At 40.6% G+C, this 114,317-nt stretch overlaps 2 protein-coding genes across 2 annotated transcripts; both read right to left on the reverse strand.

The window, feature by feature from the left end:
- Nucleotides 1–8,307: 8,307 nt before the first annotated feature.
- On the reverse strand, nucleotides 8,308–9,518 carry LOC115152449 (zinc finger protein 239-like; the record flags this gene model as incomplete). The annotated part of the gene is made up of 2 exons (XM_029697337.1): nucleotides 8,308–8,619; nucleotides 8,704–9,518. Coding segments are annotated over 2 exons (990 nt in total), but the record flags the coding sequence as incomplete, so codon positions are not given.
- A 28,886-nt stretch (nucleotides 9,519–38,404) lies between these two features.
- LOC115152445 (zinc finger protein 271-like) lies at nucleotides 38,405–90,471 on the reverse strand (the record flags this gene model as incomplete). Its single annotated transcript, XM_029697333.1, has 2 exons — nucleotides 38,405–39,402; nucleotides 89,679–90,471. Coding segments are annotated over 2 exons (1,791 nt in total), but the record flags the coding sequence as incomplete, so codon positions are not given.
- Nucleotides 90,472–114,317: the final 23,846 nt, after the last annotated feature.

Here is a 114,317-nt window from a genome sequence, read left to right on the forward strand (position 1 = left end):
TCTAGACCCAAACTGTTACAGACCTATATCCCTGCCTTTCTAAAGTCTTCGAAAGTCAAGTTAACAAACAGATCACTGACCATTTTGAATCCCACCGTACCTCCTCCGCTGTGCAATCCAGTTTCCGAGCTGGTCACGGGTGCAGCTCAGCCACGTTCAAGGAACTAAACGTACAGTGAGTGAAAAAAGTATTTGATCCCCAGCTGATTTTGTACGTTTGCCCACTGACAAAGAAGTGATCAGTCTATAATTGTAATGGTATGTTTGTTTTGAATAACAACCAAAAAATCCAGAAAGAAAGCATGTCAAAAATGTACTACAAGGATTTGCATTTTAATGAGGGAAATAAGTATTTGACCCCTCTGCAAAACATGACTTAGTACTTGGTGGCAAAACCCTTGTTGGCAATCACAGAGGTCAGACGTTTCTTGTAGTTGGCCACCAGGTTTGCACACATCTCAGGAGGGATTTTGTCCCACTCCTCTTTGCAGATCTTCTCCAAGTCATTAAGGTTTCGAGGCTGACGTTTGGCAACTCGAACCTTCAGCTCCCTCCACAGATTTTCTATGGGATTAAGGTCTGGAGACTGGCTAGGCCACTCCAGGAACTTAATGTGCTTCTTCTTGAGCCACTCCTTTGTTGCCTTGGCCGTGTGTTTTGGGTCATTGTCATGCTGGAATACCCATCCACAACCCATTTTCAATGCCCTGGCTGAGGGAAGGAGGTTCTCACCCAAGATTTGACGGTACATGGCCCCGTCCATCGTCCCTTTGATGCGGTGAAGTTGTCCTGTCCCCTTAGCAGAAAAACACCCCCAAAGCATAATGTTTCCACCTCCATGTTTGAATGTGGAGATGGTGTTCTTGGAGTCATAGGCAGCATTCCTCCTCCTCCAAACACGGCGAGTTGAGTTGATGCCAAAGAGCTCCATTTTGGTCTCATCTGACCACAACATTTTCACCCAGTTGTCCTCTGAATCATTCAGATGTTCATTGGCAAACTTCAGATGGGCATGTATATGTGCTTTCTTGAGCAGGGGGACCTTGCGGGCACTGCAGGATTTCAGTCCTTCACGGCGTAGTGTGTTACCAATTGTTTTCTTGGTGACTATGGTCCCAGCTGCCTTGAGATCATTGACAAGATCCTCCCGTGTAGTTCTGGGCTGATTCCTCACCGTTCTCATGATCATTGCAACTCCACGAGGTGAGATCTTGCATGGAGCCCCAGGCCGAGTGAAATTGACAGTTATTTTGTGTTACTTCCATTTGAGAATAATTGCACCAACTGTTGTCACCTTCTCACCAAGCTGCTTGGCGATAGTCTTGTAGCCCATTCCAGCCTTGTGTAGGTCTACAATCTTGTCCCTGACATCATTGGAGAGCTCTTTGGTCTTGGCCATGGTGGAGAGTTTGGAATCTGATTGATTGATTGATTGCTTCTGTGGACAGGTGTCTTTTATACAGGTAACAAGCGGAGATTAGGAGCACTCCCTTTAACCTCTATGGGCTAGGTGGGACGCAAGCCCACCCCTTAAAACGTATTGGAACGAGAGTACCCAAACATGCACTCGCGCGCCAGAGTAGTATTGGCCATCCGCTTATGACCACCAGTCTCTTGTTCGGTCAGTTTTCACAGTAGAAGACTCAAACCACTTTGCAAAGACTGGTGACATCTAGTGGATGGCGTAGGAAGTGCTCAATGATTAATAAGTCCCTGTGTGTTTCAATGGCATAGGCTTAAAAGTAATTCAACACATCAGGTATCCACTTCCTGTCAGAATTTGTCTCAGGGTTTTGACTGCCATATGAGTTCTGTTATACTTACAGACACCATTCAAACAGTTTTAGAAAATTCAGAGTGTTTTCTATCCAAATCTGTTAATAAAGTGCATATCCTAACTTCTGAGTTGGTGTAGGAGGCAGTTAAAAATGGGCACATTTTTTTCAAAATTCTCAATACTGCCCCCTAGCCCCAACAGGTTTTAAGATTGTGCTCCTAATCTCAGCTCGTTACCTGTATAAAAGACATCTGGGAGCCAGAAATCCTTCTGATTGAGAGGGGGTCAAATACTTATTTCCCTTATTAAAATGCAAATCAATTTATAACATTTTTGACGTGTTTTTCAGGATTTTTTTGTTTTTATTCTATCTCACTGTTCAAATAAACCTACCATTAAAATTATAGACTGATATTTTCTTTGTCAGTGGGCAAACGTACAAAATCAGAAGGGGATCAAATACTTTTTTCCCTCACTGTATCATAAACGCCATCGATAAAAGACAGTACTGTGCAGCCGTCTTCATCAACCTGGCCAAGGCTTTCAACTCTGGCAATCACCCTATTCTTATCGGCAGACTCAAATAGCCTTGCTTTCTCAAATGACTGACTCGCCTGGTTCACCAACTACTTCTCAGACAGAGTTCAGTGTGTCAAATCGGAGGGCCTGTTGTCCAGACCTCTGGCAGTCTCTGTGGAGCTACCACAGGGTTAAATTCTCGGAACGACTCTTTTCTCTGTTCAACGATGTTGCTCTTGCTGCGGGTGATTCCTTGATCCACCTCTACGCAGACGACACCATTCTGTATACATCTGGCCCTTCTTTGGACACTGTGTTAACAAACCTCCAAACGAGCTTCAATGCCATACAACACTCAATCTGTGGCCTCCAACTGCTCTTAAATGCTAGTAAAACTAAATGTATGCTCTTCAACCTGTCGCTGCCCGCACCCGCCCGTCCAACATCACTACTCTGGACGGTTTTAACTTAGAATATGTGGACACCTATAAATACCTAGGTGTCTGGCTAGACTGTAAACTCTCCTTCCAGACTAATATTAAGCATTTCCAATCCAAAATTAAATCTAGAACCGGCTTCATATTTCGCAACAAAGCCTCCTTCACTCACGCTGCCAAACATACCCTCGTAAAACTGACTATCCTACCGATCCTTGACTTTGGCGATGTAATTTTCAAAATAGCCTCCAACACTCTACTCAGCAAACTGGATGCGGGCTATCACAGTGCCATCCGTTTTGTCACCAAAGCCCCATATACCCCCCACCACTTTACCCACCTGTAAATAGCCCATCCAACTGCCTACCTCATCCCCATGTTTTTATTTACTTTTTTGCTCTTTTGCACACCAGTATTTCTACTTGCACATCTATCACTCCAGGTTTCATTTGTTAAATTGTAATTACTTCGCTACTATGGCCTATTTATTGCCTTACCTCCTTGCTACATTTGCACACAGTGTATATGGATTTTTCTATTGTGTTATTGACTGTACGTTTGTTTATCCCACGTGTAACTCTGTTGTTTTTTTGTCGCACTGCTTTGCTTTGTCTTGGCCAGGTCACAGTTATAAATGAGAACTTGTTCTCAACTGGCCTACCTGGTTAAATAAATAAATAAAATCTTAACTTTATTGATAACACCCAAATGGATACGGTCATTAACGCGGTTCTTCAATAATTACACACAATTCTTAATGCTTTAGCAAACATTATATTAAACAGGACATTCAAATATCCTTACAATTATAATCCAAAGTAGTGTGCAACGCACTCATAAGCAACCTGGAAATGGAGGTTACTCCCCTGAGGTTTCCCCATTCACATTCAGAATACAATGTGAAAAACTAAAATCTTTGCTCACCATTTTTGCTCCAGGCAGATATAGTACATCCATAACTATCGGTTTCCTCATTAGCAGGGAGGAGTTTCTGCAATCAAATTGCCCTCGTGCCGCAATTGTAGCAAACACAGAAAGGGGCCTATATTGGAGACCAAAAGTCGTCTGGCACACTGCTTAGGATTTCAACAACATGAATATCTTATTTCTAGCCTACAATCATCTATGTTACTACTAATGTGAAAAGACAAAATGACTATTCTTGCTCATTTTAAGACAATTGTTCAATAATTTTAACATTCATTACAGACGTCACTTTTACAGTGGATTTCCGCTGTCGTGGGCTTTTAATCATCTGTCTGACTTTGTTGTTCACACAGGAGAGAGAACTAACTACCATGGGTCCTCTGGGGAGCCTCAACAACCTCATGATGCTGACAGGACAGAGAAGAGTCTCTCCAGATCAGAACTCCTCAAGAAACACCAGCAGAGACCCACAGGGAAGAGAACTCACTGCTGCTCTGACTGTGGGAAGAGATTCACCTCCTCAGCAGGCATTAAAATTCATCAGAGAATCCACACAGGAGAGAGACCTTATAGCTGTACTCAATGTGGGAAGAGTTTTACTCATTCAACCAACCTGATAACACACCAGAGAACACACACAGGAGAGAAATCTTATAGCTGTGTTCAATGTGGGAAGAGTTTTTCTCGATCTTGCTCTCTGACTCTACACAAGAGAATACACACAGGAGAGAAACCTTATAGCTGTGATCAATGCGGGAAGAGTTTTATTGCATCTAGCAATCTTACTATACACCAGAGGACACACACAGGAGAGAAACCTTATAGCTGTAATCAATGTGGGAAGAGTTTTATTACCTCTAGCAATCTTACTCTACACCAGAGAACACACACAGGAGAGAAATCTTATAGCTGTGATCAGTGTGACAAGAGATACTCTGATAAAAGATCTCTGATCAAACATCAGAAAATACATGAAGGAGTTGTTTCATGATATCTATGAAAAAATGTCACAATGTTTTAACATTGTAGTAGGTGTATTTTAAGGTATTTCACAATGTAGAATGTTTTAACTAAGCGTTTGACCCTGTTCTATTGATTTCAACATGATATGGATATTAGCCTCAGGGGAAAAATCCAGGCTCTGAATTGAAAGAGTACTATTTATGAGATTTAACTAAAAGTGACTAACAAAAAAATAGTTGTGTTACACTTACCACGTTGGTGACCGACTTGAATCACAATGTAGCTAGCTGTTTTCTACAAATTGTCCTCTAACCAGGGATGTACACATTATTCCCAGATTCCATGTGATTTTTGAGCTGTTAGTTTAACAGGACGTGCAACCTCATCTCCCTCCTCTCGCACAATTGATTTCAACATGATATCGATGAGTTATGACAAATGTGTTGCATTCCTTTGTTCAGCGACCCCTACATTTAAATGCATCACTCCAAAATGTAGCTGACTGTCTTCTGCAGGTTGTCCTCTAACCAGCGAGGTAAAATATATCTCCCATTTCCATGTGTTTTGTTTAGTTGTGTTAGTTTCAACCTGATCCCCCCCCCCCCCCCCCCCCCCCCCCTAATTGATATCAATGATTTATTGGTGCTTGTGCAATTTATAAGGTGCTTGTTTAAATAAATTCAAGTAATATGATTATTGTGGAAGATGTTTGTGTATATTGTGTATATAGGGAAGGTGTTTCACCTGAGCTGGTCCAGGTTCTATTTAAGAGTGTCTGGCCCAGTGCTCCAGTTGTCTTGATACATGTGGAGAGTCAACACCTTTAGTTGCTCCACCTTTTTGGTTTGCTTCCTGTCTTTAAGTTTGGTGTGGGTTTTTATTTTGTTTGCCTCTTCTTGGGCAGATTTAGTGGGTCTCATGGTGGGTGTCTTTTAGGTCCCAGTTGTTGTTACTAGTCAACTTTCAGTGGACACCCCCATAGTGTCTTTCAGAGCCCCTCCTAAAAAACAAGCCTTTATTTTGGGTTGGTTGTTGCATCCAATTAATATTTTAATCAATGGCATTTCCTTAGTCTTTCAGTTGTTAATCTTCTGTTTGTTGTGGGGTTTTTTTATGTTTCATGATGTTTCTATATGATAACAATACAGTAATATTTTTAATATGATGTACAATATTCCATGATGTTTCTATATGATAACAATACAGTAATATATTTAATATGATGTACAATATTCCATGATGTTTCTATATGATAACAATACAGTAATATATTTAATATGATGTACAATATTCCATGATGTTTCTATATGATAACAATACAGGAATATATTTAATATGATGTACAATATTCCATGATGTTTCTATATGATAACAATACAGTAATATATTTAATATGATGTACAATATTCCATGATGTTTCTATATGATAATAGAGTAATATATTTAATATGACATATACAATTTTTTAACAGTTTCACTAATTCATTTTAATTAACTTAATCATTATGATTCAACGTCTCACCTCATACTGTATTGGAGCAGCAGCAGCTGACTGCCCGGTTCAACATCAGTTCACCGTCTCACCTCATACTGTATTGGAGCAGCAGCAGCTGACTGCCCGGTTCAACATCAGTTCACCGTCTCACCTCATACTGTATTGGAGCAGCAGCAGCTGACTGCCCGGTTCAACATCAGTTCACCGTCTCACCTCATACTGTATTGGAGCAGCAGCAGCTGACTGCCCGGTTCAACATCGGTTCACCGTCTCACCTCATACTGTATTGGAGCAGCAGCAGCTGACTGCCCAGTTCAACATCAGTTCACCGTCTCACCTCATACTGTATTCGTTAACTAACTAACTATTTAACTTTGATGGGGAGAACATCCACACCCTAGAGGACGTCACCATGGGACTTGGGGCTCTGCTACGGCTGGATTTTTATTTTCTCTTAAATTTCCCCAAAATGTCAGAAAAACACTTATGTTGTTAAGTGACTGAGTTCTGGGGATCAGAGGAGTTGGGGTGAAGTTACCAGGGCCGGTCATAAAGATGGAGAACTTCCTAACATAACTAAGTGGATATGATATACACACTCAAGCTGAAACATCTGTATTTAGCATCAAGTCTACAATGTTGTTAGTTTACCTATGAATCATTTTTTATGTTTTTATTGTACATCCTTATTTTGTAACTGTCATGAAAAGCAGTATACAAAGTAAATGTATTATTTATTATGGTCTGACATGTCTGCAGAAATGTTGCAATTTTGTAATGTGTTTTGTTTGGTAAATTGTTTTGTAAATATTAATTCACATTTGTGGTGCAACTAAATAAACAATGAATTATTTAAATCAATACTGTCAATATTGTTAGACGGGCTAACGAGCTAGACGTGCTAACGAGCTAGACGTGCTAACGAGCTAGACGTGCTAACGAGCTAAAGTCCAAACTCAAAACATAAATGGAAAAAACAAAGACAGTAACACCGTAAGAGAATTTTTGTTGGACAAGTTTGCTCACCACCAACAGAAAGCTTCGATTTGACATTATAATCAACTACAATGCTTCACCTCCTACAATATAAACATGGTGTCTACTGACTGTCAACAATTAAAAACAGGAAAAAACATATTTCTAAATATATATTTTTCTACAACCTTATTTTTTTTTAAACTCACTAGCTTCTAGAACTCTCATCACCCCAATCAGGAACCAAGTCGTCCAAAAAAGGAAAACACAATCAGAAACCAAGTTGTCCTTACCACGGACATGTCTGATTTCAAGAGGAAACTCCTGCAATATCCGTAGTAACTTTCCACCTCACTGCGGAGCTTCTCTCTCTTTTCAGGGTTCACTAGATAGGCATGTTGTTGGATCGGGGCCCAGTCCCCAATGTCATGCTCTAGTAGATTTGGGTTGGCACATCTGAGAATTAACCCTGATATTCTAAAATCAGGGCAGCAATGTCAATATTATTCTACCCAAAAATTGTCAGTTGGTTGCATGAATAATTTTCATTACCAAATGTTACATGTAAATATGAAATATTTGATTGTCTTATTTTCAATGACATGTTGCTAGGTGGGATATCCCCAATGTCAAACACAGTTTTAACGTGTCCAAATCAATAACCAATATGCAAAAACAGTTTGTGATATATTGAAAACATAAAATGTGCTATATACACAAACATCTGCCACAATAATCATATTACTTGTATTTTTTTAAACAAGCACCTTATAAAACTGCACAAGCACCAAAAACGCTGTTGTTTTGACAAGTAGCAATAAATCACTGATATCGATAAGGGGGGAAATCAGGTTGTACGTGATGTTGAAACTAACACAACTAAAAAACACATGGAAATGGGAGATATATTTATTATATATTACACAACTCTTTAAATGTAGGGGTCCCTAAACAAAGGAACGCAACACTTATTTGTCATCACTCATCGCTAAAATCATTTGTGTGACAGGAGGGAGATGAGGTTGCACATCTTATTAAAACTAACAGCTCAAAAACCACACGGAATCTGGGAATAATGTGTACATCCCTGGTTAGAGGACAACTTGTAGAAAACAGCCAGATACATTTTGATTCAAGTGGGTCACCAACATGGTGTAACACAGCTCTTTTTGTTAAATCTCATAAATAGCCAACGTGTTATTAAGTGTAACACAACTCAACACAACTTTCAATTCAGAGCCTGGGTTTTCCCCCTGATGCTAATATCCATATCATTTTGAAATCAATTGATAAAGAGGCAAACATTTTGGCTTCTACATTGTGACATTTTTAAAATACTCCAACTACAATGTTAAAACATTCTACATTTTGACATTAATTCATTGATATCATGAAACAACTCCTTCATGTATTTTCTGATATTTGATCTGAGATCTTTTATATGATTCTCTCTCTGGTCACAGCTAAGAGGTTTCTCTCCTGTGTGTGTTCTCTGGTGTTGTACCAGGCTGTTTGACTGAGTAAAACTCTTCCCACATCGATTAGAGCTATGCGATTTCTATTCTGTGTGTATTCTCTGGTGTACTGTCAGAAGGCTAGATGTAACAAACTTCTTCCCACATTGAACACAGCTATAAGATTTCTCTCCTGTGTGTGTTTTCTGGTGTACTGTCAGATCACCAGATCTAACATAACTCTTCCCACATTGAGTACAGCAAAAAGGTCTCTCTCCTGTGTGTGTTCTCAGGTGTATCTTCAGCTGGCTAGATTGAACAAAACTCTTCCCACATTGATCACAGCTATAGGGTTTCTCTCCTGTGTGTATTCTCTGGTGTGATATCAGGTTGCTTAGCTGAGTAAAACTCTTCCCACATTGAGTACAGCTAAAAGGTTTCTCTCCTGTATGTATTCTCTGGTGTAGAGTCAGATTTCTAAATGCAGTAAAACTCTTCCCACATTCATCACAGCTATATGGTTTCTCTCCTGTGTGTGTTCTCTGGTGTGATATCAGGATGCCGAGCTGAGTAAAACTCTTCCCACATTGAGTACAGCTATAAGGTTTCTCACCTGTGTGTGTTCTCTGGTGTGATATCAGGCTGCTTAGCCGAGTAAAACTCTTCCCACATTGATCACAGCTATATGGTTTCTCTCCTGTGTGTATTCTCTGGTGTGATATCAGGCTGGTTGAATGACCAAAACTCTTCCCACATTGATCACAGCTAAAAGGTTTCTCTCCTGTGTGTGTTCTCTGGTGTTTCTTCAGATGGCTATATTGAACAAAACTCTTCCCACATTGATCACAGCTAAAAGGTTTCTCTCCTGTGTGTGTTCTCTGGTGTATCTTCAGATAGCTAGATTGTACAAAACTCTTCCCACATTGAGTACAGCTATAAGTTCTCTCTCCTGTGTGTGTTCTCTGATGAATTTTAATGCCTGATGAGGTGAATCTCTTCCCACAGTCAGAGCAGCAGTGAGTTATCTTCCCTGTGGGTCTCTGCAGGTGTTTCTTGAGGTGTTCTGATCTGGAGAGACTCTTCTCTGCCTTGTCAGCATCACGAGGTTGTTGAGGCTCCCCAGAGGATCTACGATAGTCCCATATCTCTCCTGTGTGAACAACAAAGTCAGACAGATGGTTAAAGGCCCACAACAGCGGAAATCCACTGTAAAAGGGGATGCCAACAGCGTAGCCATGATGTTGTACAACAATTGACGTCTAATGAATGTTAAATTGACAATTGTCTTAAAATGACCAACAATAGTCATATTTTGTCTTGTTTTCACATTATTAGTAACATCGATGATTGCAGGCTAGAAATAAGTTAAAGTTGTTGAAATCCTAAGCAGTGTGGCAGACGACTTTTGGTCTCCAATATTGGCCCCTTTCTGTGTTTGCTAAAATTGCGGCACGAGGGCGATTTGGTTGTAGAAACTCCTCCCTGCTAATGAGGAAACCACTAGTTATGGATGTAGTGTATCTGGTAATGAGGAAACCACTAGTTATGGATGTAGTATATCTGCTAATGAGGAAACCACTAGTTATGGATGTAGTATATCTGGTAATGAGGAAACCACTAGTTATGGATGTAGTATATCTGGTAATGAGGAAACCACTAGTTATGGATGTAGTATATCTGGTAATGAGGAAACCACTAGTTATGGATGTAGTATATCTGGTAATGAGGAAACCACTAGTTATGGATGTAGTATATCTGGTAATGAGGAAACCACTAGTTATGGATGTAGTATATCTGGTAATGAGGAAACCACTAGTTATGGATGTAGTATATCTGCTAATGAGGAAACCACTAGTTATGGATGTAGTATATCTGCATGGAGCAAAAATGGTGAGCAAAGATTTTAGCTTTTCACAATGTATTCTGAATATTACAGTGCAAGATCAGGAGTGCTACTCAAGGAAACTCACATTAAGCTCTGTGTCTATTCACTAATTCACCACCGTGGGGAAAACTCAGGGGAGTTCTCATAGGCTGACAGCAAAAATAGCCTCCATTTCCAGGTTGCCTATGAGTTCATTTCACACTACTTTGGATTATAATTGTAAGGCTCGCTTGAATCACCTGCTTAATATGTTTGTGTTATTGTCGCAAATCAACTGCTTTATACTTAAAAAACACCTCAACCAATAAAATGCTCTTTGGCTAGCTTTAACATCAGCCTGACAATGAGGGTTTGTACACCAAGTGTATGCCAAATTGGCCCATAACTTCACCTAACAACAACACAGACCTACTGTAGGACCCATAACTTCACCTGACAACAACATAGACCTACTGTAGGACCCATAACTTCACCTAACAACAACACAGACCTACTGTAGGACCCATAACTTCACCTAACAATAACATAGACCTACTGTAGGACCCATAACTTCACCTAACAACAACATAGACCTACTGTAGGACCCATAACTTCCCCTAATAACAACATAGACCTACTGTAGGACCCATAACTTCACCTAACAACAACATAGACCTACTGTAGGACCCATAACTTCACCTAACAACAACACAGACCTACTGTAGGACCCATAACTTCACCTAACAATAACACAGACCTACTGTAGGACCCATAACTTCACCTAACAACATATACCTACTGTAGGACCCATAACTTCACCTAACAACATAGACCTACTGTAGGACCCATAACTTCACCTAACAACAACACAGACCTACTGTAGGACCCATAACTTCACCTAACAACAACATAGACCTACTGTAGGACCCATAACTTCACCTAACAACAACACAGACCTACTGTAGGACCCATAACTTCACCTAACAATAACACAGACCTACTGTAGGACCCATAACTTCACCTAACAACATATACCTACTGTAGGACCCATAACTTCACCTAACAACATAGACCTACTGTAGGACCCATAACTTCACCTAACAATAACACAGACCTACTGTAGGACCCATAACTTCACCTAACAATAACATATACCTACTGTAGGACCCATAACTTCACCTAACAATAACATAGACCTACTGTAGGACCCATAACTTTATCTAACAACAACATAGACCTACTGTAGGACCCATAACTTCACCTAACAATAACACAGACCTACTGTAGGACCCATAACTTCATCTAACAACAACACAGACGTAGGACTATAAATCATTTAATATTTCAGGTGAAACATGGAAACTAAAATGTCTTTGTTATGACATTTCATAACCTGATCACCAGATAATTTTGTGAATAATCCCACTAGGCTACTCTGTGATGTGTTGTCATTCTAAATGTCCTGAATAAAGGAAAAAGCTCTGTGTGTTGTACAATAGCCTATCCATCAAGGAACAGTTCTCTACACATTATGAGATAAGTCTCTCTGTTTCCAAACAGACTAACGAGACCCTACTGTAAATCAAGCAGACAATAACACATTATAAACATCAATTTGTTAGGGATGTTGGATCCAACGTGGAGCACGGCATAACTGTCTTTACCAGAGTAATGAATGAAGAAGCACTTTGATTGTTGTTGCATATCGTGATGTTTGTCATTCAGAAAATGATTTCCTGGATCAGCTGATGATAGTTGAACATGTGACTGTAACTAAACATCTACAGTATTAAGTATTATGTGTAATTATTGAAGAACCGCATTAATGACCATTTGGGTGACTCTTGGTTAGAACCACTGGATTTAGCAAACTGAAATGATTTCGGATTTATTTATTTTCCTTCAGGGAACAGTAATTATAGTCATAAAGTTACACTCCCTTTCAGCCAGTCAACTTCGGTACAACATACTATGGGAAAATACAATCATTCCCCAACCGACCCAAACGGACACTAAATGAAACGGCCCCTGGCAGACCACCCAGACCTGACCCAGCAAGATTGTTGTCAATTTATTAATTGTCTTTTGTTTGAAACACTCCTGTCAATGTTGAGTAAAGACACACACCTAATTAAGTATATAGAAGTAGGACTAGTCTACCTGGTTACACATATAGAAGTAGGACTAGTCTACCTGGCCTGTGTGCAAATGTAGGCCTATAAATGTGCCCATTTGGGGATGTCTGATAGTATTTCTGATTGTCTTAACGCACCACCACTAATGAATTGTGGAGCTTCTCAAAGTAATTTTGTCTTCATTTTCAAACAACACGTAAACAAAGTCTAATCAAAATCATTTGCCGATGACAATAGTTCCTCAAAGTATTTTAGTAAAATATTTCCAGCTCTCGTCCTTTCGATAACCACTCAGCATAAAAAGGGAAACATGTAATTCTCTGATCCTGTGGAAATGTCATAAAATACCTGATTACTTCTTATCCTTTGCACAAATAGCCTACAGCTGTGTCTGTCCAGAACTCACTGGAGCAGGAAACTGAGGGTGTAGAATATTTTATACAATGTTGCAAGCTTGCTATCCGAGTTTCACTGACCCAGTTGATAGTTGATATAATGTTTCAGGTTTGTTGTAGACAGGCCATGTGCAGCCAAAGTGATTTCTAGGATATTTATTTTTATCACAATATTTTCTGCCTGCAGAATGCAGGTCAGGTCATGTTGACGACTGGCTCCCTCTAGGTCAGGTCATGTTGACGACTGGCTCCCTCTAGGTCAGGTCATGTTGACGACTGGCTCCCTCTAGGTCAGGTCATGTTGACGACTGGCTCCCTCTAGGTCAGGTCATGTTGACGACTGGCTCCCTCTAGGTCAGGTCATGTTGACGACTGGCTCCCTCTAGGTCAGGTCATGTTGACGACTGGCTCCCTCTAGGTCAGGTCATGTTGACGACTGGCTCCCTCTGGTCAGGTCATGTTGACGACTGGCTCCCTCTAGGTCAGGTCATGTTGACGACTGGCTCCCTCTAGGTCAGGTTACGTTGACGACTGGCTCCCTCCCTCTGGTCAGGTTATAGTGACGACTGGCTCCCTCGTCATTTGTGTGTCTTATTTATTTAATCAAACAGCGTGCTTAAAGCATCAGACAAGTTCAGTACATATAGTTGATTTTATAGAAACACATGGGGCGAATGGTAGAAAGAACAGATGACTCTTGGTTGACCAAGATGTATTTTAGTTGGGGACAGCACTAGAACATGATGTTGGGGCTCCCGAGTGGCGCAGCGGTCTGCATCTCAGTGCTTGAGGCGTCACTACAGACACCCTGGTTCAAATTCAGGCTGTATCAAAACCGGCCGTGATTTAGAGTCCCACAGGGCGGCGCACAACTGCCCAGCGTCGTCCAGGGTAGTCAGTCATTGTAAATAAGAATTTGTTCTTAACTGACTTGCCTAGTTCAATAAAGGTTACGTTTAAATAAATAAAAAAAATAGTGTTTCATGACAAACCATTTTTTACAAATCCGTCAAGGCACCAACTTTGAGAAGGGTTTAAAACAATGGTTTCAAACCAATTCATGAATGTAATTAAATTTAGGTATGTCTTGCCTTTAATGTAATGGCATGAAAAAAAATTGGCTGAATATTATACAATGACTTATCAACAGCTCTAACAATTTGCCTCCACAGGAAATCTACACTGGCAGTTATAGAATATACTATATAGCCTAGAAACCTGGTTAAACTATCATTATGACATCATGGATGAATTCTAGAATATACTATCTATCCTAGAAACCTGCTTAAACTATCATTATGACATCATGGATGAATTCTAGAATATACTATATATCCTAGAAACCTGGTTAAACTATCATTATGACATCATGGATGAATTCTAGAATATACTATATAGCCTAGAAACCTGGTTAAACTATCATTATGACATCATGGATGAATTCTAGAATATACTATATAGCCTAGAAACCTGGTTAAACTATCATTATGACATCATGGATGAATTCTAGAATACACTATATAGCCTAGAAACCTGGTTAAACTATCATTATGACATCATGGATGAATTCTAGAATATACTAGAAACCTGGTTAAACTATCATTATGACATCATGGATGAATTCTAGAATACACTATATAGCCTAGAAACCTGGTTAAACTATCATTATGACATCATGGATGAATTCTAGAATACACTATATAGCCTAGAAACCTGGTTAAACTATCATTATGACATCATGGATGAATTCTAGAATATACTATATAGCCTAGAAACCTGGTTAAACTATCATTATGACATTATGGATGAATTCTAGAATATACTATATAGCCTAGAAACCTGGTTAAACTATCATTATGACATCATGGATGAATTCTAGAATATACTATATAGCCTAGTAACCTGGTTAAACTATCATTATGACATCATGGATGGCCAGTCCTTGTATTCATAGTGCAGTGAATTCAGGGGGAGGCCCTGAGCTGAACTCAAACCTGGGTCCAGTGACTGTCAAGCCAACACCTTATAACTGTTACACCAAGATGTCTGAACTTCTTGACGAGGTCGCTAGGTGTTGAGTTACGGTTTCTACAATAGCTTTCTCTATGAATTTCAGAGTGGTTACACTTCTCCTTCCCCCATCCCTCAGCTGTTTACCAAACCAAGCCTGTGGGCAGCCATTTTGTTGCTGTTTAAAAAACCCACACAAACCAGCAATCTGCAGTTCAAACAATAACAAAGCTGTCATTCCACCACTGTTTTGGTTATAAGATGATTATGGGGTTGGAGAAATGTAACTACAGACAGACCTATGGATGCAAGGACTGACCATCCATGATATCAACATTATAGTTTTAACCATGTTGAGGCTATACAGTGTTGATTTACATTTCTTTACTCTAATGTTTAGAACCAAGCTTATTTGGGGATCTGATGGGGTACAACAGTTGAACTAAGCTCATGAAGCATGTGTTATATTCTTCAACAATCAATGGCTATAAATAAATAATTTAAAAGTCCAAATATGGATGTAGCAATTGCAGATTTCCGCTTTAACACCACACATCAGTTCAACAACTGCAGAGTTTGTGCCTCTGTATTTAAGACAGTACTTACTAGTGTTAATCAGGGAACGGTTTCTCAAAACCATCTTATGGCTAAGTTCACCGTTAGAACCATTGGACGCCTTAAGATGCGTTTGGGAAACCGAGCCCAGATGTCCAGTTTCCTCCTCTTTCAATGTAACAGTCATCTCCCCCTCTTCCTCTTTCACTCCATAAACTGCATCCTCCTCTTCTTTCACTCTGAACGCGTCTTTTTCTTCTTTCACAGTAACGGCCTCTACTTCTTTTTTTACTGTGATATCCTCTTCTTTAGCAGGAGTAGCTCAGTAACCGCATGGTTGGGAATGTTAGCTAGCTAGACTAATGCTAACTTAACCAGCCCGCTAGCCGACTAATAACAACAACACCGTAAATATGAAATTAAAACGGATAACTACCTAGACGACAGAAGTGGGTTTAAAACACAGTGGCTAATATACACTAAAGCGTCTAAAGAGCTTTATTGGTTCGGCTATTTTGTCTAGCAAGCTACCGAGGAGGCTGAATAACTGTTGCTACTGTTGAAAGAAGAGTTCCGTCCACTACATTATACGTCACACCAACAGCATCGCCTTAAATTCCCAGACCGCCATCTGCTGACTGGAGTGGGTAACGCAGTTGAGTAAAATGTTTATTTAATTTTCAGACAAAAAGTTAAAGGGTAGGAATCAGGGACGTTGCTAGAATATTCATTAACCCCCCCCTATATTCTTCAAGAATCAATGGCTATAAATTAATAATTTAAAGTCCAAATATTGATGTAGCAATTGCATATTTCCCCTTTAACACCAAACATCAGTTCAACAACTGCAGAGTTTGTGCCTCTGTTTTTAAGACGGTACTTACTAGTGTTAACCAGGGCCCGTTCATCATTAAAACCATTGGATGCCTTAAGATGCGTTTGGGAAACCGGGCCCAGATATCCAGTTTCCTCCTCTCCTTTTACTGTAACATCCTCCTCCTCTTTCACTCTGAACGCGTCTTTCTCTTCTTTCACTGCAACGTCTTTCTCTTCTTCTTTCACTGTAACAGCCTCACCCTCTACTTGTTTTTGTATTGAAACAGCCTCCTCTTCCGCCTCCTCTTTGACGAGAGCTTCTTTCTCCGTCCAGCAGACCTCCTCTTTAGCAGGAGGAGAGTAGCTTAGTGAACTCATGGTCGGTGATGTTAGCTAGCTAGGCTAATGCTAACTTAACCAGCCCGCTAGCTGACTAACAACAACAACACCGTAAATATGAAATTAAATCGGATAACTAACTAGACGACAGAAGTGGGTTTAAAACACAATGGCTAATATACACTAAAGCGTCTAAAGAGCTTTATTGGTTCGGCTATTTTGTCTAGCAAGCTACCGTGGTGTCTGACTAACTGTTGTTGTTGTTGAAAGAAGCGTTCCGTCCACTAGATCATACGTCACACCAACAGTATTACCTTAAATTCCCACACCGCCATCTGCTGACTGGAGTGGGTAACGCAGTTGATTAAAATGTATATTTTAATTTCAGACAAGTTAAAGTGTAGGAAGCGTGAGTTTTTACTCACCAGTGTAACAACACAGTGTGGTTAAAGACTTAGTAACTTAGTTGTAGTCACGATATGGTTCCCTATAAGTACAAACAGTTATGTTTTTGAATTATCACACATTTATATATTTTTTATTTTATTTTAGTTCACCTTTATTTAACCAGGTGGCCAGTTTAGAACAAGTTCTCATTTACAACTGCGACCTGGCCAAGATAAAGAAAAGCAGTGCGACACAAACAACAACACAGAGTTACACATGGAATAAACAAACGTACAGTCAATTACACAGTAGAAAAGTATATATACATTGTGTGCAAACAAGGTAAGATTAAGGAGGTAAGGCAATAAATAGGCCGTAGTGACGAAGTAATTACAATTTAGCAATTAAACACTGGAGTGATAGATGTGCAGAAGATGGATGTGCAAGTAGAGATACTGGGGTTCAAAGGAGCAAAACAATAAATAACAATATGGGGATGAGGTACAGTTGAAGTCGGAAGTTTACATTCACCTTAGCCAAATACATTTAAACTCAGTTTTTCACAATTCCTGACATTTAATCCTGGTACAAATTCCCTGTCTCAGGTCAGTTAGGATCAACACTTTATTTTAAGAATGTGAAATGTCAGAATAATAGTAGATAGAATTATTTATTTCAGCTTTTATTTCTTTCATCACATTCCCATTGGGTCAGAAGTTTACATACACTTAATTAGTATTTTGTTAGCATTGCCTTTTAAATTGTTAAACTTGGGTCAAACGTTTCGGGTAGTCTTCCACAAGCTTCCCACAATAAGTTGAGTTGGATGAATCTTGGCCCATTCCTTCTGACAGAGCTGGTGTAACTGAGTCAGGTTTGTAGGCCCCTTGCTCGCACACGCTTTTTCAGTTCTGCCCACAAATTTTCTATAGGATTGAGGTCAGAGCTTTGTGATGGCCACTCCAATACCTTGACTTTGTTGCCCTTAAGCCGTTTTGCCACAACTTTGGAAGTGTGCTTGGGGTCATTGTCCATTTGACCCACTGTAAACTTCTGACCCACTGGAATTGCGATACAGTGAATTATAAGTGAAATAATCTGTCTGTTAACAATTGTTGGAAAAATTACTTGTGTTGTGCACAAAGCAGATATCCTAACCAACTTGCCAAAACTATAGTCTGTTGAGAAGAAATGTATGGAGTGGTTGAAAAATGAGTTTTAATGACTCCAAGTGTATGTAAACTTCCTACTTCAACTGTTTACAGATGGGCTATGTACAGGTGCAGTGATCTGTGAGCTGCTCTGACAGCTGGTGCTTAATTAAAGTTAGTGAGCGAGATATGAGTCTCCAGCTTCAGTGATTTTTGCAATTCGTTCCAGTCATTGGCAGCAGAGAACTGGAAGGCGGCCAAAGAGGTGTTGGCTTTGGGGATGACCAGTGAGATATACCTGCTGGAGCGCGTGCTACCGATTGGTGCTTCTATGGTGACCAATTAGCTGAGATAAGGCGGGCTTGACCTATGTATTAATTTATGTATTAATATGTATAAATTTATTTCGGGATTCTTGGTAATCCACAGCAGATTTATGGAGAATTGCTGTCGGTGAGTTGAAAATTGAATGGTCCTGGCATAGAAATGTATAAAGTTGACATTACATCATAAACTGTATATCATCTATACTGTGTGGGAGTGCTATTTATATCCCGATCATTCATATAAAGTATATGTTTTATAAACTCATGAACACCAGCCAGTTTATCAGCCCGGTTCTGTTAGTTTAGGTGGATTATACTTCTTCACCACCAGAGGGGGACGTTGAGTAATATTCCAGGTTAATTTGATATATTTTGATACTAAAATGGATGTTTAATAGACAGTTTATTCTGATGTTGTGAATATGAGATTACACATGGAAACAATGTATTATTTTATTATAGTCAATTAGGAATTAGTAGGAATTGTTAAATCCACTATATGATCACAATAACTTTGACAGACATCTTGATTGTTTTTTGTTAGTATATTATCGGGCAGATTTATGGAGAATTGCTGTGGGAGTGCTATTTATATCCCATCCCTACTGATCATTCATCCATACTGTGTGTGTCCCATCATTGCAGCTTTGGAAATAAATGAACTATCCATCCATTGCTCCTTCCTGTGTTGACTCACTGACTTGAGGGAAGGTCACACTAGGTCGATATCTAGCTCAAGCTTGCAAACGTTAGTCACACCTCATGCTTTTCATGAACTGTGTGGTTGTGTTATCTAGTGGGAACCTGTTAGAACAGTGGGCTCTGGTGCCTCTTGCCGTGGATTCAAAACGACAGAGGAAATCAACCTATTGATCGTTTTTTGTTTTTTTGACACAACAGGCTGAAAAGCTTAGTTTCCCCATCACTACTTTTCAGCATATTCTCTGTGAAGTAGACAACGGGAGTTTTGTAACTTTTTCCACCTTGGCTTACTGCTAGCGCGCTGACTGACATCTGGAATCTATATATTTTGGATGCTGGGGATTTTCCCTGACATCATTCTGTATGTCTCTGCTCTTCTGATCTGCAGTCATGTTTTAGTTGGGTTTTGTTATTTAGGTTCTAACTGGTCTCTGGTAGTTGGGCTCCAGCTCGCTGACCATAGCCGTGCTTATTGGCTGCGCTGGTTAGGCTAATAGCTAGTTGGCTAAATAGCTAATGTTAACTGGCTGGCTAAGATAACTGCATATAGCTAACATTCTTTGATTAGATGGTATTATGTATTTCCAAAACGTTGGTTTACTTTAGTCACTCACGTCATGAGTGGAAACGATTGGTTTAATTTGAAGTTCTACATTTGAAGTTCTTTCTGTTGTTGTTTACATCACAGGGAATAGACCGGTCTTCCATATTACATCACACCTGACTTTGGCATTCTTCTGAATTCTGATTGGTTAAATGTAATAAAACCAAAAATAGAACAGTGAGGTTAACTTTGCATTGGGACTTTATTTGATATTTTATAAACAATACAAAACATACACACAACAACATCATACAAACATTAACTACATCACACCTGCCCAGACCCACTAGAACACACCTCCATCTCCATTAACTACATCACACCTGTCCACTAGAACACACCTCCATCTCCATTAACTACATCACACCTGCCCACTAGAACACACCTCCATCTCCATTAACTACATCACACCTGCCCAGACCCACTAGAACACACCTCCATCTCCACCACATGGCCTCAAACTGAACCTTTTTATTTCTCTCTATCGCCCAGTACTTTACATTTTTAAATAATAAAGCATTTGACCTTTCCACTGTGTTAACAACGGAGGATTAGTTGATTTCCAGTTTTAAGTATAGAATTTATGTCACAATAGTTGAAGCCGTGTTGTATGGACCAAACTGCAGACGGAATGTGGATACTCATCTTTTTAATATATAAGAGCAAAGCATCCACAGGAAAACCAATAATTACTAACGACAGTCTAACAGGCTACGTACAAACAAAAGACTAGCAGTGTTAGCACAACCACCCACAAACCCAAGTGACAAACATACTCCTAAATATATGACTCCCAATCAGGAACAACGATCCCCAGCTGTTCCTGATCAGGAGTCACAAGACTAACACAGAAACAGACATTCTAGACAACACATACAGACTTCTTCCGCCACGTCCTGACCAAAATACTACACCACTACTCTCTCTGCTGGTCAGGACGTGACAGTACCCCCCCCCCCCCCTAAAGGTGCAGACCCCAGAATGCACCTTAAAAGAAAACACAAAAATCCCCAATAACACAACAAAAATTAATATCCCCTAAACAAAAAAGGGAGGGAAGGGAGGGTGGCTGCCGTCAACGACGGCACTGTGCTACACCCTCCCTCCCCAACCCACCTATCCTGGAGGTGGCTCTGGTTCCGGCCTCCTGCCCTCCAGGTTGTAGGCAGACTCATTGGGGTCCGGGTCGTAGACAGACTCAATTTGTTGTGGCTCGTGGGCAGGTTCCCTCATTTCCACACTGTAGGCAGACTCATTTACAACACAGTCAGTCACATTCAATTCTGAGTCATAGGTAGCCTCCCTCGGTTCCGGGTCGCAGACAGACCCCTCCGGTTCCGGGTCGCAGGCAGGCTCCCTCGGTTCCGGGTCGCAGGCAGGCTCCCTCTGGTTCCGAGTCGCAGGCAGACCCCTCTGGTTCCGAGTCGCAGGCAGACCCCTCTGGTTCCGGGTCGCAGGCAGACCCCTCTGGTTCCGGGTCGCAGGCAGTCTCCCTCGGTTCCGGACTAGACTCTGTTGCCGGATACTCTAGACTGCACACTGTTACCGGATACTCTGGACTGCACACTGGTGCCGGATACTCTGGACTGCACACTGGTGCCGGATACTCTGGACTGCACACTGGTGTCGGATACTCTGGACTGCACACTGGTGCCGGATACTCTGGACTGCACACTGGTGCCGGATACTCTGGACTGCACACTGGTGCCGGGCTCTTGAGGCTGGGCCGACGCACTGGAAGCCTGGTGCGTGGGGCTGGTAGAGGTGGTACCAGGCTGAAGACACGCACCCTAGGGCTAGTGCGAGGAGCGGGAACAGGCTGAATAGGACTAGGCCGACTCATGGGAAGCTTGGTCCGGGTTGCTGGTACTGGTCGTGCCATATTGGATGTACTCACTTCCGGGATAGCACGAGAGGCGGGAACCGGAAAGACGGGGCCATGGAGGCGCACAGGTGGCCTTGACCGCACCGCCTGCACAACCCGTCCTGGCTGGAACTAGCAGCCCTGCATGAGCGGGGTGCTGGTACAGGGCGAACTGGGCTGTGCAGGGGCCTGATGGTTGCCGTGCATAGAGCGGGAGTAGGGTAGCCTGGTCCTAGGAGGCGTACCGGCGACCAGATGCGCTGCGCAGGCATCCTCCTACCAGGCTGGATGCCCACTCTAGCATGGCATCTGCGAGGGGCTGGAATGGTGCGCACCGGACTTTGCGTGCGTATGGGTGAGATAGTGCGCACCTCAGCAAAACACGGCGCCCTCCACTCCATACGCTCCTCCACATAATCACAGGTAGCTGGCTTATGGCTCTTCCTTGGCCTAGCCAAACTACCCATGTGCCCCCCAAATTTTTTTATTGGGGGTGCCTCTCCGGCTTCCTCACCAGTCGTGTACCCCGGTAGCGTTCCCGGTCCTCACCAGCCTTTCTCCACGGGCCCTCTCCGGCCAGAATCTGGTCCCAAGTCCATTTCTCACGAGTGTCCATGTCGAAGTCTATTTCCTCAGAATAGTCCATATATTCAGCGTCCTGCTCCTTTTTCCGCTGCTTGGTCTTGTTGTGGTGGGTGGTTCTGTCACAATAGTTGAAACCGTGTTGTATGGACCAAACTGCAGACGGAATGTGGATATTCATCTTTTTAATATATAAGAGCAAAGCATCCACAGGAAAACCAATAAATACTAACGACAGTCTAACTGGCTAAGTACAAACAAAAGACTAGCAGTGTTAGCACAACCACCCACAAACCCAAGTGACAAACATACTCCTAAATATATGACTCCCAATCAGGAACAACGATCCCCAGCTGTTCCTGATCAGGAGTCACAAGACTAACACAGAAACAGACATACTAGACAACACATACAGACTTCTTCTGCCACGTCCTGACCAAAATACTACACCACTACTCCCTCTGCTGGTCAGGACGTGACAATTTAAGATAATTGACGAGAAAAGTCTCGTCCAACCATCGAGTTTCTCATTGCACCCTCATATGCCATGTCTTGAAATATGCAGACAGACAGATTAAAAGTAATTTTACATTGTATAACTGTACTTCTGACAGCCAACTTTCTAACTCCGCCCATAACTCTGACGTCATAACATTCCCAGAAGGATTATTGAGTCATTGTTAGTTTTACACTGAAGACATGACTCTGCCATTGTGCTGTAGAATTAGGGGATTTTGTCTCTTGTATAATAAGGGACTATCATTTGTCCCAACATCACAGGCCACAAACTTTGATACAGTTAAAGACTTCCAAAAGTGTTTTAATGGGGTTTCTCCCTGTGCACCTGCCAATGTAAATCCATTGAACGAGACAAGTTACCAGACAGGACATATTGCTAATGCTCTTCCCATTGATAACCTGAATGACAATTAACTAGTGGGCGGTGGTGGTGATGACGGCCTATTCGATGACGTCGTCCATCGGGATTCCCCCAAAAAAGAAGACGCTCTGGATTGATCACTGGAGTCAGATGTGAAGGAGGAGGTTGAATTGCTGCATGCAAAAACACTGTTTACAAAAGCTTTGTTAAAGAACAAGAAGGCTGGCACACTGTTTACAGTTTCTTTCAAAAACAAGGACATTCCGAAGTGACCCCAAACTGTTGAACGGTAGTGCACAATTACATGATGTATTGTTACACCATGTAGGAGCAGTATAGACCTAGTCTGTTCATTATATACATCTACATGATGTATTGTTACACCATGTAGGAGCAGTATAGACCTAGTCTGTTCATTATATACATCTACATGATGTATTGTTACACCACGTAGGAGCAGTATAGACCTAGTCCTATACCTAGTCCTATATTATTTTATACTAATACAATTGCTCAGAGAAAGAGATTTAGTGTAACATGTAATTCTCAAAAGGTAGGGGTCTGAATTATTGCCACCCATGTTTTCAATACTCCAGCACCCTCCCCTTTGGAGGATAATGACACTGAAATGTTTCATGATATTAGAGTACACATTGCGTGGGATCTTAGACCATTCCTCCAAACAGAATCTCTACAGGTCCTCAATTTCTTTTGTCTGCGCTTGTGGACTGCCCTGTTCAATTCAAACCACAGGATTTCAATGGAGTTCAAGTCCGAAGACTGAGATGGCCATTGAAAATGTTGATTTTGTACCCAATTAACCATTTCTTCGTGGATGTTGATGTGTCTTGCTGGAAGATCCACTTATGGCCAAGATTCAGCCTCCTAGCAGAGAGGTAACCAGGTGTTGGGCTAAAATATCCTGGTAGTGGGTAAAGATTATTTATTTATTTCATACAGTAATTTTTGCTCATCTTTATCAAGGGTATCTAACTAGGTGCTTATTTTGATATCTAGTTATTTGACTGAATCAGAAATACAGATGTGGAGTAGATGTAGAGTTTGTTTTAAATTCTCATATAAAATCTGAACTAATCAAACAACACTTGTTGCTCTTTGTAAGTGTTGATATAATATTCATATGTAATGGAGAGAAAAAAACGTTTCCCTAAACTGCTTTATAATATTATAATTCAATGAAGAACAAAAACAGTTTTCCCTCCTCAACTGCGTTTCCTCCCTCCAGACAGCAGATGGTACATTAGACACAAATGACCTTCATAATATCAAAGAACAAATGTTTGTGCCTGAGGGGAAATTAACTTTCATACAGCCAAAAGGGGTGAGACATTACACCAATATCAGTGGACAGTTTGCACTAATGTAAATAAGCATAGATGATGGAACATATTCCCTTTTGCTGACGTGATGAACCACTAAGGGGACATAAATATTTACCATCTAAACCATGTGTGACCTCTCACCTCTCTGGCTGTAGAAGTGTTCTTCCTAACCAGTCCCTCAACAGCTCTCTGACTGAGCTCCACCCTCACTGGGTCTTCAGAGGAGAGGAAGGCTGAGGAGGGATGGAAGGATGAATGGATCAGTCAGTCAATAAAGTGTAGAGCTGCTGTCTATACTGTCTGACAATATCACTATTTTAGGAGTTCATTAAAGTAAATAAGGCTTTATGACTGCTGAATACCAACTATCAATCACTTAGATCATGTATTTTCAGGTAGAGATACATCCTTGGGACGTCCCTAGCCCATTGAAGTTGACATTTAAAATGGTTAAGGTAGGGGTTAAGGTTAGGGTTTAGGGTAGAGATGTCCCAAGGATCCCGGATAGCATTGACCATTGTGCATTCTTCTGTCTCTTTTACATAGCAGGTGATGGGTTCTGACTTCTGAACTTGAAAATATTAAATATCCTTATTTTGTGAAATTGAATGAAACAATAATGTATGTTGATGCTAATATGATGTACAATATTCCATGATGTTTCTATATGATAACAATAGAGCAATATATTTCATATGATGTACAATATTCCATGATGTTTCTATATGATAACAATAGAGTAATATATTTAATATGACATATACAATTTTTTAAACAGTTTCACAATTTAATTTATAATTAACTTAATCATTATGATTCAACATCAGTTCACCGTCTCACCTCATACTGTATTGGAGCAGCAGCAGCTGACTGCCCGGTTCAACATCAGTTCACCGTCTCACCTCATACTGTATTGGAGCAGCAGCAGCTGACTGCCCGGTTCAACATCAGTTCACCGTCTCACCTCATACTGTATTGGAGCAGCAGCAGCTGACTGCCCGGTTCAACATCAGTTCACCGTCTCACCTCATACTGTATTGGAGCAGCAGCAGCTGACTGCCCGGTTCAACATCAGTTCACCGTCTCACCTCATACTGTATTGGAGCAGCAGCAGCTGACTTGATCGTTGATACTAATCATCATGTTTGAATCTGAGAGTAAATAGAGCCGACTACACTCTAAAAATGAAGGGTTCAACTGGAGTTGTTCTCAGATCCCCTAAGAACCGTAGGGTTCTTGGTCAATGAAAAACAGCCCCAAAAGGTTCTTCAAAGAACTTGTTAGAAGGTGGGTTCATCGAGGAACCTCCGTTGTTGCTGGACTTCTTCCGGGAACTTCGCAATTACAACTGAAAACGATGGTGACAAGTTTGGATGCGACAACAGTTAAAAAGGTTAAGTTGGGTTGATGTTTGGCTCTGAATATGTCTCAATCATTTATTATAATAATATAACATACTAATAATGAATAACGAAGACAATGATGGTTTTCTGTGAATATCTTCCATAACGTTACTATAGTTAATGAACGTAAATATTAGAAAGCCGGGTTTGACCGTCGGCGTTGTATGAGCTACAGTACAGTACCGTTAGCTAGCTAGCTAACGTTATGTCCTAACTAGGCACAACTAGGTTTGGATTATTTCCTCAACTATATTCTTTCCCATATATTGTATATCGTTTCCATAAAGCCAACAACAGCTCTTATTCCTTCCCTTTCTCTAATGTATTTTGTAATGAAATTAGCAAGTGTAGTAAGATCATTGCTTTACTTTACTAGGACTGGAGACCACAGCAGCGATTCTGCTCTTGCCCTACCTCTTCAATGAGGACCTGAGTGGCCTTTATGTCCATGACAAGGTATGTCTATGCACCAACCATCTGTTTCTTCATAAACATAGGTGTGCATACTTATATAAAATTACAGCTGAACATTTGTTCTGTTCTTTGTTAATTGTTTGTGTATTAATCTTTTCTTACTTTTGTTGACACAGATTTCACCGCTCTTCACTCCTTTACTGCACATCGGTGGAAATCCATTTCACCATGAGAGTGAAATCCCGCTGGCCTTTGATGGGGAGAACATCCAGGCCCTCGAGGACGTCCCCATGAGAGTGAAATCCCACTGGCCTTTGATGGGGAGAACATCCAGGACCTCGAGGACGTCCCCATGAGAGTGAAATCCCACTGGCCTTTGATGGGGAGAACATCCAGGCCCTAGAGGACGTCACCATGAGAGTGAAATCCCACTGGCCTTTGATGGGGAGAACATCCAGGCCCTAGAGGACGTCCCCATGAGAGTGAAATCCCGCTGGCCTTTGATGGGGAGAACATCCAGGCCCTCGAGGACGTCCCCATGAGAGTGAAATCCTGCTGGCCTTTGATGGGGAGAACATCCAGGCCCTCGAGGACGTCCCCATGGGACTTGGGGCTCTGCTACGGCTGGATTGTTTATTTTATGTTAAATTTCCCCAAAATGTCAGAAGAACAATTATGTTGTTAAGTTACTGTGTTCTGGGGATCAGAGAAGTTGGGGTGAAGTTACCAGGGCCGGTCATAAAGATGGAAAACTTCCTAACATAACTAAGTGGATATGATATACACACTAAAGCTGAAAAATCTGTATTTAGCATCAAGTCTACAATGTTGTTAGTTGACCTATGATTCATTTTTAATGTTGTTTTTATTTTACATCATTATTTTATCAATTTTAAATGTCATGAAAAGCACTATACAACGTAAATGTATTATTTATTATGGTCTGACATGTCTGCAGAAATGTTGCAATTTTGTAATGTGTTTTGTTTGGTAAATGGTTTTGTAAATATTAATTCACATTTGTGGTGCCACTAAAAATAAACAATGAATTATTTAAATCAATATTGTCAATATTGTTATTAAAATATTTTTTTTATAAGGAGGGAGGGTGGACAGTAAGTTTAAAAAATGAACCCCAAAAGGTTCTTTGAGGAACCATGATAAGGGGTTCTTTGAAGAACTTATAGGGGTTCCCACAAAATGTTCTTCAAATAACTTTTAGGGGTTCCCCCACAGTTTCAATTTGAAGAACCCCTACAGGATATTCCAGGAACCTTTACTTTTTAGAGTGTATATTGATAAAAGTCACCTTGTCCGAGAGACATTTACATAGTTATACACAGCCCAATTTGGGATGATTATTTTAGGGCGAAATAGAGGCCACAGACAGACAGACCTGATATCGACCATAATTCAACGTCCTTGGACGTCACATGCTGAGTGGGTATGACCAAAGTTATTCTGTTTAGCTACACTTTGTAGTACATTTTTACACTATAATAAATGTTTCTGATGCCGCATCGCCCGTTTTCAAAGGGAGTCGTTGGTTTGTAGGGGAAGTCGCTTGTAGGGGCAGGTTTCATCTGATTAACGGAACCAAAAAAATATGTTTGTTTCCCGGACAATTTTACATTTACGTAATTTAGCAGACGCTCTTATCCACAATGAACAATGACAATGGGATCCTCAACGGTTCTCTAACCTCCCAGAGACCACGGCAAAATCTAGCCTTCCAGGAACTATAGACCTTCCGCTGCTTTCTAAAATATCATCACGCTTATTATCCACATTACAATCATCTGATTAAGAATACTTCTATATGTTACTATCCAGACGACAGATTAAGACTCCTTTCCACAACTCTCATATCACAGTCACACAACTCTCATATCACAGTCACACAACTCTCATATCACAGTCACAACTCTCATATCACAGTCACACAATGCTATTAATTTACATTTACGTCATTTAGCAGACGCTCTTATCCAAAGCGACTTACAAATTGGTGCAATAACCTTATGATATCCAGTGGAACAACCACTTTACAATAGTATATCTATATCTTTTTTTTGGGGGGGGGATTACTTTATCCTATCCCAGGTATTCCTTAAAGAGGTGGGGTTTCAGGTGTCTCCGGAAGGTGGTGATTGACTCCGCTGTCCTGGCGTCGCGAGGGAGCTTGTTCCACCATTGGGGTGCCAGAGCAGCGAACAGTTTTGACTGGGCTGAGCAGGAACTGTGCTTCCGCAGAGGTAGGGAGGCGAGCAGACCAGAGGTGGATGAACGCAGTGCCCTTGTTTGGGTGTAGGAACAGATCAGAGCCTGAAGGTACGGAGGTGCCGTTCCCCTCACAGCTCCGTAGGCAAGCAGCATGGTCTTGTAGCGGATGCAAGCTTCAACTGGAAGCCAGTGGAGAGAGCGGAGGAGCGGGGTGACGTGAGAGAACTTGGGAAGGTTGAACACCAGACGGGCTGCGGCGTTCTGGATGAGTTGTAGGGGTTTAATGTTGTAGGGGTTTAAAGACGGGAGATGACAAGTGCCTGGATTAGGACCTGCGCCGCTTCCTGTGTAAGGCAGGGTCGTACTCTGCAAATGTTGTAGAGGATGAACCTACAGGATAGGGTTACAGCCCTGATCTTAGCGGAGAACGACAGGCTGTTGTCCAGGGTCACGCCAAGGCTCTTAGCACTCTGGGAGGAGGACACAATGGAGTTGTCAACCGTGATGGCGAGATCATGGAACGGGCAGTCCTTCCCCGGGAGGAAGAGCAGCTCCGTCTTGCCGAGGTTCAGCTTGAGGTGGTGATCCGTCATCCACACTGATATGTCTGCCAGACATGCAGAGACGCGATTCGCCACCTGGTTATCAGAAGGGGGAAAGGAGAAGATTAATTGTGTGTTGTCTGCATAGCAATGATAGGAGAGACCGTGTGAGGATATGACAGAGCCAAGTGACTTGGTGTATAGCGAGAATAGGAGAGGGCCTAGAACTGAGCCCTGGGGGACACCAGTGGTGAGAGCACGTGGTGCGGAGATGGATTCTCGCCACGCCACCTGGTAGGAGCGACCTGTCAGGTAGGACGCAATCCAAGAGCGAGCCACGCCAGAGATGCCCAACTCGGAGAGGGTGGAGAGGAGGATCTGATGGTTCACAGTATCAAAGGCAGCAGATAGGTCTAGAAGGATGAGAGCAGAGGAGAGAGAGTTAGCTTTAGCAGTGCGGAGAGCCTCTGTGACACAGAGAAGAGCAGTCTCAGTTGAATGACCAGTCTTGAAACCTGACTGATTTGGATCAAGAAGGTCATTCTGAGAGAGATAGCAAGAGAGCTGGCCAAGGACGGCACGCTCAAGAGGTTTGGAGAGAAAAGAAAGAAGGGATACTGGTCTGTAGTTGTTGACATCAGAGGGATCGAGTGTAGGTTTTTTGAGAAGGGGTGCAACTCTCGCACTCTTGAAGATGGAAGGGACGTAGCCAGCGGTCAAGGATTAGTTGATGAGCAAGGTGAGAAGGTCTCCGAAATGGTCTGGAGAAGAGAGGAGGGGATAGGGTCAAGCGGGCAGGTTGTTGGGCGGCCGGCTGTCACAAGCCTGCCAACCCGGATGTCCTAGCTGTATCTGAATCTTGGCTTAGGAAGTCCACCAAAAACTGTGAAATCTTCATCCCTAACTACAACGTTTTCAGACAAGATAGAACGACCAAAGGGGGCGGTGTTGCAATCTACTGCAGAGATAGCTTGCAGAGTTCTGTCCTGCTATCCAGGTCTGTACCCAAACAATTTGAACTTCTACTTTTAAAAATCCACCTCTCCAAAAACAAGTCTCTCACCGTTGCCGCCTGCTATAGACCCCCCTCGGCCCCTAGCTGTGCTCTGGACACCATATGTGAACTGATTGCCCCCCATCTATCTTCAGAGCTCGTGCTACTAGGCGACCTAAACTGGGACATGCTTAACACCCCAGCCATTCTACAGTCCAAGCTTGATGCCCTCAATCTCACACAAATTATTAATGAACCCACCAGGTACAACCCCAAAGCCGCAAACACTGGCACCCTCATAGATATCATCCTAACCAATGTGCCCTCTAATTACACCTCTGCTGTTTTCAACCAAGATCTCAGCGATCACTGCCTCATTGCCTGCACCCGTAATGGGTCAGCGGTCAAACGACCTCCACTCATCACTGTCAAACGCTCCCTGAAACATTTCAACGAGCAAGCCTTTCTAATCGACCTGGCCCTGGTATCCTGGAAGGATATTGACCTCATCCCATCAGTAGAGGATGCCTGGTTATTTTTTAAAAATGCCTTCCTCTCCATCTTAAATAAGCATGCCCCTTTCAAGAAATTTAGAACCAGGAACAGATATAGCCCTTGGTTCTCCCCAGACCTGACTGCCCTTAACCAACACAAAAATATCCTGTGGCGTTCTGCATTAGCATCGAACTGCCCCCGCGATATGCAACTTTTTAGGGAAGTTAGAAACCAATACACACAGGCAGTTAGAAACGCCAAGGCTAGCTTTTTCAAACAGAAATTTGCTTCGTGCAACTCCAACTCTAAAAAGTTCTGGGACATTGTAAAGTCCATGGAGAATAAGAACACCTCCTCCCAACTGCCCACTGCACTGAGGATAGGAAACTCTGTCACCACCGATAAGCCCACTATAATTGAGAATTTCAATAAGCATTTTTCTACGGCTGGCCATGCTTTCCACCTAACTACCCCTACTGCATTCAACAGCACTGCACCCCCCACAGCTACTCGCCCAAGCCTCCCCCATTTCTCCTTCTCCCAAATCCATTCAGCTGATGTTCTGAAAGAGCTGCAAAATCTGGACCCCTACAAATCAGCTGGGCTTGACAATCTGGACCCTTTCTTTCTAAAATTATCTGCCGAAATTATTGCAACCCCTATTACTAGCCTGTTCAACCTCTCTTTCGTGTCGTCTGAGATTCCCATAGATTGGAAAGCAGCTGCTGTCATCCCCCTCTTCAAAGGAGGTGACACTCTTGACCCAAATTGCTACAGACCTATATCCATCCTACCCTGCCTTTCTAAGGTCTTCGAAAGCCAAGTCAACAAACAGATTACCGACTATTTTGAATCCCACCGCACCCTCTCCGCTATGCAATCTGGTTTCAGAGCTGGTCATGGGTGCACCTCAGCCACGCTCAAGGTCCTAAACGACATCGTAACCGCCATCGATAAGAAACATTACTGTGCTGCCGTATTCATTGACCTGGCCAAAGCTTTTGACTCTGTTAATCACCACATCCTCATCGGCAGACTTAGTAGCCTTGGTTTCTCAAACGATTGCGTCGCCTGGTTCACCAACTACTTCTCTGACAGAGTTCAGTGTGTCAAATCGGAGGGCCTACTGTCTGGACCTCTGGCAGTCTCTATGGGGGTACCACAGGGTTCAATTCTTGGGCCAACTCTTTTCTCTGTATACATAAATGATGTCGCTCTTGCTGCTGGTGAATCTCTGATCCACCTCTACGCAGACGACACCATTCTGTATACTTCTGGCCCTTCTTTGGACACTGTGTTAACAACCCTCCAGACGAGCTTCAATGCCATTCAACTCTCCTTCTGTGGTCTCCAACTGCTCCTAAACACAAGTAAAACTAAATGCATGCTCTTCAACCGATCGCTGCCTGCACCTGCCCGCCCATCCAGCATAACTTCTCTGGACGGTTCTAACTTAGAATTTGTGGACAACTACAAATACCTAGGTGTCTGGTTAGACTGTAAACTCTCCTTCCAGACTCACATCAATCATCTCCAATCCAAAGTGAAATCTAGAATTGGCTTCCTATTTCGCAACAAAGCATCCTTCACTCATGCTGCCAAACATACCCTCGTAAAACTGACCATCCTACCAATCCTCGACTTCGGCGATGTCATTTACAAAATAGCCTCCAATACCCTACTCAACAAGCTGGATGCAGTCTATCACAGTGCCATCCGTTTTGTCACCAAAGCCCCATATACAACCCACCACTGCGACCTGTATGCTCTCGTTGGCTGGCCTTCACTTCATAATCGTCGCCAAACACATTGGCTCCAGGTCATCTACAAGACCCTGCTAGGTAAAGTCCCCCCTTATCTCCGCTCACTGGTCACCATAGCAGCACCCACCTGTAGCACGCGCTCCAGCAGGCATATCTCTCTGGTCACCCCTAAAGCCAACTCCTCCTTTGGTCGTCTCTCCTTCCAGTTCTCAGCTGCCAATGACTGGAACGAACTACAAAAATCTCTAAAACTGGAAACACTTATCTCCCTCACTAGCTTTAAGCACCAGCTGTCAGAGCAGCTCACAGATCTCTGCACCTGTACATAGCCCATCTTTAATTGAGCCCAAACTACTACCTTTTCCCCTACTGTATTTATTTATTTTATTTATTTTGCTCCTTTGCACCATATTATTTATATTTTAACTTTTAACTTTCTTCAAACTACAAATCTACCTTTCCAGTGTGTTTCTTGCCATACTTTATTTACTCTGCCACCATGGCATTTTTTTGCCTTTACCTCCATTATCTCACATCATTTGCTCACATTGTATATAGTCTTGTTTTTTTTCTACTGCATCATTGATTGTATGTTGTTTTACTCCATGTGTAACTCTGTGTTTTTGTATGTTGTCGAACTGCTTTGCTTTATCTTGGCCAGGTCGCAATTGTAAATGAGAACTTGTTCTCAACTTGCCTACCTGGTTAAATAAAGGTCAAATAAAAATAAATTAAAAAAAGCCGCAAGGTTTCATCTGGAGAGAGAGGGGAGAAAGAGGTCAAAGCACAGGGTAGGGCAACATGAGCAGGACCAGCGGTGTCATTTGTCTTAACAAACGAGGATCGAATGTCGTCAACCTTCTTTTCAAAATGGTTGACAAAGTCATCCGCAGAGAGGGAGGAGGGGGGGGAGGGGGAGGAGGATTCAGGAGGGAGGAGAAGGTGGCAAACAGCTTCCTAGGGTTAGAGGCAGATGCTTGGAATTTAGAGTGGTAGAAAGTGGCTTTAGCAGCAGAAACAGAGGAAGAAAATGTAGAGAGCAGGGAGTGAAAAGATGCCAGGTCCGCAATGAGGCTAGTTTTCCTCCATTTCCGCTCAGCTGCCCGGAGCCCTGTTCTGTGAGCTCGCAATGAGTCGTCAAGCCACGGAGCAGGAGGGGAGGACCGAGCCGGCAGGGAGGATAGGGGACATAGAGAGTCAAAGGATGCAGAAAGGGAGGAGAGGAGGGTTGAGGAAGCAGAATCTGGAGATTGGTTGGAGAAGGATTGAGCAGAGGGAAGAGATGATAGGATGGAAGAGGAGAGAGTAGCAGGAGAGAGAGAGCGAAGGTTGCGACGGCGCAATACCATCTGAGTAGGGGCAGAGTGAGTAGTGTTGGAGGAGAACGAGAGGGAAAAGGATATAAGGTAGTGGTCGGAGACTTGGAGGGGGTTGCAGTGAGATTAGTAGAAGAACAGCATCTTGTAAAGATGAGGTCAAGCGTATGGCCTGTCTTGTGAGTAGGGGGGATGGTGAGAGGGTGAGGTCAAAAGAGGAGAGGAGTGAAAAGAAGGAGGCAGAGAGAAATGAGTCAAAGGTAGACGTAGGGAGGTTAAAGTCACCCAGAACTGTGAGGGGTGAGCCATCCTCAGGAAAGGAACTTATCAAGGCATCAAGCTCATTGATGAACTCTCCAAGGGAACCTGGAGGGCGATAAATGATAAGGATGTTAAGCTTGAATGGGCTGGTAACTGTGACAGCATGGAATTCAAATGAGGAGGTAGACAGATGGGTCAGGGGAGAAAGAGAGAATGTCCACTTGGGAGAGATGAGGATTCCAGTGCCACCACCCCGCTGACCAGATGCTCTCGGGGTATGCGAGAACACGTGGTCAGACGAGGAGAGAGCAGTAGGAGCAGCAGTGTTTTCTGTGGTAATCCATGTTTCCGTCAGCGCCAAGAAGTCGAGGGACTGGAGGGTAGCATAGGCTGAGATGAACTCTGCCTTGTTGGCCGCAGACCGGCAGTTCCAGAGGCTGCCGGAGACCTGGAACTCCACGTGGGTCGTGCGCGCTGGGACCACCACGTTAGAGTGGCAGCGGTCACGCGGTGTAAGGCGTTTGTGTGGCCTGTGCAGAGAGGAGAGAACAGGGATAGACAGACACATAGTTGACAGACTACAGGAGAGGCTACGCTAATGCAAAGGAGATTGGAATGAAAATTAACTTAACTGGGGAAGCGAGAGCGCAGGGCCTCCCTCTCTAACCATTCACTGAAACACTCAAATATAACTTTTCCATCTTCCACTTTAGAAATTATAATTGATGTAAACTACAGTGGTTCAATGTTTCCAGGAATAGGCTCAAACTATTCCCAAACATACCTAATCAATTTGTTGTTTTTCAAAAATATTTTAACCTGCAGGAATATTTTCACATTTCAATCTCATGGTTAGTTCCTAGGATAATGTAACTCATACATTTACATCTGTCAATACTTCTAAAATGGGGTACAGGTTTAAAATAATTACAGGTTTAAAACAATTACAGGTGCACCTTACTATCTTATACTATATCACAAAAGGTCTTAACTAGTAAACACAGATTCTAGTTTTCATCCAGTTCACACAGATAGCTGACTCAGCCTCAGATTCTCCTGATTGGGCCCTGTTTACACCTCCACACAGGAATACACACTCAGAGCCTCCTGATTGGGCCCTGTTTACACCTCCACACAGGAATACACACTCAGAGCCTCCTGACTGGGCCCTGTTTACACCTCCACACAGGAATACACACTCAGAGCCTCCTGACTGGGCCCTGTTTACACCTCCACACAGGAATACACACTCAGAGCCTCCTGACTGGGCCCTGTTTACACCTCCACACAGGAATACACACTCAGAGCCTCCTGACTGGGCCCTGTTTTCACCTCCACACAGGAATACACACTCAGAGCCTCCTGACTGGGCCCTGTTTTCACCTCCACACAGGAATACACACTCAGAGCCTACGGGGCTTTTCTAAAAACTCCACTTTGTGTGTGTCGCTCACCTCTTTTGTTTTTTTAAACTATGTTCGAGATGTGGTATCCACTCGGCTCGCTGCCTCTGGAGATGTACTGATGTATATACTATTCTGATGGTATCCACTTGGCTCGCTGCCTCTCAGATCAAAGGTGGGTCCATCTGCTCTGTTCCCGAAGTGTGGTCACCCTGAGATCCCAAGTTAGAGGGATCCCTCATGCACCATTTACCCAGGTCGTCAGGAGCAGTCACCAAGTCAAGATTCACATCCCCAAATCTGGTTGTTAATTTCTTTAATATCAAATGCGGAGATACAAACTTATCACACAAGTCAGAGTTATTCTTAAACTAAATCTTTATTCACTTATAAGGGAGCAGGTCAATACAACGTACACATATAAAGTGAATCAATTGAGTGCCCTACGATAATGATGGCTGGTGGACCCACGGGACAAAAGTACAAAGGTCTTTTACAGCCAAGATATACCCCTTTCAACCTACATGACGAACAACAGATGTATAGAACGGGTCACAAGGTTAAGATTTGTATGAAAGATACTTATTATTCTCAGCAGACAGCATCTGCTGTAAAAACAGTACTCTTTGTGTAGAGACCAGGGTCTGGCCCTGGGGTCATCTCTCCCTGGTACCATATAGAACAGAAACATTAACTCATGCTTTGGAATGCAGTCTCTTTAGGTTTTATCACCCAAAAGACATTGTAAATCTCCTGTCAGTGTTTTCTCCCAGAGGCCCATCCTCAGTAGAACACACAGACACAATAGTTATAAGAACCCTCTATTCTGTTGCATAACAACCATTTGATTCAATAAAAGTATTATAACATAATCTTGCAGTTTTGCTCTCAGTGTCCACTGAAAGTCAACTAGTAACAACAACTGGGACCTAAAAGACACCCACCATGAGACCCACTAAATCTGCCCAAGAAGAGGAAAACAAAAGAAAAAACCACACCAAACTTAAAGACAGGAAGCAAACCAAAAAGGTGGAGCAACTAAAGGTGTTGACTCTCCACATGTATCAAGACAATTGGAGCACTGGGCCAGACACTCTTAAATAGAACCTGGACCAGCTCAGGTGAAACACCTTCCCACTAACGAGATGGACAAGCCAGCACAGGTGTAACACATACTGACTAACGAGGTGACACCAATCAGTGCGTCCTACGTGCTAACGAGCTAGACGTGCTAACGAGCTAGACGTGCTAACGAGCTAGACGTGCTAACGAGCTAACGAGCTAGACGTGCTAACGAGCTAGACGTGCTAAAGTCCAACCTCAAAACAAAATGGAAAAACCAAAGACTAACACCTTAAAAGTTTGCTCACCACCAACAGAAAACAACTTCCATTTCACATTATAATCAACTACAAAGCTTCACCTTCTACAATATAAACATGGTGTCTACTGGCTGTCAACAATTAAAAACAACAAAAAACACGTACTTCTAAATAATAATATACAATCATATAATTTTTCTCCTTTTTCTTCTATAGAATCCTAAAACTCACTAGCTTCTAGAACTCTCGTCTTCCTAAAACTCACTAGCTTCTAGAACTCTCGTCTTCCTAAAACTCACTAGCTTCTAGAACTCTGGTCTTCCTAAAACTCACTAGCTTCTAGAACTCTAGTCTTCCTAAAACTCACTTGCTTCTAGAACTCTCTTCTTCCTAAAACCCACTAGCTTCTAGAACTCTCGTCTTCCTAAAACGGAAAACCAGTCAAAATAAATTGTAATCAATGGCAACGCACTGGCTAACACAATCAGCAACCAAGTTGTCCTTACCACAGACATGTCTGATTTCAAGAGGAAACTCCTGTAATATCCATAGTAACTTTCCACCACACTGCAGAGCTTCTCTCTCTTTTCAGGGTTCACTAGATAGGCATGTTGTTGGATCAGGGCCCAGTCCCCAATGTCATGCTATAGTACATTTGGGTTGGCACATCTGAGAATGAACCCTGATATTCTAAAAGCAGGGCAACAATGCCAATATAATTCTACCAAAAATTGTCAGTTGGTTGCATAAATAATTATGATTACTAAATGTTACATGAAATGTAAATCTGAAATATTTGGTTGCATAGTCCTTTTTTCAAAGTATTTTCAATTACATTTTTCTAGGTGTGATAGCCCAATGTCAAAACACAGTTTTAACATGTACAAATCAATAACAAATATGCAGAAACAGTTTGTGATATATTGAAAACCTAAACATAAAATGGGCCACACTGCATACACAAACATCTGCCACAATAATCATATTACTTTTTAAAAACAAGCACATTATAAACTGCACAAGCACCAGAAACGCTGTTGGTTTGACAAGTAGCAATAAATCACTGATATCGATTAGGGGTGAAATCAGGTTGTACATGATGTTGAAACTAACAACTAAAAAACACATGGAAATGGGAGATATATTTTGCCTCACTGGTTAGAGGACAACCTGCAGAAGACAGTCAGCTACATTTTGGAGTGATGCATTTAAATTTAGGGGTCGCTAAACAAAGGAACACAACACTTATTTGTCACCACTCATCGATACCATGTTGAAATCAATTGTGCGAGAGGAGGGAGATGAGGTTGCACGCCCTGTTAAAACTAACAGCTCAAAAACCACACGGAATCTGGGAATAATGTGTACATCACTGGTTAGAAGACAATTTGTAGAAAACAGCTCGCTACATTTTGAAGTGTTGCATTTTGATTCAAGTGGGTCACCAACGTGGTAAGTGTAACACAACTCTTTTTTTGTAAGTCACTTTTTGTTAAATCACATACTCTTTCATTTCAGAGCCTGGATTTCCCCACTGAGGCTAATATCCATATAATGTTGAAATCAATAGAACAGGGGACAAACGTTTAGGTTCTACATTGTGACATCATTAAAATACTCCTACTACAATGTTAAAACATTCTACATTGTGACATTATTTCATAGATATCATGAAACAACTCCTTCATGTATGTATTTTCTGATATTTAATCAGAGATTTTTTATCAGATTATCTCTGGTCACAGGTATGAGGTTTCTCTCCTGTGTGTGTTCTCTGGTGTTTAGTCAGACCACCAGACTCAGTAAAACTCTTCCCACACTGATCACAGCTATACGGTTTCTCTCCTGTGTGTGTTCTCTGGTGTACTGTCAGCTGGCTAGATTGAACAAAACTCTTCCCACATTGACCACAGCTATAAGATTTCTCTCCTGTGTGCGTTCTCTGGTGTAAAGTCAGATGGTCAGATCTAGTAAAACTCTTCCCACATTGATCACAGCTATAAGGTTTCTCTCCTGTGTGCGTTCTCTGGTGTAAAATCAGATGGTCAGATCTAGTAAAACTCTTCCCACATTGATCACAACTATAAAGTTTCTCTCCTGTGTGCTTTCGCTGGTGTAAAGTCAGCTGGCCAGATGTAGTAAAACTCTTCCCACATTGATTACAGCTATAAGATTTCTCTCCTGTGTGTATTCTCTGGTGCACTGTCAGATGGCCAGATTTATGAAAACTTTTCCCACATTGACCACAGCTATAAGATTTCTCTCCTGTGTGTATTCTCTGGTGCACTGTCAGATAGCTAGATTGACTAAAACTCTTCCCACATTGACCACAGCTATAAGGTTTCTCTCCTGTGTGTATTCTCTGGTGTAGAGTAAGATTGGTAGATGCCGCAAAACCCTTCCCACATTGACCACAGATATAAGATTTCTCTCCTGTGTGTATTCTCTGGTGTAGAGTAAGATTGCTAGATGCAGCAAAACCCTTCCCACATTGACCACAGATATAAGGTTTCTCTCCTGTGTGTATTCTCTGGTGTAAAGTCAGATGGTCAGATCGAGTAAAACTTTTCCCACATTGATCACAGCTATAAAGTTTCTCTCCTGTGTGCTTTCTCTGGTGTAAAGTCAGATGGTCAGATCTAGTAAAACCCTTCCCACACTGACCACAGCTATAAGGTTTCTCTCCTGTGTGTATTCTCTGGTGCACTGTCAGAGATGTAGATTGAACAAAACTCTTCCCACATTGAGTACAGCTATAAGGTCTCTCTCCTGTGTGGATTATCTGATGAATTTTAATGCCTGAGGAGGTGAATCCCTTCCCACAGTCAGAGCAGCAGTGAGATTTCTTCCCTGTGGATCTCTGCAGGTGTTTATTGAGGTGTTCTGATCTGGAAAGACTCTTTTCTGCCTCTTCAGCATCAAGAGGTTGTTGAGACTCCCCAGAGGATCCACAACTGTCCCGCCTCTCTCCTGTGTGAACAACAAAGACAGACAGATGGTTAAAGGCCCACAACAGCAGTAATCCACTGTAAAAGTGTTGCCAACAGCGCAGCCACGATGTTGTACAACAATTGACGTCTGTAATGAATGTTAAAATTATTTGACAATTGTCTTAAAATTAGCAAGAATAGTCATATTTTGTCTTGTTTTCACATTAGTAGTAAAATCGATGATGTTAGGCTAGAAATAAGTTAAAGTTATTGAAACTCGAAGCAGTGTGCCAGACAATTTTTTGTATCCAATGTAGGCCCCTTTTTGTGTTTGCTAAAATTGCGGCACGAGGGCGATGCACATGCAATTTGATTGCAGAAACTCCTCCCTGCTAATGAGGAAACCGCTAGTTATGGATGTACTATATCTGCCTGGAGCAAAAATGGTGAGCAAAGATTTTGGGTTTTCACAATGTATTCTGAATGTGAACGGGGGAAAACTCAGGGGAGAAACCTCCATTTCCAGGTTGCTTATGAGTGCATTTCACACTACTTTGGATTATAATTGTAAGGCTTGTTTGAATGTCCTGCTTAATATAATGTTTGTGTCATCATCGCAAATAAACCACTTTGTACTTAAAAAAACACTTCAACCAGTAAAATGCTCTTTGACTTTTCCATCAGCTTGACAATGAGGGTTTGTACAGTTTGCCAAATTGGCCCATAACTTCACCTAACAATAAAATAGACCTACTGTCGGACCCATAACTTCACCAAACAATAACATAGACATACTGTAGGACCCATAACTTCACCTAACAATAAAATAGACCTACTGTCGGACCCATAACTTCACCTAACAATAAAATAGACCTACTGTCGGTCCCATAACTTCACCTAACAATAACATAGACCTACTGTCGGACCCATAACTTCACCAAACAATAACATAGACCTACTGTAGGACCCATAACTTCACCTAACAATAACATAGACCTACTGTCGGACCCATAACTTCCCCTAACAACAAATATAGGAAAATAGCTCTGTGTGTTGTACAATAGCCTATCCATCAAGGAACAGTTCTCTACACATTATGAGCTAAGTATCTCTGTGTCCAAACAGACTAACGAGACCCTACTGTAAATCAACCAGACAATAACACATTATAAACATCAATTTGTTAGGGATGTTGGATCCAACGTGGAGCACGGCATAACTGTCTTTACCAGAGTAATGAATGAAGAAGCACTTTGGTTGTTGTTGCATGTTGTGATGTTTGTCATGTGACTGTCATTCAGAAAATGATTTCCTGGATCAGCTGATGATAGTTGAACATGTGACTGTAACTAAACAGCTACAGTATTAAGTATTATGTGTAATTATTGAAGAACCACATTAATGACAGTATCCATTTGGGTGTTGTCAATAAAGTTAAGGTGACTCTCGGTTAGAACCATTGGATTTAGCAAACTCTGAAATGATTTAGGATTTTTGTGCCCATGAAAACTATTTTCCCAGCGTAATATAAGGAGACACTAAATGTTACGTAGGTAGAGAGCATTTCAGAGATCTGAATACAAAAAACTGTCCTAACAGGACAATAACCAAAACCACAAGGCCAATTCTACACTGGAGGAACTTACCAAGATGACATTGAATGTTCCTGAGTGGCCTAGTTACAGTTTGGACTTAAATCGTCTTGAAAGTCTATGGTAAGACTTGAAATTGGCTTTCTAGCAATAATCAACAACCAACTTGACAGAACATGAATGATTTTAAATAGAATAATGAATATTCACATGAAGATCAGTCGCCTATTGGATGACATCACGACTTCCCATCAAGCCAACTCCTTGAAGGCCTTACTATGACATCACTCACTCCTTCTAGTTTGCAGGTGTCTAAAAAACACAATTTTGCTCAAAATATTTATTTGTTTCCCATTAGTGTGTTTATAATTTACTGTATTTATATATCACTTTTCAACAGGAAAGGACATCATGAACAATTCCGACAATACAAAAACATATTCAAGTGTAGAATGCCCTTTTAAAAATCACACATTAGTTCAACAACTGCAGAGTTTGTGTCCCTGTTTTATAAGATAGTACTCACTGTATTTACTGGTGTTAATCAGATCAATGTCCCTGTTTTATTAGATAGTATTCACTGTATTTACTGGTGTTAATCAGATCAATGTCCCTGTTTTATAAGATAGTACTCACTATATTTACTGGTGTTAATCAGATCAATGTCCCTGTTTTATAAGATAGTACTCACTATATTTACTGGTGTTAATCAGATCAATGTCCCTGTTTTATAAGATAGTACTCACTGTATTTACTGGTGTTAATCAGATCAATGTCCCTGTTTTATTAGATAGCACTCACTGTATTTACTGGTGTTAATCAGATCAATGACCCTGTTTTATAAGATAGTACTCACTGTATTTACTGGTGTTAATCAGATCAATGTCCCTGTTTTATAAGATAGTACTCACTATATTTACTGGTGTTAATCAGATCAATGTCCCTGTTTTATAAGATAGTACTCACTGTATTTACTGGTGTTAATCAGATCAATGTCCCTGTTTTATTATATAGTACTCACTGTATTTACTGGTGTTAATCAGATCAATGTCCCTGTTTTATAAGATAGTACTCACTGTATTTACTGGTGTTAATCAGTTCTCCAGTCTTCTCTTCTTCGTCCTCCTCTAATGTGACAGTAATCTCCCCCTCTTCATCCTTCATTCCAAAAACGTCTTCATCTTCTTTCACTTCATCCTCCATTCCAAAAACTGCATCTTCCTCCTCCTCTTTCACAGTAAAATCCTCCTCCTCTTTCACTCTGAACGCGTCTTCCTCTTCTTTCTCTGAAACGTCTTTCTCTTCTTCTTTCACTGTAACAGCCTCACCCTTTACTTGTTTTTGTATTGTAACAGCCTCCTCTTCCTCCTCCTCTTTCACGAGAGCTTCTTTCTCCATCCAGCAGACATCCTCTTCTTTAACAAGAGGAGAGTAGCTTAGTGAACTCATGGTCGGGGATAATAGCTAGTTAGCATTAGCGACTAGACTAGCGCTAACTTAACCAGCCAGCTAGCTGACTTACAACGTAAATATTATATTTAATGGGGTAGCTAGTTGTTTACACATAAGTATGTTTAAATCACAGTGGCAATTAAACCACGAAATTGTCCAAACAGCTTGAATGTTCCGACTTTGTCAGCTAGCGAGCTACCGAGGTGGCTGCAGTTGTTGAAGAAGCGTTCCGTCCACTAGATTATACGTCACACTAGAAACATCGCCTGAAAGACACATATCGCCATCTGCTGTCTGGAGGGAGGAAACGCAGTTGAGGAGGGAAAACTATTTTTATTCTTCATTGAATTATAACATTATAAAGCAGTTTAGGGAAACGTTTTTTTCTCTCCATTAAATGAGAATATTATATCAACACGTGCAAAGAGCAACAAGTGTTGTTTGATTAGTTCAGATTTTTTATGAGAATTTAAAACAAACTTAACCTCTACTCCACATCTGTATTTCTGATTCAGTCAAATAACTAGATATCAAAATAAGCACCTAGTTATTAATAGCCTTGATAAAGATGAGCAAAAATTACTGTATAAAATAAATAAACTTTACCCACTACCAGGATATTTTTAGCCCAAAACTTGGTTACCTCTCTGCTAGGAGGCTGAAACTTGGCCATAAGTGGATCTTCCAGCAAGACACATCAACATCCACAAAGAAATGGTTAATTGGGCATAAAATCAAAAATGTTCTATGGCCATCTCAGTCTTTGGACTTCAACTCCATTGTGTTCCCTGTGGCTCAGTTGGTAGAGCATGGTGTTTGCAATGCCAGGGTTGTGGGTTCGATTCCCATGGGGGGGGGCCAGTACAAAAAAAAAAAAAATGCATGAATTGAAATGTATGTATTCACTACTGTAAGTCGCTCTGGATAAGAGCGACTTACAGTAGTGAATACATACATTTCAATTCATGCATTTCTTTTTGTACTGGCCCCCCCACAACCTGGAGGTGTAACAATACATCATATAGATGTATATAATGAACAGACTAGGTCTATAATGCTCCTACATGGTGTAACAATACATCATGTAGATGTATATAATGAACAGACTAGGTCTATACTGCTCCTACATGGTGTAACAATACATCATATAGATGTATATAATGAACAGACTATGTCTATACTGCTCCTACATGGTGTAACAATACATCATGTAGATGTATATAATGAACAGACTAGGTCTATACCGCTCCTACATGGTGTAACAATACATCATGTAGATGTATATAATGAACAGACTAGGTCTATACTGCTGCTACATGGTGTAACAATACATCATGTAGATGTATATAATGAACAGACTAGGTCTATACTGCTCCTACATGGTGAAACAATACATCATGTAGATGTATATAATGAACAGACTAGGTCTATACAGCTGCTACATGGTGTAACAATACATCATGTAGATGTATATAATGAACAGACTAGGTCTATACTGCTGCTACATGGTGTAACAATACATCATGCAGATGTATATAATGAACAGACTAGGTCTATACAGCTGCTACATGGTGTAACAATACATCATGTAGATGTATATAATGAACAGACTAGGTCTATACTGCTCCTACATGGTGTAACAATACATCATGTAGATGTATATAATGAACAGACTAGGTCTATACTGCTGCTACATGGTGTAACAATACATCATGCAGATGTATATAATGAACAGACTAGGTCTATACTGCTCCTACATGGTGTAACAATACATCATGTAGATGTATATAATGAACAGACTAGGTCTATACCGCTCCTACATGGTGTAACAATACATCATGTAGATGTATATAATGAACAGACTAGGTCTATACCGCTCCTACATGGTGTAACAATACATCATGTAGATGTATATAATGAACAGACTAGGTCTATACCGCTGCTACATGGTGTAACAATACATCATGTAGATGTATATAATGAACAGACTAGGTCTATACTGCTCCTACATGGTGTAACAATACATCATGTAGATGTATATAATGAACAGACTAGGTCTATACTGCTCCTACATGGTGTAACAATACATCATGTAGATGTATATAATGAACAGACTAGGTCTATACTGCTGCTACATGGTGTAACAATACATCATGTAGATGTATATAATGAACAGACTAGGTCTATACTGCTCCTACATGGTGTAACAATACATCATGTAGATGTATATAATGAACAGACTAGGTCTATACTGCTGCTACATGGTGTAACAATACATCATGTAGATATATATAATGAACAGACTAGGTCTATACTGCTCCTACATGGTGTAACAATACATCATGTAGATGTATATAATGAACAGCCTAGGTCTATACTGCTCCTACATGGTGTAACAATACATCATGTAGATGTATATAATGAACAGACTAGGTCTATACTGCTCCTACATGGTGTAACAATACATCATGTACATGTATATAATGAACAGACTAGGTCTATACTGCTCCTACATGGTGTAACAATACATCATGTAGATGTATATAATGAACAGACTAGGTCTATACTGCTGCTACATGGTGTAACAATACATCATGTAGATGTATATAATGAACAGACTAGGTCTATACTGGTGGACATTGGGTTTGATTCAGACCCTGTCAGTGTGCCAGGTGAACATTGGGTTTAATTCAGACCCTGCCAGTGTACCAGGTGGACATTGGGTTTAATTCAGACCCTGCCAGTGTACCAGGTGGACATTGGATTTGATTCAGACCCTGTCAGTGTACCAGGTGGACATTGGGTTTGATTCAGACCCTGTCAGTGTACCAGGTGAACATTGGGTTTAATTCAGACCCTGTCAGTGTACCAGGTGGACATTGGGTTTGATTCAGAGCCTGCCAGTGTACCAGGTGGACATTGGGTTTGATTCAGACCCTGTCAGTGTACCAGGTGGACATTGGGTTTGATTCAGACCCTGTCAGTGTACCAGGTGGACATTGGGTTTGATTCAGACCCTGCCAGTGTACCAGGTGGACATTGGGTTTAATTCAGACCCTGTCAGTGTACCAGGTGGACATTGGGTTTGATTCAGACCCTGTCGGTGTACCAGGTGGACATTGGGTTTTATTCAGACCCTGTCAGTGTACCAGGTGGACATTTGGTTTGATTCAGACCCTGCCAGTGTGCCAGGTGGACATTGGGTTTGATTCAGACCCTGCCAGCATGGCCAGAAATGTATTCCAAGGTCAGTAACTTATAACCACAGAACCACCCCAGACCTTTCATGCATGACTAAAAACACCTAAGTATTAGATTTACTGCCATGGTCTAGTATGTCACCGCCTCAGACACCATTCACAATGCTGGCTGAGGTACGAGTAAAACATGACATATTGTTTCCTAACCATTCACAATGCTGGCTGAGGTACGAGTAAAACATGAAATATTATTTCCTAACCATTCACAATGCTGGCTGAGGTACGAGTAAGACATTTTACATTTTAGTCATTTAGCAGACGCTCTTATCCAGAGCGACTTACAGTAGTGAATACATACATTTCATGCATTTTTTTTGTACTGGCCCCCCGTGGGAATCAAACCCACAACCCTGGCGTTGCACACACCATGCTCTACCAACTGAACCACAGGAACATATTATTTCCTAACCATTCACAATGCTGGCTGAGGTACGAGTAAAACATGACATATTATTTCCTAACCATTCACAATGCTGGCTGAGGTACGAGTAAAACATGACATATTATTTCCTAACCATTCACAATGCTGGCTGAGGTACGAGTAAAACACAACATATTATTTCCTAACCATTCCCAATGCTGGCTGATGTACGAGTAAAACACAACATATTATTTCCTAACCATTCACAATGCTGGCTGAGGTACGAGTAAAACACAACATATTATTTCCTAACCATTCACAATGCTGGCTGAGGTACTAGTAAAACATGACATATTATTTCCTAACCATTCACAATGCTGGCTGAGGTACGAGTAAAACACAACATATTATTTCCTAACCATTCACAATGCTGGCTGAGGTACGAGTAAAACACAACATATTATTTCCTAACCATTCACAATGCTGGCTGAGGTACTAGTAAAACATGACATATTATTTCCTAACCATTCACAATGCTGGCTGAGGTACGAGTAAAACATGACCTATTATTTCCTAACCATTCACAATGCTGGCTGGGGTACGAGTAAAACATGACATATTATTTCCTAACCATTCACAATGCTGGCTGAGGTACGAGTAAGACATTTTACATTTTAGTCATTTAGCAGACGCTCTTATCCAGAGCAACTTACAGTAGTGAACAGTTCACTTAATTGTCCATTGAAATAAATGTTGACACTTAAATCATTACTACATTAAGGCCTGATTGCTGGAGTGCTGCAGAGATGATTGTCCTTCTGGAAGTTTCTCCCATCTCCACAGAGGAACTCTGGAGCTCTGTCAGAGTGACCATCAGGTTCTTGTTCACCTCCCTGACCAAGACCCTTCTCCCACGATTTCTCAGTTTGGCCGGGCGGCCGGCTCTAGGAAGAGTCTTGGTGGTTCCAAACTTCTTCCATTTAAGAATGATGGAGGCCACTGTGTTCTTGGGGACCTTCAATGCTGAAGACATTTTTTGGTACCCTTCCCCAGATCTGTGCCTCGACACAATCCTGTCTCAGAGCAATATGGACAATTCCTTTGACTTCATGGCTCGGTTTTTGTTCTGACATGCACTGTCAACTGTGGGACCTTATATAGACAGGTGTGAGTCTTTCCTAATCATGTCCAATCAATTGAATTTACCACAAGTGGACTCCAATCAAGTTGTAGAAACATTTCAAGGAAGATCAATTGAATCAGGATGCATCTGAGCTCAATTTCGAGTCTCATAGCAAAGGGTCTGAATACTTAAGTAAATACATTTGTAAAAATGTTTTAAAAAAATGATTTTGTTTTGTCATTATGGGTTATTGTGATGTCATTATGGGGTATTGATTATTCAATTATAAAATTATTCAACTTTAGAATAAGGCTGTAATGTAACTAAATGTTTAAAAAGTGAAGGGGTCTGAATACTTAATGAATGCATTGTATACCCCTTGCAGTTTTGTACACAGTCATGTGATACGTGGTATAGAAGAGTCCAATCTTAGGAGAGTACATGGGAGGCACTATACTGTGTGTCTGCATGTGTCTATCTGGTTAAAACCACTGTTACAGGAGCCCCTCCACCCTCTGGTGGGATGGATCATGTCTACAGAGAAACCTAGATTCAAATACTTAGATTTGTGTGTATTGGGTATATGTTGTGAAATTGTTAGATAGTACTTATTAGATATTACTGCACTGTCGGAGCTAGAAACACAAGCATTTCACTACACCCACAAAAACATCTGCTAAACACGTGTATGTGACCAATAAAATGTGATTTTGTTTTGAAATAAACGTCCTATTTATCAAAGATGCTTTTGGCTGGAGTCAAAATGACTCCAAAGGATTTGAATTTGTTAAAAGTCCATATTGATACAGAAACACTAAACCATGATATAGATTTCTTAAGAACAAGTTGATTGACAAAGTCATTAAAATTTGGAAGAATTGAATAAACCACATTTTGGCTATGATAAAAGATATGCCTCTGGGGTCAAAATGATCCATGTCAGAAGTATGGTTCAATGCAAATGTGTATTGGGTGTAAAGTTTGCTTTAAATTCTCACTTATTAAACACAAATCAATCAACACATGCTTCTCTTTGAACGACTTAATATAATATAAAACTTTCCTGAAATAAATGAAAAATAAACGTTTGGTTCCTCAACTGCGTTGCCCTCCAGTCAGCAGATGGCGATGTGCGTCTTTTAGGTTCAGGCGATGCTGCCAGTGTGACGTATAATCTAGTGGACGGGACGCTCCTTCAACAACAACAGCTAGTCAGACACCTCGGTAGCTTTCTAGCAAACATAGCTACAACATTCACGCTCTTTACACTGGTTTGGTGTATATTAGTCGCTGTGTTTTAAACACACTTCGGTCGTATGTACTTGTTGGCCCATTTAATTATATATTTACGTTGTTTGTCAGCTAGCTGGTTTGCTAAGTTAGCTTAGAACTAGGCTAGTCGCTAATGCTAGCTAGCTAACATCTCCGACCATGAGTTCACTAAGTTACTCTCCTCCTGCTAAAGAAGAAGAGGTCTGCTGGACGGAGAAAGAAGTTCTAGTGAAAGAGGAAGAGAAAGATATTACAATACAAAAACAAGTAGGGGGTGAGGCTGTTACAGTGAAAGAAGAAGAGAAAGACGTTTCAGTTAAAGAAGAGGAAGACGCATTCAGAGTGAAAGAGGAGGAGGATGTTACAGTAAAAGAAGAGGAGGATGCTGTTTTTGGAGTGAAAGAGGAGGAGGGGGAGATGACTGTCACATCCAAAAAGGAGGTGGAAGAAGAGGAGGAAACTGGATATCTTGGTCAGGTTTCCCAAACGCATCTTAAGGCGTCCAATGGTTCTAACGGTGAACTTAGCAATAAGATGGGTTTGAGAAACCGTTCCCTGATTAACACTAGTAAGTACTGTCTTAAATACAGAGGCACAAACTCTGCAGTTGTTGAACTGATGTTTGGTGTTAACGCGGAAATCTGCAATAGCTACATCCATATTTGGACTTTTAAATTATTAATTTATAGCCATTGGTTCTTGAAGAATATAACACATGCTTCGTGAGCTTAGTTCAACTGTTGTACCCCATCAGAACCCCAAATAAGCTTTTTTTACTCCAATGTTTAGAAACAATGTAAATCAACACTGTATAGCCTCAACATGGTTAAAACTATAATGTTGATATCATGGATGGTCAGTCCTTGCATCCATAGGTCCGTCTATGAATTTGAAATTAGTTACATTTCTCCAACCCCATAATCATCTTATTACCAAAACAGTGATGGAATTACAACTTTGTTATTGTTTGATCTGCAGATTGATTGGTTGATTGTGTGGCTTATTTAAAGGGGTAACCTAGGTTTTAAACAGAAACAAAATGGCTGTCCAGAGACTTGGTTTGGTAAACATCTGAGGGATCGGGGCTGGAGAAATGTAACCACTCTCACATTCATAGAGGAAGCTATTGTATCAACCGTAACCCAAAACCTAGGGACCTTGTCAAGAAGTTCAGACATCTTGGTGTAACAGTTATAAGATGTTGGCTTGACAGTTGCTGGACCCAGGTTTGAGTCCAGCTCAGGGCTACCGCCTGAATTGACTACACTATAAATACAAGGACTGGCCACCCATGAGGTCAAAATTATAGTTTTAACCTGATTTCAAGGCTTTATAGTATATTCTATAATTGGCAGTTAAGATTTGCTGTGGGGGTCAAATTGTTGTCAAATTGGAAGTTCATCACTTATGTTGGCGTCATTAAAACTCGTTTTTCAACCACTCCACACATTTCTTGTTAACTAACTGTAATTTTGGCAAGTCGGTTAGGACATCTACTTTGTGCATGACACAAGTAATTTTTTCAACAGTTGTTTACAGACAGATTATTTCACTTATAATTCACTGAATCACAATTCCAGTGGGTTTGAAGTTTACATACACTAAGTTGACTGTGCCTTTAAACAGCTTGGAAAACTCCAGAAAATTATGCCATGGCTTTAGAAGCTTCTGATAGGCTAATTGACATCATTTGAGTCAATTGGAGGTGTACCTGTGGATGTGTTTCAAGGCATACCTTCAAACTCGGTGCCTCTTTGCTTGACATCATGGGAATATCAAAATAAATCAGCCAAGACCTCAGTCTGGGTCATCCTTGGGAGCAATTTCCAAACGCCTGAAGGTACCATGTTCATCTGTACAAACAATAGTACGCAAGTATAAACACCATGGGACCACGCAGCTGTCATACCGCTCAGGATAGAGACGCGTTCTGTCTCCTAGAGATTAACGTACTTTGGTGCGAAAAGAGCAAATCAATCCCAGAACAACAGCAAAGAACCTTGTGAAGATGCTGGAGGAAACAGGTACAAAAGTATCTATATCCAAAGTAAAACGAGTCCTATATCCTATATCTGAAAGGCCGCTCACCAAGGAAGAAGCCACTGCTCCAAAACTGCCATAAAAAAAGCCAGACAACGGTTTGCAACTGCACATGGGGACAAAGATCGTACATTTTGAAAAAATTTCATCTGGTCTGATTATACAAAAATAGAACTGTTTGGCCATAATGACCATCGTTATGTTTGGAGGGAAAAGGGGGAGGCTTGCAAGCCGAAGAACACCATCCCAACTGTGAAGCACAGGGGTGGCAGCATCATATTGTGGGGGTGCTTTGCTGCAATAGGGACTAGTGCAGTTCACAAAATAGATGGCATCATGAGGAAGGAAAAGTATGTCGATATATTGAAGCAATATCTCAAGACATTCGTCAGGAAGTTAAAGCTTGGTTGCAAGTGAGTCTTCCATATGGACAATGACCCCAAGCATACTTCCAAAGTTGTGGCAAAATGGCTGAAGGACAACAATGTATTGGAATGGCCATCACAAAGCCCTGACCTCAATCCTATAGAACATTTGTGGGCAGATCTGAAAAAGCGTGTACGAGCAAGGAGACCTACAAACCTGACTCAGTTACACCAACTCTGTCAGGAGGAATGGGCCAAAATTCACCCAACTTATTGTGGGATGCTTGTGGGAGGCTACCCAAAACGTTTGGGTAGCACCAGTTAGCCTCGAGCCAGGTGCATCTCCCGGCTAGCAAACAAAATTACTCCAGCTACAATACCTCTTTTGCCAATTGGCCTGGACCCTTTGTCGACACTGAGCCCCGTCGATCCATCACGACTGGTCTGCCGACGTAATTCCGTCCGATGTGCCCTCAACCGGCCTTTGCCGGACGTCGGTGACGCACTTGTCTCGAAGTTAGCACCAGTTAGCCTCGAGCCAGGCGCATCTCCCGGCTAGCGTAGTAACGACTACCTAACGGCTTCCCTGTTTCATATATTCCTGTTCACTGGACCCTATGATCACTTGGCTACATAGCTGATGCCTGCTGGACTGTTCATTAATCACTACTCCATTTTGTTTGTTTTGTTTATCTGTCGGGCCCAGCCTAGAATTCAGGCCCTGTATGTATTTAACTGACCCTCTCTGCCCATGCATCGCCATTTTACCTGTTGTTGTTGTCTTAGCTGATGAATTGTTGTTGTCTTACCCGTTGTTGTCTTTGCTAGCTCTCCCAATCAACACCTGTGATTGCTTTATGCCTTGCTTTATGTCTCTCTAATGTCAATATGCCTTGTATACTGTTGTTTAGGGTAGTTATCATTGTTTTATTTTACTGCGGAGCCCCTAGTCCCACTCAACATGCCTCAGAGAGCTCTTTTGTCCCACCTCCCACACATGCGGTGACCTCACGATATTCAAAAACCTTAAAAATGCTATAACTTCAATTTCTCAAACATATGACTATTTTACACCATTTTAAAGATAAGACTCTCGTTAATCCAACCACATTGTCCGATTTCAAAAAGGCTTTACAACGAAAGCAGAACATTAGATTATGTCAGCGGAGTACCCAGCCAGAAATAATCAGACACCCATTTTTCAAGCTAGCATATAATGTCACAAAAACCAAAACCACAGCTAAATGCAGCACTAACCTTTGATGATCTTCATCAGATGACACTCCTAGGACATATTGTTATACAATACATGCATGTTTTGTTCAATCAAGTTCATATTTATATCAAAAACTAGTTTTTTTCATTAGCATGAGACGTTCAGAACTAGCAAACATACCGAAAACTTCCGGTGAATTTACTAAATTACTCACGATAAACGTTCACAAAATACATAACAATTATTTTAAGAATTTAAGAATTATAGAAGTTAGCATTAGCCTAGCTAGCTAACATCTCTGACCATGAGTTCACTAAGCTACTCTCCTCCTGTTAAAGAAGAGGAGGTCTGCTGGACGGAGAAGGAAGCTCTGGTGAAAGAGGAGGAGGAAGAGAAAGATGTTACAATACAAAAACAAGTAGATGGTGAGGCTGTTACAGTGAAAGAAGAAGAAGAGAAAGACGTTTCAGTGAAAGAAGAGGAAGACGCGTTCAGAGTGAAAGAGGAGGAGGATGTTACAGTAAAAGAAGAAGAGGAAGAGAAAGAGGAGGATGCAGTTTTTGGAGTGAAAGAGGAGGAGGAGGAGATTGCTGTCACATTGGAGGAAGAAGAGGAGGTTGGAGATCTGTTTAACACCAGTAAGTACCGTCTCTGCAGTCGTTGAACCAATATGCAGTAAAGGGGTTCTACACTTTAATGTTGTTCTGTAGGAATGGCTGAAGCTACACTGTAACGTGTAGAACATCAAGAGTGGACCATCAACAAAACGTTAACAATTGATCAAATGCATCCAATGACAATGCCTGAAATACTGTAGTCCTCAATATCTCCTATTAGATTAGCCCATTATGTTCTCTTAAAGGGGCAATCAGCAGTTGTTACATCCATTTTGGGACTTATACATTAATGATATGGACCCATTGTTTCTTGAAGAAATCCCTTATAAATGCCTCATGAGCTTAGTTCAACTGTCGTACCCCATCAGAACCCCAAATATAAGCTTTTATTTACTCATTTGTTTTTATTTACTTATTTGTTTGTCAGTAAATATAAACAAACACTGTATATCCTCAAAACATGGTTAAAACTAGAATGTTGATATCATGGATGGTTGCATTTCTCCAGCCCCATCCCTCAGCTTTTTACCGAAACGGGCAGGGAGTACGCTTTGTTATTGTTTCTACTGCTGATTGCTGCCCCCGTTACTCCTCAAGGTCCAAGGACTGTATGTTATTTTCAGAGGTAGACTGGCTCTGGCAGCAAAAATAGTCAAATATTCCACCTAAATGTGAATCGATTCTCAATTGCGTTTCGTTTCTAGAAACATAAATCGCTGTACTTTCATATCACATCAAAATAATTTCATACAATACTTTCGTATCACATCAAAATAGGTAACCAGTTGCGACGCCCCAAACGGTAAACCAAATTAGTTTCTAGTCATTTCTCCTTCCTTCTGGCTTCTTTTTCTTCTTTGGATTTTATATGGCGGTTGGCAACCAACTTTAAGGTGCATTACCACCACTAACTGGACTGGAGTGTGGACCTCAGTTCATCTTTCAATCACCCACGTGGGTATATACCAAGACAGTCATGAAGAGGGCACAACAAAACCTTTTCCCCCTCAGGAGACTGAAAAGATTTGGCATGGGTCCCCAGATCCTCAAAAGGTAATACAGCTGCACCATCGAGAGCATCCTGACCGGTTGCATCACAGCCTGGTATGGCAACTGCTTGGCACCTGACTGTAAGGCGCTTCAGAGGGTAGTGTGAACGGCCCAGTACATCACTGTGGCCAAGCTTCCTGCCATCCAGGACCAATATAATAGGCGGTGTCAGAGGAAAGCCCACAAAATTGTCAGAGACTCCAGTCACCCAAGTCATAGACTGTTTTCTCTGCTACCGCACAGCAAGCAGTACCGGAGCGCCAAGTCTAGGACCAAAAGCCTCCTCAACAGCTTCTACCCCCAAGCCATAAGACTGCTGAACAATTCATAAAATCCCCACCGGACAATTTACATTGGTGTCTTGACGGATTTGTAAAAAAACGGTTTGTCATAAAACACTATATATATATATTTTAAATGTTTCTGACACCCCTCCCCAGAGGTGTCTCATTATTGGGATTCATTGCTGATTCCTACCTATAGCTCACTATGAGGTGTCTAGTGATACAGGTTAAGGGCCCTGTTGGAGATTGGTGGTTGGTAGCGGAGTCGAGGGAACAAGCAGGGTTGGACACGGCCATGTTATTATCCCACACACAGTCTCTGTGGTTCATATGAACCCCATTCCTGGGAATTAGATTTGATTACAAATCACCCCTGTCTGTTACCACAGAAGGGTTCTGTCTGTCCCATTCCCAGCTAGGTTACGAGGTGCTTTGTCACCAGTACCTATGACTGGTTGATAGGGGAGTGGTTTCAGTCTGTCCCATTCCCAGCTAGGTTACGAGGTGCTTTGTCACCAGTACCTATGACTGGTTGATATGGGAGTGGTTTCTGTCTGTCCCATTCCCAGCTAGGTTACGAGGCGCTTTGTCACCAGTACCTATGACTGGTTGATATGGGAGTGGTTTCAGTCTGTCCATTCCCAGCTAGGTTACGAGGTGCTTTGTCACCAGTACCTATGACTGGTTGATAGGGGATTGGTTTCAGTCTGTCCCATTCCCAGCTAGGTTACGAGGCGCTTTGTCACCACTACCTATGACTGGTTGATAGGGGAGTGGTTTCAGTCTGTCCCATTCCCAGCTAGGTTACGAGGCGCTTTGTCACCAGTACCTATGACTGGTTGATAGGGGAAACCTGCATGCTTAATATTGAAAAAGTAATTAGGGGAAAACAATTTAGTAAACTGAAATATAACGACAAACCTGTTTGAAAAATTAAAACTATCTTTGACTCAAACTAAAATAGCCTAAAATAATAACCAGCATGAATTATGTTCAGTTTGAATAATTTATATCTTAACTTTGGGTAAAAATAGAATTGGGTTTTAAATTTGTGGTTTTAAATCTTCTGAACCTGGTGGCTGGTAAATGCTGCCATGGGATGGCAATGTTTCAACTAGACCTAGCTTGTGTATCACTATCACTAGCTATCACCAGAAATACTTTAAGAAATGAGGATATTGGAAACTCCTTTCAATTCGTATTAACAGCTTAAAGAAAAGAACATTGGCATGAATTACCCTCCATGAACAAGAAGCACAACATTACAAATATTTTCAGAGATGTGAGATAATTAACTTGTTCTCTGTAATATCGTATAGCTTTGCAATCGTGACATTACGTACTTTCAAGGAAAATAGGCAGGTTTCTCGACTCATACCCTGACGTTAACCTCTCTTGGGTATGTGGGACGTGACCGTCCCACCTGTGGAGACACACTCCCAACAGCCAGTGAAATAGCAGGGCGGCAAATTCAAAACGACCAAAATCTCATAATTCATATTTCTCAAACATACGACTATTTTATACCATTTTAAAGATACACTTCTCCTTAATGGAACCACATTGTCCGATTTCAAAAAGGCTTTACAGCGAAAGCAAAACATTAGATTATCCTCTTGACGGGCTCGGACATCCAGCGAAAAAATCCTATCGCCATTAGCATAACGAAATGTAATATATATTTTTTTCAAATATAGGACTATGTTATATCGTTTTATAGATACACCTCTCCTGAATCGAACCACGTTTTCCGATTTCAAAAAGGCTTTACAGCAAAACATTAGATTATGTTAGAGGAGTATATCGTAAAAGTAGCCACAGCCATTTTCCGACCAACCACATGCATCACAAATAACCAAAAAACAGCTAAATGCAGCACTAACCTTTGACAAACTTCATCAGATGACACTCCTAGGACATCATGTTACACAATACATGCATTCTTTTGTTCGATAAAGTTCATATTTTATATATAAAAACAGCATTTTAACGTTGACTAACTATTTTCCCTCAAATGCATCCGGTGAAACAGCGCTACAATTTACTAAATTACTATTCGAAAACATTTTTAAAATGTAATATTGTCATTCTAAGATTTATACATGAATATCTCTTGAAAGCACCTGTAATGCCAGATTTAAAAATAACTTTACTGGGTAATCACACTTTGCGATAAAAGGGGATACTCAGAAAATAGGCTACCGTTACAGGTCAGCGCCATCTTGGAAAAATCGCATATCAAATCTAGTCTTGTATACTATTGTCAATAATCCCTTACCTTTGATTATCTTCATCAGAAAGCACTTCTAGGATTCCCAGGTCCACAACAAATGTATTTTCGTTCGAAAAAGTTAATCCTTTATGTTCCAATAGCTTGTTCTTGTTAGCGCGTTCTGAAGGCTGCACCAAAAGTTCCGTCGTGCGTGGGACACCTCTTTCGAAAAAAATGCCTTTTTTAATTTTTTTTTAAGTTCGTTCAAACATGTCAAACGTTGTATAACATAAATCTTTAGGGCCTTTTTCAACCAGAGCTCCAATAAGATTCAAGGGGGACGATTGCATTGTCTTTCAAAACGTATCAAAAGGGGAGGGTAGCCAGGGGCGCCGGCGTCATAATGGTGATGGCCCTCCTCATGTGACCACGTTCCACAGACTCTCATTGTGTCAGTTTTCACAGTAGAAGGCTCAAATCACTTTGTAAAGACTGGAGACATCTAGTGGAAGCAATAGGAAGTGCTCAATGAACCATTGCTCACTGTGTGATTTACAGGCAAACTGATGAAGTTGAGTCCGCAATTCAGAATTCCACTTCCTGTTACGATCGGTCTCGGGGTTTTGACTGCCATATGAGTTCTGTTATACTCAGACACCATTCAAACAGTTTTAGAGACTTTAGGGTGTTTTCTATCCACAAGTATTAATTATATGCATATCCTAGCTTCTGAGTTTGAGTAGGAGGCCGTTTAAAATGGGCACGAATTTTTTTCAAAAATCGCTGTAGCGCCCCCTATCCTAGGCGAACGTTAGGACACCACCTAAACAAGAAAAGCCACAGCCATTTTCCTAGCATGGAGAAGCGTCACAAAAAAACAGAAATATAGCTAAAATTAAGCACTAACCTTTGACGATCTTCATCAGATGACACTCATAGGACATCATGTTACACAATACATGTATGTTTTGTTCGATCAAAACATTCATGTCTTCAGCAGGCTAGAAAAGTGGGATTGATACGGTTTTTCATACTAAGAGGGACCAAGAGTCTGTCGATTGGTCAGTCATTGGGTTAATTTGTTGAAATCAACACAATGGCTTCACAGGAAGAAGAAAAAAGAAAATAAACTGAAATATTTAGGACACAACAAACAGAAGAATAACAACTGAAAGACTAATGAATATTCTAAGGCAATGCCATTGATTAAAATATTAATTGAATGCAATATCCAACCTAAAATATAAGCTTGTTTTTTAGGAGGGGCTCTGAAAGACACTATGGGGGTGTCCACTGAAAGTTGACTAGTAACAACAACTGGGACCTAAAAGACACCCACCATGAGACCCACTAAATCTGCCCAAGAAGAGGAAAACAAAAGAAAAACCCACACCAAACTGAAAGACAGGAAGCAAACCAAAAAGGTGGAGCAACTAAAGGTGTTGACTCTCCACATGTATCAAGACAACTGGAGCACTGGGCAAGACACTCTTAAATAGAACCTGGACCAGCTCAGGTGAAACACCTTCCCACTAACGAGATGGACAAGCCAGCACAGGTGGAACACATACTGACTAACGAGGTGACACCAATCAGTGCGTCCTACGTGCTAACGAGCAACCTCAAAACATAAATGGAAAAAGCCTGTAACACCTTCCCCCTTAAGACAACAAATACAGTGCCTTGCGAAAGTATTCGGCCCCCTTGAACTTTGACCTTTTGCCACATTTCAGGCTTCAAACAAAGATATAAAACTGTAATTTTTTGTGAAGAATCAACAACAAGTGGGACACAATTATGAAGTGTAACGAAATTTATTGGATATTTCAAACTTTTTTAACAAATAAAAAACTGAAAAATTGGCCAGTGCAAAATTATTCATCCCTTTACTTTCAGTGCAGCAAACTCTCTCCAGAAGTTCAGTGAGGATCTCTGAATGATCCAATGTTGACCTAAATGACTAATGATGATAAATATAATCCACCTGTGTGTAATCAAGTCTCCGTATAAATGCACCTGCTCTGTGATAGTCTCAGAGGTCCGTTTAAAGCGCAGAGAGCATCATGAAGAACAAGGAACACACCAGGCAGGTCCGAGATACTGTTGTGGAGAAGTTTAAAGCCGGATTTGGATACAAAAAGATTTCCCAAGCTTTAAACATCCCAAGGAGTACTGTGCAAGCGATAATATTGAAATGGAAGGAGTATCAGACCACTGCAAATCTACGAAGACCCGGCCGTCCCTCTAAACGTTCAGCTCATACAAGGAGAAGACTGATCAGAGATGCAGCCAAGAGGCCCATGATCACTCTGGATGAACTGCAGAGATCTACAGCTGAGGTGGGAGACTCTGTCCATAGGACAACAATCAGTCGTATAGTGGCAAGAAGAAAGCCATTTCTTAAAGATATCCATAAAAAGTGTTGTTTAAAGTTTGCCACTAGCCACTTGGGGGAGACACCAAAAATGTGGAAGAAGGTGCTCTGGTCAGATGAAACCAAAATCAAACTTTTTGGCAACAATGCAAAACGTTATGTTTGGCGTAAAAGCAACACAGCTCATCACCCTGAACACACCATCCCCACTGTCAAACATGGTGGTGGCAGCATCATGGTTCGGGCCTGCTTTTCTTCAGCAGGGGCAGGGAAGATGGTTAAAATTGATGGGAAGATGGATGGAGCCAAATACAGGACCATTGTGGAAGAAAACCTGATGGAGTCTGCAAAAGACCTGAGACTGGGACGGAGATTTGTCTTCCAACAAGACAATGATCCAAAACATAAAGCAAAATCTACAATGGAATGGTTCACAAATAAACATATCCAGGTGTTAGAATGGCCAAGTCAAAGTCCAGACCTGAATCCAATCGAGAATCTGTGGAAAGAACTGAAAACTGCTGTTCACAAACACTCTCCATCCAACCTCACTGAGCTCGAGCTGTTTTGCAAGGAGGAATGGGCAAAAATGTCAGTCTCTCGATGTGCAAAACTGATAGAGACATACCCCAAGCGACTTACAGCTGTAATCGCAGCAAAAGGTGGCGCTACAAAGTATTAACTTAAGTGGGCTGAATAATTTTGCACGCTCAATTTTTCAGTTTTTTATTTGTTAAAAAAGTTTGAAATATCCAATAAATTTCGTTCCACTTCATGATTGTGTCCCACTTGTTGTTGATTCTTCACAAAAAATTACATTTTTATATCTTTATGTTTGAAGCCTGAAATGTGGCAAAAGGTCGAAAAGTTCAAGGGGGCCAAATACTTTCGCAAGGCACTGTATATCTCTCTGGTCACCCCCAAAGCCAATTCCTCCTTCGGCCGCCTCTCCTTCCAGTTCTCTGCTGCCAATGACTGGAACGAACTACAAAAATCTCTAAAACTGGAAACACTTATCTCCCTCACTAGCTTTAAGCACCAGCTGTCAGAGCAGCTCACAGATTACTGCACCTGTACATAGCCCATCTATAATTTAGCCCAAACAACTACCTCTTCCCCTACTGTATGTATTTATTTTGCTCGTTTGCACCCCATTATTTCTACTTTGCACCTTCTTCCACTGCAAATCTACTATTCCAGTGTTTTACTTGCTAAATTGTATTTACTTCGCCACCATGGCCTTTTTTGCCTTATCTCACCTCATTTGCTCACTTTGTATATAGACTTATTTTTCTAACATATTATTGACTGTATGTTTGTTTTACTCCATGTGTAACTCTGTGTTGTTGTATGTGTCAAACTGCTTTGCTTTATCTTGGCCAGGTCGCAATTGTAAATGAGAACTTGTTCTCAACTTGCCTACCTGCTTAAATAAAGGTGGAATAAATAAATAAAAAAATAGTTGAAAATTAAAAATGTTGAAATCAACAATATGTCAAAGGATTGAACTACTGAAAACTGAAACAAACAATTGGATCAAACAGATCAATCCCACTGGACATTGGGTTTGATTCAGACCCTGCCAGCATGGCCAGAGATGTAACTTATGACCACGGAACCAACACAGACCTTTCATGCCTGACTAAAAACACCTAAGTATTAGATTTACTGCCATGGTCTAGTATGTCACTACATCAGACACCATTCACAATGCTGGCTGAGGTACAAGTAAAACATGACATATTATTCCCTAACCATTCACAATGCTGGCTGAGGTACGAGTAAAACATGACATATTATTTCCTAACCATTCACAATGCTGGCTGAGGTACAAGTAAAACATGACATATTATTCCCTAACCATTCACAATGCTGGCTGAGGTACAAGTAAAACATGACATATTATTCCCTAACCATTCACAATGCTGGCTGAGGTACGAGTAAAACATGGCATATTATTTCCTAACCATTCACAATGCTGGCTGAGGTACGAGTAAAACATGACATATTATTTCCTAACCATTCACAATGCTGGCTGAGGTACGAGTGAAACATGACATATTATTTCCTAACCATTCACAATGCTGGCTGAGGTACGAGTGAAACATGACATATTATTTCCTAACCGTTCACAATGCTGGCTGAGGTACGAGTAAAACATGACATATTATTTCCTAACCGTTCACAATGCTGGCTGAGGTACGAGTAAAACATGACATATTATTCCCTAACCATTCACAATGCTGGCTGAGGTACGTGTAAAACATGACATATTATTCCCTAACCATTCACAATGCTGGCTGAGGTACGAGTAAAACATGACATATTATTTCCTAACCATTCACAATGCTGGCTGAGGTACGAAGAAAACATGACATATTATTTCCTAACCATTCACAATGCTGGCTGAGGTACGAGTAAAACATGACATATTATTTCCTAACCATTCACAATGCTGGCTGAGGTACGAGTAAAACATGACCTATTATTTCCTAACCATTCACAATTGCTGGCTGAGGTACGAGTAAAACATGACCTATTATTTCCTAACCATTCACAATGCTGGCTGAGGTACGAGTAAATCATGACATATTATTCCCTAACCATTCACAATGCTGGCTGAGGTACGAGTAAAACATGACATATTATTCCCTAACCATTCACAATGCTGGCTGAGGTACGAGTGAAACATGACATATTATTTCCTAACCATTCACAATGCTGGCTGAGGTACGAGTGAAACATGACATATTATTACCGAACCATTCACAATGCTGGCTGCTGTACGAATAAAACATGAAATATTTTTTTCATAATTGTAAAAGAATCCCCACTCCTTAATCAACTAGTCTCTCACTGTTTAACCAGAATAACATGAGTTGCGTCCTTCAAGCTGATAAACTGTTAGTCCTTAATCAACTAGTCTCTCACTGAGACAGCTTTGATGGCCCAATAAAAAAACAGTAAGTTTCTGCCAGCCAATGTGATAATTCCAGTACAGTACATGTGTAGAGGGATAATTCCAGTACAGTACATGTGTAAAGGGTGTAGAGGGATAATTACAGTACAGTACATGTGTAGAGGGATAATTCCAGTGCAGTACATGTGTAGAGGGATAATTACAGTACAGTACATGTGTAGAGGGATAATTCCAGTGCAGTACATGTGTAGAGGGATAATTCCAGTACATTACATGTGTAAAGGGTGTAGAGGGATAATTCCAGTGCAGTACATGTGTAGAGGGATAATTCCAGTGCAATACATGTGTAAAGGGATAATTCCAGTACAGTACATGTGTAAAGGGATAATTCCAGTACAGTACATGTGTAAAGGGATAATTACAGTACAGTACATGTGTAGAGGGATAATTCCAGTACAGTACATGTGTAAAGGGTGTAAAGGGATAATTCCAGTACAGTACATGTGTAGAGGGATAATTCCAGTGCAGTACATGTGTAAAGGATGTAGAGGGATAATTCCAGTGCAGTACATGTGTAGAGGGTGTAGAGGGATAATTCCAGTGCAGTACATGTGTAGAGGGATAATTCCAGTGCAGTACATGTGTAAAGGGTGTTGAGGTATAATTCCAGTACAGTACATGTGTAGAGGGATAATTCCAGTACAGTACATGTATAAAGGGTGTAGAGGGATAATCCCAGTGCAGTACATGTGTAGAGGGATAATTCCAGTGCAGTACATGTGTTGAGGGATAATCCCAGTACAGTACATGTGTAGAGGGATAATTCCAGTGCAGTACATGTGTTGAGGGATAATTCCAGTACAGTACATGTGTAAAGGGTGTTGAGGGATAATCCCAGTGCAGTACATGTGTAGAGGGATAATTCCAGTACAGTACATGTGTAGAGGCATAATTCCAGTACAGTACATGTGTAAAGGGATAATTCCAGTACAATACATGTGTAAAGGGATAATTCCAGTGCAGTACATGTGTAGAGGGATAATTCCAGTGCAGTAGATGTGTAGAGGGATAATTCCAGTACAGTACATGTGTAAAGGGTGTAGAGGGATAATTCCAGTGCAGTACATGTGTTGAGGGATAATCCCAGTACAGTACATGTGTAGAGGGATAATTCCAGTGCAGTACATGTGTAAAGGGTGTTGAGGTATAATTCCAGTGCAGTACATGTGTAAAGGGTGTAGAGGGATAATTCCAGTGCACCGGTTATTGACTGGAGACTTAAAATGCTGAAAACAGGTCCCTAGTGGAATGACAACAACATTGCTGCTTGTTAAAGAAGAGATGGAGAGAGAGACAGAGATAACCATATACATTGCACATGGACCGTAAGAAGTCCTGAAGGTATTGAAATGCCTGGGCTCGCAGGGGATGTGGTAATTCATAACCCATCATTTATACCTGTTAATTCATAACCCATCATTTATACCTGTTAATTCATAACCCATCATTTATACATGTTAGTTCATAACCCATCATTTATACCTGTTAGTTCATAACCCATCATTTATACCTGTTAATTCATAACCCATCATTTATACCTGTTAGTTCATAACCCATCATTTATACCTGTTAATTCATAACCCGTCATTTATACCTGTTAATTCATAACCCATCATTTATACCTGTTAGTTCATAACCCATCATTTATACCTGTTAGTTCATAACCCATCATTTATACCTGTTAATGCATAACCCATCATTTATACCTGTTAGTTCATAACCCATCATTTATACCTGTTAATTCATAACCCATCATTTATACCTGTTAATTCATAACCCATCATTTATACCTGTTAATTCATAACCCATCATTTATACCTGTTAATTCATAATCCATCATTTATACCTGTTAGTTCATAACCCATCATTTATACCTGTTAGTTCATAACCCATCATTTATACCTGTTAATTCATAACCCATCATTTATACCTGTTAATTCATAACCCATCATTTATACCTGTTAATTCATAACCCATCATTTATACCTGTTAGTTCATAACCCATCATTTATACCTGTTAATTTATAACCCATCATTTATACCTGTTAATTCATAACCCATCATTTATACCTGTTAATTCATAACCCATCATTTATACCTGTTAGTTCATAACCCATCATTTATACCTGTTAATTCATAACCCATCATTTATACCTGTTAATTCATAACCCATCATTTATACCTGTTAATTTATAACCCATCATTTATACCTGTTAGTTCATAACCCATCATTTATACCTGTTAGTTCATAACCCATCATGTATACCTGTTAGTTCATAACCCATCATTTATACCTGTTAGTTCATAACCCATCATTTATACCTGTTAATTCATAACCCATCATTTATACCTGTTAGTTCATAACCCATCATTTATACCTGTTATTTCATAACCCATCATTTATACCTGTTAATTTATAACCCATCATTTATACCTTTTGCTTGAAAGGGGCGGAGCTCCCTGACCTTACTTGGCAGGAACTAATGGGGATTCATAATAAACCCCAGGAAGAGTAGCTGCTAACTTGGCAGGAACACTGGAGCTCTGTCAGAGTGAACATCGGGTTCTTGTTCACCTCCTTGACCAAGGCCCTTCTCCCCCGATTTCTCAGTTTGTCCAGGCGGCCAGCTCTAGGAAGAGTCTTGGTGGTTCCAAACTTCTTCCATTTAAGAATGATGGAGGCCACTGTGTTCTTGGGGACCTTCAATGCTGCAGACATTTTTTGCTACCTTTCCCCAGATCTGTGCCTCGACACTATCCTGTCTCAGATCTCTATGGACAATTCCTTTGACCTCATGGCTTGGTTTTTGCTCTGACATGCACTGTAAACTGTGGGACCTTATATAGACAGGTGTGTGCCTTTCCAAATCATGTCTAATCAATTGAACTTACCACAAGTCGACTCCAATCAAGTTGTAGAAACATCTCAAGGATGATCAATGGAATCAGGATGCATCTGAGCTCAATTTTGAGTCTCATTGCAAAGGGTCTGAATACTTAATTAAGTTAATCAATTTGCAAAAATGTCAAACTGTTTTTGGTTTGTCATTATGGGGTATTTTGTGTAGATTGATGAGGGGGGAAAATTATACAATTTTAGAATAAGGCTGTAACGTAACAAAATGTTGAAAAAGTGAAGGGGTCGGAATACTTAACGAATGCTCTGTATATCACTGGCAGGGCTTTCTACCTCTGGCAGTGTTTTCTACCGCTGGGAGTGTTTTCTACCACTGGCAGTTTTGTACACAGTCATGTGATACGTGGTATAGAAAAGTCCAATCTTAGGAGAGTACATGGGAGGCACTATACAGTGTGTCTGCAGGTGTCTATCTGTCAAAACCACTGATACAGGAGCCCCTCCACCCTCTGGTAGGATGGATCATGTCTACAGAGAAACCTAGATTCAAATACTTAGATGTGTGTGTATTGGGTCTATGTTGTGAAATTGTTAGATATTACTTGATAGATATTACTGCACTGTCGCAGCTAGAAACACAAGCATTTCGCTACACCCACAATAATATCTGCTAAACACGTGTATGTGACCAATAAAATGTGATTTGATTTGAAATAAACGTCCTATTTAACAAAGGTGCTTTTGGCTGGAGTCAAAATGACTCCAAAGGATTTGAATTAAAAGTCCATTTTGATACAGAAACACTAAACCATGATTTAAATTTATTAAGAACAAGTTGTTTGACAAAGTCATTAAAAATTGGAATAATTGAATGAACCACATTTTGGCTATGATAAAAGATATGCCTCTGGGGTCAAAATGATCCATGTCAGAAGTATGGTTCAATGAAAATATGTAGTGGGTGTAAAGTTTGTATGAAATTCTAACTCATTAAAAACGAATCAATCAACACATGCTTCTCTTTGACCGACTTAATATAATATTAAACTTTTATGAAATAAATGAAAAATAAAGGTTTGGTTCCTCAACTGCGTTGCCCTCCAGTCAGCAGATGGCGATGTGCGTCTTTTAGGTTCAGGCGATGCTGCCAGTGTGACGTATAATCTAGTGGACGGGACGCTCCTTCAACAACAACAGGTAGTCAGACACCTCGGTAGCTTTCTAGCAAACATAGCTACAACATTCACGCTCTTTACACTGTTTTGGTGTATATTAGTCGCTGTGTATTAAACACACTTCTGTCGTATGTACTTGTTGGCCCATTTAATTATATATTTACGTTGTTTGTCAGCTAGCTGGTTTGCTAAGTTAGCTTAGAACTAGTCTAGTCGCTAATGCTAGCTAGCTAACATACCGACCATGAGTTCACTAAGCTACTTTCCTCCTGATAAAGAAGAGGTCTGCTGGACGGAGAAAGAAACTCTTGTGAAAGAGGAGGAGGAAGAGAAGGATGTTACAATACAAAAACAAGTAGAGGGTGAGGCTGTTACAGTGAAAGAAGAAGAGAAAGACGTTACAGTTAAAGAATAGGAAGATGCGTTCAGAGTGAAAGATGAGGAGGATGTTACAGTAAAAGAAGAGGAGGATGGAGTGAAAGAGGAGGAGGAGGAGATGACTGTTACATCCAAAAAGGAGGTGGAAGAAGAGGAGGAAAATGGATATCTGGGCCCGGTTTCCCAAACGCATCTTAAGGCATCCAATGGTTCTAACGATGAACGGGCCCTGATTAACACTAGTAAGTACTGTCTTAAATACAGAGGCACAAACTCTGCAGTTGTTTAACTGATGTTTGGTGTTAAAGGGGAAATCTGCAATAGCTACATCCATATTTAGACTTTTAAATTATTCATTTATAGCCATTGATTCTTGAAGAATATAACACATGCCTCATGAGCTTAGTTCAACTGTTGTACCCCATCAGAACCCCAAATAAGCTTTTTTTACTCCAATGTTATAAACAATGTAAATCAACACTGTATAGCCTCAATATGGTTAAAACTATAATGTTGATATCATGGATGGTCAGTCCTTGCATCCATAGGTCTGTCTATGAATTTGAAAGTAGTTAAATTTGTCCAACCCCATCATCTTAATACCAAAACAGTGTTTGAACTGCAGATTGGTTGATTGATTGCTCTGTGGGTTTTTAAACAGAAACAAAATGGCTGCCCAGAGACTTGGTTTGGTAAACATCTGAGGGATGGGGGCTGGAGAAATGTAACCACTCTCAAATTCATAGAGAAAGCTATTGTAGCAACCTTCAGGCTATCCCCTGAATTCACTACACTATGAATACAAAGACTGGTCATCCATGAGGTCAAAAGTATTGTTTTAAACAGAATTCTAGGCTATATAGTATATTCTAGAATTCATCCATGATGTCATAATGATAGTTTAACCAGGTTTCTAGGCTATATAGTATATTCTAGATTTCATCCATGATGTCATAATGATAGTTTAACCAGGTTTCTAGGCTATATAGTATAGAGGTCGACCGATTATGATTTTTCAACACCGATACCGATTATTGGAGGACCAAAAAGGTCCGATACCGATTAATCTGGCGATTTTTGAAAAAAATTTTTTTATATATTTCATTATTTGTAATAATGACAATTACAACAATACTGAATGAGCAGTTATTTTAACTTAATACATCAATAAAATCAATTTAGCCTCAAATAAATAATGAAACATGTTCAATTTGGTTTAAATAATGCAAAAACAAAGTGTTGGAGAAGAAAGTAAAAGTGCTATATGTGCCATGTAAAAAAGCTAATGTTTAAGTTCCTTGCTCAGAACATATGAAAGCTGGTGGTTCCTTTTAACATGAGTCTTCAATATTCCCAGGTAAGATGTTTTAGGTTGTAGTTATTATAGGACTATTTCTCTCTATACGATTTGTATTTCATATACCTTTGACCATTGGATGTTCTTATAGGCACTTTAGTATTGCCAGTGTAGCAATATAGCTTCCGTCCCTCTCCTCGCTCCTACATGGGCTCGAACCAAGAACACATCGACAACAGCCACCCTCGAAGCAGCGTTACCCATGTAGAGGAAGGGAAAAAACTACTCCAAGTCTCAGAGCGAGTGACGTTTGAAACGCTATTAGCGCGCACCCGGCCAACTAGCTAGCCATTTCATATCGGTTACATCAGCCTAATCTTGGGAGTTGACAGGCTTGAAGTCATAAACAGCGCAATGCATTGCGAAGGGCTGCTGGCAAAACGCACGAAAGTGCTATTTTGAATGAACGCTTACGAGCCTGCTGGTGCCTACCATCGCTCAGTCAGACTGCTCTATCAAATCATAGACTTAATTATAACATAATAACACACAGAAACACGAGCCTTAGGTGATTAATATGGTCGAATCCGGAAACTATCATCTCGAAAACAAAACGTTATTCCTGTTACATTGCACAACCTTCAGTGTTATGTCATAATTACGTAAAATTCTGACAAATTACCCAAACTGTTGCATATACCCTGACTGCGTGCAATGAACGCAAAATGACACAATTTCACCTGGTTAATATTGCCTGCTAACCTGGATTTCTTTTAGCTAAATATGCAGGTTTAAAAATATATACTTCTGTGTATTGATTTTAAGAAAGGCATTGATGTTTATGGTTAGGTACAGTCGTGCAACGATTGTGCTTTTTTCGCAAATGCGCTTTTGTTAAATCATCCCCGTTTGGCGAAGTCTGCTGTCTTTGTTAGGAAGAAATAGTCTTAACAGTTCGCAACGAGCCAGGCGGCCCAAACTGCTGCATATATCTTGACTCTGTTTGCAAGAGAAGTGACACATTTTCCCTAGTTAAAAGAAATTCATGTTAGCAGGCAATATTAACTAAATATGCAGGTTTAAAAATATATACTTGTGTATTGATTTTAAGAAAGGCATTGATGTTTATGGTTGGAGCAACGTGTACCTAAGCGATTATATGCAACACAGGACAGGCAAGATAAACTAGTAATATCATCAACCATGTGTAGTTAACTAGTGATTATGATTGATTGATTGTTTTTTAAAAGATAAGTTTAATGCTAGCTAGCAACTTACCTTAGCTACTTACTGCATTCGCGTAACCTCGGGGAGTGCAATGTAAAGCAGGTGGTTAGAGCGTTGGACTAGTTAACCGTAAGGTTGCAAGATTGAATCCCTGAGCTGACAAAGTAAAAATCTGTCGTTCTGCCCCTGAACAAGGCAGTTAACCCACCGTTCCTATGCCGTCATTGTAAATAAGAATGTGTTCTTAATTAACTGACTTGCCTAGTTAAATAAAGGTTACATATAAATAGTGTTTCATGACAAACCGTTTTCTACAAATCCGTCAAGGGACCAACTTTGAGAAGGTTTTAAAACAAAGGTTTCAAACCAATTCATGAATGTAATTGAATCTAGGTATGTTTCGCCTTTAACATAATGGCATGAAAAAAATTCGCTGAATATTATAAAATGACTTATCAACAGCTGTAACAATTTGCCTCCAAAGGAAAACTACACTGGCAGTTATAGAATATACTATATATCCTAGAAACCTGGTTAAACTATCATTATGACATCATGGATGAATTCTAGAATATACTATATAGCCTAGAAACCTGGTTAAACTATCATTATGACATCATGGATGAATTCTAGAATATACTATATAGCCTAGAAACCTGGTTAAACTATCATTATGACATCATGGATGAATTCTAGAATATACACTATATAGCCTAGAAACCTGGTTAAACTATCATTATAACATCATAGATTAATTCTATTATATACTATATTAGAGGTCGACCGATTAATCGGAATGGCCGATTAATTAGGACCGATTTCAAGTTTTCATAACAATCAGAAATCGGTATTTTTGGACGCCGATTTGGCCGATTTAAAAAAATTAAAAAAAATAATAATAATTATACATATATATATAATTATTTTTATTTTTTTGACCTTTATTTAACTAAGCAAGTCAGTTAAGAAGAAATTATTATTTACAATGACTGCCTACCCCGGACGACTGAGGGCCAATTGTGCGCCGCCCTATGGAACTCCCAATCATGGCCGGTTGTGATACAGCCTGGATTTGAACCAGGGTGTCTAGTGACGCCTCAAGCACTGAGATGCATTGGCCGCTGCGCCACTCGGGAGCCCCAAAATCATGTTCAAGTGCTGTCCCCAACTAAAATACATCTTGGTCAACCAAGTCATCTGTTCTTTCAGTCAGAGTGCCAATTTGTCTGACCATTTCTACCAATCTGTGTGCCAGTTATGATTTTCAGTTGCACATTTTTGTGGAACAGTTTCATTTCATTTATAATACACTGCTCAAAAAAATAAAGGGAACACTTAAACAACACAATGTAACTCCAAGTCAATCACACTTCTGTGAAATCAAACTGTCCACTTAGGAAGCAACACTGATTGACAATACATTTCACATGCTGTTGTGCAAATGGAATAGACAACAGGTGGAAATTATAGGCAATTAGCAAGACACCCCCCAATAAAGGAGTGGTTCTGCAGGTGGGGACCACAGACCACTTCTCAGTTCCTATGCTTCCTGGCTGATGTTTTGGTCACTTTTGAATGCTGGCGGTGCTTTTCACTCTAGTGGTAGCATGAGACGGAGTCTATAACCCACACAAGTGGCTCAGGTAGTGCAGCTCATCCAGGATGGCACATCAATGCGAGCTGTGGCAAGAAGGTTTGCTGTGTCTGTCAGCGTAGTGTCCAGAGCATGGAGGCGCTACCAGGAGACAGGCCAGTACATTAGGAGACGTGGAGGAGGCCGTAGGAGGGCAACAACCCAGCAGCAGGACCGCTACCTCCGCCTTTGTGCAAGGAGGAACAGGAGGAGCACTGCCAGAGCCCTGCAAAATGACCTCCAGCAGGCCACAAATATGCATGTGTCTGCTCAAACGGTCAGAAACAGACTCCATGAGGGTGGTATGAGGGCCCGACGTCCACAGGTGGGGGTTGTGCTTACAGCCCAACACCGTGCAGGACGTTTGGCATTTGCCAGAGAACACCAAGATTGGCAAATTCGCCACTGGCGCCCTGTGCTCTTCACAGATGAAAGCAGGTTCACACTGAGCACGTGACAGACGTGACAGAGTCTGGAGACGCCGTGGAGAACGTTCTGCTGCCTGCAACATCCTCCAGCATGACCGGTTTGGCGGTGGGTCAGTCATGGTGTGGGGTGGCATTTCTTTGGGGGGCCGCACAGCCCTCCATGTGCTCGCCAGAGGTAGCCTGACTGCCATTAGTTACCGAGATGAGATCCTCAGACCCCTTGTGAGACCATATGCTGGTGCGGTTGGCCCTGGGTTCCTCCTAATGCAAGACAATGCTAGACCTCACGTGGCTGGAGTGTGTCAGCAGTTCCTGCAAGAGGAAGACATTGATGCTATGGACTGGCTCGCCCATTCCCCAGACCTGAATCCAATTGAGCACATCTGGGACATCATGTCTCGATCCATCCACCAACGCCACGTTGCACCACAGACTGTCCAGGAGTTGGCGGATGCTTTAGTCCAGGTGTTGTAGGGAGGTCATACAGGCACGTGGAGGCCACACACACTACTGAGCCTCATTTTGACTTGTTTTAAGGACATTACATCAAATTCACTGTGACTACATTGTATTAATTATATATTATATAATAATAATAATAATGAATAAATAACACTCCTAGCCACAGCTACAACTTGTCAAACATAGAGAAGGGAGACTGTATACTGGCCATTGGCTTTTACTTTACTCAATGGAGTGGGTAAAGGAGGAGTTAACTGGTGGTTGAACTAATTTCTTTACAACAGAAAATAGAATTCTGGGGTATCTGGATATCATAAGGTGAATGCACCAATTTGTAAGTCGCTTTGGATAAGAGCGTCTGCTAAATGACTTAAATGTAAAAATCATCTGTACATCTATCACTCCAGTGTTAATTTGTTAAATTGTAATTACTTCTCTACTATGGCCTATTTATTGCCTTACCTCCATTCTCCATTTGCACACACTGTATATAGATTTTTCTATTGTGTTATTGACTGTACGTTTGTTTATCCCACATGTAACTCTGTGTTGTTGTTTTTGTTGCACTGCTTTGCTTTATCTTGGCCAGGTCGCAGTTGAAAATGAGAACTTGTTCTCAACTATCTGGTAAAATAAATAAAAAAGAAATTAAAGAAATCTTAACTTTATTGACAAATTGTGTGCGCATCGCCCTCGTGCCGCAATTTGATTAAACACAGAAAGGGGCCTATATTAGAGACCAAAAGTCGTCTGGCACACTGCTTAGAGTTTCGGCATCACCTTTTACCTCAAATAAACATTGGATTTCTGTTGTTGTGGGCCTTTAACCATCTGTCTGACTTTGTCATTAACACAGGAGAGAGACGGGACTATCGTGGATCCTCTGGTTTTGTTTGATCTGACCAGCTAACATTACACCAGAGAACACACACAGGAGAGAAATCTTATAGCTGTGTTCAATGTGGCAAGAGCTTTACTACATCTAGCTATCTGACAGTGCACCAGAGAATACACACAGGAGAGAAATCTTATATCTGTGTTCAATGTGGGAAGAGTTTTGTTCGTTCTGGCCAGCTGACAATACACCAGAGAACACACACAGGAGAGAAACCTTATAGCTGTGGTCAATGTGGGAAGAGTTTTGGTCAATCTGGAGATCTGACAGTGCATCAGAGAAGACACACAGGAGAGAAACCTTATAGCTGTGGTCAATGTGGGAAGAGTTATTGTCAATCTGGAGATCTGACAGTGCACCAGAGAACACACACATGAGAGAAACCCTTTATCTGTGCTCAATGTGGGAAGAGTTTTGTTCGATCTGGCCAGCTGACAAAACACCAGAGAACACACACAGGAGAGAAACCTTATAGCTGTGGTCAATGTGGGAAGAGTTTTGCTGCATCTAGCACACTGACTGTACACCAGAGAACACACACAGGAGAGAAACCTTATATCTGTGATCAATGTGGGAAGAGTTTTGTTCGATCTGACAAGCTAACATTACACCAGAGAACACACACAGGAGAGAAATATTATAGCTGTGATCAATGTGGGAAGACTTTTATTCGATCTGGCCAGCTGACAAGACACCAGAGAACACACACATGAGAGAAACCTCATAGCTGTGACCAGAGATAATCTGATAAAAGATCTCTGGTTAAATATCAGAAAATACATAAAGGAGCTGTTTCATGATATCAATGAGTTAATGTCACAATGTAGAATGTTTTAACATTGTACTAGGAGTATTTTAATAATGTCACAATGTAGAATGTTTGCTCCCTGTTCTATTGATTTCAACATGATATGGATATTAGCCTCAGGGGGAAAATCCAGGCTCTGAATTGAAAGAGTTACTATTTATGTGATTTAACAAAAAGTGATTAACTCAATAAGAGCTGTGTTACACTTACCACATTACCATGCAACACTTCAAAATGTAGCTGGCTGTTTCCTACAAATTGTTCTCTAACCAGTGATGTACACATTATTCCCAGATTCCGTGTGGTTTTTGAGCTGTTAGTTTTAACAGGACGTGCAACCTCATCTTCCTCCTCTCGCTCAAATGATTTTAGCATGATATTGATGAGTGATGACAAATAAGTGTTCCTTTGTTCAGCGACCCCTAAATTTAAATGCATCACTCCGAAATGTAGCTGACTGTCTTCTGCAGGTTGTCCTCTAACCAGTGAGGTAACAGATATCTCCCATTTCCATGTGTTTTTTAGTTGTGTTAGTTTCAACATCACGTACAACCTGATTTCCCCCTAATCGATATCAGTGATTTATTGCTACTTGTCAAAACAGCAGCGTTTCTGGTGCTTGTGCAGTTTATAAAGTGCTTGTTTTAAAAACTCCAAGTAATATGATTATTGTGGCAGATGTTTGTGTACATAGCACATTTTATGTTTAGGTTTTCAATTTATCCCAAACTGTTTCTGCATATTGGTTATTGATTTGGACACGTTAACACTGTGTTTTGACATTGGGGATATCCCCCCTAGCAAAATGTCATTGAAAAGCTGTTGAAAATAAGACTATGCAACCAAATATTTCATATTTCCAATTCATGTAACATTTAGTAATCATAATTATTTATGCAACCAACTGACAACTTTTGGGTACAATTATATTCACATTGTTGCCCTGCTTTTAGAATATCAGGGTTCATTCTCAGATGTGCCAACCCAAATGTACTAGAGCATGACATTGGGGACTGGGCCCCGATCCAACAACATGCCTATCTAGTGAACCCTGAGAAGAGAGAGAAGCTCCGCAGTGAGGTGGAAAGTTACTACGGATATTGCAGGAGTTTCCTCTTGAAATCAGACATGTCTGTGGTAAAGACAACTTGGTTGCTGATTGTCTCAAGGGTGGGCAGTCAAAAAAGATTTGTGTTTTGCATTTAGCCAGTCCTTTGCCATTTATTTTGACTGCACGTTTTTCCGTGTTGGAGATGAGTTTTGTTTTGTTTTGTTTGTTTGTTCCAAGGGGACAAGAGTTCTAGAAGCTAGTGAGTTTTAGTAAAAAAAAAATCATATTTTTATTGTTGACAGCCAGTAGACACCATGTTTATTTTGGAGAAGGTGAAGCATTGTAGTTGATTATATTTGGAAATTAAGTTGTTTTCTGTTGGTGGTGAGCAAAATTGTCCAACAAAAATATAGGATATATTTGTTAAGGGGAAGGTGTTACAGGCTTTGGTTTTTCCATTATTGTTTTGAGGTTGGACTTTAGCACGTCTAGCTCGTTAGCACGTCTAGCTCGTTAGCACGTCTAGCACGTCTAGCTCGTTAGCCCGTCTAGCTCCGTTAGCACGTCTAGCTCCGTTAGCACGTCTAGCTCGTTAGCCCGTCTAGCTCGTTTAGCACGTCTAGCTCGTTAGCCCGTCTAGCTCGTTAGCCCGTCTAGCTCGTTAGCCCGTCTAGCTCGTTAGCACGTCTAGCTCGTTAGCACGTCTAGCCCGTTAGCCCGTCTAGCCCGTTAGCTCGTTAGCCCGTCTAGCCCGTTAGCCCGTCTAGCACGTCTAGCTCGTTAGCACGTCTAGCTCGTTAGCTCGTTAGCCCGTCTAGCTCGTTAGCACGTAGGACGCACTGATTGGTGTCACCTCGTTAGTCAGTATGTGTTACACCTGTGCTGGCTTGTCCATCTCGTTAGTGGGAAGGTGTTTCACCTGAGCTGGTCCAGGTTCTATTTAAGAGTGTCTGGCCCAGTGCTCCAGTTGTCTTGATACATGTGGAGAGTCAACACCTTTAGTTGCTCCACCTTTTTGGTTTGCGTCCTGTATTTAGGTTTGGTGTGGGATTTTCTTTTGTTTGCCTCTTCTTGGGCAGATTTAGTGGGTCTCATGGTGGGTGTCTTTTAGGTCCCAGTTGTTGTTACTAGTCAACTTTCAGTGGACACCCCCATAGTGTCTTTCAGAGCCCCTCCTAAAAAACAAGCTTGTAGTTTGGGTTGGACATTGCATCCAATTAATATTTTAATCAACGGAATTTCCTTAGGGTGCCAATTAGTCTTTAAGTTGTTAATTTACTTTTTCATCCGCTTATGTTTGTGTACTAAATATTTGTTTTTCTCCCCTGTGAAGCCATTGTGTTGCATTCATGTCTGAAATGTGCTGTATAAATAACGCTTGATTTGATTTGAACATATTGCAAAACAAATTAACCCAATGACCGACAATCAACAGACTCTTGCAAAACCAATACGTATCTTGGTCCATCTTATTATGAAAAACAGTATAAATTCAGTATATCTTCCACTGTCAAAATAGTGCAAATGGTATGGATGTTTAGTATCACTTTTCAACCAACCCAGTTCATTTGTTGAAAATGAAAAATGTTGAACTCAACAATACACCAGAGGATATTATGTTGAAAAGGATTCAACTACTGAAAACTGAAACAAACAAATGGATCAAACAGATCAATCCCACTTTTCCAGCTTGCTGAAGGCGTGGTGGAGTGGTAAACACCACCCCCGGCTCTACCAGGGGCTTGAGGTGGTCTCCCACAGCTCTGCTTATGTCATGTTCTGTGGCCTTGCTGTTCCATTTCTGACTACCCCTGCAACACAGAAACACATTTAGTCATATTATATAAAACACTCAAAGTAATGGATATGGAGCATCTATGGCCTCAGTTACACCTGGCACCTAAATGTGACTTCTGTCATCCGATCACTCCAAGCTGCATTAGGTTCAGATCTACCAGGATGGGCCTTTGACATCGTCTGGATGCAGCCAGGCCACTGAATATGCATCAGCAATGTAAAGAGATGGCGTGAAGGAGTGGGGAAAGGTACATTTGACACAAATTACCTTCATAATAAATCAAATGTTATTTGTCACATACATGTGTTTAGCAGTTGTTATTGTGGGTGTAGTGAAATGCTTGTGTTCCTAGCTCCAACAGTAATATCTAACAATTTCACAACAAATACCTTATACACACAAATCTAAGTAATGGAATAAGAATATATAAATATATGGACGAGCAATGTCAGAGCTGCATAGACAGATACAGTAGGATAGAATACAGTATATACATATGAGATGAGTAATACATAGACTAAGATACAGTAGAATAGGATAGAATACAGTATATACATATGAGATGAGTAATACATAGACAGATACAGTAGAATAGGATAGAATACAGTATATACATATGAGATGAGTAATACATAGACTAAGATACAGTAGAATAGAATAGAATACAGTATATACATATGAGATGAGTAATACATAGACAGATACAGTAGAATAGTATAGAATACAGTATATACATATGAGATGAGTATTACATAGACAGATACAGTAGAATAGTATAGAATACAGTATATACATATGAGATGAGTAATACATAGACTGATACAGTAGAATAGAATACAGTATATACATATGAGATGAGTAATACATAGACAGATACAGTAGAATAGGATAGAATACAGTATATACATATGAGATGAGTAATACATAGACAGATACAGTAGAATAGAATACAGTATATACATATGAGATGAGTAATACATAGACAGATACAGTAAAATAGAATAGAATACAGTATATACATATGAGATGAGTAATACATAGACTAAGATACAGTAGAATAGGATAGAATACAGTATATACATATGAGATGAGTAATACATAGACTAAGATACAGTAGAATAGGATAGAATACAGTATATACATATGAGATGAGTAATACATAGACAGATACAGTAGTATAGAATACAGTATATACATATGAGATGAGTAATACATAGACAGATACAGTAGAATAGAGTACAGTATATACATATGAGATGAGTAATACATAGACAGATACAGTAGGATAGTATAGAATACAGTATATACATATGAGATGAGTAATACATAGACAGATACAGTAGAATAGGATAGAATACAGTATATACATATGAGATGAGTAATACATAGACAGATACAGTAGAATAGTATAGAATACAGTATATACATATGAGATGAGTAATACATAGACAGATACAGTAGTATAGAATACAGTATATACATATGAGATGAGTAATACATAGACAGATACAGTAGAATAGTATAGAATACAGTATATAGAGATGAGTAATACATAGACAGATACAGTAGAATAGAATAGAATACAGTATATACATATGAGATGAGTAATACATAGACAGATACAGTAGAATAGAATACAGTATATACATATGAGATGAGTAATACATAGACAGATACAGTAGAATAGAATACAGTATATACATATGAGATGAGTAATACATAGACTAAGATACAGTAGAATAGAATAGAATACAGTATATACATATGAGATGAGTAATACATAGACAGATACAGTAGAATAGAATACAGTATATACATATGAGATGAGTAATACATAGACTAAGATACAGTAGAATAGAATAGAATACAGTATATACATATGAGATGAGTAATACATAGACTAAGATACAGTAGAATAGAATACAGTATATACATATGAGATGAGTAATACATAGACAGATACAGTAGAATAGAATACAGTATATACATAAGAGATGAGTAATGCATAGACAGATACAGTAGAATAGTGTAGAATACAGTATATACATATGAGATGAGTAATACATAGACAGATACAGTAGAATAGAATACAGTATATACATATGAGATGAGTAATACATAGACAGATACAGTAGAATAGGATAGAATACAGTATATACATATGAGATGAGTTATGCCAGATATGTAAACATTAAAGTGACTGGTGTTCCATTCCTTAAAGTGACCAATGATTTCAAGTCTGTGTATGTAGGCAGCAGCCTCTCTGTGTTAGTGATGCTATTTAACAGTCTGATGATCTTGAGATTGAAAAACAGCTTCTGTCTCTCGGTCTCAGCTTTGATGTACCTGTACTGACCTCGCCTTCTGGATGATAGCAGGCTGAACAGGCAGTGGCTCGGGTAATAACAAAGAACAAATGTGTGCCTGAGGGGAAATTAACTTTCATACAGCCACAAAGGGGTGAGAAATTACACCAATATCAGTGGACAATTTGCACTAATGTAAATAAACATAGATGATGGAACATATTCCCTTTTGCTGACGTGATGAACCGCTAAGGGGACATAAATATTTACCATCTAAACCATGTGTGACCTCTCACCTCTCTGGCTGTAGAAGTGTTCTTCCTAACCAGTCCCTCAACAGCTCTCTGACTGAGCTCCACCCTCACTGGGTCTTCAGAGGAGAGGAAGGCTGAGGAGGGATGGAAGGATGAATGGATCAGTCAGTCAATAAAGTGTAGAGCTGCTGTCTATGCTGTCTGACAAAAACACTATTTTAGTAGTTCATTAAAGTAAATTAGGCTTTATGACTGCTGAATACCAACTATCAATCACTTAGATCATGTATTTTCAGGTAGAGATACATCCTTGGGATGTCCCTAGCCCATTGAAGTTGACATTTAAAATGGTTAAGGTAGGGGTTAAGGTTAGGGTTTAGGGTAGGGATGTCCCAAGGATCCCAGATAGCATTGACCATTGTGCATTCTTCTGTCTCTTTTACATAGCAGGTGATGGGTTCTGACTTCTGAACTTGAAAATATTAAATATCCTTATTATGTGAAATTGAATGAAACAATAATGTATGTTGATGCTAATATGATGTACAATATTCCATGATGTTTCTATATAACAATAGAGTAATATATTTAATATGATGTACAATATTCCATGATGTTTCTATATGATAACAATACAGTAATATATTTAATATGATGTACAATATTCCATGATGTTTCTATATGATAACAATACAGTAATATATTTAATATGCCATAAACTACAGTTTCACTAATTCATTTCTATTAACTTAATCATTATGACACACCCCTCACTATTGTCATTGGTTACACTAATTGCACTGTTTGTCTACATAACCTGGTTCCAGTATTCATGACATCACCCTGAGGAAGGCACAGTGATGCTGAAACGTTGGTAAATACCCATTATCATTATGACACACCCCTCACTGGTTGCACTAATTGCACTGTTTGTCTACATAACCTGGTTCCAGTATTCATGACATCACCCTGAGGAAGGCACAGTGATGCTGAAACGTTGGTAAATACCCATTATCATTATGACACACCCCTCACTACCCATTATCATTATGACACACCCCTCACTACCCATTATCATTATGACACACCCCTCACTACCCATTATCATTATGACACACCCCTCAATACCTATTATCATTATGACACACCCCTCACTACCCATTATCATTATGACACACCCCTCACTACCCATTATCATTATGACACACCCCTCACTACCCATTATCATTATGACACACCCCTCACTACCCATTATCATTATGACACACCCCTCACTACCCATTATCATTATGACACACCCCTCACTACCCATTATCATTATGACACACCCCTCACTACCCATTATCATTATGACACACCCCTCACTACCCATTATCATTATGACACTCCCCTCACTACCCATTATCATTATGACACACCCCTCACTATCCATTATCATTATGACATCACCCATCACTACCCATTATCATTATGACACACCCCTCACTACCCATTATCATTATGACATCACCCCTCACTACCCATTCAATTGCTGGGAGTTTATACATGGAGTGTGCGACTTTCTTTATTTTGATAGTTTATAGTTTATTCGCCGTTAGTCAGCACCTCCACACAAACTATTTTTCTGGGTGTGCGCCAGCTCATGTTTTTTAAGGGTAGGTAACAACACATCCGCCACGCTGATCCTCAACACAGGGGCCCCTCTGGGGTGCGTGCTCAGCCCCCTCCTGTACTCCCTGTTCACTCATGACTGCACGACCAGGCACGACTCCAACACCATCATTAAGTTTGCCGATGCCACAACAGTGGTAGGCCTGACCACCAACAACGACTAGACAGCCTATAGGGAGGAGGTCAGAGACCTGGCCGTGTGGTACCAGGAAAACAACCTCTCCCTCAACGTGATCAAGACTAAGTAGATGATTGTGGATTACAGGAAAAGGAAGACTGAGCATGCCCCCATTCTCATCGACGGGGCTGTAGGGGAGCAGGTTGAGAGCTTCAAGTTCCTTGGTGTCCACATCACTAACAAACTATCATGGTCCAAGCACACCAAGATAATCGTGAAGAGGGCACGACAAAACCTATTCCTCCTCAGGAGACTGAAAAGATTTAGCATGGGTCCTCAGATCCTCAAAAGGTTCTACAGCTGCACCATCGAGAGCATCCTGACTGGTTGCATCCCTGCCTGGTATGGCAACTGCTCTGCCTCTGACCGCAAGGCACTACAGAGGGTAGTGCGTACAGCCCAGTACATCACTGGGGCCAAGCTCCCTGCCATCCAGGACCTCTTTACCAGGCGGTGTCAGAGGAAGGCCCCCCCCACACTCTCTGTTATCATCTATGCATAGTCACTTTAAAACTCTACCTACATGTACATATTACCTCAATTACCTCGACTAACCGGTGCCCCCACACATTGACTCTGTACCGGTACCCCCTGTATATAGTCTAGCTATTGTTATTTAACTTCTGCTCTTTCATTCTTGTTCCTTTTATTTAGTATTCTTATTTGTACTTTTTTAAACTGCATTGTTGGTTTGGGGCTTGTAAGTAAGCATTTCACTGTAAGGTCAAATTCAATTTGATTTGATAGACTCATAGTACAGAATGAATGACTGACTGCCCAGTTCAACATTAGTTCACCGTCTCACCTCATACTGTATTGGAGCAGCAGCAGCTGACTGCCCAGTTCAACATCAGTTCACCGTCTCACCTCATACTGTATTGGAGCAGTAGCAGCTGACTGCCCGGTTCAACATCAGTTCACCGTCTCACCTCATACTGTATTGGAGCAGCAGCAGCTGACTGCCCGGTTCAACATCAGTTCACCGTCTCACCTCATACTGTATTGGAGCAGCAGCAGGTGACTGCCCAGTTCAACATCAGTTCACCGTCTCACCTCATACTGTATTGGAGCAGCAGCAGGGTTCAACTGGAGTTGTTCTCAGATCCCCTAAGAACCGTAGGGTTCTTGGTCAATGAAAAACAGCCCCAAAAGGTTCTTCAAAGAACTTGTTAGAAGGTGGGTTCATCGAGGAACCTCCGTTGTTGCTGGACTTCTTCCGGAAACTTCGCAATTACAACTGAAAACGATGGTGACAAGTTTGGATGCGACAACAGTTAAAAAGGTTAAGTTGGGTTGATGTTTGGCTCTGAATATGTCTCTAAATCATTTATTATAATAATATAACATACTAATAATGAATAACGAAGACAATGATGGTTTTCTGTGAATATCTTCCATAACGTTACTATAGTTAATGAACGTAAATATTAGAAAGCCGGGTTTGACCGTCGGCGTTGTATGAGCTACAGTACAGTACCGTTAGCTAGCTAGCTAACGTTATGTCCTAACTAGGCACAACTAGGGTTGGATTATTTCCTCAACTATATTCTTTCCCATATATTGTATATCGTTTCCATAAAGCCAACATGGCTTTACACTCATTAATGTAAGTTTCCAATCTAGAGCAGTTCTCGCTTTTGTGATAATGAACTAGTTAACGTTAGCTTCGTTAACTAACTAACTAACTAACTAACTAAGGACGGTGACCTGTCCAGACGAGATGTTACAACGAACTGAATCGTCAATGGAGGTCTTCCTCTTTGTATAGCCTGCTACAGCATGCAATACTATTAACTCACAAGGGGGCATAACGTTACATGTACAATACTATCCCATTTTGGAAACGTTACATGTACAATACTATCCCATTTTGGAAACGTTACATGGACAATACTATCCCATTTTGGAAACGTTACATGTACAATACTATCCCATTTAGGAAACGTTACATGTACAATACTATCCCATTTTGGAAACGTTACATGTCCGCCCCCTTGTGGAGGGAAATTAATATCTTAGATGGTAGCTGTAGATGGGATTCACTCCTCTCATACTGGGAAGAACCCTAAAGTGGACACACTCCAGTTTCTGAGACAACTGCCCAGATTTTGTAGACTGTTTAATAATGCTTAAAACTCATCTTTACCAAATTATCCATTAAAGATACCAACTCAAAACCTACGTTCGTCTACATATGGATTGTTTAAATTGTATCTAATTATATTCCCAGTATTAGTTTATCAAATCTCTAGTAATCGATTATACACACATACAATTCATCATATTTTCATTTATTTACAGAATCCATATAAAACGTAAGAAATTCTCAGGTACTCACAACAACCATTCCATTTGCTTTTTGAAGGACTCCACAGCTACGAAGCAGCTCTCCAAACATACGCCCAGCAGAACCAAAAATAAACTTTTGTTTCCCAGACAATGACCATGGGATCCTCAATGGTTCTCTAACCTCCCAGAGACCACGGCAAAATCAAGCCTCCCAGGAACTATAGACCTTCCGCTGCTTTCTAAAATATCATCCCGCTTATTATCCACATTTCAATCATCTGATTCAGCATATTTCTATATGTTACTATCCAGACGACAGATTAACCTCTATGGGCTAGGAGGGACGCTTGCGATATTCAAATACCTTAGAAATGCTATTACTTCAATTTCTCAAACATATGACTATTTTACAGCATTTTAAAGACAAGACTCTCGTTAATCTAACCACACTGTCCGATTTCAAAACGGCTTTGCGGTGAAAACATAGATTATAATAATCTGAGGACAAGGTCCCGCAAACACAAGCATTACTAGCATTTTCCAACCAAGCATTAGCGTCACTAAAGTCAGAAATAGCAATAAAATAATCAATTACCTTTGAAGATCTTCTTCTTTTGGTGATACAAAAGGCCCAATCTTCACAATAAATGGTCGTTTGTTCTATAAAATCAATTTTTATAGCATAACACGAAACATTTCCTAACCGGCTAGTGTCATGAATTCCGACTCCTTCAACTTTCGACGAAGCATTCGATGTAATTACTCCCGCTAAACACACGTTTATCCAGTCATGGTTGGCTTTATTACAATCTCATGTTTGCTAGTAACACAACCATACTTGATTGTTCTTTTTGCGGGACGTATTGACCCAAAATACCTGATTTGAACACACCTAACAATGACCTCATTGCGCGCCAATGATATGACCAGTCCTTCGTTGATTGACTGTATTTCGGACCAATGACCACTGATCGTCTTGAAATCTAGCTTTGCAGATAGCCAATGAGCTAAGGTAAACGGCAATATGTAATGGTAATACCCGGAATGACCAGCTCTTGAACGAAAGCCGAGCGTAACGTAGCCATTCGCCATTGAAACTTCTACCCGCAGGAGCCACATTTGTTTGCGCGCAGCAGTTTTGAGTCGAGACAATTTTCAGGTATTTTATCGCTAAAATTATGTCTAGTAAATCTGGTAAATCAAAGGCTAAGTCCAGGTATACAGATGTACATGACATAAATGATGAAATAGATAGAGATAGTGAGACAGAGTTACTTGAAGAGGAGTCGGATTGTGAGTCAAGTTTGGACTTCGAGTTTGAGGAGATGTTTTTGCATGGAAAGGACGCGGTTTTGGACGGGTGAGTGCCGTTGTTTGAAATTAATAATATCAAATGTTATTCATTTGAGTTGTTTGGAGATACAAAATAATATATATATATATATATATATATATTTATTTATTTGACATATATATGTAATGAACTGTGTGAAGTACACATGGCTAAACATTATGAGTGCGTGTCTGTGTCTGTATATATTAGATACATGTAAAAAAATATCTATATGTTTTACATGTATTTTATCTAGACATGGGGTTCACAACTCTATATATAATCTGTCTGTATATCTAAAATATTTCTTACATGTATTTTATCTAGACATGGGGTTCACAACTCTATATATAATCTGTCTGTATATCTAAAATATTTTTTACATGTATTTTATCTAGACATGGGGTTCACAACTCTATATATAATCTGTGTGTCTGTGTCTTCACAGTCCTTCTGATTCTGACTGGGAGCCCCCACTGCCAAGGTGCCCATCCCCCACAGGAGCTGAATCAACTAGCCGGACCCCTGCTGTCTCCGGCTCCACACCTACCCCCACCCGGCCAGGTGTGAAGTCTGTGACAAAGAAGAGGAGATGGGGCAAAGCTAAACCAGCAATCAGAGAGGAGGAGGGTCGTTGGCACTCTGTGACGGTGGAGGATGTGGGCCCACCACCTCCAATATTCAGACCAAAAAGGCCACCAGGACCTCAGCTGGACATGACCTCCAACTACAGCCCCATGCAACTTTTTCAACTGTTTTTTACATCTTCAGTTATTGATTCCCTTGTCTTGAACACTAATAAATATGGTGCTAAGAAGCAGGCAGGCAAAAAAGAGGCATGGAAGCCTATTTCCATGTCAGATATTTTTTGCTATTTATCAATGGTCATATACATGGGTCTAGTGAAGCTGAAAACCCTGAAACAGTATTGGAAAACTGCACCCCTCTATCAACTGCCTTTCCCCTCCACTGTCATGTCGTGCAAAAGGTTTCTGACAATCTCACGGGCGCTTCATATCAGTGACCCAGAAGTTGACGGGGACAACGACAAGAAGCGAGGCACAGCAGGGTATGACAGGCTCTGCAAAATTAAACCTCTCTACCACAGTATGGTTGAGGCCTGCAAGACCTATTTTCAGCCCGCCCAGAACCTTTCCATCGATGAGAGGATGGTAGCCTCAAAGGCCAGAATCAGCCTAAAACAGTACATGCGTAACAAGCCGACCAAGTGGGGTTACAAACTGTTTGTTTTGGCTGATTCTGCGTGTGCATACACGTGCAATTTTTTTGTTTATGAGGGGAAGAGCAGTTTTGCGACCGGCAAGGGACTCAGCTATGATTCTGTCATGGCATTATTTGATTTTCAACTGCTGGGGAAGGGCTACAAACTGTTTGTGGACAATTTCTACACAAGCCCTACCCTGTTCACAGACCTGAGGAAGCTGGAGGTGTGGGCTTGTGGCACCATTCGGCCCAACAGAGTGGGCTTTCCAAAGACCAAGGAGAACGACATGCCTAAGCGGACTGAGCGGGGTACCATGCGATGGCTTCGCCAAGATGGCCTGCTCTTTGTGAAGTGGATGGATACCAGAGAGGTGGTCATGTGCTCCAGTATCCACAAGTCCTTCAGTGGAGATCACGTTGTCAGGCGTGTGAAGGGCGCTACTGGAGCATGGACAGCCAAAAATGTCCCCATTCCTGCAGCTATCAAGGACTATAACAAGAGCATGGGGGGTGTAGACCTGTCAGATGCGCTGATAGGCTACTATAATGTGCTCCACAAGACCATGAAATGGTACAATACTTTTTTTTATCATTTCATTGACATTGCTGTTGTGAATTCATTCATCATACAGAAGGAAATGGCCAAGAGCTGTGGAAAGCCCCCCATCTCACAGCTAGCCTTCCGAGAGCTGCTCATCCAGGAGCTTGCTAGCTACAGCAAGTCCACTGCAGCACCTTCTGTCCCCTCTACCTCTTCTGGTCCTTCAACCAGTGGTGTTCACCTGCCTAAATTCATCTCTGCAGGCATGAATGTGCCTCAGGGCAAAAAGGGCACAGTGGGGAGGTGACGCTGTGCCCTTTGTCACAGGAAATGCCCCATCACCTGCACCACCTGTTCAGTAACCCTCTGCTTTACAGCAGAAAGAGACTGCTATGGTCCATGGCACAAGCAGCACAATTTTGTGTAGAGGACTGAGGGTCCTCACAACATTGTACATTGAATGTGTGTAAATAGTTACCCTTGTTATTAAAATATTTTCACAATTTTATATTTGTACTTTTTTTGAGGGGTGTGTTAGAATATAATTTTTGTATTTTGTATATAGTTTTTTACATCAAAATGTATCACTGTACCAATTTGGCCACTTGGGTACATTTGGGTACATTTGTGTGGGACACCTGGGTGACTTCATGCTCAATGTCATGTAGCTCGCTCATTCCTGAAGATATGTTTCTGAAACTTTTCTCAGATACTGTTGCCCTCTTACATTCTGCATAGAAATTTATCCCCAGCATCCTATCTGAATGTTTGGCTGTTCCTTTTCAGTTGAAAGTTGGTGCAACAACAATAGAAACCAGAAAACGTATGTTTGTTTCCTTGTATTTTCTTCTACCAGATCTGTGTTATATTCTCCTACATTCAATTCACATTTCCACAAACTTCAGAGTGTTTCCTTTCAAATGAAACCAAGAAAATGCATATCCTTGCTACTGGGCCTGAGCTACAGACAGTTAGATTTGGGTATGTCTTCAGGCGGAAATTAAGAGAAGTGGGGGGGTAGCCCTAACAGGTTTAAGACTCATTTCCACAGTCACACAACTCTCATATCACAGTCACACAACTCTCATATCACAGTCACACAATGCTATTCCCAAACATACCTAATCAATTACTTGTTTTTCAACAATATTTTAACCTGCAGGAATATTTTCACATTTCTATGTCATGGTTAGTTCCTAGGAAAATGCAACTCATACATTTACATCTTTCAATACTTCTAAAATGGGGTACAGGTTTAAAAAAATTACAGGTTTAAAACAATTACAGGTGCACCGTACTATCTTATACTATACCATAAATGGTCTTAACTAGTAAACACAGATTCTAGTTTTCATCCAGTTCATAGATAGCTGACAGCCTCAGAGCCTACTGACTGGGCACTGTTTACACCTCCACACAGGAATACACACTCTTTTCTAAAAACTCCACTTTGCGTGTTTCGCTCACCTCTTTCTTTTTTAAAACTACATTTGAGATGTGGTATCCACTCGGCTGGCTGCCTCTCAGAACAAAGGTGGGTCCATTTGCTCCGTTCCCGCAGTGTGGTCTCCCTGAGATCCCAAGTTTGAGGGATCCCTCGTGCATCATTTACCCAGGTCACCAGGAGCGGTCACCAAGTGAAGATTCACATCCCCAAATGTGGTTGTTATTTTCTTTAATATCAATTGAGGAGAGACAAACTTATCAAGTCAGAGTTATTCTTAAACTAAATCTTTATTCACTTATTAATTAGGGAGCAGGTCAATACAACATACACATATAAAGTGAATCAATTGAGTGCTCTACGATAATGATGGCTGGTGGACCCAGGGGACAAAAGTACAAAGGTATTTTATACCCCTTTCAACCTACATGACCAACAACAGATGTATAGAACAGGTCACAAGGTTAAGATTTGTATGAAAGATACTTATAATTCTCAGCAGACAGTATCTGCTGTAAAAACAGTACTCTTTGTGTAGAGACCAGGGTCTGGCCCTGAGGTCATCTCTCCCTGGTACCATATAGAACAGAAACATTAACTCATGCTCTGGAATGCAGTCTCTTTAGGTTTTATCACCCAAAAGACATTGTAAATCTCCTGTCAGTGTTTTCTCCCAGAGGCCCATCCTCAGTAGAACACACAGACACTATAGTTCTAAGAACCCTCTATTCTGTTGCATAAAACCACCATTTGATGCAATAAAAGTATTATAACATAATGTTGCAGTTTTGCTCTCAGTGTCCACTGAAAGTTGACTAGTAACAACAACTGGGAGCTAAAAGACACCCACCATGAGACCCACTAAATCTTCCCAAGAAGAGGCAAACAAAAGAAAAACCCACACCAAACTTAAAGACAGGAAGCAAACCAAAAAGGTGGAGCAACTAAAGGTGTTGACTGTCCACATGTATCAAGACAACTGGAGCACTGGGCCAGACACTCTTAAATAGAACCTGGACCAGCTCAGGTGAAACACCTTCCCACTAACGAGATGGACAAGCCAGCACAGGTGTAACACATACTGACTAACGAGGTGACACCAATCAGTGCGTCCTACCTGCTAACGAGCTAGACGTGCTAACGAGCTAGACGTGCTAACGAGCTAGACGTGCTAACGAGCTAGACATGCTAACGAGCTAAACCTGCTAACGAGCTATACGTGCTAACGAGCTATACGTGCTAACGAGCTATACGTGCTAACGAGCTATACGTGCTAAATGTGCTAACGAGCTAGACGTGCTAACGAGCTAGACGTGCTAACGAGCTAGACGTGCTAACGAGCTAGACGTGCTAACGAGCAAGACGTGCTAACGAGCAAGACCTGCTAACGAGCAAGACCTGCTAACGAGCTAGACCTGCTAACGAGCTAGACGTGCTAACGAGCTAGACATGCTAAAGTCACACCTCAAAACATAAATGGAAAAACCAAAGCCTGTAACACCTTAAGACAACATATATATCCTATATTTTTGTTGGAAAAGTTTGCTCACCACCAACAGAAAACAACTTCCATTTCACATTATAATCAACTACAATGCTTCACCTTCACCAATATAAACATGGTGTCTACTGGATGTCAACAATTAAAAACAAGAAAAAACCACGTATTTCTAAATAATAATATACAATAGTTTTATTTGTTTCTCCTTTTTCTTTCTATAGAATCCTAAATCCCACTAGCTTCTAGAACACTCATCTTCCTAAAACCCACTAGCTTCTAGAACACTCATCTTCCTAAAACTCACTAGATTCTAGAACTCTCATCTTCCTAAAACTCACTAGCTTCTAGAACTCTCGTCTCCTTGGAAGGAGCCCAAACAAAACTCATCTCCAATACGGAAAAACGTGCAGTCAAAATAAATAAAGATCCATAGCAACGCACTAGCTAAGCGAAAAACACAAATCTTATATCCATTTGGGGGGAAATCAGGTTGAACCTGCTCTTGAAACTAACACAACAAAACAAAAAACATATGGAAATGGGAGATATCTTTTACCTCACTGGTTAGAGGACAACCTGCAGAAGACAGTCAGCTACATTTTGGAGTGATACATTTAAATGTAGGGGTCACTGAACAAAGGAACACAACACTTATTTTTCATAACTCATCGATATCACGACGAGATCAATTGCGTGAGAGGAGGGAGAGGAGGTTGCACGTCCTGTTAAAACTAACAGCTCAAAAACCACACGGAATCTGGGAATAATGTGTACATCACTGGTTAGAGGACAATTTGTAGAAAACAGCTAGCTACATTTTGAAGTGTTGCATTGTGATTCAAGTGGGTCACCAACGTGGTATGTGTAACACAGCTCTTTTTTTGTTAGTCACTTTTTGTTAAATCTCATAAATAGTAACTCTTCCATTTCAGAGCCTGGATTTTCCCCCTGAGGCTAATATCCATATAATGTTGAAATCAATAGAACAGGGGGAAAACGTTTAGGGTTCTACATTGTGACATTATTAAAATACTCCTTCTACAATGTTAAAACATTCTACATTGTGACATTAATTCATTGATATCATGAAACAACTCCTTCATGTATGTATTTTCTGATATTTGATCAGAGATCTTTTATCAGATTATCTCTGGTCACAGCTACGAGGTTTCTCTCCTGTGTGTGTTCTCTGGTGTTGAGTCAGATGGCCAGATTGACCAAAACTCTTCCCACATTGATCACAGCTATAAGGCTTCTCTCCTGTGTGTATTCTCTGGTGCACTGTCAGCTGGACAGATCTACCAAAACTCTTCCCACATTGATCACAGCTATAGGATTTCTCTCCTGTGTGTATTCTCTGGTGCACTGTCAGATTGCTAGATTGACCAAAACTCTTCCCACATTGATCACAGCTATAAGGTTTCTCTCCTGTGTGTCTTCTCTGGTGTAATATCAGACCCCCAGACTCAGTAAAACTCTTCCCACACTGATCACAGCTATATGGTTTCTCTCCTGTGTGTGTTCTCTGGTGTGATGTCAGAATGCAAGATTTACCAAAACTCTTCCCACATTGATCACAGCTATATGGTTTCTCTCCTGTGTGTGTTCTCTGGTGCACTGTCAGATTGCTAGATTGACCAAAACTCTTCCCACATTGATCACAGCTATAAGGTTTCTCTCCTGTGTGTCTTCTCTGGTGTTTAGTCAGACCCCCAGACTCAGTAAAAATCTTCCCACACTGATCACAGCTATATGGTTTCTCTCCTGTGTGTGTTCTCTGGTGTGATGTCAGATTGCTAGATTTACCAAAACTCTTCCCACATTGATCACAGCTATAGGGTTTCTCTCCTGTGTGTGTTCTCTGATGAATTTTAATGCCTGATGAGGAGGTGAATCTCTTCCCACAGTCAGAGCAGCAGTGAGTTCTCTTCCCTGTGGGTCTCTGCTGGTGTTTCTTGAGGTGTTCTGATCTGGAGAGACTCTTCTCTGCCTCGTCAGCATCATGAGGTTGTTGAGGCTCCCCAGAGGGTCCACGATAGTCACGTCTCTCTCCTGTGTGAACAACAAAGTCAGACAGACGGTTAAAGGCCCACAACAGCAGAAATCCATTGTTTATTTTAGGTAAAAAGGGATGACCAAATCAAATCAAATGTATTTGTCAGATCATACCCATGAAGTTGTACAACAATTGACGTCTGTTAAATTATTTGACCATTACGACAGTCAACTTAGCAACAATCATATTTTGTCTTGTTTTCACATTAGTAGTAACTAGAAATAAGTTATTCATGTTGTTGAAACTCTAAGCAGTGTGCCAGACGACTTTTGGTCTCCAATATAGGCCCCTTTCTGTGTTTAATAAAATTGCGGCACGAGGGCAATGCGCATGCAATTTGATTGCAGAAACACCTCCCTGCTAATGAGGAAACCACTAGTTATGGATGTAGTATATCTGCTAATGAGGAAACCACTAGTTATGGATGTAGTATATCTGCTAATGAGGAAACCACTAGTTATGGATGTAGTATATCTGGTAATGAGGAAACCACTAGTTATGGATGTAGTATATCTGGTAATGAGGAAACCACTAGTTATGGATGTAGTATATCTGGTAATGAGGAAACCACTAGTTATGGATGTAGTATATCTGCTAATGAGGAAACCACTAGTTATGGATGTAGTATATCTGGTAATGAGGAAACCACTAGTTATGGATGTAGTATATCTGGTAATGAGGAAACCACTAGTTATGGATGTAGTATATCTGCTAATGAGGAAACCACTAGTTATGGATGTAGTATATCTGGTAATGAGGAAACCACTAGTTATGGATGTAGTATATCCGCTAATGAGGAAACCACTAGTTATGGATGTAGTATATCTGCTAATGAGGAAACCACTAGTTATGGATGTAGTATATCTGCTAATGAGGAAACCACTAGTTATGGATGTAGTATATCTGCTAATGAGGAAACCACTAGGTATGGATGTAGTATATCTGGTAATGAGGAAACCACTAGTTATGGATGTAGTATATCTGCTAATGAGGAAACCACTAGTTATGGATGTAGTATATCTGGTAATGAGGAAACCACTAGTTATGGATGTAGTATATCTGCTAATGAGGAAACCACTAGTTATGGATGTAGTATATCTGGTAATGAGGAAACCACTAGTTATGGATGTAGTATATCTGCCTGGAGCAAAAATGGCGAGCAAAGATTTTAGTTTTTCACAATGTATTCTGAATGTGAATGGGGGTAAACTCAGGGGAGTAACCTCCATTTCCAGGTTTCTTATGAGTTCATTTCACACTACTTTGGATTATAATTGTAAGGCTCGTTTGAATGTCCTGCTTAATATAATGTTTGTGTCATCATCGCAAATCAACTGCTTTATACTTTTAAAAAAACACTTCAACCAGTAAAATGTTTTTTGGCTAGCTTTTCCATCAGCCTGACAATGAGGGTTTGTACACTAAGTGTTTGCCAAATTGGCACAAAACTTCACCTAACAATAACATAGACCTACTGTAGGACCCCTAACTTCACCTCACAACAACACAGACCTACTGTAGGACCCATAACTTCACCTTACAACAGACCTACTGTAGGACCCATAACTTAACTGGTTACACATATAGAAGTAGGACTAGTCTACCTGGTTACACATATAGAAGTAGGACTAGTCTACCTGGTTACACATATAGAAGTAGGACTAGTCTACCTGGTTACACATATAGAAGTAGGACTAGTCTACCTGGTTACACATATAGAAGTAGGACTAGTCTACCTGGTTACACATATAGAAGTAGGACTAGTCTACCTGGTTACACATATAGAAGTAGGACTAGTCTACCTGGTTACACATATAGAAGTAGGACTAGTCTACCTGGTTACACATATAGAAGTAGGACTAGTCTACCTGGTTACACATATAGAAGTAGGACTAGTCTACCTGGTTACACATATAGAAGTAGGACTAGTCTACCTGGTTACACATATAGAAGTAGGACTAGTCTACCTGGTTACACATATAGAAGTAGGACTAGTCTACCTGGTTACACATATAGAAGTAGGACTAGTCTACCTGGTTACACATATAGAAGTAGGACTAGTCTTCCTGGCCTGTGGGCAAATGTAGGCCTATAAATGTGCCCATTTGGGGATGTCTGATAGTATTTCTGATTGTCTTAATGCACCACCACTAATGAGTTGGAGCTTCTCAAAGTAATTTTTCTTCACCTCAAACAGCAAGTAAACAAAGTCTAATCAAAATCAATTGCAAATGAGAATAGTTATTACAAGTATTTGAAAAATATTTCCAGCTCTCGTCCTTTCGATAACCACTTGGAACGAAAGGGAAAAATGTAATTCTCTGATCCTGTGGAAATGTCATAAAATACCTGATTACTTCTTCTCCTTTGCACAAATAGCCAACAGCTGTGCCTGTCCAGAACTCACTGGTGCGGGAAACCGAGGGCCCAGAATATTTTATACAATGTTTCAAGTTCGTTGTAGACATGCCATGTGAATTATAGGATATTTATTTGCAATGTTGTTATTTGTTGGCTTTATGTAGGCAATTTTTTACATAGTTGGCAATGAAAGTTACTTTTAGATTTGTATAATTTTCATTTAGATTTAGATAGAATGTAGATTAATCACAGACAATGATTTTGAGATACTATTATGAATGAAATTAACCTGTTCCAGTAAAATGTGCATATTAAAATCATAACTGGCACCAGATCAGTAGAAATGGTCAGATAAATTTGAACTCCAAACGTAGGTTGCTGACTGCTTGTGTAGCCTATTACCAGCAACGTCAGAATGTTTGAAGGCCAGCAGGAGGTGGTTCAGGAAGAGTTTATTCTCTTCTGGTTGGGCTATATTGATGTAATGGCATGCAAATAAATTGGCTGAATATTATACAATGACTTATCAACAGCTCTAATAATTTTCTTCCACAGGAAATCTACACTGGCAGTTATAGAATATACTATATATCCTAGAAACCTGGTTAAACTATCATTATGACATCATGGATGAATTCTAGAATATACTATATATCCTAGAAACCTGGTTAAACTATCATTATGACATCATGGATGAATTCTAGAATATACTATATAGCCTAGAAACCTGGTTAAACTATCATTATGACATCATGGATGAATTCTAGAATATACTATATAGCCTAGAAACCTGGTTAAACTATCATTATGACATCATGGATGAATTCTAGAATATACTATATAGCCTAGAAACCTGGTTAAACTATCATTATGACATCATGGATGAATTCTAGAATATACTATATAGCCTAGAAACCTGGTTAAACTATCATTATGACATCAAGGATGAATTCTAGAATATACTATATATCCTAGAAACCTGGTTAAACTATCATTATGACATCATGGATGAATTCTAGAATATACTATATAGCCTAGAAACCTGGTTAAACTATCATTATGACATCATGGATGAATTCTAGAATATAGGGGATAGCCTGAAGGTTGCTACAATAGCTTTCTCTATGAATTTGAGAGTGATTACATTTCTCCATCCCCCATCCCTCAGCTGTTTACCAAACCAAGTCTCTGAGCAGCCATTTTGTTGCTGTTTAAAAAACCCACACAGCAATCAATCAACCAAATCTGCAGTTCAAACACTGTTTTGGTAATAAGATGATGGGGTTGGAGAAATGTAACTACTTTCAAACTCATAGACAGACCTATGGATGCAAGGACTGACAATCCATGATATCAACATTATAGTTTTAACCATGTTGATACAGTGTTGATTTACATTGTTTCTAGACGTTGGAGTAAAAAAAGCTTATTTGTGGTTCTGATGGGGAACAACAGTTGAACTAAGCTCATGAGACATGTGTTATATTCTTCAAGAATCAATGGCTATAAATAACTAATATAAAAGTCCAAATATGGATGTAGCTATTGCAGATTTCCCCTTTAACACCAAACATCAGTTCAACAACTGCAGAGTTTGTGCCTCTGTATCTAAGACAGTACTTACTAGTGTTAATCAGGGAACGGTTTCTCAAAACCATCTTATGGCTAAGTTCACCGTTAGAACCATTGGACGCCTTAAGATGCGTTTGGGAAACTGGACCCAGATATCCAGTTTCCTCCTTTATCGATGTAACAGTCATCTCCTCCTCATCTTTCACTCCATAAACTGCTTCCTCCTCTTCTTTTACTGTAACATCCTCCTCCTCTTTCACTCTGAACGCGTCTTTTTCTTCTTTCACAGTAACGGCCTCACCCTCTACTTCTTGTTTTACTGTGATGTTCTCTTCTTTAGCAGGAGAGTAGGTCAGTGACCGCATGGTTGTGAATGTTAGCTAGCTAGGCTAATGCTAACTTAACCAGCCCGCTAGCTGAATAATAACAACACCACCGTAAATATGAAATTAAATCGGATAACTAACTAGACGACAGTAGTGGGTTTAAAACACAGAGGCTAAAATACACTAACGCGTCTAAAGAGCTTTATTGTTTCGGCTATTTTATTTTTTTTCGTCAACCGTTCCATAGCATCTTAAACTTCTTACCGGGCCGGCACTAGGAGAGAGGGGTACCCCTACACAGAACTGAACTGGATCAAAGATGGTGGACAGAAACACTAGGAGAGAGGGGTACCCCTACACAGAACTGAACTGGATCAAAGATGGCGGACAGAAACACTAGGAGAGAGGGGTACCCCTACACAGAACTGAACTGGATCAAAGATGGCGGACAGAAACACTAGGAGAGAGGGGTACCACTACACAGAACTGAACTGGATCAAAGATGGCGGACAGAAATTCTAGGAGAGAGGGGTACCCCTACACAGAACTGAACTGGATCAAAGATGGCGGACAGAAATACTAGGAGAGAGGGGTACCCCAACACAGAACTGAACTGGATCAAAGATGGCGGACAGAAATACTAGGAGAGAGGGGTACCCCTACACAGAACTGAACTGGATCAAAGATGGCAGACAGAAATACTAGGATGGAAGCAAATGTAAGGGATTATAACGAATCATGCAGAAACATGTACAGTTGACAGGATTGTTAGTTCATGTAGCGACAAACGATTATGCTTTTTTTTTATCGTAAAGTTCATTTACGAAAATCGCGATTTAGCAAGCTAGCTGACTAGCTAACATTATCCAGCTAGCTGACTAGCTAACATTATCCAGCTAGCTGACTAGCTAACTTTAACCAGCTAGCTGACTAGCTAACATTAGCCAGCTAGATGACTAGCTAACATTAGCCAGCTAGCTGACTAGCTAACATTAACCAGCTAGCTGACTAGCTAACATTAGCCAGCTAACTGACTAGCTAACATTAACCAGCTAGCTGACTAGCTAACATTAGCCAGCTAGCTGACTAGCTAACATTAGCCAGCTAGCCGACTAGCTAACATTAGCCAGCTAGCCGACTAGCTAACATTAGCCAGCTAACTGACTAGCTAACATTAACCAGCTAGCTGACTAGCTAACATTAGCCAGCTAGCCAACTAGCTAACATTAGCCAGCTAGCTGACTAGCTTTATGGGTGTTGTGACATGAGTATGAAATTGTACTTCTGGTTGTTTTAGGGACTCCTGAAACAACCAGCAAACCAGGCTGTCGTTTTGTGAAACAGTGGATGTATAGAATCTAGCGAGCTGAAGAATTTACTGCAAATTGAATGTACAATTGTGTAAGCTTGCCTTGCTGATATTTGCCATGCAGATAGATGAAATAACGTAGCAAGCTATGTTCTTGCTTATTGTGCAGTGGATGATTAAAATACCTGTATGTCTATGGATGTGTAGCTAGCTATCTAGCCGATCTGTGTATGGACCCAAACGTTTGGTATACATATTAGTTCAGAACCTATGAACCTCAGCTATCATAGCCAGTTGTATCAACTTCAAAACAGCCTGAATGACATTAATGAAGCCTATGGATTGAGTAGAAAATAATATCATGTTGTGCCAAGGATGCAAGTCGTATATACATGTAGTTATTACCATGCATGAGATCCCCACGTTGTAGCCTGTACATTTAATATATTCACTGATCATGTACTCTACCTTGGCAAATAAAGGTGCAGTTTAGGTATGAATGTCTTTGAGATTATTTTTCAGTCATATCCAATACCAGGAGTATCAAATTCCAGTCTTTGAATGACGCTGTGTCTGCATGTATGGATTACAATTATACACTTCAACAGTGTTTACCAATCTTGGTCGTGGGACATCAATGGTTACACATTGTAACTAATAGACTAGAAACAGGATTTAACTAGGTAATTCATATATACTGCTCAAAAAAATAAAAGGAACACTAAAATAACACATCCTAGATCTGAATGAATGAAATAATCTTATTAAATATTTTTTCTTTACATAGTTGAATGTGCTGACAACAAAATCCCACAAAAATAATCAATGGAAATCCAATTTATCAACCCATGGAGGTCTGGATTTGGAGTCACACTCAAAATTAAAGTGGAAAACCACACTACAGGCTGATCCAACTTTGATGTAATGTCCTTAAAACAAGTCAAAATGAGGCTCAGTAGTGTGTGTGGCCTCCACGTGCCTGTATGACCTCCCTACAACGCTTGGGCATGCTCCTGATGAGGTGGCGGATGGTCTCCTGAGGGATCTCCTCCCAGACCTGGACTAAAGCATCCGCCAACTCCTGGACAGTGTGTGGTGCAACATGGCTTTGGTGGATGGAGCGAGACATGATGTCCCAGATGTGCTCAATTGGATTCAGGTCTGGGGAACGGGCGGGCCAGTCCATAGCATCAATGCCTTCCTCTTGCAGGAACTGCTGACACACTCCAGCCACATGAGGTCTAGCATTGTCTTGCATTAGGAGGAACCCAGGGCCAACCGCACCAGCATATGGTCTCACAAGGGGTCTGAGGATCTCATCTCGGTACCTAATGGCAGTCAGGCTACCTCTGGCGAGCACATGGAGGGCTGTGCGGCCCCCCAAAGAAATGCCACCCCACACCATGACTGACCCACCGCCAAACCGGTCATGCTGGAGGATGTTGCAGGCAGCAGAACGTTCTCCACGGCGTCTCCAGACTCTGTCACGTCTGTCACATCTGCTCAGTGTGAGCCTGCTTTCATCTGTGAAGAGCACAGGGCGCCAGTGGCGAATTTGCCAATCTTGGTGTTCTCTGGCAAATGCCAAACGTCCTGCACGGTGTTGGGCTGTAAGCACAGCCCCCACCTGTGGACGTCGGGCCCTCATACCACCCTCATGGAGTCTGTTTCTGACCGTTTGAGTAGACACAAGCACATTTGTGGCCTGCTGGAGGTCATTTTGCAGGGCTCTTGCAGTGCTCCTCCTGGTCCTCCTAGCACAAAGGCGGAGGTAGCGGTCCTGCTGCTGGGTTGTTGCCCTCCTAAGGCCTCCTCCACGTCTCCTGATGTACTGGCCTGTCTCCTGGTAGCGCCTCCATGCTCTGGACACTACGCTGACAGACACAGCAAACCTTCTTGCCACAGCTCGCATTGATGTGCCATCCTGGATGAGCTGCACTACCTGAGCCACTTGTGTGGGTTGTAGACTCCGTCTCATGCTACCACTAGAGTGAAAGCACCGCCAGCATTCAAAAGTGACCAAAACATCAGCCAGGAAGCATAGGAACTGAGAAGTGGTCTGTGGTCACCACCTGCAGAACCACTTCTTTATTGGGGGTGTCTTGCTAATTGCCTATAATTTCCATCTGTTGTCTATTCCATTTGCACAACAGCATGTGAAATTTATTGTCAATCAGTGTTGCTTCCTAAGTGGACAGTTTGATTTCACAGAAGTGTGATTGACTTGGAGTTGCATTGTGTTGTTTAAGTGTTCCCTTTATTTTTTTGAGGAGTGTATATTCCTAAATGTGTTTATTTCTGTGTTACAGGGGCAGTCAAGAAATGGAACAGCAAGGCCACAGAACATGACATAAGCAGAGCTGTGGGAGACCACCTCAAGCCCCTGGTAGAGCCGGGGGTGGTGTTTACCACTCCACCACGCCTTCAGCAGGCTGGAAAAGTGGGATTGATACTAATAGACTAATAGACTAATAAACTAATAGACTAGAAACAGGATTTAACTAGTTAATTCATATATACAGAAATATAATGTTAAAAAACAGAACACTACACTTCCTATGCATCATGTAAATACTCTAACACTGGTTCATCTCAACATCTAATGTCCTTCATCTGCATTGATCTGGTAAACACAGGATAGATGGAGTATTTCATCACATTACACTTCATTTCAACCAGTAGAGAATGTGAAACGCTTTATTGAAAAGCTCATTATGCAAGTGTTATAAATACAAGTTCAATCTGTACTTCAATGCACATCTGTTGAGCATTATAAAAACAGAGGAAGAAAGAGGAGGTGGTGAGAGAGGTGTAAAAGACAGAAAGGGAAAGAGGTAAGCACATAGGAGCAGGGAAGGCAGCACACGATTAATGAATCACAGTGCTACATAAATATTCTCTCAGTTCATCACAATTACATAATAATGTCTCTAGTCGGCCCAAAGGTTCTTAAAAGCAGGTGAGGTGGCGATGATGGGACTGGGGGTTGGCATCCTCTCACATCAAAACATATCTGCAGACGAGAGACAGATGGAGAGAGAGAACATGTTTAAACCTTGTGTTTTTATTTTTTATTCTAACATTGTTAGTCATCAATCAGGAGGTGAAATGCAAAACTGACCTTGGATCATTAACTCTGGGACTACTGCATCTCTATCTTTATTTCAATGTAAAGCATCTCTTTAATAATACTTCCTGTATAATATAAACTGACCTGGGATCATTAACTCTGGCACTACTGCATCTCTGTCTGTATTTCAATGTAAAGCATCGCTTTAATAATGCTTCCTGTTGACCTGACCAAGTGACCTCTCACCTCTGACCATGCTGTGCCCTCTATGTAGCCAGTTCAGATGCAGGAGGGGTTCACCGACACAGCTGATATAACCTAGAGGATTTAGGGAGAAGAGGAGAGAGGGATGAAGTGAAGGAGAGAGACTGTTATTGAGAAAATAAGGTAGTTAAAGCGACAGTGTTCAACAGGAATCTGTGTGTGGCCTCACCTGGTGTCCACACCACACTAAGTGGCTGCAGAGTACTTTATGCTGAAAAACATGAACGGACACACGAGGACAAACAATATAGTGTAGTTATAGAAATAATGAAGTGTCTTACTATTCTCCATGGTTGGCCCTCTTGCCTATTCTTTGAAGGTGGAAGGAGAACACAGTTATACACCTGAGCCTGTTAACTGCACAACACAATCCATCAATCAGATTGATACATGAGTGTGTAGGTGTGGGTTATAGGGTGTCTAATTGTTCTACATTTTTTCAATATGGGTGATTTAAAAAAGCCTGTTTTGTTTTTGTACAGACATCACACCCTTACCTAAACAGCACCCTCACATGAGAAGTAGAAATCAAAGGGAGATAAACTGTGAATTGAATAACTGCAGTTGACATAGCTCAGTAAATGGAAGAATACTCTTATTGCAATGTGAATGGCTCTTAAAAGAGCATTTGGTTGTGCATAGTGTAGTCTATGGCGTTGCCAGGGAACAGCACCCTCTTTGAAGAAGTAGGAGGTGAAGATCTCCTGCACACGGATTGCCTCTCTTGCTGCGTTGTTGGACCCCATCCTTGAAACATCCTGCAGAGCAGCAGACTCCTCCTCTGGCACACGGCGGCGAGCTGCAGATACCCTCCTGGTCCTCGTGTCCATCCTCATGAAGTTACGCAGGACACAGGTAGCCTTCACACACCTGAATTCCTCCAGGAGGCAGTCCCAGATGACCCTGGTCACCCAACCTTGCAGTGCCCTACATGGTAACTGTAGGCAATCGTTATGAAGGAATCTCCAGTTACAAGGTATCTGTAGGAATATGGAAGACAATGTAATTATTATTAATAATAATAATTATTAGTAATTATTAGACTGTTACATCACCAGGTCATTGTGGATTACTAAAGTATAATATCCCTGATAACAAATCATGATAACATTGGATTGATAGATGCATGGGCACACATATGTACATGTGTAGCATATGACAATAACAGGATCATATCAAGGATGGCATCACAAATGAATACATAAATACCACTTGAAGCTTGATGATGAGTTGATCATTTGAATCAGCTGTGCAGTGTGAAGGCAAAAACAACAATGTTCCCCTCTTTGAGTCCCCAGAACTGAGAACCACTGCTCTTCATTGGGACCTCTTCATATGTAGACTGGCTTTCATAGAGCTCTTTATCTGAGGACAGAAAACCTCACAAGAAACAGACTTCATTATAGTCAAATTACACCACACTGAATATTATGTTACTATTATCTCCATCCTCACTTCTAGGGACAGGAACTACACAAAAGTACCTGCCCTGTCCAGAATAGCCTCCTCTCTCGCTGACAGTTGGGGCTGCTATCCTTTCACCCTCCTCCATGGCTGTTAGCTAGCTACCTACAAATGCATTTGGAGTTTGTTTTTTACAGTGATAAATAGATAGCTAGATAATATGAAGTTAGGTAGTTGCTGATATTTAATTCACTTAGCTATCTATCTATCTATACAGTATTTGAAGTTGGCTAGATAGCTCATTTAGCAGCTCATTTGAGTTAGCTATCTATCTATCTATACAGTATTTGAAGTTGGCTAGATAGATAGCTCATTTAGCAGCTCATTTGAGTTAGCCTGCACTGTAGCTAGATAGCTAATAATACATCGTGTTTTTTTTACATTTTCTAAATCTATTTACTTACTTACTTGAATAGGTTCTCCCAGCCATGTGGGAAATTAGAAACAGGGCAGCAAAGTTTGTCACCAGAGCGTTTTAGAGGATATTACTATTGAACTATGTACCCATTTAATAACCAGACCTTCATACAAACTTGCTCTGCTGAATTCTTGATGGAGTCACAATGGGCGGCCTAAGAGGCATCTAGTCCATCTGCTGACTGGACGCAGTTCAGTAAAATGTATATTTTATTTTCAGATAACAAGTTAAAGTGTAGTAAGCATGAGTTTTTACTCACCAGTGTAACAACACAGTGTGGTTAAAGACTTAGTAACTGAGCTGTAGTCACGATCTGGTTCCCTATAAGTACAAACAGTTATGTTTCTGTTTTAAATTTAGAAAATTAAATTTACAAATTGACATTTTAAATGTTTTCTTTACTCAAGTATTACAATTGGTTTTTTAGGGGTGTCGGGTGGAAGCTGTCTCCGTGTAACAGGGAATTCCTGTCCGTCGGCTTCCTGTATAGGTCTGTGCTAAAACCACCCCCCTCCCTCTTAATCAAAATGTAGAGATAACTTGTTTCATGCGTATCAAAGGTGAGGGTGAATTTCAGATGTTCACTGCTTGTATTGATGAAAGAGTAGAATCGATGAAGTTCCTCTGCTGTCCTCTGGAATAGATGGAACACGTCATCAATGAAGACTTTTTCATAGCCTGATGAGGTGCTAGAATGGATTGTTAGGGCTGACAATCACATTCTTCTCTAACAACCCCACATACAGATTGGCATAATTAGATGCTATTTTTTTAAACTACAATGACCATAATGCACTGCATGCCTACTTGTCTTGTCTGTGTTTTTTTTACACCTGCTATATAAAAGAGACAGAAGAATGCACAATGGTCAATGCTATCTGGGATCCTTGGGACATCTCTACCCTAAACCCTAACCTTAACCCCTACCTTAACCATTTTAAATGTCAACTTCAACGGGCTAGGGACGTCCCAAGGATGTATCTCTACCTGAAAATACATGATCTAAGTGATTGATAGTTGGTATTCAGCAGTCATAAAGCCTTATTTACTTTAATGAACTACTAAAATAGTGATTTTGTCAGACAGCATAGACAGCAGGACTACACTTTGACTGACTGATCCATTCATCCTTCCATCCCTCCTCAGCCTTCCTCTCCTCTGAAGACCCAGTGGGGGTGGAGCTCAGTCAGAGAGCTGTTGAGGGACTGGTTAGGAAGAACACTTCTACAGCCAGAGAGGTGAGAGGTCACACATGGTTTAGATGGTAAATATTTATGTCCCCTTAGCGGTTCATCACGTCAGCTAAAGGGAATATGTTCCATCATATATGTTTATTTACATTAGTGCAAACTGTCCACTGATATTGGTGTAATTTCTCACCCCTTTTGGCTGTATGAAAGTTAATTTCCCCTCAGACACACACATTTGTTCTTTGTTATTATGAAGGTCATTTGTGTAAAATGTTCTTTTCCCCACTCATTCTGATGCATATTCAGTGGCCTGACTGCATCCAGACGATGTCAAAGGCCCATCCTGGTAGATCTGAAACCAATTCAGATTGGAGTGATCAGATGACAGAAGTCACATTTAGGTGCCAGGTGTAACTGAGGCCATAGATGCTCCATATCCATTACTTTGAGTGTTTTATATAATATGACTAAATGTGTTTCTGTGTTGCAGGGGCAGTCAAGAAATGGAACAGCAAGGCCACAGAACAAGACATAAGCAGAGCTGTGGGAGACCACCTCAAGCCCCTGGTAGACCCGGGGGTGGTGTTTACCACTCCACCACGCCTTCAGCAGGCTGGAAAAGTGGGATTGATACTGTTTTTCATACTAAGAGGGACCAAGAGTCTGTTGATTGGTCAGTCATTGGGTTCATTATATGTTCAAATAAAATCAAGCTTTATTCATACAGCACATTTCAGACATGGATGCAACAAAATGGCTTCACAGGAAAAAGATTGAAAAAACATTGAAAATAAACAGAAATATTTAGTACACAAAAAACAGAAGACTAAACTGAAAGACTAATGAGCATTCTAAGGAAATGCCATTGATTAAAATGTTAATGGGATGCAATATCCAACCCAAAATATAAGCTTGTGACACTGAAAGTTGACTAGAAACAACAACTGAGACCTAAAAGACACCCACCGTGAGACCAACTAAATCGGCCCAAGAAGAGGCAAACAAAAGAAAATCCCACACCAAACTTAAAGACAGGAAGTAAACCAAAAAGGTGGAGCAACTAAAGGTGTTGACTCTCCACATGTATCAAGACAACTGGAGCACTGGGCCAGACACTCTTAAATAGAACCTGGACCAGCTCAGGTGAAACACCTTCCCACTAACGAGATGGACAAGCCAGCACAGGTGTAACACATACTGACTAACGAGGTGACACCAATCAGTGCGTCCTACGTGCTAACGAGCTAGACGGGCTAACGAGCTAGACGTGCTAACGAGCTAGACGGGCTAACGAGCTAGACGTGCTGACGAGCTAGACGTGCTAACGAGCTAGACGGGCTAACGGGCTAGACGAGCTAGACGGGCTAGACGTGCTAACGGGCTAGACGGGCTAACGAGCTAGACGTGCTAACGAGCTAGACGTGCTAACGAGCTAGACGTGCTGACGAGCTAGACGGGCTAACGAGCTAGACGTGGGGGGTTCTTCCCAGTATGAGAGGAGTTGCTAGATTTATTAAATAAACCTTTTTCCATAAAGTTAGAGTGAACCAAGGTGGCTGACTTGCTGTTGATGTTGAAGAAGCGTCTCGTCCACTAGATTATACGTCACAGTGGCAGAATCACCTGAAAGACGCACATCGCCATCTGCTGACTGGAGTTGGTATCGCAGTTGAGAAAATACTTTCAGACAAAAAGCTCAAAAGCGACTGCCCCTAAAAACCAACGACTTCCTTTGAAAACGGGCGATGTGGCATCAGAAACATTTATTATAGTGTTAAAATGTACTACAAAGTGTAGCTAAATAGAATAACTTTGGTCATACCCAGTCAGCACGTGACGTCCAAGGACGTCGAATTATGGTCGATATCAGGTCTGTCTGTGGCCACTATTTCACCCTAAAAGAGTCATCCCAAATTGGGCTGTGTATAACTATGTAAATGTCTCTCGGACAAGGTGACTTTTATCAATATACACTCTAAAAAGTAAAGGTTCCTGGAATATCCTGTAGGGGTTCTTCAAATTGAAACTGTGGGGGAACCCCTAAAAGTTATTTGAAGAAACCCTTATCATGGTTCCTCAAATAACCTTTTGGGGTTCATTTTTTTTCAACATCGTCCTCTTCCTTCTCCTCTTTCACGACAATGTTCAGCCCCAGAGCTTCTTTCTCCGTCCAACAGACCTCCTCTTCTTTAACAGGAGGAAGGTAGTTTAGGGAGCTCATGTTCGGAGATGTTAGCTAGTATTGAAAACATGGGTGGCAATAATTCAGACCCCTACCTTTTGAGAATTACATGTTAAACTATATATTTCTCTCTGAGCAATTGTATTAGCATAAAATAATATAATTTCCCTTTATTTTTTAAATACAATATACCTCAGTATTTGAATTCTTTATTTTATAGTCGTTTTTGCTCATCTTTATCAAGGGTGTCAACAATTTTGTCCCCCACTGACCTCCATACTGCTGCTACATGGTGTAACAATACATCATGTAGATGTATATAATGAACAGACTAGGTCTATACTGCTCCTACATGGTGTAACAATACATCATGTAGATGTATATAATGAACAGACTAGGTCTATACTGCTGCTACATGGTGTAACAATACATCATGTAGATGTATATAATGAACAGACTAGGTCTATACTGCTCCTACATGGTGTAACAATACATCATGTAGATGTATATAATGAACAGACTAGGTCTATACTGCTGCTACATGGTGTAACAATACATCATGTAGATGTATATAATGAACAGACTAGGTCTATACTGCTCCTACATGGTGTAACAATACATCATGTAGATGTATATAATGAACAGACTAGGTCTATACTGCTCCTACATGGACTAACAATACATCATGTAGATGTATATAATGAACAGACTAGGTCTATACTGCTCCTACATGGACTAACAATACATCATGTAGATGTATATAATGAACAGACTAGGTCTATACTGCTCCTACATGGTGTAACAATACATCATGTAGATGTATATAATGAACAGACTAGGTCTATACTGCTCCTACATGGTGTAACAATACATAATGTGGGGCTTTAAGGCGATGCTGTAAGTGTGACGTATAATATAGTGGATGGAACGCTTCTTTCAACAGCAGCAACAGAGAATTTGTACATCAGTCAGTCGGCAATCGCCTGTCGAACAAGCCCAATACCAAACCAATCAGGTGGTTGTTTGATGAAATGAAGCTCCTGGCCCTGCTGTTTGTTTTGATGAGTCCCAGTCTGGAGTCCATTTCCATCTGACGCAGAGTGCTTCAAGTTGTTTCTGACAGAGGAGCTGGTGGGAAACATAGTACAGGAGACCAATCAAATCATCAAATGTATTTATAAAGCCCTTTTTACATCAGCCGATGTCACAAAGTGCTGTACAGAAACAGTCTACGTTATGGAAAGAGCAGGTGTCCTTAATGTTTTGTACACTCAGTATATGTTGTGAATACAAGCTCATTCCCACAGAAAACTACAGAGGGAAGCAGTACCACCCAATCAACCATCAGACTCCATTGTGAGACGCCTCACAGAGGATATTCAACCATAATTGCAAATCCAAGATCTCAATATCAACAAGGTGCTGATCAGTAAAGAGAAGAGAGACTAACATTCTAGAATGCTCCCTTTTTTCTGCACGGTTCTCACAGTGAGAAACAACAGGATTACAAGAGTGTTCTACGCTGTCTTCATTCGATCCAATTCAAAGTTGCCAATTATTTTATAGGATGAGAATTAAGTGGAGTGACTAATCTTAGCTGGTCTGAGAAAACTGATGAGACTTCTCTCCTTTATGTATACATTGGGCCATTTAAAAAGACACCAATCTGTAAGGCTTCTCTCAAGTGTGTATCCGTTGGTGTGTTTTTACATTTCCCAATCGGGAGAAACTCTTGCCACATTAAGAGAAGAAGTAAGGCTTCTCTCCTCTGTGTGTTCTCTGATGACCCTTTTAGCTCAGCTGTTGATAAAAAACAAAATCTACAGTCAGATCAGTGATAATGCTTCTCTCCTTTATGATTACCTTGGTGTCTTTTTAACTGGGCCAGTCGAGAGAAACTCTTTCCACAGTCAGAGCAGGAGTAAGGCTTCTCTCCCGTGTGTGTTCTCTGGTGAACTTTTAGGTCAGTTGATGTTGTGAAGCATTTTACACAATCAGAGCAGGAGTAAGGCTTCACTCCAGTATGTATAAGTTCATGTGTTTTTAAGTCGCCCAGTCGAGAGAAACTTTTTCCACAGTCAGAGCAGGAGTAAGGCTTCACTCCAGTATGTATAAGTTCATGTGTTTTTAAGTCGCCCAGTCAAGAGAAACACTTTCCACAGTCAGAGCAGGAGTAAGGCTTCTCTCCTGTGTGTATTCTCTGATGAACTGTCAGAGACCTTGATGTTGTGAATCTCTTCCCACAGTCATTACAGGGATACAGATTCTCTCCAGTGTGTGTTTTAAAGTGTATTTTTAGCTTTGATAGAATTGGGAAAATCTCCTTACAATGTGGGCAGTGGTGAGACCTCTTAGCTCTGTGATCTTCCTGCTGTTGCTCTCTGGATGTAGAGAATGGAGACCATGTTGAGACAATCTCCTCCTCCTCTTCTTCTTTAATGTTGACATTCAGCTCCAGTGTTTGACTGCAGTCTTCCAGCTTCACTGATTCCATCTCTGGATCCTGCAGTGCAAACTGGGCTCCACTGTCACAATCAGGACACAGTGACTGTAGGTTTGGACTCAGTGTGGAAGGAGAGTGGCAGGCTGGGATTGTCCTCACTGTTGACGTTACCGACCTCAGACTGTAGTAATAAAGAGAAAAGGACAGCACAGTTCTTGCGTTTTCCTTATTCTAAAGAATGGTGTGCGCCTACCGGAACTTCCTGTTCCCCCCCACTACTACAGTGCAACAGCGACATCTATTGCACTTCATCCTGAAGTGATTTGTCTGTGTTTCTAGTCTAGAGGTTAACTGATCATTTCATGGTATGACTGTAAACACTGATAAAGTATCATATACATCATGTTGGTATGACTGTAAACACTGATAAAGTATCATATACATCATGTTGGTATGACTGTAAACACTGATAAAGTATCATATACATCATGTTGGTATGATTGTAAACACTGATAAAGTATCATATACATCATGTTGGTATGACTGTAAACACTGATAAAGTATCATATCCATCATATTGGTATGACTGTAAACACTGATAAAGTATCATATACATCATGTTGGTATGACTGTAAACACTGATAAAGTATCATATACATCATGTTGGTATGACTGTAAACACTGATAAAGTACCATATCCAAATAATCTCAAAATTAAAATTCAAGTATTATATGGCATTTTAAAGATACTCTACTCGTTAATCCAATCACATTGTCTTATTTCAAAAAGGCTTTACGGTGAAAGAAAAACAGATTATTTTAGCATCTCAGCAACAACAAAAAAATTAAAAAGCGATTTTGCAAGCACGATAGCCATCACAAAACCAGATATACAGCTAAAATTAAGCACAAACCTTTGACAATCTGAATCAGATGACACTCCTAGGACATCATGTTAGACAATACATGCATTTTTTTGTTCGATCAAGTTTATATTTACATCCAAAAAAAAACAATTTTTACATTGGTGCGTGACGTTCAGAAAATGTTTCCTCCCCATAACATCCGGTGAAAAGACACATTTAATTTACGGAAGAACTCATAAAACCTTGAAAAGAAAAATACAACAATTATTTAAAGAATTAGAGATAATCTACTCCTTTATGCAACCACTTTGTCAGATTTCAAAAATAACGTTACGGAAAAAGCAACATTGTTCAATATTGTGAGTCCAGAATTTAGCCTTCAATGCTAAGCTATACAGTTAGCCTTCAACCACGGCGTCGACAAATCTCTAACAATATGTTGGAAATATTTACTGACCTTTTGCTGATCTTCTGGCGGAATGCACTCGGATGGGCTCCCACTTCCACAAGAAAAATGTTCATTTGTTCTGCAAAAGTCCATCATTTATGTCCAAAATAGGTCCGTTTTGTTGACCCGTCCAGAACTACATGTTACCATGCCAATGTGGCGTGGACGCAAATCCGTAGACGAAATGGCCAACAAATTCCATTACCGTTTGTAGAAACACGTCAAACGATGTTTCCAATCAATCCTTTAGGGTATTTTTTAACGTCAAATGGGGATAATTTAACAACTGGGCTGTAGGTATTCAGTCATACAAGAACAAATAAAAACAACAGCTAAGTCACGTGGATGCGCGTCATAAGACACCTGTTCTCTGATTGGCCAGGGATTGAACGAGACAGAATTTTCTGCCCGGTAACAGATGACGGAAGAAAAGCAGTTCCTAAAGATTGTTGACAGCCAATGGAAGAGTCAGGATTTACGTTGCACCTACGATGTCTTTGTAGTTTTTTCAAGGTGATTCAAAAGAAAAACTACATTTCGAATTTCTCCCACTTCCTGATTCAATTTTTCTCCGTTTTTTTTGCCTGCCATATGAGTTCTGTTATACTCACAGACACCATTCAAACAGTTTTAGAAACTTCAGAGTGTTTTCTATCCAAATACTAACAATATGCATATTCTATTTTATGGGCCAGAGTAGTAACCTGAGGAGGAGAATCACTTAGCCTTTCAACTAATTTTCAAATGATAGGATGCCTATTTAAAAACACTTTTTCAACATTTCAAGATAGCAGTTAATAAGATCAAACTGAACTAAAGACAGCTGTATCATTTTTTAATTCATTTTGACATATTGTTTGGGACCACTTTTTTTGCTCTGTTTGAAGGCTGTCAGCTTCTTCTCAGGAAGAGAATCCCTTAGCCTTTCGACTAATTTTGGGTTAGTTGGACTAATTTTGGGTTAGTTCTCTCAAGAAGAACTAACCCATCTCAACACGACAGAAAGTAAGACAGGGAAACCAATCTCAACATGACAGAAAGTAAGACAGGAGAACCTATTTCAACATGACGGAGAGTCAGTCAGGAGTCCCTGACCTTATCTTCTCTCAAGAAGATGTCTGGTAGGCCCATTTAAATACCTTTTTTGGACATTTCAAGATAGCAGATGTTTGAGTTGGGTCTATTAACACAGCTGTGAGTTGTTATTTTTTTCATTTTTTCATTTTTGACAAAATGAGCACTGCTGGAAGTGACAGATTTTGACTCATATTGAGTGATAAGACTGAGCTATTTAAAAACACTTTTTCAACATTTCAAGATAGCAGTTAGTTCAGTTTGATCTTATTAAAGACAGCTGTATATTATTTTTTTGGACCCCAAAATATTCTATGTTCACGCCCACTTTTTTTGCACTATGTTCTCCTCCTGACAAGAAGTTGACAGCCTTCAAACATAGTGCAAAAAAAGTGGGCGTGAACATAGAATATTTTGGGGTCCAAAAAAATAATATACAGCTGTCTTTAATAAGATCAAACTGAACTAACTGCTATCTGGTATACTTTTATTTACAAAGCCATTTTGGGTTTACTACCTTTTTATTTGGGCATTTTTATTGTTCAGAAATGTGGTGGGTACTCTCTTCGTTCGCGGGACTTTATCCGAACTGAATTTGGTAAAAGGGCTTTCATATACTCTGCGCCATCGTCTTGGAATGCCTTACAAAATACTTTTAAACTGGATGAACTTGTCCCGATTGGTATTTTTAAATCACGGATGAATGATCTGGAGACTGATTCCCTGACCTGTCAATGTTTTTAATTTGCTGTTTTTGATTTTGTTATATTCTTTGTTAATTCTATGGTTTTTACTAGATTACTTGTAGTTTTTCATGTTGTTTGTCTGTAATTTTTGTAATGACTTGGCGCTGCCTATCTTGGCCAGGACGCTCTTGAAAAAGAGATTTTAAATCTCAATGAGCCCTTCCTGGTTAATTAAAGGTTAAGTTAAATTAAATTTAAAAAATCTTGAAATGTTGTAGGGAACACAGTCTATATATCCTGTTGTATATTTTATTATAGGGAACACAGTCTATATATCCTGTTGTATATTTTATTATACGGAACACAGTCTATATATCCTGTTGTATATTTTATTATAGGGAACACAGTTTATGTATCCTGTTGTATATTTTATTATAGGGAACACAGTCTATATATCCTGTTGTATATTTTATTATAGGGAACACAGTCTATATATCCTGTGGTATATTTTATTATAGGGAACACAGTCTATATATCCTGTGGTATATTTTATTATAGGGAACACAGTTTATGTATCCTGTTGTATATTTTATTATAGGGAACACAGTCTATATATCCTGTTGTATATTTTATTATAGGGAACACAGTCTATATATCCTGTTGTATATTTTATTATACGGAACACAGTCTATATATCCTGTTGTATATTTTATTATAGGGAACACAGTTTATGTATCCTGTTGTATATTTTATTATAGGGAACACAGTCTATATATCCTGTTGTATATTTTATTATAGGGAACACAGTCTATATATCCTGTGGTATATTTTATTATAGGGAACACAGTCTATATATCCTGTGGTATATTTTATTATAGGGAACACAGTTTATGTATCCTGTTGTATATTTTATTATAGGGAACACAGTCTATATATCCTGTTGTATATTTTATTATAGGGAACACAGTCTATATATCCTGTTGTATATTTTATTATAGGGAACACAGTCTATATATCCTGTTGTATATTTTATTATAGGGAACACAGTCTATGTATCCTGTTGTATATTTTATTATAGGGAACACAGTCTATGTATCCTGTTGTATATTTTATTATAGGGAACACAGTCTATGTATCCTGTTGTATATTTTATTATAGGGAACACAGTCTATATATCCTGTTGTATATTTTATTATAGGGAACACAGTCTATATATCCTGTTGTATATTTTATTATAGGGAACAGTCTATATATCCTGTTGTATATTTTATTATAGGGAACACAGTCTATATATCCTGTTGTATATTTTATTATAGGGAACACAGTCTATATATCCTGTTGTATATTTTATTATAGGGAACACAGTCTATATATCCTGTTGTATATTTTATTATAGGGAACACAGTCTATATATCCTGTTGTATATTTTATTGTAGGGAACACAGTCTATATATCCTGTTGTATATTTATTATAGGGAACACAGTCTATATATCCTGTTGTATATTTTATTATAGGGAACACAGTCTATATATCCTGTTGTATATTTTATTATAGGGAACACAGTCTATATATCCTGTTGTATATTTTATTGTAGGGAACACAGTCTATATATCCTGTTGTATATTTTATTATAGGGAACACAGTCTATATATCCTGTTGTATATTTTATTATAGGGAACAGTCTATATATCCTGTTGTATATTTTATTATAGGGAACACAGTCTATATATCCTGTTGTATATTTTATTATAGGGAACACAGTCTATATATCCTGTGTATATTTTATTATAGGGAACACAGTCTATATATCCTGTTGTATATTTTATTATAGGGAACACAGTCTATATATCCTGTTGTATATTTTATTATAGGGAACACAGTCTATATATCCTGTTGTATATTTTATTATAGGGAACACAGTCTATATATCCTGTTGTATATTTTATTATAGGGAACACAGTCTATATATCCTGTTGTATATTTTATTATAGGGAACACAGTCTATATATCCTGTTGTATATTTTATTATAGGGAACACAGTCTATATATCCTGTTGTATATTTTATTATAGGGAACACAGTCTATGTATCCTGTTGTATATTTTATTATAGGGAACACAGTCTATATATCCTGTTGTATATTTTATTATAGGGAACACAGTCTATATATCCTGTTGTATATTTTACCATGTTCCCTATAATAAACTAATGTACATGTGACCTTTCCTTTCTTCCAGTTGTAGTGACAGGCCAGTTGTAGTGACAGGCCCGTTGTAGTGACAGGCCCGTTGTAGTGACAGGACTGTTTTAGTGACAGGCCCGTTGTAGTGACAGGCCAGTTTTAGTGACAGGCCCGTTTTAGTAACAGGCCCGTTTTAGTGACAGGCCCGTTTTAGTAACAGGCCCGTTTTAGTAACAGGCCCGTTTTAGTGACAGGCCCGTTTTAGTGACAGGCCCGTTGTAGTAACAGGCCCGTTTTAGTGACAGGCCCGTTTTAGTGACAGGCCCGTTTTAGTGACAGGCCAGCTTTAGTGACAGGCCAGCTTTAGTGACAGGCCAGTTTTAGTGACAGGCCAGTTTTAGTGACAGGCCAGTTTTAGGGGTGTGAATACTTTCTGAATGCACTGTATATCAGTATATTAGACTCTCTCTCGATGCAGTGATGTTGTTTTCATCACTTCTGGTTTAACACTGCCATCAAGTGGTGATTGTCCAAACTGCACCCCTGTTAAGATATAAAAAGCAAGAGAGATTGGGGGAGAGAGAGCAGAGAGAGAGAGAGAGCAGAGAGCAGAGAGAGAGAGAGCAGAGAGCAGAGAGCAGAGAGCAGAGGGAGAGGGAGAGGGAGAGGGAGAGCAGAGAGCAGAGAGCAGAGGGAGAAAGAGAGCAGAGAGAGGGAAGAGAGCAGAGAGAGAGCAGAGAACAGAGAGAGGGCAGAGAACAGAGAAGAGAGCAGAGAGAGCAGATGGAGAGAGAGCAGAAAGATTGCAGAGAGCGAGAGAGAGTGCAGAGAGAGAGCGCAGAGAGAGAGAGTAGAGAGGGAGAGAGAGGAGAGCAGAGCAGACAGTAGAGAGAGCAGAGGACAGAGATGGCAGAGAGAGAGCAGAAAACAGAGAGAGAGAGCTGTGAGAGAGAGAGAAGACAGAGAGAGCAGAGGGCAGAGAGAGCAGAGAGAGACAGAGTGCAGAGAGCAGAGCAGATGAAGCAGAGAACACAGAGAGACAGCTGTGAGAGAGAGGCAGAGAGCAAAGAGAGCAGAGAGAAGAGAGAGCAGAGGGAGAGAGAGAGCAGAGGGAGATCGCAGAGAGTGAGAAGAGAGCAGAGAGAGAGAAGAGAGAGGGCAGAGAACAGAGAGCAGAGAGCAGGCTGAGAGAGCAGAGAGAGACTAGAGAGTGACAGAGGGCAGAGAGAGAAGAGAGGGCAGAGAGAGCAGAGAGCAGAGAACAGAAAGTGAGAAGAGAGCAGAGAGAGCAGAGGGAGAGAGAGCAGAGAACACAGAGAGAGCAGAGATCAGAGAGAGCAGAGAGAGAGAGAGTGAGAAGAGAGCAGAGAGTGAGAAGAGAGCAGAGAGAGAGAGCAGAGGGAGAGAGAGCAGAGAGAGAGAACAGAGAGAGCAGAGAGAGAGAACAGAGAGAGCAGAGAACAGAAAGTGAGAAGAGAGCAGAGAGAGCAGAGGGAGAGAGAGCAGAGAACACAGAGAGAGCAGAGATCAGAGAGAGCAGAGAGAGAGCAGAGAGTGAGAAGAGAGCAGAGAGTGAGAAGAGAGCAGAGAGAGAGAGAGCAGAGGGAGAGAGAGCAGAGAGAGAGAACAGAGAGAGAAAGAGCAGAGAGAGAGCAGAGAGAGAGAGAGAGCAGAGATAGAGAGCAGATAGAGAGAGCAGAGAGAGAGCAGAGAGGGCAGAGAGAGAGCAGAGATAAGAGAGAGAGCAGCAGAGCAGAGAGCATTGAGAGCAGAGAGAGATAGCAGAGAGAGAGCAGAGAGCAAAGAGAGAGAGAGAGCAGAGAGTGAGAAAGAGAGAGCAGAGTGAGAAAGAGAGAGCAGCAAAAGCAGAGAGCAGAGCGAGAGAGCAGAGA

This window comes from Salmo trutta, chromosome 17, assembly GCF_901001165.1.
Source record: "Salmo trutta chromosome 17, fSalTru1.1, whole genome shotgun sequence".
Lineage (NCBI taxonomy): Eukaryota > Metazoa > Chordata > Actinopteri > Salmoniformes > Salmonidae > Salmo > Salmo trutta.